The sequence below is a fragment of the Cyprinus carpio genome, chromosome A25, assembly GCF_018340385.1.
Source record: "Cyprinus carpio isolate SPL01 chromosome A25, ASM1834038v1, whole genome shotgun sequence".
Lineage (NCBI taxonomy): Eukaryota > Metazoa > Chordata > Actinopteri > Cypriniformes > Cyprinidae > Cyprinus > Cyprinus carpio.
Window position 1 is genome coordinate 18413264 of NC_056596.1, and position 113798 is coordinate 18527061.

Sequence of the window (113798 nt, forward strand, 5' to 3'; positions counted from 1 at the left end):
CAGATAAAGATGTAATCAAACAAACGATGAACACTATTAACAGCAATGATTACATGTTACAATCAAACTTGTAGCAAAATTTGGTAGTTTATGTTGTTTCAGGGTTGCCATCATCTGAGGTCCTATGAGGGGTTTGCATCATCTTTTCTCAGGTGTTCGGTCATCTCAGGTCTTTGTAAGGGCTGGATCCAGACTGAAGCTTGTGTAATTACTAGTTACCACAGGATGCCAAGCTTTTCTGCATCAGAAACAGGTAACATGCTTTGTAGCTTGGCAATGTTTCTAAGATGGAAGAATGCTGTTTTCGTAACATGAGAAATATGATTTTCAAAAGACAAGTTGCTGTCTAACATAACACCCAGATTTTTGACTGTACAAGTAACAGTACATCCGTCTGGTTGCAAATTGTAATCCAAGAGATTGTGTGTACTGCTTTTTGGTCCAATAAGTAATATCTCTGTCTTATCCAAATTGTAACACATGCGTAACCTTAGATGAAGGGTGCCAGACGAAAATCCAAAATAGGGAGGTTTTAATGATGACAATGGTGAAAAACAAACACATACATAACTTGACTTAACACAATGATACTTTACTTAACACTATGATACTTCAACGACTAACAAACTAGAACTAAACAGACCAGGCTTATAAACACAAAGGAAGTAAACAGGAGAACAGAAACAGGTGGGGAGTAATCAATTAACAAAACAAGAAAAGGAAAATGACCAAATAAGGAAAACTCAAAAGGAACAAGAGAATAGGAGTCCATGACTGTGACATTACCCCCCCCACCCGGAAGGCTCGTCCTGAGCCTTAACACCAGGGAGGGGGGGTGGGCGCCCTGGAGGTTGGTGCAGGACAGGAACAGGGTAGAGTTGAGGAGGACCTCCATGGCGGAACTGGGTAGAGTTGAGGAGGACCTCCATGGCGGAACTGGAGACTCGGGGGGCATGGCGGAACTGGAGACTCGGGAGGCCATGGCGGATCTGGCTCCGAGGCTGCGGCTCCAACCCCCGCCTATGTCTCTATGGCTGGATCCCTACCTCCCCCCCTGGATCTCTACTGAAAATACTTGGGAAAACTTAAGGGGCTGGACTCGGGGCCTGGAGCAGACACAGGAGCGAACTCTGGGGCTGGAGCAGACACTGGAGCGAACTGGGTTTCAGGAGCCCCTCCTGGGCTTGACTGGGGATCCGGAGCCCCTCCTGGGCTTGACTGGGGATCGGGAGCCTCTTCTGGGCTTAACAGGAGATCGGGAGCCTCTTCCGGGCTTGACAGGAGATCGGGAGCCTCTTCCGGGCTTGACAGGAGATCGGGGGCCTCTTCTGGGAATAACAGGAGATCGGGAGCCTCTTCTGGGAATAACAGGAGATCGGGAGCCTCTTCTGGGAATAACAGGAGATCAGGAGCCTCTTCTGGGAATAACAGGAGATCGGGGTGCTCAGGAGATGAGGAAGGTATGGACAGGACCAGGGGAGACACAGGGGATTCTATGCTGGGCGGAACCAGCGGAGACACAAGAGATTCTATGCTGGGCGGAACCAGCGGAGATACAGGGGATTCACTGCTGGGCGGAACCAGCGGAGACACAGGAGATACAGGGCTTAGGGCCAGGGAGGAGATCTGGAGGTCTCGGGGAAGAGCGGAAGTAAAGGAGGGAGTGGGCTCTTTGGAGTGGTATGTGGAGGGTGCTGGCTTGTGGTGAGCTGGAGCACCCACATGCTTCCGGATGGGAGGAGTATAAGGATCCTCCACATCAACGAAGAACTTAGAACCATTTAAATCGAGAACATAATTAATAAAATCTGCTACGGGTCTGCGACAATTGTCAGGAGTCAAAAAAAGAAACAGATTGTCATCTTTTAGTCCCATCCGGAAGAATTTATTAATCGTGGAATCGCTCCAACTAACCAGAGGTATCAGGCTCAAGAACTCATCCACATACTCTTTCAAAGACCTTCCCTCCTGCAGAATCTCACACATATAATCATCAGCCCAGTTCATTCTCTGTTTTGGGTCCCATCTTCTTCTGTAAGTGGTCAGTCATCCTGTAACAAATGCATAACCTTAGATGAAGGGTGCCAGACAAAAATCCAAAATAGGGAGGTTTTAATGATGACAATGGTGAAAAACAAACACATATGTAACTTAACTTGACTTAACACAATGATACTTTACTTAACACTATGATACTTCAATGACTGACAAAATAGAACTAAACAGATCAGGCTTATAAACACAAAGGAAGTAAACAGGAGAACAGAAACAGGTGGGGAGTAATCAATTAACAAAACAAGAAAAGGAAAATGACCAAATAAGGAAAACTCAAAAAGAACAAGAGAATAGGAGTCCATGACTGTGACACAAATTCGATAGGAGAAAATTATTGGTCATCCAATCTTTTACATTTTTAATACTCTCTTTCAGCTTAGATAATTGAGAATTTTCCTCTGGTCTTGTTGACATATATAGTTCAGTATCATCAGCATAACAGTGGAAACTAATCCCATATTTTCTAATAATATTACCAAGGGGTAACATGTATATTGAAAATAGCAGATGACCTAGGACAGATCCTTGTGGCACTCCATACTTTACTGGTGATAATTGAGATGACTCCCCTTTTAAATAAACAAAGTGGTAGTGATCGGACAGGTAGGATCTAAACCATCTTAAAGCCTGCCCTTGAATACCCATATAGTTTTGTAATCGATCTATGAGTATGTCATAATCTATAGTCTCGAACGCAGCACTAAGATCAAGTAAAACTAGCAATGAAATGCAGCCTTGGTCTGAATCAAGAAGCAAGTCATTTGTAATTTTAACAAGTGGGGCCTTCATTGAATTATTTATAGAGATCTTTTTTTGCAAGAAGAAACACAATTGAGCAGACACAACTTTTTCTAAAATTTTAGACATAAACAAAAGATTTGAAATGGGTCTGTAATTTGCCAGTTCATTAGGATCTAGTTGTGGTTTCTTAATAAGAGTCTTAATAACCGCCAGCTTAAATGGTTATGGGACATGACCTAAAGATAAAGATGTGTTAGTTGTGTTGATAATATTTTGTTGTGGTATATTTTGCTACTGTTGCACAACTCTTGCAGAAATGTAGTGGGTACATGATCTAATAGGCATGTTATTGGTTTAAATGCAGTGACAAGTTTATTTAGCTCATCCTGTCCTGTATTTGTAAAGCACTGCAGTTTATCTTTGGGTGCAATGAATGAAGCCTGAAGTACTAGACACTGTAGTATGTAAATTTGTTATTGTATTTCTGATGTTATCTATTTTATCAGTGAAGAAATTCATAAAGTAATTAGTATTAATCTATGAGGGAATATTGGACTGGGTGGCATTTGGTTATTTGTTAATCTAGCCACTGTGCTAAGTTAAAATCTTGGATTGTTTTTGGTTATTTTCCATGAGTTTGTGGATATGCTTGGCCTTGGCAGCTTTTAGAGTTTGTCTATAGCAGGACATTCTGTTTTTCCACGCAATTCAAAAAAATTCCAAGTCAGTTTTCTGTATTGTTTTTGTTTATTTTTTTTTTCTTGAGAGATTGTAGTTTTTTTCATTGTGTTTTTGTATAATATTTTTGTATTTTTTGGGGGCAACAGCTACTAATGTATTAGAGAAGATATTGCCCATGTTGCTAGTCATTTCGTCTAGTTCATATGTGTTTATGGGTACACAGAGCAGTTGAGAAAAAAATCAGATAGGTTATTTGTCTTTGGTGGCTTGAACAATAGTTCTGCCCAGACTATAACGTGGAGCCATATAGTTAATATCAGTAATATGCATCATGAACGATACAAGGAAATGGTCAGTAACATCATCACTTTGAGGTACAATATCTATATCAGTAAGACCGATTCCATGTTATATAATTAAATCTAGCATATGATTAAAATGATGAGTGGGCCCGGTGACGTTTTACTTGACTTCAAAGAGTTTATTAGGTCAGCAAACGCATCATTTGTTTTAGCTTTATCAGCATTTACCAATAGGTCTGAGAGGAAATCTGCAAATTCTTTTAGGAAATCTGTATACGGCCCTGGTGGTCTATACACAGTAGCCAGAGCAAGAGATAGGAGAGATCTCTTTTGCATATCTGACAGTGTAACATTAAGCAGAAGTATTTCGAATGTGTTAAACCTGTATCCTGTTTTCTGAGTAACATTGAGAATATCACTATATATTGTTGCAACACCTCCCCCACGATCAGTCTGGTCTGACGGGGCTCATGTTTATAACAGTAGTTTGGTGGAGTAGATTCATTTAGACCAATATAATAATTTAGCTTGAGCCAGGATTCAGTCAAGCAGAGTACATCAAAACTATTATCTGTGATCATTCCATTTACAATAACTGCTTTGGGTGCGATTGATCTAATGGTTAGGAGCTCAAACTTTAAAAATTGTTTTTGTTCATCTATTTTGCATTTTTCTGGTATAATCAAGATCAGATTTTTTTTCTAGAGCCTGCATTAAATTTATATTTTGACCTCACTATTCAGGTAAATGTTAATGCGTCAGCATACCGAGACATTTAGGAGAATGCTATGCTTCTAACTTTGTGGGAACAGTTTGTGGAAGATGCTTTTCTATTCCAGCGTGACTGTGCCCCAGTTTACAAAGGAAGGTCCATAAAAACAAGGTTGGATGAGTTTGGAGTGAAAGAACTTGACTGGCCCACACAGAGCCTTGACCTCAACCCCATCAAACACTGGTTGGATCCTTGTCATTCAACATCAGTGTCTGCCCTCACAAATGCTCTACTGGATGAATGAGCAAAAGTACCCTCAGAAATACTCCAAAACTGTGTGGAAAGAAGAGTGGAAGCCTTATAGTTGCAAAGGGGTATCAACTGCATAATAATGTTTGTCAGGGGTGGGCAACGTCGGTCCTGGAGAGCTACAGTCCTGCAGAGTTTTGCCTCAACCTTGATAAAAACTCACCTGCCTGTAGTTTTCTGGTAACCCTTAGACCTTGATTAGCTTGTTCAGTTGTATTTAATTAGGGTTGGATCAAAACTCTGTAGGACTGTGGCTCTCCAGGACAATTGTTGGCCACCCCTGGTCTTTATGTAAAGTTTTTATGTAAAAAACAAATAAAAATTAATAAAAAAAAATATAATAAAAAAACTCCTACATTTGACTACATTAGACTTAATCTTTGTGGATTTTTATCCATATATATGATAAGATTCGCTCGAATATCCTTTATGGAGACAGCGGTATAACAGCTGCTGTCTGACGAATCCGGAGCGCTTTCATCATCAGTCTCCAGCGTCGGCATTGGTCCTCCTTCATCCCGACTCCAGACGAGCAGCGGCAGAGGCACAAACATATCTGTCTAGAGCTCCAACAGCTTATTTATCGTGCTGTTATGTCGGGTTTGGGATGATATGGGTTCGGCGGAAGACGTGACAGCTGTCCGCGGGGATCATGAGGATTTTAACGGCGTCGGGGCTCTTCCTGGCCTTCTGTTCCATTGGGCTCTTGACCATGGCCATCAGCACGGACTACTGGTACGAAACAGATGCGCGGAATCACCGGGACCGATGCAAAAAATACGCCAGCAAGAGAAATGACCCAGGATACATATATATCTCCAACCAAAACCTTCCACTCCGGATGCGACCAAAAGCCGCTGGTGCGCGTCAGCCGGAACCCGGAGCTCCTCTGCGGGAATCCCCGCACCCTAAGCCCGTCATGGAATCACGCTGCAGCCGCCACTACAACTCAACCACGACCGGGCTGTGGAGGAAATGCCACCGAGAAGGATTCGATCTGGAGAACGAGGATCTGATTTTTAAAGGTGATGCTGCTGAATGGTCCCCATGTGGGCAGTTACCAGATTCCAAGTTGATGTTGATCAGCTGTAGTGTGTTTATGTGTTTGTTTAACATGTGTGAAGGAGCGTTGAAGAATGTTTGGCGCTATCCAAGGTGCTGATCTTTCACATCAACACAACCACACACTCACGTTCCCACATTCATCACATTTCAGCTAAAATACAGAAACAGACGGAGTCTGTCAGGGCAATGGTATCCATTTGAGGTCTAAGAGACCCCGAGGGCCTTTCATTAAGGGAAAACACACTTAACACTCTCTGGTACACTATGTTATATTTGTTTCTTTTTCATGTTACTTTTGATTAGTCTAATAACAAAAGCAGAAATAGATTTGAAGTTTTCTTTGATGCACTGATGCATTTACATGCATCTAAAACATTTCTGTCTTTAATGTGATAAATTATACAGTCTTTCAGGGCAATGAGATGCAGCTTTTGGGTCTTAGCCAAAGATAAATAGACTTGCTTAAAATTAAGTAGATTTTTACTCCTGTTCTGTTTGGGGTCTGAGAGAAAATTTATGACCATGTTTTATAAAAAATAATCAGCTTGATGTCTAAGCATTTTCCACACATACATTAAAGAAATAAAACATAAATCCAATCAAATTTCTAACTTATGTAGTACTCTCCTGTGTATATATTTCAAAATTATATATAAATTGTACAAATTATATTTTTCCACTATAAAAAAAAACTTTGTGCAATGGAAAGTTTCCATGAATTTTAAAGGTTCTTTATGTCAATAAAGAACCTTATTTTTGTGGACAACAATCACTCTTCTTAATAATATATGTTTATAAAATATACACTACTTTTTAATACAGCAAGGTGACAATGAATATTATGATTCAGTTATAATTATGTTTACATGTACGCTACTGGGTTCTCTGGGAAGGAAAGTGAAGTCAATCTCAGCAGAGAGATTGAGGATTGATTGACTGACTTCATAATATCGTCATAAACAATAATCATAATTCAGATGATTAATTGCACCTAATGTTAAGGGCCTGAACATGTTAGATGTTTCTGTGAAATGTGCCTAAAAAAATTGCTGCTTGTTATTTCTCCACACAGACTTTCAAACAAACGTGTACCATCTGATCTTCACTAAACTGCTCTGCACTATTATGACTGGAGTTATCAGATTGTTTCTGTGAATTTTCTCAGGTTTGCTTCAGCGTTGTACACCGGTGAGATATTACTATTTCTCAGCAAATATCCCACGGAATCTGCCAGTGAACATCACCAAAACTATAAGACAAGACGAATGGCATGCTCTCCGTAAGTCAGATCAATGCATGTTATATTTACTGCGAATGTCTGGTCACTAAACGTTTGTAGGTTTTCACTCTCAGCATTGATCTATGAACCATCATAATTGTGCATTTCATCCCACTTAATCTCTGAACATGTATTAAATGTATTATATGCTACTTTGTATTAAAGCATCTTTTAAATTATTTATTATTACATTTGCAGGCCAACATGAAATCGGCACAGAACTGGAACACTTATTATACAGCTCTTAACATTACCTTTGACGACTGTTAATTAAATAATATATTTCATTTGTTGCTTTCAGCTATCAATAACAGTGTATTCTCTGCTTCATTTAACACACTTTACATTGTTTAAATCCATCTCTCAAAATCAGCGCAGAAAATCAGTCTGTATTTTCCCTCTATAATTAGCACCTGGTTTTGACATTGATGGCCATTTATCAGGCCTTCCAGAACACATATGATACTACAATCCTGAAATGCATCCAAAAACACTGAACACTTCTTATTTAACATACGTATTAGCTATAATGAGACTGCAAACCCTAAAACTGAAAGCGTTTTATTGAATTAATGATTTAACAGCTTATTTTTTATTTAAATAGAATGACTGACTGACATAATATGTGACCGATTATATTATGACATAACAAAGTCTAAGATGCAGAGCAATTAGGAAAAGTTAAATAAAAATACATGTATTAATTTTATAGCGCAAGAGACAATACCTGAATTGTAATAAATCTAAAACAACAAATATGATTTATTCAAGCAACGAAGGATAAATTCCACAATGAATTCACTAAACTAGTTATTGCAGAGGGAGGTGGTTTTATGCACTAGACATTACATTACTTTCAGTTTATTGAATGTCTGAATCTTTTTGCGTTGTAACACAAACTAGATTCAAACTCTTATGTTGGTTTTAGAAAGCTTGGCCAGAAAGTTTAAATTAGCTTCAGAAGCTTGAAGATGTTAAATAGTTTAAAGTTTGAAGTGAAGTTTTAAAGCCATGAATTTAAGCCAAGTCACATTTATTTATAGTGCTTTATACAATACAGATTTTTTCAAAGCATCTTAACAGTAATAAACAGATGTTCAGCATTAAGACATAAAGTGTTTGGAACCTTTGAGTGGTTGCTATATGTTAGTGGAACATGTTTATAGTTAATAATCTGAACATATATAATACCCAAAAGACAAGATATACAGAAATTAATTACAGATGTATCTATATGCATGCGTGAGTGTGTGTGTGTGTGTGTGTGTGTGTGTGTGTGTATATAATATGGGTACATTGTAAAAACATATACAGGTATGCACATAATAAGTTGTAGAATAGTATGTATCTATTGATTAATTTCAATGTTAGTACATAGTAAAGTGGGTCTGAATAATTTTTTAAAACAGTACTTATTACAGAAATAATACACTTTAAAATAATATGCTTATAGGTGCAACTATACTGAATGTTTTGGACACTTAACTGCATGTTAATTAAATAAAAATGTATTAAATTAAATGTATACAAAATGCAGTTAGTTGAACTTAACACTGCTTTCTCGAGTCACTTAAGTAGGTTAAAGTGCAACTTTATATACAGTATAATTCCATAATAACTTCTGTTGTCTTCGAAATATGGGTAAAAGTCTACTACCAAATGCAAAAAATATACTATTAAAATGTACTTTAATGTAATTGAAAAAAGTGTGGTATGTATTTAAATATATTTGTAGTTGCACATTTGTGATGATGAAGTTTAAATTTAGTAAATATACTAATGTTAAATGTAATATTGACTAACACACTTTAGTTATTATTCACGTTTACGTTCATGTTACAGGCTTCACATATGCTTTAGTATGTTAGTATCAAAATAAATATACTTTTTAAAGTGCAAAAAAGATTATTAAAGCAATGATTTAAAATTTACTTAAAATTTGCCATTATTACAAAGTGCACTTTTTAAAAGTCGACTTAAGTGTGTTAAGGAACAGACTGTTATTTCATTAATATTATCTGCAAGTAATTATTATTATTTTTTTAAATAGTATACTTTTAAGATTTGAAGTACACTACAAGTGCACATCCATTGCAATAAAGCGCACTGCTTTTTTCCCAAGCGAACCTTCAGTGCTCTGTTTTCTCCTGCAGATTTGCAGCGGATGACGGCGGGTTTCATCGGTATGGCTGTGTCCATCATTCTGTTTGGCTGGATCGTTGGTGCGCTGGGCTGCTGGAAACACAATGAGCTGATGCAGTATGTAGCTGGACTGCTCTTCCTGATGGGAGGTGAGACTCATTCAGTACAAGCGACCACTAGATGGCAGCTCATTACTGAGACAAGAAAAAATATATATTTTTTATACCATATTACCTTGGAAAAGTTTGTAATGGCATACTACTCTTACTAGAAATGTAGTACTGTACACAGTATGCAGTGTTACTGTATGTACAGAATACATGTGGGGAATACTTTCCCATGATGCAATATGCTTATCTTGACCTTCCATTTTCTTCTATTTTGAGTTCTTGTTGTGTTGTTATAAATTCACTGTGTTGTTTGTGATTGTGTTTCACAGGCACCTGCTGCATCATTTCCTTGTGCACATGTGTGGCTGGCATTAACTTTGAGCTCTCGCGGTACCCACGCTACCTGTACAGCCTGCCGGAGGACATCAGTCACGGATACGGCTGGTCTATGTTCAGCGCGTGGGGCGGTCTGGGTCTGACGCTGCTGGCTGGGTTTCTGTGCACTCTGGCGCCCTCTCTGCACAGTCCCCAGATCAGCAGCAGCAGCAGCGCACACAAACTGCGACAGGAGAACGGCATGGTGTGATGCTCACACACTCCCATCATATGCATAGATCCACTAGCACAGACATGTCAAGCTGATGTAGACAAGTGTCTCTACATGTCAGAGAGAAATGGCAAATAAACAGTCACACACACTGCAGAGCCTGTGCAGATACACTGCTATAATAAGATCACGATCCAGAGTGCAGCTGAGCTAAACAGACCGGAGCGGAAGGAAAACATGCACTGCAAAACATTGTCTTATTTTCCAGAAAAAAAAAAAAAGTTCTATACATTATATCCCTTGTGAAAAAGAAGTGCACTAAATTGCAACTTCATCATTATAAATTTATAACTATAAATATATATTTAAATACATAAAGTAGAAGTTTCGATAGAAATGACGTTAAGGTATATTTTAGGTTATCATAAAAGCTTGTTAGTGCATTCAGCAGAAATACTTTAACCATATTTCAAATATTAAATAATATAATTATGAAATGACACATAAAGATATACTTAAGACCTACTGAAGTGGGTCAAACTAACTGCCTTCAATGTAAATTCAAACTATAATATGTTTTCTTTTAATCATAAATAACATGCAATTTAATTTCAACATCTTTTCAAACACTTTTTTTTAAAGTATGCTTAAGTGGACTTCTTTTTCACAAAGAATAGCTTTTCCTTATGTGACAACTAGCCCCCGTGTCCACTATTCTCTGAAAATGTACACTAAATATATAGTGAACTTATATTGTTTAAAGGATATTTAGATGTTTTTACTGGAAAATAAAACACTAAATGCTGATTCGACAAAACACAGACAGAAAGACAGGCATCTTCTCTGGTTCATAGCTGATATTTTACTGAAGATTTGCGTCTCTTATGGTGCTCTCTTTCTGTATTGATCTTTGCCTGTCATTATGTTCATATCCTTTTTTGTCTATCTCTCATCTGTCCTAATGATTGACCTTCTGTTGCTTTCCCATCTGTATCGCTCCTCCTTTCTCCTGTTTATGTCTCTCAGTGGATTTAAAAATGGAAATGTCTCCGAGGATGACAAGATTAATCTTTTCGTTCAATAAACTGTTCTGTGTTTTGGTTTTGCCTGATACGTAGAAAAGAGAAAAACAGATCTAGTCACAACTCAAATAGATATCATTGTCTTCAGTGTCTTCCTATTTGTTTGTTTTTTACACTCAAACTGAAAATGTCAAAGCACAAGCAAAGTGAATTTGAAGGCAATATGTGAAAATGAGCCTCTTTGTGCACAACCTCATCATCAAGGAGTCTTTTGAATTGCAGTGTTATGAGATATTAGACAGGACATGGTTTGTTTTGAAATTATATTATGAACAATTTTTTTTAATAAAATGATCCTGATTCATCATTTGTGATTCACTTTGTTGTTTTTGATTTATGAAACTGTGTTCGGTCATAATGGCAGTGAAGTTTGAGTGTTATTTGGATGGGTAGTTTTATTCCAGTAGATTTCTGGCCGGGCTCATAAAACAGAAAAAAAAAATTAAAATAGTGAGACCACAAATGGAATCTCAGTTATTTCTGTCTGGGGTTGTCATTTTCTGCAGCCTTTGGACTTTTAAGCAATATTTGTGTTGAAATTTAATACCTTCATGAATGTTCGTAAACCGAGTGCAAATATTCAGGACCACACATAAATATCCCATAAACAGCAGGACATGTTTAATTAACTTATACAATTTTCATAATATCCACTTTACAATAAAAAATTACAATAAAAAACTAAAAGGTATTGTTGAATGAACCTTATCATATTTTTTATTTTATTTATTTATTTATTTTTACCAGAAATTATATGGTTATTCGTAATTTATACTTCTGTTTTTAATAATTTACATTAAGACGGAATGTGCTGTCTTTTAATTATAATATTTTTCTATTTCTCTGTAGTTAGATTTTTTAACTGTTTCTGTTCAGCAACATTGTAAGAACATTTTAATGTGGCTCTTACAATAGTCATACATTGTATTTTCAAAAACATTAACCTTTCAGGGGTTCCTGTAAGTATATCCAATGTTTAGGAATTAATGTAAATCTATTTCAGTGCCAATCTATTTCAATGTCAAACTTTATTTTGGTTTCCTGAGATCTTCACTGCTCCATACCACATCCACCATGAAGAAGATTGGCTTCATCCAAGCTAGGCATTCTTTAGATTCAAACTAAACTAAAAACAGTTAATTCAAAGAATATGGTTTGACTAAGAATATTTTCAATGTTCAGTGGTTCAGCAAAGTAAACCTGTGCATTTTTTCATGTGGCACAACTTTTTTCTCACAAAGTACTTACTGAATGTTTTTCCAATTAGTCTGTCGAAGGCACATTATTGCTGTATTCTGTAAAGTGTCTAGTGGGGTGCACATGTCTGAGACGACTAGTACAAATATATACATTAAGAAGAAGAAGAAGAAAAAAAAAAAAATATATATATATATATCACGTAGTTGGAAAACAGATCAGTTGGGATTTAGTCTGTTGGTATTTGTCTCGTCTACTGTAACTTTGCACATCTAGATGGTGCAATATTTTCCCACTCTTCTTTGCAGAAAGTTCCATTCAGTCTGATGGTGAGTGTTTGTGGATTGCATTCCACAGATTTTCAGTGGGGTTTCAGTCTGGACTCTGACGCGACCATGCAAGACATTCACCTTTTTCTCCTTCAAGCACTGTGTGCTCAGTTCTGCTCTGTTCTCTGGGTCATTGTCATGAGGGTAAAGGAAGGTAAAACTTATTCCCATTGACAGCTTTCTGGCAGAGGGCAGCAGATTTTCCTCAAGAATTATTTTCTTGGAATGGTATTTTGCCCCGTCCATGTTTCCTTCTATCCTGACGAGTGCTCCAGTCCCTGCAGCAGAGAAACACCCAGAACAGGATATTACCAGCTCCATGCTTTACAGGAGGAGTGCGGTTATTTGGATGCTGAGCTGTATTGGATTTCTGCCAGATATATTGTTTGGTGTTGAGCCAAATAATTCAGTTTTAGTCTCATCTGCCTCAGAATCTTCAAGGTGTGTTTTGGCAAAGCTCAGTCTGACTGCATTGTGGACTTTATTGAGTAGCGGCTTTTTTCTTGCAGCCCTCCCATACAAACCACATTTGTGGAGAATTTGTGATATTGTTGTCACACGCACACAATGATCACTCTTTGTCATAAACTCCTCAAGCTGCTTCAGTGTTGCTATAGGTCTCTTGGTCGCCTCTCTGACCAGTTTCCTCTGGCTCTTTCATCAGTTTGGAGCGACATCCTGATCCAGAGAGGGTCTGTGTTCTTCCAAATACCTTCCACTTCTTAATAATAGACTTCACTGTGCTCCTAGGCATTGATAAAGCCTTTGAAATGTTTTTGTCTCCATCTAATGTCTTGTTTCTGTCCACAACTTTATCCCGAGGATCTTTTGACAGTTTCTTACCAACCATAGTTGATTGTTTGCTTCAGTTGCTCTACCAAGGACGGAAATGCTCCAGGAAAGCTCTTTTCATGCTGAGCTGATCAAAATGAGCACAGCTGAAAGTCAAATGGCTTTGTGTGCCATTGAGAAGGTGATTGAGTTGAGTTTAAAGGTCATTTTCAGGAGGGGGTGATCCTTTTTCCAACTCAGTGATTCTGTTTATTTATTTATTTTAATTATAATCTTTTAGTTATATCTTTCAGTTGGATGTTATAAGTTGGACTGAGTAAATACAGCTGGATAAAACAAATCTTCTACACCCACTGTGTGTGTATACAAATATATATATATATATATATATATATATATATATATATATATATATATATATATATATATATATATATATATATATATATCGGGACGCTCGTCACACTCCCCCCACCTAAGCATTGTCCTGGTCCTGGTGGAAACATACGGTGTTAACAAAGGGGTTATTGGGGGTGGGTGGGGAGTGACCCCTGATAGACCTGCAAAAGCTGACCAAATCCGAGAAAGGCCATCAGCATTGGCTGCTCCGGCATGGTGACAGACGATGAAGTGGAAGTTCCGGAGTGCGAGGAACCACCGGGTCACCCTGGTGTTAGTGTCCTTGGCCCGGACCATCCACTGTAGATGCACGTGATCAGTTATGAGGGTGAACTTATGGCCGAGTAGGTAATAGTGGAGCTCCAGGACTGCCCACTTCACTGCCAGAGCTTCCTTTTCCATGGTTGCATAATTTTTCTCGTCCGGGGTCAGCTTCCTGCTAATAAATAATACGGGATGTTCTTCACCGTCCAGGACTTGAGACAGAACGGCTCCCAATCCCGTTTCGGAGGCGTCCGTTTGCAGCAGGTACAGACCCTGCCAGGTGGCGAGGAATTTACAGGCCATGTTGGGGACCAGGACCATAACTCAACACAGTATAGCAGGCTGTTCTCAACAATAAAGTGTTGGAGAAGATGGGGTCCCATCCCAGTCTCCTTGCCCTCTATTGAACGCACCTGCATCCAGCAATGCTTAAGCCGGTTGTCTTCATGCTGAGCGTGGCCGAACGAGCCCCCTCCCGTCACCTGCTGGAAGACATCATAATAGAGGTTAGAGTTATGGGAGGGGGACTCACCATCTCTCCCACTGTCCGAGGCTAAGAGAACGGGGCGCCGACGAGGCCCTTTCACCGGACGTCGCACTCGGCGGCTCCCTCTTGGGCTGGCAGGTTGCATGCAGCGGCCAACAGACTGTCAAAGCCCGGCCAGTCTCTTCCAAAGGAGGACAGGCACGGGGAGGTCCTTCATCACGCCGACTTCAACAGGCCAGGACCCCAAGGCGGTGGAGATCATCACGCGGCGGGCCGGTACTTGTTGTGTGTCTCCGTGTACACACGTTATTGGCAGAACAGCCTTGGTTTCGCTGCGGGGCGGAAGGAGGTGAGCTTGGATAAGGCTGACTGAGCTGCCAGAGTCCAACAGAGCCCAACACGGCTGGCCGTTGACCTTGACGCGGACTTCCGGGGCTCCTACCGGCAGATCCCGATGTGCGATGCAACCTGCCAGCCAAGTCCGGGTGGGATTTGAGGTGACTTTCATCGGCATAGGCTCATTACTGGTCGAGAGATGCCCTCCAGCGTGCACTTGCTCCCCAGCATCCCGTTGGTGGGCCACCTCCACCAGCTCTATCGCCTCCACGAGGTCCATAGTGGTCGCGGGGTTCCGCATCCCCACGGTTTGCTGGTGGGTATGGGGTACAGCCCGGAGGAGTCGATCAACCACCACATGTTCCGTTACTTGGGCGGCCGTGGGATCCCCATCTAACAGCCAGTATTGCGCGAGACTAGATAACTCGGCGGCCTGGGCACGGGCTTGCAAGTGGGGTTGATAGACCCAGTCATGGAAGTATTGTGCCGCGCAGATTGGTGACAGCCCCACCCGGGCCAGAATTTCCCTCTTCACTTCCTCTTACTGCGTGGCCAGGGTGGCAGGTAAACTGAAGAAGGCACGTTGGGCTTCCCCAGTCTGGAGAGGGGCCAGCGTTCGTGCCCAGTCGTCATGATCCCAGCCCTCAGTAGTTCTCAAACATCTGCAGAAAGACTTCCACCTCATCATGTGCGGTCATCTTCGGCAACAACTGGGCGGCCTGCACCCGGGGATCTGGAATCAGGGCGCACTGGCGGTGCAGAGGGTGGCGAGCTCCTGCTCGGTTTCCCCCTGTCATGTGGCGAGATGCTCGACTATTTTCTGATGGCGGATGCTAACCTCCGTCAACTGTTGGAGGACTTTGTCCATGCTGTTGGCTGTTGTCCAGGAGTGGCCGTCTGGAAGGGGGAAAAAAGTGAGAAAGGGTGAATGGACGGAGATCACTTGTCGGTGTATCTTAGATTAACTTGTCCACATTCTCCACCAATGTCACAGGGTGGAAGGAACACATGGCAAGAAGGGCTCAAATAAATACCCCGGAGGGTGGATTTATTCACAGATCAAGTGTCCAAGTGAGGGGAGTGGGTGCTGAGGTGAGTCGGTGCTCTCCGTGAGAGAGTTCCAGTGGCGGCGTGTCTGTTTGTCGCTTGAGTTCGGGCTGACTGGTCACTCACTGGTTTCTGGAATGCAAGGGGAGAAAACACGTTAGATCTCAGCATCAGGGAGAAAGTGTCTCAATCACCGTCAGGCCTTACGCGGTTTATCTGGCCGCGGGCTTATGACTCTCAGCTGTGAGCGCATGCAGGTGTTCCTAGTCCATTTCCAGGGCAACGCTGATGTGAGCTCGGGACGCCTGCACAATATATATATAAATATATATATATATATATATATTCAAAAAAATTTAAACATTTAACAAGCCTAGATTTCATTTTGAATCTCAGATTTTCAATGTCATCCAGGACTTTTTGAAACCTCAGTATTTATTTTAATATATAACGGAACTTTATTTTACTTCTACATATAGTGAATATATTTAAGAACCATTTTAAATGCTTCATACTAACCAATACACAAAAGTCTCCTTTATTCTAGTGGTGCATGAATAAACTGTGGAAAATGTTGTCTGAGAAATTCATTTGTCATGGCTGTGTCTTGCTCACTTCTGTGAGTCACAGCTCATGCCTAGGTAGGGTAGATCTGTCCTTTTACTGTGGTAAACATTCAGATCTTCCAAATCAACTCTCCCTATCCATTTTTGGTCACTAAATTACCATATTATTTAGGAAAATCAGAACAATTTAGGAGATTTCCATTGATTCAGTGACAGAGTTGTTAAGTGTTTTTTTTTTCAGGTCAGGATGTGAATATCTGTTTCAGTAAAACACAAGCACGCTTTGCTAACACAGCGTCTCACTCTCCGTACGCTGAATCTGAAACAGAAACAAGAGAGGAGCCACATCCATGTGTTTGCACAGATGTCTGACAGTCTAACTTGGTACGAAAGTGAGAAACTCTTAGTTCAGCAGTTTTCTGGAGCTTTCCATAAACAAAATACTGTACTTTTTTGTTGTCTTTTCCAACAAAAATGAGTAAAAGGTTTTTGACTGTGACCCATGTCATCTTAAACTAAACAATATTTGAAGAATGTTTTATTACTCTTTTTTTTTTTTGTTATTTTCACAGCCATTTTACCAAAATGACTGTCTTAGCTTTCAGTCTACCTTAGCTTACAGTACCTTGTTTAATAGTTGTGTGCTTTGTTATTAAAACAGACTGTGTGCTCCCTGCGACCTGTTTTTGTCCAATCACTGTTATTAACTTGATATGCAAATATTAGAGATACAAGTTATTAGGGTATACAGTAAAATTTCAGAAGCTGATTAACATGGATTACTTACTAATACAGGATAATGTATGAAATTTGGTGAAATATGGAACGAAATAACCCAGGATTATGTGTACGCAGGGTTAAGATAGACCCTGACAATTTCAAGTGTGAAAAACCAACTGGATCCCAAAAAGAGTCCATGGATACTCAAAACTGAAAGCACTGAAAGAACTTGAAAACTCAAGACTGAAAGCACATGTGAAATCTCATTAAAGTGTTTATTTATTCATTGCTTCTGGTTTCTGATTTGTTCTCTGCTTTTCCACTAATATAGACTAAACATTTTGTGAAGAAAATGTGAGCCCTGCTTGCCAATGCAAAAAAACAAAAAAAAAAAAAAAAACAACAACAACAACAACAACAACAACAACAAAATTTTATACTTTTTATATAAAATTTTTAAATACTTATTACAGAAATAATCTACTTAAAAAAAAAAAAAAAAACTTAAGTGCAAACTGAATGCAGTGTTTTCAGACACTTAATTGTATGTTAACTGCAGTTAATTTCTGTAAAGTTCAGTTGTATTTTAGTGTGCTTTTATAAATACTGAAAAACTGTTGCTGTTGAATGCATTAACAGTAATTAATGGTCAAATAAAAATACCTAATAATATATATATAATATATTGTATATAATAAAGCACACCTCTCCTCAACAAGACACAATTTGAGGTATTGTTAATGTTAGCATTAATGTGCAATGAAAACACTGAAGAATTTCACACATTAAGAAACTTTCTCCAGTGAGCAGTGCCCCTCATAAGATTGCAATTATGCATTTAACTCCACATTTAAAAATAAATAAATAAATAAATAAAAAAGTTTCATTATCCATAACCTGGATAATGAAGCTACAGTGGTTGTGGTTTGGAGCTGGTGTGCAGCGCGGCTGGATCAGACAGGGCTGGATGGGGAAGGCTTGTGTTTGGACTGGGGTCCCACCGGGGGAAAAGGGAGTCTGAGGTGAGACACACACAGGAAGAAGGCCATCAGGATCAAATCTCTCTCTGCATGCCAGACTACAGATCGCTCTCTCTTTTTCAGCTCTTTAATTATATACTTCCCCATAGGAAAGAAATATCACAAATGAGATTTCTTTAAGATCTTAATTGCTTCTGAGATCTTTGCTGAGACTGAAAACCAGAAATCTCCACAAAGTCTCAAACTGTGCTCAAATTTGACCACAGTCAGCAAGATGTCAGTATGAACTCAAACACTTCTTCTCTTGTAGTTTCTATTCTGGTGCTTTATATTAAGCTGTCTGACATTTCTCTCCAGCAGAATATGTGGGTATATAAAATGTTCAATCCCTATCAAAACACTATCAAAAATATCAGAGTAACTTAAGTGCTCAGCACTAAACACTGCACAGATGCGCTGTTTATATGATAATGACTGATGAAGATTATGAAAGAAAAAGAAACACACTTAACAGTTTAGCTAGAAATAGCCAAAGCGGTTCTGTGTTGACACAGTGTGTATAAGCATTGTGAGTAAGTGTGTGTGTAGTAGGTGTGGGGGTGCTATGATGAGCACCAGCTGTTGTTTGTTTACTGAGGGCAGATTCCAGGAAGACACACTCAGACACGGGCTTTGGGAGCTATTGATAGTTACTAAATACTAAAGCTAACCCTCACAAAAACCCGCTGACATCATTAGATTTATAGTAGAACAAGATTTGGCTGACTTGTGAGCATTTCAAATAGTGAGAACCATATCAATTAGATATTTTCAACGTTTCACAATTTTGAGCACATTTTTAGCCCTCACAAGTATACAGTATAGCCAAATCAATACACACAATATTAATTATTACATGCACAAAATGAGTGAGATCATTTAAAACAAAAGGGTTTAGCTAGAGCTCCAGACAAATGATAAATTGTAATGTTAATTGTAAAAGTCAAATTGTAAAAGTAACAACTACAAACAAAATACACTATCAAGAACCCAAATGATGATAATGAGCTCAACTAGAAACCCCTGGGCTGAATTTAAAAAGCATGAGTTTAATTCATTGAACAACTTGTTGCATTTTGTTCTCCCCATGAATCCAAACTTCAGGAAGTTGCACAAAATAGATGGCATGCAACAAAGCAAAAAAAAAAAAAAAAAAAAAAAAAGGAAAATAGTCTGGTGATGCAGGACTGTGCGCGACTGCTCCTCCCAGTCCAGGAGGGAGCGTTAATGTCGAACAACGATAATGTCATACAAAGCGATGGACAATCATAATTTTTTGTCACCATTTCCATTGAAAAAGTACTACCTCGTGAGCAGGGACTTTCTGAGGTTCAAATTTTTACCTGGAACTTTATTTAGATCCTGGTTTGTCCTCTGTGTGGAAACCAGCCCAAAGTCCCTAGTTGCTGGGGAAATTTCCTGCAGTGGAAACGGGATTATTGTAAAGGTGTCCGTGTGATTGGTAAAATAGTAAAATAGTAAAAAATTAAAAATAAAAAAATAAAAAACCCTTCCATTTCACAGCAGTCACATATGAAAACTTTTGAAGAATTCTGTTCTGCTGCTGAGCGGGTGTGTCCTCCTCAGGGTCTGTGAGAATGTTTTCCCTTCTCCGGTCAGGTGTGACCCTTGGGTCACGTGATCCTGACAAACCAAAAGGTCTTTTATGTTTTTACAACTGATCTGAATATTTCTTTGTTCTGGCCTGGATATATAAGTAAAGTGGCAAGACATTAATTTGGGATTCTGTTACAAAAAAAAAAAAAAAAACACACTGTGTGTGTGAGTTTGGAGCTGTGCACTAAAACTCTCACATGCTGTTGTGTGTTTCTCTGCTGTCAGGTATGCATTTATTTTTATTTTCAAATGTGTAATTGTGTTAAACACATTGTGTTCATAATACACACTTTATAGTTGTTTGTGCTACTATATGTGCACATAGACTAGTTACATTTATTCTTTAATGGCATGATTGCTTTGCTGTGAGTGTTATTTGAAATACTTAGGTAAAAGGTTGTAGATGCAAGAGCACTGAATTGCCATGTGGCTACAGTGTGATTCAAAATTGCATTATCTCTTCTGAATTGGCTTCTAATTGTTTAAATTTGTTATTGGTATGATACAAGAAACCATAACTCTATCGGTGACAGAAATGGAGAAAAAACCTTGGGAGAAACCAGGCTCAGTCAGGGGGCCAGTTCTCCTCTTGTCAGACATAACCAGCATGAAGTGGTTATATGGTCGTACTTCCTGTTTCTAGTATGAACTCTAGCTGTTGCATTTTGGACTAACTGGAGTTTGTTTATTAAGCGTGCAGAGCAACCACCCAATAAATCACTAAACCATCCAGGTGTTAAAACATTCCAAAAATTGTATTTTTTTATTAAAATCACTGGACTATAAAAAGCTTGCCACAACGCTGCAAGGAGTGATCGGGGTGCTCTGTCCGGAGAGTAGGAGTGGTACCATCATGAGCAGTAACACTATCTACTCTGGCATGTGTTACACATTAAATCTAGTAGTCATATGACCTCTATAGGTCTGTTGATCATGTGACTTTTGTGGATATATTTGCCAGAGTTACTTCCTGTTTTTACAACTGATGAAGGTGTTTGGATAGACACCGAAACATCTTGTGTTAGACAGTATTCTAACAGTGTTCTTCCTCTCCTATAGCAGAGAATGAGTTGAATTGTTCTTCAGGGGATCTATAGCTCACTATCTGATGTGATACTGTGGCTGACGACTGCATGGTTAGAATTTTATCATAATAGTATCGATCTTGAAAGTAAAGAAGTTCATAAAGTTATTACTGCTGTGCTGATGGAGAATGTCTACATCTGTTGATGCTTTAATTTTCGTTAATTTAGCCAGTGTATTGAATAAATGTCTGGGGTTGTGTTTGTTTTCTTCAAAGACAGACTAAAAGTAAGCTGATCTAGCAGTTTTTAGAGCTTTTCTATAAGTAGAAGTACTTTCCCACCATGCAATACGAAATACCTCTAGTTTTGTTTTCTATCTAAAGTGCGAAAAGAGAGAGTCAATACTTTCTGTTACACCATCAAGTTTTCCTGAGCTATTTGATATACTCATATTTTGATAATGATCCAAGATGTCATCGCTCTGCTGCAGAATTTCAATGCCACTGAGATCAATTCCATGTGACAGTATTAAATCTAAAGTATGATTACGACAAGGATTAGGTCCGGACACTTTTTGTCTAACCCCAATAGAGTTCACAATGTTTATAAATGCTGATGCCAATTAATCTTTTTCATTATCAACATGAATATTAAAATCACCAACAATTAAAGGGGTCACATGATGCAATTTCAAGTTTTCCTTTCTCTTTGGAGTGTTACAAGCTGTTTGTTAATAGATAAGATCTGTACATTTGCAAAGACTAAAGTCTCAAACCCAAAGAGATATTCTTTAGAAAAGTTAAGACTTGTCCACGCCCTCCTAAAATGCCTTGTTTAAACATGGCCCCACATGTCTACATCACAATGTGGGAAGATTTGCATAACACCGTCCAAATGTTCACGCAAAGAAAAAAGGTGTAATTTTGATTACACGTTTACATGTGTAAAGGATTTGCCACTGATGATTCAAACGCGAGTTTAGAGTAGCGGTTCTCAATTCCAGTCCTCGCACCCCCCTGCTCTGCACATTTTGTATGTTTCTCTTATGGCTTCAGACATTTGTTCTATTCGAATGTAAGTGCCCTGCAAAGTAGACATCACAAGATATTCCGCCATGATTCCAGTTCAAAGCGAACATATATGTTCCATTTAAAGTGCATTGAAGTGTGCGAGATGTGAATTTAAATTGTATTTATTTAAAGAGGTATATGATGTCACACTTGTCCATTTGTGAAGACGTTGTGCAGCACAAATCCGTGAATGAATATTCCAAAGTGAAGATAAACTTCAACAGATTTCCCCTGCTCAGGGAGTAGGGAGCATTGAACACAGTTCATGCATGGAGCTCACTTCTAACGAGCTGATTATCTGAATCAGGTGTGTTAACAAAGAGAGACTTGCAAAATATGCAGAGTTGGGGTGCGCGAGGACTGGAATTGAGAACCGCTGGTGTAGAGTAGAGCTTGTTGTAAAAATAATGTAATCATCTTGTTTAAGCCAGGTTTCTGTCAAACAGAGCACATCTAAGTTATTATCTGTGATCATATCATTTACATAAAAGTGCTTTGGTAGAAAGGGATCTAATATTCATTAAGCCAAGCTTTATCATTTGTTTATCTGTATTATATCTGTTTTTTTTTTTTTTTTTTTTTTTTTTTTTTTTTTTTTTTTGAACATTCAAGTAAATTGTTTTGGCCGTTTTTTTTGTATTTTCTTTTGTATTTTTCGGGGAACAGACACAGCCTCTACATTATGATATCTAGGTGAAAGAATCTCTATGTGTTGGGAATTAACTGATTTCTGTGGCGTGAGGCAGCTAGCAGACGGTCGGTTTAGCCAGTGTCTCTGTTAGTCAAGTGCAAACTCTAAGACTATGCGCCATGTTTCTAGAGAGAAAAGCTGCACCACCCCAGGAGGGATGAAGACCATCTCTTTTCAACAAGTCAGGTCTGCCCCAAAAACTTATCCAATTGTCTATAAAACCTGGGGTTATTCTGGGGTCACATATTATGTCCCTTGTCAGAAATCCAGCCCTACAGATCAACTTTTTGAGCAATGTTGCCGTCAACAGACTACCAGGTGAGACACAAGGCCCACGACCAATCTAAAGTTTCCAGATAGAAATTTGTTGCCCATTCTCAAAGGGAAAGTGCCCAAGCAATATAGCATGGCAACATTGCCCCGTGTATGTGACACTGTGACATAACCTGGGGCTGGCCGAGAGTTGGTCAGAAACTGAGGCAGCCGTGACATGATCAGTGGGCCTAGAACTCTTCAGAATTTACCTATACTATATTATAGGCAAAAAGCACTATAAGCCAAATAGGCAGTATTCCTAAAATTAGGCATAAAATATTCAGATGGGAGAAGGGTTGTACAATTTGTAAATGACAGGAATTGACACGTCTACTTCATGAAACATACATGATAAACATATAAAGTAAGTCTTCAAATGACAATGAAAGCACACTGGCAGTATGCAATTTCAGATGCAGCTGCTACATCTGGGAAAGGATCTATGAACAGAGACAAGAGAAAAAGATTATTTTAAGAATTATCAATTTATAAGAAAAAGTAAAATTTCAAAGTAAACGTCGATTAACATAAATGAAAACAAGAAAATGCAAACAAAACTATTACACATGGAAATGATGGAATGAACCAATGTATCAAGAACAAATATATTTTTCATTTTGCTTATAGCTTTTGAATATGATCATTTTGTATAACTGTATAGCACTGATCACTGAATGTGCAGAAATTCAATACATATTCAATCATAAAAAAAAAATTCACATTCATCACAAAATAAATCAGTTTTTCTGTCCTCTAACCCTAAATCTACCACGCACACAAAACTTTCTGCATTTCTTTTATTTTCAAAACACTTCATTCTTTATGATTTATAAGCTTATTTCCTCACGGGGACCAAAAAAAAAGTACCCACAAGGACAAAATTTACTGGTATTACTATCCTTGTGTGGACATTATGTATAGGGAATGCTACACACACACACACACACACACACACACACACACACACACACACACACACACACACACACACACACACACCCACTTCCAATGCAATTTATAGCAGTTGGCACATGAAAGCTGAGATGAGAATCCGATATCATTTTACTTTAAACACTAAGGATGTTCACTGGAAATCTAACAAAACCAATAGATCTATATGGTCATGGTTTGACAGATAAAGACAGCTTCGTTTAGTACCTTACTTAAGATAAACATCAAGAAGAAATTAAGATTTTTCTTTTCTTTTTTCTTTTGTTGTTTATTCCTCTTTTTACGACAAAACCACTGAAACTGGATCCATATGAGATGTTATTGAACTGGCTCAGATCTGGTAACACAAAACCATTAGTAAAGACATTCTTTCCTTGAGCTTTAACCTCCAGCAAGAATAAAACTCTGAATGTGAGGAAGAAAAAGAAAACAGTTCCAGCCCGGGAGACCGTGGGTAGAAAACATCTATAAGTACTTCATTGTTCTGGTTAGAAATTAACATGCAGCAACAGCACGCTGCTTTTGGTACAATATGTTAGCTTATGAGTGAGTGGTTTAGGATAAGTTTTATGCGTCAGCGTAATTTTGGTCATGAGTTATGACTTATGTTAATGGATGGTCTACAGTTCAATCTTAAAACTGTTCACCAGCAAATATCTCAGCATTTTTGTGGAGTTGGCAGTAGGAATGGTAGATTGTGTTTCTTTGAATATTGCTGCAGAGTTTGATTATTCTTCCACATGGCAGAAAGAGAAAGAGACGTTCTGTTCTAAAGGCACAGGAAATGCCAAATCTCAACCAGCTTGTTTAACCACCACCCTTCCAGCTTCCTCAAACCTCAGTCGTCCAAAATAAATGTCAGCAGTACACAGGCAGCTGAAAAAGACCAGCCAACTGAAGACTGATTACAGGAATAACAGATTTTGACATAAAAAAAAAAAAAAAAATAAAAAAAAAAAATCTGTGTATGGTATTCAGTCAGAAAGAGTACCTAAGAAGTAAAAACACAAAAATGAAGTCAAAAATGAAACCATTTAAAACAAAGCTTGTTTATAGTCAGGTTAACTAAATCTTATTAAATCATATTTCTGACTTGAATAAAACTGTTCATTTAAATGTTGCACCTCATAAAGCATATTTTTGGTTTTCTATTTATTTATTTTATTACAGTAAATAAAATGTAATTTTCTTTCACTGGTGGCTATAACAATTTATTTATGCAACTATCTATGCCAGGGGTAGGCAACATCAGTCCTGGAGTACCCATGTCCTGCAGAGTTTAGCTCCAACCTTGAAAAAAAACATCACTTGTCTGTAGCCTTAGTAATTCTGAAGACTTTAATTAGCTTGTTCAGGTGTGTTTGATTAGGGTTAGAGCTAAACTCTGCAGGACAGCGGACCGACGTTGCCTATCCCTGATTTTTGCGATCAAAAAAGGCATAAACATTCTTAACATCATGTTTGCAAACATGCCCAGAGGAAAAAAAATAAAAAAAATATAAATATATATATATATATATATATATATAGATATATTATATATTATAATATACATAATATATATATATATATATATAAACCAACAGACTTATGAACACATAATGAAGACGCAATAACACTTGGAGATCCAACGTTTAACACATTTAACAATCCATCTCGGACTGTAGTCTGTCCAGAATGTCTGTGACTCTAAACATTCAGGTAGTCATTTTTAAGCCGGCTTAACCTGGATCCATGACTCCGAATGATCAGAGAGATGAGTTCATGTTTATCCTTGAGTCCGGACGAGATGTCCAGCGTTTCCTGAAGAGTGTCCCTCACATTATACATGGGGTCGATAAAGTTATTGGCGAACTCATTCTCCTCTCTTTGCTCGGTATCCTGGCTTTGCTTGAATTTCGTCTCCAGCTCCACAAGAGATTTCTCCACGTTTGTAAAAGCCTCATTGATCTGCACAATCTCCCTCTTCAGGTATTTCCCATAACTGTCCTCGCCGTCCAGGTCGTAGGAAATGCTCTTCCCGAGGCTCTCCAGAGCGCGCGCTGCGTCTTCTATCTGCTGTTTGATGATGATAAAGTCCTCTCGTATGATCGAGTCCTGGTCTTCCTCCAGCGGACACGGTCTGCGGTCGGTCCATTTAAAGAGCATCTGACATTTCTCCGGGTCTTCGGTCTCCTCGTAATCACCGTCCGGGACGAAAAAGTGGTGAAAAGTCCCGTTGGACATTTCAGGGAGCAAAGGTCCCTTGTAGACCGCACCGCAGAGCGGCAATACAAACAAACCAAGGGCGAAAGGTAACATGATAGATAGCTTCTGTCCACTCGGAGGGTCTGACTGACCTGACAGGCACGATATCCACATCTGGAATCCTTCCTATGAGTTTGCGCACTAGAAGAGACGCTCAGGCTGTAATCTGAGTCCGACGCGCTTTTACGCGCTCAAATTACACCGCGCTGCGCGTCTCCACTCATAAACACAGTTTGAAAGCGTTTTAAACTTAGCTTTTTGCATATCTGGATATCACTTTGTAAAAATCTAATTGATTATATTATACGTAATTGATAATTGATCTACTAACATTATAATATACACTATAATGATATGAAGCGAATACAAGTACATTAAAAAATAGTTTAACGAATCAACATGAACTTCAACCTATAAATCATATTTTTAAAAACAATGGCATTAACAAATGGTCAGAAGGTTTTACACTTTATTGGCACCCTAATAATATAATATAATATAATATAATATAATATAATATAATATAATATAATATAATATAATAATAACTTATACTTTTGTGATCAGTGCAAATGGATTTAAATCAATTTCCCAAGTTTTTAACATGATCACATCTGTCAAATAAAAAGCAAAAACAGCCTTCTATGAAAAAACACTTAGCACTTATCAGGGTAAACTACACATGAGGGAGTTTTATGGATGACAAAGTATTACAAACATCACTAAAGCACATCACCAGTTAATCATCATCATCAGTGAGAGTAATAATGAACCAAATTCTAGGTTTTGCACAAATAAAATATACCACCTTGACAGACACCATATCCTTTATATTAATATAATATAATATAATCAAGTGTTGGGGAAAGTTACTTTTAAAAGTAATGCATTACAATATTGTGTTAATGCCTAAAAATAACTAATTGCATTACTTAGTTATGTTACTTTTGTGTTACTTTTTCTCATCTGGGCTCGGCTTACTGGTTAGTTTTTAGTATAAAAAAAGTTATATTTTTGGCAACTGTAAAAGCTCTTCCACACCCAAAATGAAATGAGAAAAGGGTGCATGAAGAATTGCATGGATTGCATGAAGAATAGGATTGTTCATTTTTGCTTATTAGTATGGTTGAATTGGATCATGGAAGGTAATTCTTGAGGACAAATGTGAGTAATATAATGACTAATATGACCCCTCTCCCCACATCTTGACTGTTAAAAACACAATGATCGACATGATTCACATGTGAGGTGTCTGAACTAGAGACACTGGAGCCAAACTACCAGTTTTATCAGATTCTGTGTCAGACATGAAGGAGAAGAGTCACACAGTGGGGACCTTCCAGGTTGGGGAATATGTGGTGTTCTCCTTTCTGTTCGTGGTCTCCTCTGGTATTGGGATCTTCTTCGCCATCAAAGAGAGAAAGAAAGCCTCATCTAAAGAGTTTCTGGGTGGGGGCCGTCAGATGTCCTGCGGGCCCGTGGCCCTTTCTCTCACCACCAGCTTCATGTCTGCAGTCACAGTGATTGGGGGCCCATCAGATGTGTACATATAAGGGGCCTCGTATGTCATCTTTGGGGTCGCCTACACGTTCGTGGTATTTTTAACCACTGAGCTCGTCCTGCCTGTGTTCTACAGATCAGGCATCACCAGTACATACAAGGTATGAATGTACATTTCAAATTGTCTTTTGTCATCAAAGGTTTTATACTTTAGGTTTCAGTAGTTTCACTAGATTTCATACAAATATAATTTTATTATTAAATATTATATTTTATTATCGAAATCTTCTACAGTGGACAGAAATGAAATATTGAGGTAGGATGTTGGCCAGATGTTGCTGGGCTTTTTGGAGGTCATGACCTTTAGTAATAAATCCCATAGGCTGTGTGAGCTGTAGTTATGCATGTTGAGGCCCTCCAGCATGATACTAACTTGTTCTGATTTGTTGTTCTCACAGTATTTGGAAATGCGTTTTTGTAAGCTTGTTTGTGTTGCAGCCACTTTAATTTATATCATTCAAGCGGTGAGTAGGAATAAATGTTCACACATTCAAAACATGTATTTTATAGTTTGTTGTTTGGTTTTTGATCAATGCTGATTGTTCTGTTTTTAACTCTCCAGATTCTGTACACTGGTGTGGTAGTTTATGCGTCTGCTTTAGCTTTCAGTCCAGGTCATTCTACATTCCTCACACAGATTTTGTGGGGGAAAAAAAATGTTGTAAACATTTTTGTAAAACATATATATAAAACTGTAATGAGCTATAATGAAATAAAAGGCTACTTAAGTGTAATTAAAAAGATTATACTTACACTTAAAAAAAATGCACTTTTGAAGTAATGTCAAATGCTAAGTTTTAAGTGGGCCAAAAAGCACTCAAAGGTTAAGCTACTTCAGTTTAATATAAATTTAAACTACCAGTATAATACTAAAATATTTTAATTGAATTGCATTTGACATACTGTCACGATTAATCCAAAGAATAAAGACAATGAAAATAAAACAAGGTTTATTAAATAAATCCACAGATAGCTCAACTGCGAGACAGCTGTGTGAAACAGGCAATACCAGACAAATGAAAGGTGAAACAGCAGAAACTTAATACAAGACAAATAATGATGAACACCTGAGTAGATTAAATTAATTACCATGACAACTAGGGTGGCGGGAAAAGTGAACAAAAGGAAGACATGTGACTGAAGAAAACCAACGAGTCCATGAAAACAAAACTAATGGTCCATGATGATGAAACTAACTAAACAGAACCGTGACACATACAATGAAGTGTCCAAAAACATTACAGAAAGTTCACACTTAAGTATATTCTTTTAAAGTATGTTACATTTCCATAATAAGAACTATTTTTAAAGAATGCTACAGTGAACTTTTTAGAGTCAGAGGCAGTGGCTCATAACCCTGTGAGCTGCCTACCTAGACATTATTTAAGTGCATCATACAGTATGTTGAGACGAAGACTTTAGCTTGAAAATGATTCACTTTACACACAGGAAGAGCACTCGTGTGTCCTACATGAATAACACTTGTCATGTGAACCACACAAGAGACTAATGTTCATAGTTGATTCCAGCAAAAACAGGAGAAACCAATGAGTCAATGTAAATATAGGCTGAAATGCCACATATTTTATTATTAGATTACATTTATTCATGTAGCATGATTTTTTTTAACAAAAACTGCCTTATTGTCTCTTTTGCAATACAACAGTTTTCACTTATGTAACTTATGTATATGTATTGTTTGTTAAATAAGACTGTCTCTATAGTTATTGTGATGTAGACAAAAGTCATCTCTAAATTTTGGAGTCATTCATGCAGAACATCAGTTATATAAACACGGCTCTTTATTTTGTATCCCCATCAGTGACAGGATTTGATCTTTGGGGATCCATATTTGCCACTGGCATTGTCTGCACTTTTTACTGCACATTGGGGAGTGCTGCTGAATTCTGATGCAGGTTTCAGTATAATTGTGCAGTTATGATTATGATAGTGTGATTAAAAAAATATGGTTGTGAATATGATTGTAATCAATAGTGTGATAATGGTTATAATTGGTTGTAATTATGTTTTTAGTTAGGACACTTCTATTTGATCTTCTATTTTTTTTAAGCAAATAATACATTTAATCAATATTAACATATTAATCAATATTAACAATATACATAATAATATTGTAATTTTGATATTGTTCCATGATACCTAGTAGCCTAAGTTATGTATTTCATGAGAAAACACGAACTGTGTGAACAAACTTGTGAAATGTCTGAGTTTGACTGATGAAATAATACCGTATATGCAATTCTGAGCAAAATGTTTAAAGTTTTGTGAATGGGGCATTCTGATGGCCTCAATGACTGATGATCAGACAGAAACAGGAGAAACAGTGCCAGTGTGTGTGTGTTTAATGTGGGCTGAAGGCTGTGGTCTGGACAGATGCCTTCCAGATGGTGGTGATGGTGGCTGGGTTTGGTGGATGGTGGATAGGTGCTGATCCAGGGTGCGAGTCGAGCAGGAGGGTCTCTCTGGAGCACAGCTCACACCGGAGGCAGAATGCATGTCTTTGAGTATGTGTGTGCAGGCATAAACTCAGTCTACTCATGATATACTTAAAGGGGACATATAATGCGATTTCAAGTTTTCCTTTCTCTTTGGAGTGTTACAAGCTGTTTGTGAATAGATAAAATCCCTAAAGTTGCAAAGACTAAAGTCTCAAATCCAAAGAGATATTCTTTATTAAAGTTAAGACTTGTCCACGCCCTCCTAAAACACCTTGTTTAAACGCCCCCACATATCTACGTCACGATGTGGGAAGATTTGCATAACACCGCCCAAATGTTCACATAAAGAAAAAAGGTGTAACCTTTGATTCTCGCCTCCGGCGCCATGTTGTGGTGAAACTTTATTTCTGTTAAAATTACACTCTTTTATGCCCGCATTTCGTCAGTAAAGCCGGTTCCCTGATTACAGCTAAATCGCCATCAACTGCTTTCAAATGGAGCGGCATTTAATAGACAGAGCCGTAGATCACTGTCAAGCTACGCAATATCGCGTTCATTATCGCAGATGAATTGCCTTCGATAATGAACGCGATATTGCGTAGCTTGTCAGTGAACTACGTGAATACTATGCATCTCTTGCAAAACAGAAAGTCACACATATAGTCATATATTATTTAGTAATTACCAAATCATTTAAATAAAAACATTTATGTATTTATACACGTACATTTATCTGGCCATTTTTCATATCAGTGTGCTTCATCGTTAACAGTGAAGTACTTGAACAATTGAAATTAATTTAAAATGAAACATTCGTTGGTGAAATTTGTATTTTAATTTTTGAAATGTTGCACTTGTGTTCTTTGTAACTTAAATATGTCAAGAAATGTATGAAATGAAAAAGACATAAGTCACATAAGTCATAAGTCACAAGTGACTTTGTAGCTTCCAAATCAAATGCATAAGTGTACTTGAATACTGTTTTTTACATACTGTTCAATACATCACTGAAGATGAACTGTCTTTAACTGAAAATTGAGTGTTTACTATAGTCATTTTGCATTATTGACTCACTATTTTCCTATTTAATATTGTAAAGTTGCTTTGACACAATCTGTATTGTTAAAAGCCCTATATAAATAAAGGTGACTTGACTGTTTGAAGAGAATAGTTTATATAGTTCTTTTATATTTCTATTCAGATACATTTCCAAGAAAAGATCAAATTTTTTTCTCCTTAAAATATAATTTATGAATTCAGAGTACAAAAGTTCAAAGTTTTATTTTAAACTCCAATGAAACTGCAGTTAACAGGTTTCAGTAAATTGTTTTCAGCTTGTCTTCTTAAATAGCATCTTACCTAGTCAGGACATTGAGAACATTGTAAAATATACAGGTTGCTTTGCAAAGTTTGTCCATCAAAAATACTTTAAGTAGTTAACTTTTCAATACTTTAGTACAATTTTATAACGACAGACTTCTCTCTGGTGATTTAGTCTGCTTAAACCCAGTCAAAGCAATCTCATGTTTATCTGCCTCCATTTTTGAATCAACGGCTCTATATTTTTATAATCCCTTACACATGTACATACAGTACATCATGATACAGAATAAATATTTGAAAAGACAGAAGAACTTCGGCACAGTACCCATACTTTAACTTAAACAAAGTAAATGCTCTTAGGAAGTTTTTCATTTCATGGAATTTTTCCAGTTCAGTTAATAAAAATCATCTTTCTTGTGTCTCTGTATCTGAATCTGCTGGGTGTGTGGATCATTCTGTTCTGTCCTGTGGTATCTGGTCTGATCATGTACACTTTCGTACTCCCTCTGTGACCCCTGCTCGGCTGGATTGGTCTCTGCTCCAGACCAGATGATGAACTCTCTACATCTATTTGAAATAAATCTCTGTAATATTGTCAATCAAACATCAAAACATCCACAAATTTCTATCAGTGGTTTAAAAATAAGTTGTTTGCTATTACTGTTGCTCAAACCTAACATTAGTGTATCCATTTTTATCTCAGCTCATGCCATATTTTGTGATGGAAATTCTCAGTGCATTTCCAGGTCTGCCAGGCTTATTTGTTGCATGTGCATTCAGTGGAATGCTGAGGTAAGGTTCATTTTGTCCCTCTGTGATTTTCAATTTACACATCAAAGCTCACATTAATATATGCAATAATATAAACTAAATTCTGTAATACAGTTTAATGTTTACATTAATTTACTTAAATTTAATAAGTAAATTTATGAAGTAAATGACCCTGAATGCAATGTTTAATTGCAAAGATTTATTTTATTTTATTTTTTTATAGGCTTTAGATTTAAATATATACCATTGACACTTAGGACTTGTGAGTGTACATCATTTAACCCTTGTGCTGAAAATCCTTTACCTCCTTTACCACTTTATTGTTGGTGCTCCTGTTCATAAAAACTGCTTGTAAATCATTATGCTGTATTATCACCAAATCTCGGATTAGATCTTTATATTTTTCAGTCAACTTGTTTTCAGTTAGCGCAGATTTTGTATTTCTTTTTTGGAATCGATTGATTGTAGGCCTCACTGATTTGAGCTCATGCACCTCGGTTTTCGAGTGACTGATAATTCTGGCAGTGTTCACTCAAAAACAAGTGACCAGATCAATGAGGCCTGTGACCAGTCAGTTCCAAAAAGAAATGCAAAGCCTGTACTAACTGAAAACAAGTTGACAAAAAGATTGAATCCAAAATTTGGTAGTTATAGCCTAATGAGGAACTTGTTAGCAATATTTTTAGTTATTAGACCCTGAGCCAAGTCACAGTCAGAGTTAAATAATTTTTTTGGGAAAAGAATGACTAGAACACAACATGTGGAATCAACAGATTCCAGTCAATAGACAGTCATAATTTATTCATTTCTTATTTCAAAGAAATTTCCACGATGGTTAGTGAGTGAATAATGACAGAATTTTCATTTTTGAAATCTTTAATTGGTTTAATAATAACATTTTTGAACTTACTTTAACTGTCTGTTTTTCATGTATTTTTTAGCTGAGCAATACTGACCTATAAAAGGAGACATCATGTTCTGTTTCTCTTTTCCAGCACAGTAGCTGCCAGCATCAATGCTTTGGCCACGGTGATGTATGAGGACTTTGTGAGCCAGTGTTTTAGAGATCTGTCCAACCGAGCAGCCAACTGGATCAACAAAGCACTGTGTAAATACATCCAATGTGTTCAGCCCTTTCAGGACATTAAAAGAGGATACAGTCATCATCACAATATTGATTCTGTCATATGACATAAGAGCAGATTTAATGACTGAAAGAGATTTGTCTTGACCGATCAGTACATTATTAAGAGTCACAGCAAGATGGAAACTGTCTGTTAATTTTGCCACTTTATATGGGCAAAAATGAAAGTGCAACAGATCATTGGGTTTCCAGATTTTTACTAGGAAGGGTGTGACGATTTTAACTGCCAGAAGTAAGTCAAACAAAAGACAGAGTGAACCAAAGCAAAACCCAAGCAGCTCAGCCTTTATGTGAGCAAAGCTGTATTTTTTGTTTACATCTGTTTATTGAATTTTCTTCTGGGAACAATAGTACAAAACAAAAAGCAACTGTACAAATTTAGAACCCATCCCAACCCAACCCACCCCCTGGTAGACTTAAAGGTAGAGCGAAAAAAAGAATAAATAAATAAAATAAAATAAATAATAATAATCAAAATAAATGAAGTAATATTAATACATAAATAAAATACAATAAAATGATTTTTACAAACATTTTAGAAAAGACGACACAACATTAAAAGCTGAATGCCATAAATTAACAGTTTTCACATTAGATCCATGTATACGAAAAGTTGAGAGTTCCATCCAACAAATATAGAGTCCAGGTTCGTCTGTCCATTGTGTGAGGAGGATTCCAACGGTTGCCTAGCAACTTTTTTGCTGCTATGAGAGCAGCTAACAGTAAACATCTTTGTTAAACGGACAAGTTAAGGTCCCAAATGAAAAAATGGCATGGAGTCAAACATATCTCAGTACCCAACAAATAATAAAGGTCCTGTGAGAGCTGATTCCAAAAAGGAGAGAGAGAGGGGCACTCAACCAAAAAATGCAAAAACATGGCTAAAGATCCTCGCGAACAGATTCATATAAAAAACGTTTCATTGGAGTCAAGTATTCCCTATGCAACAATTTCCAATGAATCATTTGGTGGTTAGGGTTTTTAGAAGACAATTTAAACATTATATGATCCAAAAATATAACATGCACATCCTCATTAAAACCCTTAGCCCAAACCGTTGTAATAGATTTGAATGGAAGGTTTGTATGAATACTCAAGAAGAAAAAGATAGATAACTGAAGCAGAGGAGGAAGATTCCTCAGAGGGAAGGATTAGTTTGCGCAAAGGGTGAATAGGCAGTTGAGAGTTCTAAGGCACCTCATATACCCGTAGGGCTGATCTAATGCACAAATGCATAAAAAAGGAGGTGCCTGGCAGATTATACTGAGTTTTGAGATTCTGGAAGGATTGTAAACCACTATCATCATAGATATCTCCCAGAGTGTTTACTTTATTATGAGTCCATTGCGGACAATGAAATGGAGTATTGCCTGACAAAAGATTATTGTTGTGGAAAATTGGTGAATGCCTGTGCTATATTGTAACTAGTTGTGAACATATTTCAACATCCCTCCATGTGGAGAGGAGGTGGGTTACAATGGGACCAAACCGAGATTTACACTGCCTAAACAAAACCCCCGAAAAACAAGATGCTTCAATTTATACGGATAAACAATAAATTCTTCAATTGCTCTCCAAGACACAGAAGCGTCAGGATCAAACCAAACTGATAAAGGGCAGAGGGAAAAGACTTCAGTCTAAAATTGGGGAAAGAAAGTCCTCCATGTAATCTACTTCATTGTAAGGAAGTCAGTTTAATACAAGGACGTTTCCCACCCCATGGAAGAAAAGAAATTAATATGTGGGAGAACATTCATTTTAATCACAGATATACAGTATGAGCCTGAAGAGAAGTAGGAAGACGAGACCGATGGTGGATCAGCACCTAGAAAGGACCTCTACAGCCCTGAAAGACAGCGGAGACCAGGACAACTAGAGCCCCAGAGACAGATCCCCTGTAAAGACCTTGTCTCCTAGACGGCCACCAGGACAAGACCATAGGAAAAAGATGATTCTTCTGCACAATCTGACTTTGCTGCAGCCTGGAATTGAACTGCTGGTTTCGTCTGGTCAGAGGAGAACTGGCCCCCCAACTGAGCCTGGTTTCTCCCAAGGTTTTTTCTCCATTCTGTCACCGATGAAGTTTTGGTTGCTTGCCGCTGTCGCCTCTTTCTTGCTTAGTTGGGGACACTTAATTTTCAGCGATTTCGTTGACTTGATTGCACAGATACTATTTAAACTGAACTGAGCTGGATGATGACATTGAATTCAGTGATGAACTGCCTTTTTGCTTTATTGACACACTATTTTCCTATTTAATGCTGTTCAGTTGGTTTGTTACAGTTTGTATTGTTAAAAGCGCTATATAAATAAAGGTGACTTACTGTAACTTGACTGACTTTCTTTCTTTCTTGAAATTCTTAGTATTAATAGGAAATTCCATAATTCTAAAATGGTTAAAATGTACTGCTGAATGCAGAGACTTTTTTAATTACTTTGAAGATATAACTACAAGTACACATTCAATACTATTAAGTGACTTCTTAACAAGGGGAGGTTGATGAACCATATGGCTCCACATTAAGAGCTAACATAATGAAAATACAACAGATATTAGGAAAAACCTTCATGTAATGTTCCATTGCTAACTAGCCAAACCTGCCACCATTATGCCCCATATTCTGGTCTTCAATGCACAAATGGTGTGTGATGTGCCTAATTTTCACACTTAGGGCTACAGGTTTGTAAAAAAAATAATAATAATAAAACACTAACCCTGATGAATAAAGAATAGCAATAGTAACACTTAATGCTTGTGACAACTACTAAATATTACTAATACTACTGACTGTGTGCTGATGTTCAGGTTTGGTGTTCGGTGTCTCCTGACCTACTGGCCGTGGCTGCATCATATATGGGAGGAATTGTTCAGGTATGTGGCTCAAATGATTTTCATGTGGGCCAAGATTATCTGTTCCTGTTTAATTTCCTGTCATTGAGTGTCTTTCTCCTCTTGTGCCTCAGGCAGCCCTTAGTGGTTACTAAGTTGTGGAATGTGTGGAGGGCCAATGCTGGGCCTGTTTTCTCTGGGAATCCTGTTTCCTGTCACCAACCTGAAGGTTGATCTAAACTTTCATACCAGAGTTGTCATGAATAAGGCATGAATATAGAATTGTTGGACTGGACAATTTTGACAAATTTGAAGTACCAGAAATATCCAAAATAACTGCAAACTAAATGTTAAAATGTTAAAAAAAATTTTTGCATCCCATTCACCAATGACATTAGCACTGGTTGTCATCTTTGAACTGTAATTTCTTTGAAGTGTCTTTTTGCTAATATATCAAATGCAATATTAAATGTTTAAAAGTAGATACCAGTAATTTTAAATGTTTATAATTTTAAATTTTATAGATGGTTATTGTTGGAAAGGTGTTTGAAAAATTCCTTCATTAGTTTTTTATGAGGCATTTTAAATTAAAGCAAGGGCTAGAAACATTCATTTACACAAAACATTTTGTGAAAATAAATGATTGAAGGTCTGATATTTAACTACTGAAATGTTGATCACACACATGCACGCACGCACACACAAAACTGTTTTTCAATATAGTATATGTATATTAAGACAAAAGCTTGTTTCATTTGTAAGCATTTTTTTTCTTTTTATCTGCAGAACCTCCTTTAGAAAACATGAAAATATGAACATGATATATAAGATATATAATGGATGTCAATTTTAAGAATATATACCAATATAACACTTTGCATGTGCACTTATAGTGTGTATAATATTTAAGATCAGACAAACTATTGAAAAAAAAAAAAAAAAGGTTTAAAAGCCATCGTTTTAGCCATTTGAGAATTTGAGCTGAAATGACATTTTCACACCTTTGACATACTATTTTAAACATTTTTTTTTTATTATTTGGGACACACTAGATCTGCTTTTCAGATATTTTGAAATTCAAAGTTCTGTGTTGCACAGTTTTGGAGCACTGCATGAATGAGACGTCTTGAGTATGCCTACCTCCAAACTTAATATTATCTTGTATATTATTTAAGATGCATATTATGTGAATAAACATACAGCCACAACATTTGTGTTATTTCATCCATATCATATCATATCATATCATATCATATCATATCATATCATATCATATCATATCATATCATATCATATCATCTTATCATATACATATTATCCACTGTGAACAGATGAGCCAAGTTGCTCAACACTATGGGCAATCCAGTTAATGATTTCACCCTGACATTAGCAGTATTAAGCTTTTTTGAGGAACCAGGTTTTGATTCAATAAATGGTCTAGTTGAACTGAGGAAGGATTTATGTTGACAAGGTATTGTAAAACTGTCATTCTGGTGTCTGCAGGGCCAGTGGACACAAAAAAAGGTAAAGCCAGGACTGACTCGATCAATGAAGGACGTCATCTGCTTCTGCTCAGAGCGATTCAGACACACAGACTTTAGTTTAGACAAAGAGGTAAAGAGCATCATTTAGACTGTGGATTAGAGTGTCTTGGATGAGAATTGAACCTTTCTCTGCTTCTTGTTAAATGAAGTCAAATAATACATGAACTATTACATTTAAAAGGTACAATGTTTTATTACAGAAAAGAAAATGATCCAAAGTTGTTACAAATGTTTTATACAGTTCTTGTATGCATACTGTTGTTTTCAGGAAAAAAGGATGAAAAAGGAGTCTAATTAATGACCAATAAAACAATGTGGTGTAATTCAGAGGAACACTGAACATTCCCATTGACTTCCATAGTATTTCTTTTCATACAATGGAAGTCAATGGGAACCACCAACTGTTTGATTACCAGCAATCTTCAAAATATCTTCTTTTATGTTCAACATAAGAAAGCAACTCATACAGGTTTGGAACGACATGAGGGTGAGTAAATGATGACAGAATTTTCATTTTTGGGTGAACTATCCTTTTAACCTTCAGCCCTAACCACTATCCAACCTTTAAATTCTAATTCCTACCACTAGCAATTCTCAACCTTCAAGCCTACACACTTCTAGTGATCATCTGTTGAATTTCTAAAAATGTAACCATAAACTAACCCTAATATCAGAGAGAAACCATAAGCATGTTATTCAAAACGTGTCCAATCCTGCTCCCAGAGGGTCACTATCATGCAGAGTTTAGTTTAAATCCTAATTAAATACACCTGAATCAGGATTAAATGAAACTTCCAGGCAGGAGTGTTTTGGCAAGTGGAGCTAAACTCTGCAGGACACTGGCCCTTCATTAATACATGAACTATTAAATTTAAAAGATACAATCAATGAGCAGGATTGAACACTCCTGACCAAGATCCAACCCCAGACCTAACTTTAAAATCTAAATCACATGTGTCAAACTCTGGTCCTGGAGGGTCACTGTCCTGCAGAGTTTAGCTCACACAGAATAGACTGAAATATTTGTCCTTAGACCCATTAAGATCACCTCAATGGTTGTGTTTTATTGGGGTTGGATGTAATTTATGGTGTATAGTGTACCTCCAGGAGCAGGATTTTACACACCTGATCTAAATGGTAGATGGGAATGTTATTCCAGGACTATCGGAGATATTGGATCCAGGTACAGTACGCCCTATTTAGCAAAATCATGGCAAGCTTAGCACACATTGAGCATCATTCATGAAACTTTTGTAAGTTTATCAGTAAATTCTTAGTAATTTGCATGTAAAAAGGGGCCTTCCTGAAAAATCTCCTCTACTCTACTGTAGATTGACAAACACTTTGCAAACCTCAGGTTCGATAGTTAAACATGTATATGTTAAATCATTTGTAAATAGACAATGCATGAATGCTTATTCAAAACTAAAATAATCCTCACCCGTGAATAACACATACTGGAACGCTGTGGGATCTTCTGGACTCCATTCTCAGGTTTGGCTTCAGTGTATTGCTAAATTGTCAGTGTATACTAAATGGCCATGTGCCAAATGAATTTTGTTTGTAGCAGCTAACATTTTGTAATTTCACTTTCATGAATCTGAAAATTTATGTCAGAACAACTTCACAACTATTTATACAAAAATTCATTCAGATCACGTTTTATAAAGAGGCCCATTGGCTTTACACATACCTACTAAAGAGCCACTCTGTTATTTGAATATCATGCATATGCATTTTGCTGACTGCAAAAACACATAACTCTGAAATGGAATTTTGAATTTAAACATAAGCAGTGAATGTTTTTTTTTTTTTTTTTTTTTACATCAAAATAGCATCCAACAACTCCAACTTTAACCACTCAACTTTAATAATATTAACAATTGTTTTGACTAATGATTGATGTTGCATGAATTGAGTCATTATTCGAATCTATTGCAGTGAATCTGTGGGAGATAAGTTAAGCATTGACTATAATGGTATAATACATGCTGTTGCTCATTACTTCTAAATATCTTTATTGTTGCATGTGCTTTTGACAAGCATTTTCAATGAAGACATTTATATACAACCAAGTGTATTTTATAAAACCTGAATAACATTTGTTGTCCAATAGCCTGTAAATGATTGTTAATTAGATCACCAAAAGACCATTAATCAAGATGACGAACCACTACAACATGTACTGATCTCAGGTCAGCCTTCTCCGTTTTAAGCAGATATAGGCCATGCACACTTCACAGTAAAAAGTGCACAGATACACAATGATTGGTCAAGAGTCCTAGATGTGCTGGGCTCATCAATGAGGTCATGCATAGATTACAGTACACCAAGAGAATGGTGTGTCATAGTAAAGACTATTTCCTGTCAGATCAGCCTCACATTTCCATTGAAGAACTTCCGGTCCTGCTTGGCCTCGGAAACATACAAATTATCAAAGCAAACTTTATTTTCTAATACAGTGGCTCTCAGCTGGTTTTTATTCAGGACACAAGTGGTGACCCAACACAGTACCAAGTGTTGCAACTTATTTGTGTTTAGCATGTTTTTTTTTTTTTTTTTTTTGCTGTTAATGAATCTACCAGAAAAGACCAGAGACCAATTTTGACCAGTTGAGAAACACTGTTCTAATGAGCTACACAGTAATATTTTTGAACATACATTTGTATTTTGATTGTGATTCCTAAACAGAGGTAACAGGAAAATAATTGCACTCCTGAAGTGCTTTCATATAATTAAGCTTTAAAGGGTTAGTTCACCCAAAAATGAAAAGTAGGCCATAAATTACTCACCCTCAAGGCATTCTAGGTGTATATGACTTTATTCTTTCAGACGAATCCAGTCGGAGCTAGATAAAAAAATGTCTTTGATCTTTCAAGCTGTTTAATGCCACTAAACAGCTGTGGGGAAGTTGTGACGGTGGGGAAGTCATGGCCTGGTGGTTAGAGAGTTTGACTCCTAAGGTTGTGGGTTTGAGTCTCGGGCGGCAATACCACGACGGAGGTGCCCTTGAGCAAGGCACCGAACCAGCATAAATGGCTGCCCATTGCTCCGGGTATGTGTTCATGGTGTGTGTGTGTTCACTGCTGTGTGTGTGCACTTTGGATGGGTTAAATGCAGAGCACGAATTCTGAGTATGGGTCACCATACTTGGCTGTATGTCACGTCACTTTCACTTTTCACTTCCAGTGTGTGTTGCAGTGCTTCAGTCCAAAAGAAGTGAATTAAAAAGCACCCATCCATTAGAAAAAGTGGCTCCATATTCAAAACGTAATAATCGCTTAAATGTAGCTTGCACCTACAGTTGTACACAGAAGCAGTTCCGGGAGGATGTCGTATGAGGTCAGCACTGTGCATGCGCCAGTGAGTCTCGTGAAAACCAACGTTTGTTAACAGGAGCAAAGGAAGCAAAGTTTCCTTACTTTAGCAAAGGAGAACCAGTCTCCTCCGACATTCTTCTTTACAAATCCTCGTTTTTTTACTTCTAATTAGTGACCGTTGTTTTGTTTTGATCTCTCTCCTGCGCTTCCGCGTTCATCACTTCTAAGCGGTGTATGCGCAAAGCCGACCTTCATATGTCATCCGCCCGGAACTGCTTCTGTGTACAACAGTGAGCGCAAGCTACATTAAAGTGATTATTACCTTTTGAATATAGATATTTTTCTTACATAAATGCATCGATTTCCTATAGGGAGGCCTTTGTTCAGCTCCTGGAGCTGTGTGAGACACTTTTTATTGTGGATGGGCACTTTTTATTTCACTTCTTTTGGACTTATGCACTGCAACACCTACTGAGTGGCATTAAACAGCTTGAAAGATCAAAGACAATTTTTAATATAACTGACTGGATTTGTCTGAAAGAAGAAAGTCATATACACCTAGGATGACTTGAGGGTGAGCAATTTATGGCCTAATTTTCATTTTTGGGTGAACTAACCCTTTAATTCAATAGTAAATTAGTGTAGTATCTATGAAACGAGAACACAATCTAAGCTTCTTTTCTGAGTTTTTCTGAACCCATATGGGGTCTGTACCCATGCAAACGGAAAGTGCAAAAATATATCCTTAAAAAAGCAATACTTGATTCAAGCTAAGAACATATGATACAAATATCTCATCTGCAAACACTCAAAGGGCCTGAGGAGGACAGATGCAGTGACTGTGTTCGAAATGGAATACTAGTATACTTCTTGAATACTTCTTGCATACTGCACAGTACACACTGTAATGTGCCTACTATTTTAAAGTATGTGAAAGAAAACATATTATGCAATGACACATTACATTGCATGTTTAATTGAATTGAAATAAGTGGTATCCAGTTATCTCTCTGAAACAAACACGTTTGCATTGCGCATTTAATGTAGCTTTTTCTCAGTCTGATATGAGAATAAGTCAAGAAAATCACAGTTGATATTACTTTCAGTGCATTTGTCACACTGAAATGAAAGGTCAGGTTGAACACGTTGAATTGTGGGACACAGAATCTAGTCTTAATATTCCCTCCACACACAAAATTCATTTACTTTGCACAGTAAATAGTACATACTGGAAAAAAAAATTGTATAAGTAGTAGGGTAGTATGCTATTTCGAACATAGTCATTGCCTTTTGAAAAACTGTGTAAGAATGAGATGCATGCTGGGAGTACCCACTTCATCAGCTTTACAAAATTCTCTCTCTCTCTCTCTCTCTCTCTCTCTCTCTCTCTCTCTCTCTCTCTCTTTCTGTCAATCGGAAGCAAAAATAAAAATAGTTCGCTCCATCGTTAGACACACACACACATGCATAAACGCACAAATACAAAACATATATTTAAACATGCACATACACGGCCAAAGAAAATGAAATATAGAGAAAATACAGCGTTTTACATTTTTACAAAGAAATAAAATCAAAAAGCTTAATGTAAAAACAAGAGAATTTGTCTCCCATGTCCATTGCCCCAATGTTTATTTTATCATCACTTCTGTTTAAGCTCTAGCTGTATGTATAATGGTGGATAGATTAATGGGCTGTGTTGTTTGATATTTTACAGTAGTTGACTATGTTTGGAGTTGAATACTAACTTACTGCACAGTTTATGCATACTGCATACTATACTGCAAAACAGCATCCATTATGCAACAATAAATGCTTCAAACAGTAGTATGCTACATTGTTGCTACATTCAGATAGTGGCATCGAGTTATATCTTAATAAAAAAAAAAAAAAAAAAGGTAAATCCACATTTGTAATTTTTTTTGGTATTCCAATCAAATAATGAATCGAGAAGGACAGTAGTTCGTTTATAGACAATGTTTAGCTTTACACCTCTTGTGATTGTATTTAAGCTTCAAAATTTATCATGATGAACAAAACCTTTTGTAGGTCACAGGTAGGACACACATCTTATTCTCTGCGATAATCCAAAATCCAATTAGATTTTTTTGAGGGAACCAGGGTAATGCTAACTTCCAGTTTGGCCTACAAAAATATGTGATCACTGCGGCACTCTATGGTACTGTATGTTAAGTCCAAAGCATTGCATTGTGGGATACTGCATTCCACACAGCTCACTCTGGTGGTATGTTGAACATTTCTGCAAATGTAGTAGGCCATCCAGGTGTTCTATGCATACATAAAATTCACAGCATACATACTATATACTGCAGAGATGCTAGTATTTTGTTCAAAAGATTGATGGGACTGATGGGACCATAAGCACATAAAATGCATGACTGCTGAGCAAAAAATGCAGTGACACACACATCAATTAAGTTCACACACGCTACAAAAACCAGGCATATGGACAAAGGACATAGTCTTATTTTAAAATAATGAAAAACAAAGAAACAACATGCAATCAAAAAAAAACATGCATGTTATTTATATCACCACTTTGCCAATTTTGGCTAATTGTTTTATTTATTTTGCCTTGACAAAATGAGTTATCATACTGAAAGACAGATCTGCATATCTTTTCAAGGCGATGCAGTACATAAAAACTGTTCATTTGCATAAACAAACTGATTTTTATTTGGTAACCTTTACCAGAAACCTCTTTTGTAACAAGAATCACAATGTGAGATGCTGGCAAGCAAAGAGAGAGGGCGTATCGGTAAATATGTTCGTAAGTAAACGTCGTCACCTTGCCTGGTCACCAGGTAGAGAACTGCTTCACAGCGGGATGATAGCTGCCACGCACAGAGACGCAGACAAGTAGGCAAGCAGAAAACAGGAACTCCAAAAGCCCTTCGTCTGCATAGTAAACAATCCAAACACACAAGTGCTCCATTCAGAAGTGCGACAGAACACAGGTGAAAGTGCAGCACCACTGCAGGCCATGCTGGGAAGGATTTGTGTTCAGTGAATGTTGTGAATGATAATTCCCACCCACACACTGGAGTTTACTGTGTGTCAGAAAACACTGTAATCCATTGATCTCAATGTTGATGATGCTTCACATGGGCAAAGCGATGATTTGCGGAAGTGAAACCTCCTCATGTGCTGCAATGTACTCTGGCACAGATGTTTGTTGACTATTAAAACGGCAGGCGGGTCCAGTTGCACTTTCAGAATTCCAATTTTATTTGCACTTGATTTCAAACTAATCCTATTCATCCCATACGCTCAAGAAACATTTCTATAGACAAAACGCCACATCAGAGCTTTCCCTAGTGCAGTGGTTCTCAAACTTCTTAATCCCAATCCATAACTTTGCCAGACTACTTTCAAAGCTACTTTTAGCTAATGAAACTAAATGAGCCAACAGTTTAAGTACCCAATCACTACAGTTTGAGAACTACTGCTCTAGTGTTTAAACGCACTCAGTGGGATGAAAGTACAGGATAATCAGAGGTCTCAGGTAGTGACTGAGAAGAACCTCTTTGGTGCAGAGTACAGCTGCCAACTCCTGGCTCCAAAGGGCCAACCGGAGATCAGGTTTTGACCTCAAACACTGAATCTGCTCCCTGGTTTGTCACAGCAATGAAAAGTGGGCAGCCCATGGATGCATGGAGTCAGTAAAGCTAGCCGTCCAAGGTAGCAGAACAGTTGTACATAAATGTCTGTGTTCACATATGTTCTGCAGTTGTGCATGTTGCAAAGATGCTTGTTTGCCATTCTCAAGTCTTCATGTGCTTTTGTGGGTAGTGCGTGCAGTTCTCCAGTGGGCATTATTTTGTGTGTGTGATTATGGACAGGCATGGCTAAGGCCACTCATGGTGATAACGTTTGCCATTCTTTTTCCGCTCTTTCTGCAAGTGCTCCAGTTCCGCCTCATACATCATCTCCTGCATCAGGTATTTCTCCCTGCGCATGCGATCACACAGGTCTTTGGGCATGTCTGGAATCATGTGGGCTATGAAGGTCTTAATGCCAAACACCAGGTGCTATGGAGAATATAACAGACAATCAAACAATGGGAAAATCAGAAACATCAAATAATCTTAGATTGCATTGCAATATTGAGAAGTAGCAAAATTAGCCCTCAGTAGTACTAGGTCATTTGGATATTTTTTGCATACTGTTTTAAGAATACTACCTATTTGGACATACTACTCATTTAACTATTTTTCCAACATAAACATATTCTGGTGGTTCTTGGCCAGAATAAGTCTTTTTGCCAAGATTCAAAAGTCTGGCTCCTGTGATTAAGCTAGTGCACTAGTGTAGCCTGTTCCTCTCAGCCCACTGCAAGCAGGGCTTGTACAGATGATAGCCGGCATGGTAGTCAGGCGTGTTAACAAGTACCCTAAAAAACCCAGCCTCTTGTATCAGTGGCTAGTGCACTTCTTGAGGCCAGGACAGTTTATTACCTGCACAATTATCACATACCAGCTGGCCTCCGTTACACTTACCGCCCTTAATCTCACTCATATCCGGGTCATGGCACCACTGTAACCTGTTCTTCCCAGGTCGCTCCAAGCAGGATTTGAACCAGTGATGGAAGTCAGGCACATTAACAATGACTTTAACACTGTGTCTACACCGGATGTGACAGTTTAATTAGGGTTGGAGCTAAACTCTGCAGGACAGTGGCGCTCCAGGACCGAGTTTGGACACCCCTGCACTAGAACCTTGTAACCTTTATCAAAGGGCAGTTTAACTTTACTTTAACAACTATGAATAGCTTGTAGCTTTAAAGCTAAAGTTTCAACGTAGCTTCCCCAAGTCAACATTTCAAGTTGAGGCCAATGTATGCATGATATGAGCTTAAGGTATGGGCTCAGCATGGGTTTGTCCATAGGTTCCTTGTCAGTCCTGTCTGAATAAGCCCCACTTTATGCCTTAACTAAGTTTGTCCATGAATTCCATGTTGGCCCTGTCTGAATTAGCCCCAGAATAAGCTCTTAATGGGGATTTCCATAGGTTCCTTGTCAGTCTTTTCTGAATTAGCCCCAGTAAGGCCTAACTCGAAAAAGGTCTGACATGAAACCCATTTAGAGCTAAAGCCCATTATGTGTATACATTGGCTCCCATGAAATGTTGGCTGAGATTGTTAATGGTTTTTACTAAAATAAGATTATAAAAACGTAAAGCACTGACCTCAAAGACTATGATAAATGCTAATCTGGCAGCCAAAACATGCCAGAACTGCAGGGTGAACTCATAGGGTTCAGGACTCCATGGAGGCGCTCTGTAATCCCGATACCTGTAGAGGGATATAAGACAAATTTACCTTGAGAGAAAAACAAAAAACAACTGAATAACTTATAACAATATAAATGTTGCAGTACCTGCAGTATCGAGTATGATAACTCCCATTTTTTAATTCACCCATATCAAAAACAGACAAGCTGTTGTTCAAGTATCCTCTTAGACATCTGTGTAAAGACACACAAAACGCAAATACACAGCATTTGTAAAACTGAATTTGGGATTTTGAATGCAACCAATTATCTTTTGTAAGTTACATGAATTTGTATGTCTAAATACAGTACAATACAGCACAATTTGCAGATAATATTTTTAGTCATTGTAGTTTAACTTCTTTTTATTGTGGAAATAATCAACATGATAAAATAATTCAACATTAAAATACAAAGCCTCTCTTTTCCTTACAATGATAATGGAAAGTTTTTTTCTCTCTTTTGTTGTCATGTTTATCTGTTATTGATGATGATATTGTAAAGAAAGCTTGAATTTGCTTAAAGGCACTATATAAAATAAATTATTATTATTATTATTATTATTTAGTTGCAATTAACTGAAAATAATAATACAGGTTGGTATTTGAACTCACATTTACATTTCTGTTTGAAGACAACAACAACAACAACAACAACAAAAAGCTTACAAAAAAAGTATTGTTAAAAATTTTTTTTTTTTTTTTTTTTTTTTTTTTTTTTTTTTGGTCTTATCTCACTTAGGCCCCCACAAGCTCATAAAGCTGAATAACTGAATTTCTGATTTTCAAAATAATTTCCCAGAAATGCACTGACATGGATGATGGTGAAGCTGAATCTTGGCAACCACCCATCACCACCAGAGCGGCTAACCAAATAAATCTTCTCAGATTTACAGTGCACACACCACTGGTGTGTTCGACCTAGTAATTGCTGCTTGTAATTGCTGCTTTCTTACTTCTCGTGCCGGTAACCCTTGTCCACACAGGGCCCATATTTAAAAGCATAGACAAAGCGAGGGATGTAATCTGAAGTGATGGCAATGACGAAGGCATTTGTTATGACAGCTACGACTCCAATTCCCTCCAGGATACCATGCCAGATTCCTAATGATAAAAAAAAAAAATCTATCAAACCAAAATATACTGAAATTCACCAAAACAGATTGTACATAAATCTATAAAATAATCTGCTACATTAAAGAACATTAAGCACTGACATATATTGTATATTGTGAATATTCATGCTAACATTCTTTTTTCACAACAAGCTAAATGTAATTACAACAAATGACTTGTGTTTCTTGCATTTAGATAGGAATAAACTAACACCAGGCTAACTGAGGGGAAAAGGACCAACCAATGTCAGTAGCGCGGGCAGGCATCGGTCTTCTCCACTGTGTGACAAACTTGTAGGCATCTAATCGGATCTCGATGATGTTGTTGAGCAAAGCAAGCAGAGGAGCCAGAGGAAACGCCGCCACAAAGATTGTAGTGAAACCAAACTGCAGAACTGTAAAGAAAGGATATGAAACTTGCAGGCCATCTAGATTACAAGCAAATGATGTGACAAACTAGAATATTCTCAGTATAATCAAGCATTTTGGGGGGAAGTCAGTCTAACAATTGCTTATTTAGGGCAGAAGCATTGGCACAAATGCTTGCCCAATGCATTGCAAGCATGCTGCCCTGCTGAACATACTTACTGTAACGTGTTTTTGTGTTACTGTGGTGGTAACAAAGCAGTTATCAGCAACCTTCAGTTGCATTTAATCAGATGTGTTATTTCTAAGGTAGCTGTTGTCTAACTTAAACTATGTAATTTGCTGCTTCTTCACCATGACAGAAAATGACACACTTCACCAGATCTCACAATAAGTGTTGTCGAGCAGAACTCACCCATCTCCAGGTACTCGTCCACCAGACCGTGTGCGTTCATGGGCTGCAGGTTCCAGTCTCTATCCCACTGCGGCAGCTGGTCTTTACTGTTATTCTGCTCTCCTGCTCGTTTCATCTTACGCCGGGACCACCAGTTCTGCAGCAGCCTGATAGAAGAACAGAAGAAAAATAAAAGATTTGAGTGATGGTAAAAGAGTGATGGTTATGTCCGTATCTAAATAATCAAGCAACAGCGCAATACATGTGCTTTACTATGTTAGTCAACATTATTCCTTTAAAGCACAACAAAAGATTATTAAAAAGCAATGATTTAAAATGTACTTTAAAGTAACACTTTTGGACCCACTTTATATTAGGTGTCCTTAACTACTGTGTACCTACATTTAAATGAATCATTTGATACAATGCACTTATTGTGTACATACTGTACATTGTAATTATATCTGAAAATACCATCCTGTGATTACAACTGTAACAGTGGAAGAGAGAAAAGTAATGATAATCTAAACTAATGTCCCTCATTATGGTTTGCTGACGGTCTGTTAAGTACACTCTGTTATCATACATTTCTGTTATCATCATTTCATATCACACTAAATCAGCCAGCCGTGAATGCTGTGGACTGGAACTGAGGACAAACTCTCTCTCTGTATGTCCAGTGCAGCAAACATAGCAAATGGCTAATAATTGAGCAACACAGACCTCTGTGTTCATACACTCAATAACAAAGTCAGATCTTATGGAATAATGTATATATTTAACAACATAAAAATGTACTACAAAGAAAGATAAAGGCATGACAAAGAGAAGAAATCTGTATGACTGCTGTTTAGGTTAAGGTGTTAAGAAAGAACCAATACAATCAAACCAAATGCAATTTACCCCATCCTAGAGGAAAAAGGGTGGATCAAGAGTTGATTGGCCAAGTAAGACTCCAATTACGAGTAGTTTGAAACAATAAGTATCTTCCAAAATCTATGTGAAATATGCCAGCTGTATTGTGAATATACACACTATACGATACTCGTGTGATTAGAACATGATAAGCATGAGGCTGAATAGAATTCCATTGGTTAAATCAGCAATAAAACATTTAGATGGTTAGCAAGGTGTTTTATAGTCTCAGCCTCCAACAGACCATTCATGAATTATGTAATGCATACTTCACACCAGATTCCAATTTGCAGTTGCAATTTGTTTTAATTTGCTGGTGTTTATTTAATTTGTGGGAGAGAACAGTCATTATTGTACACATTATACCAGTTCCAATTTTTTGAAGGGCTCTTAAAATTAATTGTTTTTTCTTGTCTGCTTGTCATCTTTGACATTACAGCTCAGGACGGCTTGTGAAAGTCTTGGTTAGCTAGATGAGAATGCCCAGATATTTTTCACATTAACATTGTTGTAGCCCAGAGATGTCATGTGATACAGACATGGATACTCGGAGACCAGCAGTAGTGGAATGTGATGGTTGGTGGTATTTGTCCTGCCCCTCCTCCACTGTGATTGGGCAACGGGGTTAACAGTGACATTGATGAGTCCTGTGTTTTACCCAAAGTTGAAAATTTTTCAAATCTCAGCAACCAGAAAAAATGCCATGCACACAGTGTGAAATAGATGCTCACTGCTTTGTCACGTTGCTGTTGAATTTGCATTAGAAACACTACTGTAGCTAAAGAGCTTACACATACTGGAGGATTAACCATTGCAGAAACATAAACAATGATTTTGGTAATCACCAAGTTAGGTGTTTTTAGAATCTACAGAATGAGCCACTGTGGATGAGATGTTAGAGAGCTTCAAACTTATGACCCAAGAACAGTGAAAAGATTTTCCCAGTTATCACAATCATTTAGAAATCTTGTCTGGATGTTTAAAGATACTGTAGGAGGGCCTGGTCATCATGTTTCATGGCCTCCCCAGGTCTGCCTCTCTGTGTGTCTGCTGATACTCACGGGTAGCCCAGCTCCATGAAGTTATTCCAGATCTGTTTCAACACCATAATCACTCCCATCTGTAGGCACAAGTCAATCAGACAACCACTGGGATGACACTAAGAGAGAGAGAGAGAGGAAAAAGCATAAATATTTTGGTTGGCCTTGTGAAATAGAAGTAAACTTTAGCACACTTTAAAAAGAGTAAATACTTATTATTAAAAGAATGTGCAAACTGAATGTAATGGTTTACATTGCATGTTAACTGCAATTCAATAAAAAAATGTATTATGCAGTTTTGTATAGTCTAAATGTAAATTAAATGCATTTAATATAATTTTAGAGATTTTTTTTTTTTGGAGACTCTAAAATAGGTTTAAATGCACCTCTATATAATGGTGAAGTTGCAATTTAGTAAATTTCAAATATAGGGCCCTATCATACACCCGATGCAATGCGGCGCCAGGCACGACACAAGTGTTTTTTGCTAGTTTCAGCCCGATGCAGCTATCATTTTCACATCCTGCACCACATTGTTTAAATAGCAATTGGTCTGAAAACGAGGTGTGTTCAGGCGCATTGCTGGCACGTTGCTATTTTGAGGCAACTGAAAATAGACTGCACCTTTGACCAGCTAAAACCTGGTCTAAAGTCAATGGCGCAATATTATTATTTTTGTGTTAATTAAAGAGCGTGTTAGTAATATGCACCTATTGGCGTTGAACAACGCACGCACACTTTGCTTATTACACACACATGGATGCGCAGCAGTGCACAAACATGCCAAATATTAAAAATGAATGGATTATAATCATAGATTGTCTGTTCGCACACGAGCAGAACCTTTCTGTTCTAGAGAAGCGTTCAGTCTTTGCTCTTGCAAATTCTGGCATGTAAATAGCGAATCCGCCATGGTGCGAGCGCAGCTGGCCTTTAAAAAGAATGGAAGATGAGGCTCTGATTGGTTTATTGCATCTTACGCCCAAAACACACCCATGACTCATTAAAAGAATAGGTACATCTACATCCCTTTCCCGTCGTTAAATGGATTCGGACACGCCCTAAGTGCACTTGCGTCATGCGCTTTTAAACAAAATATGGCATTAACTTTTAAATGTAGCTAATATTGAATACAAATCAGTTCAAATTGTAATCAAATATTTTGCACATGCTTTAGTATGTTAGTCAACACATAAAAAAAAAATACTTTTATAAGCACAAAAAAAAAAATTAAACAGTTAATTAAACTGTACTTTAAAGTAAAACTTTTAATTTGACAAGTGGACTTTTTAAAACTGTTAAAGTAAGTCATGAAAGTGTACTCTCTCTGTAAGTGCCATTAAAAGGATACTGTCTCCAAGTACAGTTCTTAAGTTAAGATTTCCAAGTTTTAAAATTCAATACACTTCTTTTTTCACAAGGGTGGTTTTGATTATATTACATGATCTAAAACAGTACACTAATGTTATGAGCAACCACAGTTGCAATGATGAGGCAATTATGAGAGTGTCTGTACAGAATAATGACAATTTTTATTGAAATCTCATGGCAGTTGCGTAACTGAGGCAGATATTTGATCGTGCCGAAGGGCAATAATAAAAGTGTGAGAGGACTCATTACGGCCTCATCTCACCCACCTCCTCCATCCTCCACCGGTTAAACAGCTTATTATAGTCACCCGGCCTGCCAGCAAACCTGCGGAATACACACAACCACAATACACACACATCACAACAACACACGTCAAATTAGCTTTGAAATTTAATTAGCTAGGCTATTGTGAGGGAGGCGTTTGTGTAAGCGCCACAGAGTTCCTGTATGAGTTGATGGCAAACAGATCTCAAGTGGTATAATCTGGGCAAATGAAAGCAGCAACAGCAAACCAAGCACTGATTAATTCATCAGCTACAGTAGGTCAAGAGTTGCTTACCTTCCTAAAAAGAAAGCTATGTAGAAGGTCGAGCTGTTGAGATTGACGAACTGGAAGAGGAACATCTTGAGGGCAAAGCTGTTTTCCCATTCTGACTCTGTCCGTGGGTGCTCTAGATCACATGTGAACATGTTAAAATCATTAGGGAGCAAAGCACTGCATGGTAGAGGCATGAGGAACGTTTCTCACAGCGTGAAGACTGCAAGAATTTCATTCTCAATCAAAAGTGACCTTGACTGAATCAATACTTACCCAGGTTTGTAAGTAGGTAGGCCACTTTCTCATAGACCTGGTGGGTAAAAGAAAACTCAGAACTATTACAGACTAGGCTGAAAATATAAAATGAAAAACATTTTGCAAAAGATTTACAGACTATGCCATTAATAATTAATTGAATGCATGGTTTATACTAATAAACAGGATCTTAGTATAACACACACTACCGCCCAAAAAATTTGGGATCAGTACATTTATTTATTTATTTTTTAAGAAATTAATAATTTTATTCAATTAGTATGCATGCATAATGCAAATGTATAGTATATATTTTACAATGTGTAATGTAAATAAATATACAATGTAACAAATTATTTATATTTTAAAACAAGCTGCCCTTTTGAACTTTGTTTATCAAAGCATTCTAAAAAAAATGTATCACAGTTTCCATAAAAATATTCATCAGCACAACTGTTTTCAATATTGATAATAATCAGAAATGTTTCTTGAGCAGCAAATCAGCATATTAGAATGATTTCTGAAGAATCTTGTGACACTGAGTAATGATGCTGAAAATTTAGCTGTGATCACAGAAAATACAATATATTACAATAGAAAACTGTTCAATTGTATTCTGAGCAGACTTGGTGAGCATCTTCTTTCAAAAAATAAAAATAAAAAAGACCAACCCCAAACTTTTAAAAGTTAATTTAAGTCGCTATATTTCCAATTAAGTTGCAATCTTATTAGAGAAAGTAGCATTTCCAATAAAATCGTCACACTGGTGCCACATAGAAATGGAAATTAAGTTGTAATTGCTTGGGAAGTAACTCTTTTATCGAGCTGAATAAATGACTTGCTGTTTTAAGGATGCAAACAAAACACTGTAATAAAATTTATATTTGCTAGCAACCGCCTTACATTTTATGTCTGGGAGCATCTGTATGCAATAGTAGTAAATCGGTTTGATGATTTCATTTTGGGGCTCTGGCATTTCAGAATAACATCTGAGATGCTATGAAATGAGAAATGTAAAAATAATTAAATAAATGCAAATGTCACATGACTTTTTGCATAGCCATGGAACCATTTAGGTTAACAACATATAACTATGCTGAAAAAAAAATAGGAATGAATTTTATTTAAAATCTGTATTATTATTACCACATTCAGAGACATGATGATCATGAAGTTGATGCAGACTCCAGTGCCTGAGGTGGCGAATTGCCAGTTCTTCTTCACAAACTCCCACTGAAAGGAAGCAAACTTCTCCATGGCAATGAGCCGGAACATCACCACGGCAAACACGGCTGTCAGGACCAGAGAGATCTGGAAGAAAGATGACGAGAGGTGAACAGGGTGGAATATTTGAAATGGATGGATATATATACTGGAATCTTGCAGAAGTTTCCCTTTACAAAGTTAGATATATTTTTGATATGCATTGCCTTTTAATTCAGGGCCACCAGAGGGAGACAGTTATTTATGGTAGTGCAGCTCTGTGAGCTAATTTTAATCAACTAAAAATCTAATTTAAAAAAAAAAAGTTGATTTTAATTTAAATTATTCTGAAAATAATGGAATACTGGAACTGATGGATGACTTTCACGGATGAATTAAATGTGTGGATTGTGTGGATAAAACAATGTATTAATCATACCATTTTGAATCATACCATGTAAGAATATTTTTTTTTTTTTTTTCACAACAATCTACAATCTTACCTTTTTATGGTATGTACACAGATGTGGTGTGCATGAGTTGGCTTTTTTGTAATTACAGTGTAATTACACAAATGAGTATCACGTAATATTAGTTATTTCAAAACAGGCTACTGAGAGCATTACATTCAGTAAGTACTGTTTTCTAAATATTTTCCGTTCCTTCATCCGCAAAATTACTAAAATAATTGGGTAATGCTTAGTTTTACAGTACCCTTGTATTAACTACAGTAATAACACTAAATTATGAACAATAACAAGCAACTAAACAAAAACTAAGCTTTACTCTAACACTAATGTTAATTAGATATTTCTACAAGGACTTCTGAAAATAAACCAGTGTTTGTGAAAATGTCAAGAAACAAAAATAAATCTAACTGGAAATTAAACCAGAGTTGAATTCCATATAATTCTTGTCCCAATTTTCATGACGGGTGGTGATAATTCTGATCTGCTTGTTGTAGCTTTAGGGGTATTTTGAACACAGAATCCTACCATGAAAAAGATTCCTGAAACAGACACCATGAGTCGGCTGAGTTTGTCTGTGAAGGGCTGGAAGGGCTCTGGTTTCCCTGAGATGGGGTTTACTCTCTCTTTCCGGGAGTATTTGGCTTCAAACTGGGGTCGTAGTTCCTCCTTTAAAAAAAAAAAAAAAACATCATATCACTCATGAAACAATTGGTTGAAGATCTTTTTCCAGATCTCATGAATGATTCTCATCACACACAGATATTCAACATCATCATCTGTTTTGGCTGGACATGATGATGTCAGTCCAGAGGCTGTTAACATGTGCTGAATGAGTTAACATGAGAAACTTCAATGCCTCAGCATGAGATATATTTATTAATACATTCCACATATGACAATAAAATATAGAAGAGATTGTATACAGCAGCAGTTCTCAAACTTTTCAGGCCAGTTATCACGTCTGATCAAGTCACACCTTCCAAGTATCACCTAATCACCACCATACTGTCCCGCACTGTCAGTGTAAGAACGTAAGCTACATATTAGAAACACAAAAATATAATAAGACTAGTTCACTTAAAAAGTTAAATTCTGTCACGATTTACTCTGCCTATTGTCTTTCCAAACCCGAATAACATCTTTTCTTTCATAGAGCACAAAAGAAGATATTTTCAAGACTGTTCATGCTCCGCTTTTCCATACAATGAGAGCATATAGTGATCTGGCACTGCTAAGCTCTAAAATAAAAAATAAAAAACACTATAAATGTAACATAAACAGTTCATGCAAGTAGTGTGCTACATTCCAAGCCTTCTGAAGTCATTTGATAGGTTTATGTAAGGAACAGACCAAAAAAAAAAAAAAAGCCTTTTACTTGTTTGTTCTTGAAGCTCTTCCATTTAACCATCAAGTAGTTAACCATCACAATAAGTATTTAAATGAACTTTCATTTTTGGGTGACTTGATTAGAAATTAGAAATAAAATATTTGGGGAAAGAAATAAAAAATCTATTTAATTAAATATGCTGTCTCTTATTCAGCAGCAGTTGTTCTGGTGCTAGTTTCCATTCCATTCCATGTCCACCACACGAAAAAATAATAAATAAATAAATAAATAAATAAATAAATAATATCTGGTTCCACACTGGCCCTAAAATCTTGCTGGTCTGTAACCAGGAACAAATGACCAATTAAAACTTTAGATAAGGTTTTTCTAACAACTGTACTGTTAACGTCTACACTAAGCACTAAGAATGATGATGTGTTTTTGTAGGGCAACCTGGAAGTTAGCATCACCCTGGTTCCCTCAACAAAAAACACAAACCTTATTTCAGGCATTAACCAAAATCCCATTCAGTAAAACCACTGACTTCAGCTCAGTTTTATTTCAGATATTTAACCAAAAACCTGTTTAAATGTTTTTGTCTTGGAAAATTTATTTTGGATGTTTAACTTAGAGGAAAAGAGGTTTGTGTAACACTGCTGGGTCATGAACCACAGTTTGAGAACCACTGTTATACAGAAACTAGCAACAGCAGAAATCTACAGGGCAACAAATGCAAACTCCAGACGTATAGCAAGTATGAACCACATCTGATCGCTTTGATCTCTGGGTTAATTTGAGGTGTTCCCTCAAACGCATTTCACACAAAATATGCACAGAACATCAATTCACCATCACTCTGCACATGCTGATGATATGCGGTTCACAAGAGCTGTTCACACTGAGATTTCATCACGGGAAGTTATCAAGTGAATGTGAATGAGTGTACATTACTACAACTGGATGCCGAAATGTTATCGGTGTCCTGTGCAACTGGCCTTAGCTAGAAAATATGATTACAAATGAGATTCTGTTTTGACAACAAATAATACATCATACGAATAAAATGAACAATTATTAACTCAACGCACTTAGAATGCAGATTCACCACATGTAGGCAAAGAAAAATAAATAAATGCGCACAGAGAAAATATCGGCTCATTGGAAATACATGCCTATATGTAGAATTTTTTTGCAAAACAGCAAAAATGTACAGTTTTTCCAATGAGCCTGGGTTGCACCAAAATTAACGTCTCTTATGTCTTGCTGACATTTTACTAAAATCTCTACAGGAGACGGACACGCATAAAACGTAAACTTTTTCTCAACTCAAGAAAGGCATGCAACAACAGACGCTTTGTCAAAGCTAATCGCTGTCAGTGTGAACACCCTTGAGTCATATTCACATTAGGAGCAAGGCATGCACAACACAACATGATACGGTAAGAGGCACACTCACAGAACACACCATGACACAGGGTTTACACTATAGGAAATACAACAGACAGCACATAGATTGGCCACACACCAGTTACAGTTATTCATGAACTTAATGGTCATTTTAACAGGTTTCAAAAAATTATGATATTTTTTAATGGAACTTAAGCAACAAACAGGAAAGCAGGCTCACCTCCTCTTCCTCCCAGTCAATCAAATCCCAGTCATAGGTTAGCTCCGCCCTTCTCCTCTTCCAGAACTCAAGGAATACTGTGGCTGTGACAGCACAGGAGGAAATGTTAAGATGTGAACACAATATGAACAAGAGCTTTGAGATACAGTATGGTTCTATTTAAAGTTACTAGGCTCACCTAAGTAAGGTGAGTAAGGAAGGTCATCTTGGGCCCAAACATACATATGTACAGTACATACAGGAAAACAAGCACTTTAACTATGCAAACTCAATTTCAGGCATTGTTAAGAATGCAAATCTCTTTGCTGAAAAGAACAGTGTTGTGGGCATTTGCATAATCTTCTTCTATGGTGAGGGTTTTTGTTGTTGTTGTTGTTTTAGGTCAGTTACTGTCTATAACAACTGCTGAGGAAGTTTGTTGAACTTCAACACATTTATAGCCCATTTAATCCCATTTGTGACCAACAGTTTGAAGGGTATAAAAGATCTTGATGATGATTTTTTAGATTGTGTGAATAGTCACATGACCAGAGCCATTTTGTATTTGCCTCTCTAAAAGATAATGTCTGTGTCAAGTTCAAAAACTCAATATGAAAAACCTGTTATAATATATATACAACTCTCATATTTGGTTCTTATGACATTTAAAGCAATGGGTTCTCCACCAGGGGGGCAGGGCCCACAACGGGACTGTGGCAAACTTCAGTTACAATCTTAATTAAAATGCATAAAAATACAATACAGATGTATTAATTGCACAAAAGTGCATAATAAAATACAAAAGTACAAATTTAAACTGACATCATATTTTATTTATTTATTTACTTATTAAAAAATACATTTCATCTTAGATACAAAGGTTTTAAATGTAATATTGGACATGTGCAGGAAAAATTACAAAAAAAATAACATTCCAAGTATAAATAAATATTATACAATCAGCTTTTGTACTTATTTTTGCAATGTCGAGAGGAAAATAAAAGTTATTTAAAAATAATTCTTTTCTTTTTTTCATCTGGGTCAAATATGACCTGAACAGAATACAATGATCTTAATTCTTTTATTAGTTGATTGCAAGTTTGAATCTCGTCTTTGTCTGTATTAGTTTTTTCCATTTGCATCACTTAGCGCTGATAAAATAAGCATGTGTCGAAACATGCTGTAAATATAAAGCATTGGCCTTTTTTAGCTTTATCATTTGATTCTTTCATTTCTCCACTCCACAAGTGTTGCTTTTTTGCTGTTTGTCAAATACGTTTGCCTTGTCCACACACATTGCTGGTTTCATGAAGTTGCACTAATATAACCCCACAAGACTGGTTATAATAGCAATAATATAGAACACATGATCACAGATATGTGTTCATCAGCAGGGTTTTAGATTAGAACTATCCATTTTATAATGTTTCATCTCACTGGTAGACATTCAGATTCAATCTAGATTGCAGATTGTAATCAGCTATCTTATTCAGAAGCATGAATTTTTCACAGTATCACAGGAACTGATTTAGGCACTTAAAAGGAATACTAAATAAATCAAAGTAATAATAAGACAAGTTCTCTGAGGTTTTCATGTTAAATTGAACTATTAAAACAAACAACAGCAACAACAAAAAACATCTGGGCTCTCTGAGTCCATATGTCCCTTGTTTCTACCAAAGGACTGTATGACCCACTTTTGTTGAAAGCAAAAGAGCTGGAAGGGAAGAAACAGAGTGAGAGACCAAGAAGAGAGATAATGTTTGGTTTTTAAAGCCCAGTCTTCTTGCTGAAAGCTGTCTTCACAATTGAGCTCTCATGATTAAGACTTGCAGATCCACCTGGTTCTCTCTTATAATACACTAATATGACTTTTGTCAACACTCTTCAAAGTAGTGGACTCTTAAAAGGAAAGCACTAAATTCAGCTTTTCAGTTGCCACCCATCCCTCAAAAATACACAATTATCTTGTATTTAAAGATGAACTGAGGTATACTGTATTTTCCATCCACATCGTTTAATAAACAAAGGTCTTTGCAGCCAAAAAATGCTAACAGAAATGCTAACGGTTAGCTTAATGCAGGTATTACCACCCTCCTTGACAACCTGTCCTCCAACTAATACGCTCGTATAGGTCGTTTGTCCAAATCCCTGAAATACGACCCATCAGAGCGTATACTACAATTGCGCCCCTATCGGCAAAAGGTCGTTTTCATATTAATGTTTTGTACTCTTTTATTTGCACTGTGATTTGCGTTTCGTGTAGCTCGGTTGGTAGATTATTGCGTTATACCTTGATATGCAATCATGCTATCATGGGTTCGATCCCAGAGAACAGACGTGCACGTAAAATGTATATGCTCAATAAATCATAATTTCTGTGAGGGTTAGGTTTAGGGGGTGGAGTTAGGTGTGGTCCTTCGAACGAATAAGCCACCTAGTAAAATATGTACGAATTACTGTGAGATCGGTGTAAAAAGTCCACACATTGCATTTAAATAAACGTGTGTTTTGATTGTTAATGACGTTATACGTCATTTCATGACGACAGACGCAACGCGATACTGTCATTATTTTTACGCCCGCTAGAGGCCGCTTAACTTTAAAACGTAAATATAGGTCGTAATAAAGTGCTTGCACAAACGACCTATATGGTCGTTTTTTGTTGGAGGACAGGCTCCTCCTTGAACCATCTGGATTGCCTGCATTATTTTCATTATTTACACAACTTCTAAAATAATTATTTCTACCTGGCAACTGTGAACATTTTGTACCCTTCTGTAACAATATCTACAGTGCTTTATGAGGACGACAGACACACGCTTTTAAACATAGGTTCCTATGCCGCAAAACGCAATCCGAACTTTGAGTTCTTGAACGCCACTGTCACTGGACAACAAACTCTGTGAACTGCGGGCACGTATCTTATACCAACGAGAAACAAGGGACTGCTGTATTATTGCCTAACAGAAACCTGGATGTCTGCAGCGGTTCCAGACTCAGCCATCGAGCTTACGGGGTTCTCCATGCACTGCTCAGACAGAACGAAAGAGCTCCCAGGGAAAAGCAGAGGTGGGGGCATTTGTTTCTTTATCAACAACTCATGGTGTGATGAAAGGAAACTACACTCTATTAAATCATTCTGCTCCCCGATCTGGAATTTCACATGCTTCTGTGTCGATCATTCTGGCTACCGAGGTAATTTACAGTGGTCATAATCACAGCTGTTTACATCCCCCCTCAAGCCAACACATACCAGGCACTCAAGGAACTGCATGGGAGTATAAGTGAGCAGGAAACTGGGTACCCAGATGCGGCGTTTATTGGTACGGGGGACTTTAACAAAGCCAACTTCAGAACAGTAGCTCCAAAATATTCTCAACACATCACCATCAACACGCGTGAATGAACCCCAGCGTCCTCAGAACATTCTACACCTGCACTGTGGAGAGCATCCTGACGGGCTGCATCACTGCCTGGTTAGGAAACAGCACCGCTGGCAACCACAAAGCTCTGCAAAGGGTCATGCGAACTGCCCACCACATTGTTGGAGGTGAGCTTCCCTCCCTCCACGACATCTACACCAGGCGGTGTATAAGGAAAGCCTGGAGGATCATCAGTGACTCCAGCCACCCGTCCCACAGACTGCTCTCTCTGCTGCCCTCAGGAAGACGTCTCCACAGCATCCGATCCCGCACTGGCCAACTGAGGGATAGCTTTTTTCCCTCAGGCTATCAGACTAATGAACAGTCAGAACTAATACACCCTACAGCACCCTACAGCATACTCCCACAATATGCTATGCCACACACTGCACTTTAACTTCAACAGTTCAACACTGAACTATAGATACACAATACATTTAATACAATAATCTACCTGCTACCACTGGATACCATCCAATGCACATCCATGACATTTTGTGTATCGAGTTCATGTATAATCTGTTGCACTTTAGCATATTTGTATGCATATATATGTCTACATAATGTAGAATGTGTACATACTGTGTATAGTGTATAATGTGTGGTGCTAAGTATGTCTAATAGTACACTGTGTACAATGTGTGACTATATGTATGTGCATATTGCACATTGTCATCTGTTGAAGTCTGTATGGCTATATGTAAATAGTTTCTGCAATTACTGGAGCACGGTCCCAAGAATTTCACTCACCAAGGCATATGTGCTGTGGTGATGTGACAGTAAAAGTGACTTGAATTGACTTGACTATTACTCTGAGGTCTCTGTAACCACCAGATCCAGTCTGTATCCAGATCAGATGGTCACTGCAGTCACCTGGATCCAGTACGTGTCCAGCCCAGATGGTGGATCAGCACCTAGAGAGGACCTCTTACAGTCCTGAAAGACAGCGGAGACCAGGACAACTAGATGAGCACCAGATTCCCTGTAAAGACTTTGTCTCAGACGGCCACCGGGACAAGACCACAGGAACCAGTTGAGTCCTCTGCACAATGTGACTACAGCCTGGAATTGAACTGCTGCTTTGTCTGGCCAGAGAAAAACTGACCCCCAAAATGAGCCTGGTTTCTCCCAAGGTTTTTTCTCCATTCTGTCACCGATGGAGTTTTGGTTCCTTGCGGCTGTCCCCTCTGGGGTGCTTAGTTGGGACACTTCATTTCCAGCAATATCATTGACTTGATTGCACAGATACTATTTAAACTTAACTGAACTGGATGATGACATCACTGAATGCAATGATGAACGGCCTTTAGCTGAAAAATGAGTGTTTACTACTGTCATTTTGCATTATTGACACACCATTTTCCTAATTAATGCTGTACAGCTGCTTTGACACAATCTGTATTGTTAAAAGCCCTATATAAATAAAGGTGACTTGACTTGACTAGATCTGAGGGTCCTGAACCATATTCTTCGGACATACTGTACAGGTTCAAGATGCTGACCCTCCAGTTTAGATCTTCTGTCTCAAGTGCAGGGGATGATCTACCACCCCAAGCTGGAGATTTGGAAACCTTAGGTCTGGCCCCTAAGGGGTACCAGCTCCTAGATTCTGGTCTCCCAGCCAAGGATCTTGAGACAATTCTGAGCTCTGGAGTCCACCAGGTGGCCATATGCCCTGAAATGGAGACTATTTTTATTATGGTGCGAGCAGCGCCACCTGAAACCAGCCAGCTGCCCTATTGGTTCAGTGCTGGAGTTCCTTCAGAACTGCCTGTCAATGGGTTTGACCCCTGCTGTGCCAAAGGTCTTTGAGGTCAGAATTTCAGCTTTGTGTGTTGCATCTTCCAGGGCTCTTGCCAGGGATGCATCCTTACAAGATGTTCTGCGGCAGGATGGCCCTCTCCACACACATTCCTCAGATTTTATAGTCTGGACTCTGATTCAACACCAGGGTCTCTTGAGGCTTGATTTGGGTTTAGCCTGTGCTCAACAACTGTCTGTGCTATTCACAGCCTTGTAGGGCAGGCACTACTCTGTGATGTGGTGCCATTGGCATTGAAGTTCCCAAAACATCTAAACAATGACATGGTGTCGAGTTCGACTTGAAAGGGAACATCTCATGTTATGTATGTATCGCAGTTCCGTGAAAGGGGAATGAGACACTGTGTCACGTGGCCAAACCCCGACCATGCCTGTGCATCTTCTCAAGACAATTAGAGCCTGACGACATGTTGGCTTGGCACCTATTTATGGTTTCAGTGATGTACTATGCCATGCCACTACGTCATCACGCTCAGCTAGTCAGGAATTGGCGGGTGCAGACATGTGCTTCAGGCACTGGCTTGCGTGAAGCATTCCCATAGTGTCAAAACAATAATGCAGTGTCTTACATACATAAAATGAGAAGGTTTTTTTTTTTTTTTTTTTAGTTTAACTGGGAACTCATAGGCTTCTAGCCATATATTAAAGGTTTAATGCTTACTGTTAAATTATTATTTGAGTTAAAAGTGCCAGTGAGGTATTCTAGCATATGCATGAAAAGAAAGACTGTTGAGTGATACAAGAAAAATGAAAATAGCACTGTTTTGTTCCCATAGACAATTAATAATATAAAGTTTAGACTTCAGAATGTAAAAATAAACATTGTAGTGAGTGACCAATTAGAATCAATTATTCCAAAGAGCCATAGAAAGATAACGGGATTTGCTTCTGTAGATCAAGAAGGTTGACATTCCCAATAGTCTGCAGTGAGGACATATATTTAATTGGTATTTAAGGTTAGCTTGTATTTGTACACATTTAATTCCACTCTAAGCTTCTAGAAAGCTGTTGGCGGATTTCCGATGTGTTGGGTGGTTGTTGTTGTAAAGCTTTTGCTTTTGCCTGAACTATAATTTGTTTCTGAGATGCCTGAGGGAGACCAGATATTTATTCTGGTTTCTCTTGACAACAGAACTAAAGCCATCCTTTTGAACAGTTCATGAATTTCATGAATTAACTTTAAAAGCAATTTAACAATTTCTTTATAGCTTTTGTTCATTACTTACAATCAATTAAAGGGGTTTAATTATTAGCCTATAATTTCATGTTATACAAAGTTTATTGCAGCGACCCTAACTGATAGTGTTTATAACATATGTGTCATGCATTGTTTTTATAGCAATTTTTCCAGCAGTTAAAAATATGGCTGTGACTAATATGTTGCTTTGTTTAGATCCCACACACGTCACCTAGAGTTTTGCACCTGAATGTTTTATACAGTACAATAATAAGTATGCCACAAAGGGCATTAGTGCAAACTTTTACGGTTCGTTTTTCCTTTCAGGTCAACAGTTGTTATGGTGGAGCAACATTGTTGAAGATAATTTTTCTGAGCTAGTTAAACTGTTAACATATTTTTAACTAGCTATTGTACCTGAATAATAAAAATTTGGTTTAACAGCACATTTGAAGGTAAACATCTACAGCCCTGTAAATCCCTCAGAGAACTTATCTACCAGCCTGTAGAGTCTCCTTCTCACATTAATTTCCTCTAAATTCACTCCTCGGAAATTTTCTTTGGCTTCAGCCATTCAATCACACTTTATAATGTGCCCACAATTATCTAGTACTAACTCACCTGTGATGGCGCCTAGCCATCCTTCAGTACTTATCTGTTTATCCCTCCTCATGTTCAGAGGAATACACTGACGTTCAATCACTTTTGAAGTATTTACATGTTTAGGCTGTAAGCGAGGTCTACTGTAACCTGATTGGATCATTCGTTGTAATGTAGGACAAAGCAGTGATTGATTACAGCTACTTCCCTTGGGCTTTTGAGTGAATCCATATATATCAGACTACAGACTGCTATAGATTCTTATTCTGTCCTTGTCCGCTGAAGGAAGCCTCTTTTATAATTACTTAATTTGTACTTTAAACCAAGTGCTGATCTGCCTGTCTTTCTGCTGGTGAAAGAGCACTCATTAAATTGAAAATATTCAAACTCACCCCATATTGCCATGAAGATAGCAAAGAAGACTGTGCCTCCATTGTCAAAAAGATGGGTCACCTGGTGGGCAAAAAAAAGGTAATTTATTTAAGAATGTAAAATTAAGAAATTAGTCAAATCTGATTTTTAAATCAGTCTTATGACAATTCACAACTAACACTTGTGTAATCGGTTCCGCTCTGACTATTCAGGAAATAGCCGGTACAAGAGTTGGGTAAAGTTACAAAGACACTGAAGACCACAGTCTCCAGTATCAGTCACTAGTGCACCATTTGAGGCTAGAGGAGTGAGGTTTACCTGTACAGCTATCCCATACCACCTAGCCTCCATTACACTCACCCACCACAAACCTCCTTCTATCTGGTCACGGCACCCTCTGAGTTGGCTCAAATGTACCATTGGATCACAGACTACATTTCCCATGACACCCCATGCCAAGTACTGATTATGTGCACAGCTGTTTCCAATTAGAAGGACTATTTAAGTTGCACACTATTGCCTTGTCCAAATACCCACATTTGCGGTCTTTGCACTTGGCTACTCGACTACTTCTATTACGTATTTCCTGTATATGGTCCAAGTGTTTAAGTGAGCATGAAGACCACAAGTGTGTGTAGAACTTTTCATTACCTGATGGGACACACTTATAGTGTTGTAAAAATGGAAGTGTTTACAGAGTTTTATTTGTATTTTCAATACTTTGCATTTTAAAATTAACTTCTAAATGTCTGTTCAGTAGTCCCTATAACAGATGACACAATTTAATTTCTGGTGTTTCTAATTAAGTGATAAAAAGTAGTTCCAAATGTTGTACAAATTAGTTATAATAATTTTTGTAGCAATAAAACATGTAGCACTTTGTTTTACTACCAAATTATATGTAATATCTAATTATTATTAATATTTAACTTACATTGCAAAGGTTTCCATGACCTCTTGCGCGATCTTGGCAAAAAGTCTCATGATTTATTTCCAGAACATGATGCATGATGGGATACATTTAGCCTTGAATACCCCTCCAGAGCAGTATTCGAGATGGTGTGGATTTAGTGTGTGTGAAGGGCACTGCGCTTTGGCGTTTTTAATATCTGGGCAGTCTTACGCACTTACTTCCTGTCGCGAAGTCCTGTTGGCTCTCGAGTGGCCAAGACTGCAAGTGTGGGTATTTGGACAAGGCATATCTCACTCACATGGTGAAGTATTGTTTAGCTGTTGCAGACTCTACCAAACTTTTCATTGCCATTGCCATAGTCATAGTCATGTTTCATTGTTTTGTTTGTTTTGCACTTTGGACTGCTCACTTGGATTTCGACCATTACCTGTTCATTTGGATTACTCTTTTGCCTCTGCCTTGGATTTTGTTTGCTGGGTATTGACCATGCCTGTTTTGACCATGCTACTTTGTAATAAAGCTTGCATTTGGTTCTTTCAAGAGAGTCCTATTACAGCACCATTTAAGGTCAAGAAATGAGGATATGAATTTCAGCAAAAAAAAAAAAAAAAAAAAAAAAAAAAAAAACTATCATTTAACTAAGTTTCTGCAAACCTCAAAATGTATGTGTACAAATCACTGCAGTTTCCAGTTGAAGGGAACACTAGAGGCGATAAAACTTTTATTCCTATTCACAAAAATGATTTACAGGGCCAGAGTTTTGAACTTTCACACAATTCCTTACACAGTATTATGTTATGACTTCAAAACAATGTTTACATGCTGCAAAAAAACTGGTACTTTTAGAACAAAGAGTGACATCTTTTTAGTGGTTATTATGAGCACTCTTTGCAAGCCTTCTAGGCAATCCATTTAAAACGTAGAACTTTGTTTTTCAGTCACACACACATTGCAAAGTTTCAGGAATGACATCAGCATGTTTATGCGTGATTCTCTCTCGAAGTAGCAGTGTTTGACATGGTGATAACCATAGCAATAGACAGGACAAAATATGTGAAAATGTGCATTAAGGCTAGACACTTTAGTCTTTGCAACTTTAGGGATCTTATCTATTCACGAACAGCTTGTAACACTCCAAAGAGAAAGGAAAAATGTAAATCACATCTTAATGACCCCTTTAATAAAATAAATAACTAGAGAAGGCTGACTATAATCAGCTTGCTTCCATTTAGTGAGAAAAGCCTAGTCTTAACCTGAATTAGAAAAAAACCTCCTCTGGTCTTCAGTGATGTGAGGACAACGTTTGAGCATACACGTAATATCTGAGGAAGAGAAGATCCAATTAATAAAAGAACAATGTATATTTAAAAGCACAAGTCCAGTTTTGTGTGAGTGAAGGAATTCCGCTTGCGAGTGGAGATTCGTGCTCACGCATTACATGGATCGCGTAACATTATACGCTCTCGACGTTGTCATTAAGATCACACTATAGAAACCACCTAAAATTAAGTATAAAGAGGAGAAGAAAGTGACCCTAGGTAGCTGCCTACACATGCCAGGATCCACCATTGCCAGATGCGGTTAGAAATTTACTGAAAACAAGCCTATCGCAAGACACCTGGTAGGGCAGTGTAATTTCAGGTAGAGCCAGTGCCACCCCTGGCCACCATGTAGACCCACCCCTGGATATGGCAATGCACTTGTGAGGTGAAGCACTCCAGAACAAATCCTGTGAAACTATAGTTCGACAAAACAGCTCAAACCTGCATACAGTATAAGGACGTTAAAATAGCACAGTAGCATCACTGAATGCATTTTTCCTTGAATGCACTGAATGCATTATATCACTTTTGCATTCATTCATTGCATTCAAAGGTTTAGGGTTGGGTTTGGTGTAGGGGTATATGCTGCAATAATACGCTGCCTGAAGCAATGTAATAAAAATGCCACAATACGTGCCTGCACCAACAAAATAAAAACACGGCCATAGTCACGTATTGAACACATGTTTTAGCTCCACTCACTATACATTTCATGAAATGTGCAATATAATATCAGTGTTGAAGAAATGTCGCCACATGCACATATTTCCAATGGTCCTGAGTTGAAAAAAAATCAGGACTTAAGGCTCCAATTATCTTCAAGCAAAATTGAAGAACGACCTGGTATGGCTTCATTTTGAACAAAAACAGACTAAAACGCTGTTTATTTGGAGTTTTTATTTCACATGTTCAAAACAGCTTACCAAAGCGAATCTTACTGAAAATTGTCAAACTACCTTTGGTCCACGGAGATTATGTGATAGGAAGGTGTGCTCCGCCCTCTTTGACATGAATCTCTTCTCCATTTCATTTCTTTTTTTCAGTCAGTACATTGTATAAAGTGCTACAGTATATAAATACATTTAATGTGAATTTTTGTTGCATGCTTATTTTGTCATTGAGAGGAAAGCATGGAGCACATATTCACCTAAATGTGCACCCAGCAGCATCGGGATGTTCTCTTATAGTATAGACTGCTTTCTACAATTTTTACCCCTAAGCGAAGAATGAAAAAGATGTTTGCTGTGTGTATATCTTATTCATTCTGATATCAATTTGCAGCAATGAAGAGGCCAATGTATGCAATTTAATGAGAATTGCCATTTTGTGGTAACAAGAGCAACAGAAAGCACTGGCACTGAAAGACCACCTATTCACATAATCCTTGAGCCAAAAAAACAAACTTTGCCAGTTTCATAATTTGGAAGAGCCCAACCAGATGCACTCACAAGACATAATGTATAGTATGCCTGACAACAACATGCAATTACACAGTGACATATTAGTGAGTAAGTGATATATGTAGGTATAAATTCAGAGACCACAGGAGGAGATCCCCAAGGTTCAGTGCTAGGAGTTTGCAATGGAGTTTCACAAGTTCTCTTGATAAAATTATTTGGTGAAAAAAGGTGCTAGGTCGGGACAGCCGCCTCGGCATCGGACAAATGGAGTTTCACAAGTTCTCTTGATAAAATTATTTGGTGAAAAAAGGTAATCAGATGGTGTGCTTTCCATGAATTGTTGATTGGTGTACATGGTTAAAAATGTGGGCCTATAGGTGGAGATGGGGAGGAGGTGGGATGCTGAAGCTATAAGCTGCTGCTTATATACCCTTGAAACATGATTGACAGATAAGGTTAATAAGCTCCTTCCGAACTTGAATTATGAACTTCCTTAAGAAGCAGGAAGTGAGACAGAAGACTGTTGGTAGTTGGTGGTCACCAAAACTCCAGCAGTAGGATGCAGAGAAAGTGATTGGCGTGTGTCAAATGACTCTCCATTGTGATATACATTTAGAGTAGAAAAGCAAGACAGATCTGTTGCTCTGACTTCCCATTGGGAGCTTTGTTTATTGAGGAGGTGGAGATTTTGTCAGAGGAAATTTGAGCTGTAGGTCGTGAGGAGCATCTGAGGGCTTTGCAGGGTATTAAATCCCTTCTAAGCAGAGGAATCAACGGTGGGTTGTAAAAGTAATCCTCAGAGGTGATGATTTTGCAAAGATGTGACAAAATTGTTTCCCTGGTGTGGGTGGGAGCAGTGGGAAAGAATTGCTGAAAGGTGTTAGGACAGTAGCTGATAACATTTCCATTGTTACTGCTGGCCCGTGTCCAGCCTCAAGACAATAGTGGGTTGCCAAGAAAGAACTGTGACTACATTGTCTTCTGAGCTATGAACGAGCAATCTTCAAGAAATAAAACTCTTCTGCGCGGGAACCAATTATTATATGTATTTTATTCAAATATTAGCCTCTCTCAGGCATGTCACCACTATGTTCCCACGACACAAAAACCATCTTTTAGTCCTTAGTACTGGCTACACAGCTTGGGGAATCTGTGTTTGATTTGCATGTTGAAAATCCAGGACCAAACTCTAATTTAAAACATGTGAATATCTTTGTCTTCAGACAAAACATGCTTTCCTAATGAGTCTACAATAATAAAAAAAGACATTCTGATAAACAAAGCTGTTCTATAAACCATGTCTTAACACTGAAACATCGAATAGAAACATCTTTTCAGCAAAACAAGTTGTATTTGCCTTGAAATGTCTACAGGAATAGAATCTTTATTTATCGACACTACCAAGATGTATTGTTTTCTTGACTTTCATGTTGTTTATCTTTGTTTTCTTGAGTTTTCATGTTCCCACAGAACAGCATCATGAACTAATTACAAGGACAGATGCCAAGATGCAACCTGACGACACTATCGGGAACATCACATCACAAGGGCCATTTGAGTGACTGGCTTATATTATATTACAACAAAACATGAAAAATCTGTCAGTTTTACTGATCTTCTAAAATTTTCTAAGGGGTCTTATGTGGTTTATGTCAGTAGAAGGTGGATGTACGGTACCTTTGCATAGACACAACTGTCACTCAGCGTCCAAGAGCTGCAGTTGCCTTCACACATGGGGCACATGATGGTGGTGTTGGCCTCACAGATCTCTTTACTGTAACACAACAATCGTGAATCAGTGCTTTATTTTAAATAAACTGTAGGGGAGCAATGGATACTAGTGAATGAAAATGGCATAAAGTTTACAGGATTCTCTTTTTTGACTTATGGTCTACTGGGACCTGGTCCAGGCTCACTGGGGGTTATTCTGAAATAACTGAGCATACCTGCAGGGACTGACCTTACTTGGCTGGAGTCCATGGTGAAAAGCCCATAGAGGAAGACGAATAGGCCGACTAGCGCAGCAGGGATCAGCATACCTGTATACCAGCCCAACCAGGCAAAATACAGCCCAATCTTCTCCCCAAAGTATCGCCTATAAACCATCAGTAAGAAACAACATTCATTAGGACTCAGTTCATTTTACAGCATTTATCAATGCTGATCAATGTTGATTTATATATAAAAATACTACTGTTCAATGTTACTTCGTAACCTACTGACGCATATATGTATATGACTATATATGTGTCTAAGATTATTTATTTAGTAAGTAGAAACCAGCATGTTTTTGAGACTGCAAAAAAAAAGAATATTTTTTTCTTTATACCAAATAAGTATCTAAGAGTGTCCAGATTTTTTTAAAACAAAAAAACAAACATTTTTTTTTATAATGAAGTTCTGACGACTACAGCTGTTTTTTTTTTTTTTTTTTTTATCTGATCTTATAATGAAAGCTTAATTAATTGCATGTTACTGTATTCCAAAATGATGGAAAAAAATGTCTCTTAAAATCTTTAATTAAAATGTAAAACTTTATTTTTCTTTGAAACCAATTTATATTCTGCTGAAATCAACTTATTCATATGGGCTAAATAGATAGTCTTAGCCCAGTCTAATCAAACATTATTTAAATCATTGCATTGTCAAAGTGTTTTTAATAAATGATTAGATCAGGACACACACACAATGAGCATATATGCCCCAGATACATAAGTTAGACACATATTGTAGAGTAACAGGAGGAAAGACTCAAGGTGACTAAAAACAGGGCCATTCATTCACTTAAAACATACCAGGTCAGGACGGTTATATCATTCTGAAAATAGAGGATGACCTTACTCTCAAACTGATGAGCAGCTCCAGCAGAGAGAGGCTGTGTCTGCAGATCACCATCACAATTATTTTTCTGTCTCCACTTTAAAAGCGGAGTGATTTAATTCAGCTTCAATATACGTTTGTTATGAGCCTGAGACTGCATTTTCTCTTGCTCTATTTGACTACAGCTGAGATTTACACTAGAAAGCTGTGGTCACTCATGCCAATACAGTACTGCACATATAAATGAGTTAGTGAGATTAAAGCTGTTCTCACACTGCAAATATTTCCTTTTAGGAGATGACTACCATTCCTACTGTAGTCACCAAGAGCTTTTCAGATAGACTTTTGAGAAAGCCCCAAACAAACAGACTGGAAAGACTTTGGCAGCATTTTTAGGCTTTGTTCACAATGCACATAATTAATATTTGTTTTTTAAATCAATAAAAATCAGATCCATTTGTTTAGACAGCATCATAGTAAATATCTGGATCATCTACATTAGTGCTTTATATGGGTGCTCTATATGTACCCTGTACAGATACCCTGTTGATTTAACACATTTATTCGGTACAATTAATTGTGGAAAAAATAATGTTAACATAAACATGATGCAGGATGGGACGACTGACAGCATGCAGTATATATATAAATATATATATATATATATATATGCAGTTATATATATATATATATAAAGACCCTGCATGGGTTTTTGTCTTATATTTATGCCATATGATATAGTTAAATAATATCACGTCAGCAAGAATGGTGTTTTCCCCTGAATATGATTGCAAATGTGAAAATGATTATTTATTCATTTACTTATTTTTTGCAATACACCATTATATATATATATAGATATATATATATATATTATATAATAAATAAAAAAAACAGAAATGTTTTAGACACAATATTGTCAATACTGTCTGTTTTGCTCAGTTTCACAAACAAAAATATTTCCAAACAAAACCACAGCAATGTGGGCCTTTGAGATCAACACAGCTGTGTTTTGTTACTTTGTTTCTGAATGATTAAACCATTTGAACAAATCAGTTGAATGAAAAACTGAATGTGTGGCTCATTAAAACAGTGACTTGCCACCACCTATTGGTGGTTTTAGTTTCATATTTAGAGTAACATTTATTTATCTATTTATTTATTTATTTTCGTTTCAATTTTTATAAAAAAAAAAAAAAAAAAAAAAAAAAAAAAACATTAATACCCATTTATTATCAATATTTATGCAATATTGAATCTAAATATTTCTTTCTAAATCTACTTTTTGTAATGTCTATTCAATTCTTTTCTCATGTAACACAATCATGTTTTTATATTTTCTTTTTAGGGCTAGTTTCTCAGCCAAAACTGCTAAACTGTTATTAATTTGTTATAAATTAGATTCATTAATTAGATTAAAGATAGCCCCATATATATACATGTGTATATATATATATATATATATATATATATATATATATATCTATATATATATATATATATATATATATATATATAGACTGTATATGTACATGTACAGTATGTATTAGACATCATGGTAAATATTCATATATTGGTATATATTGTATATAAATATATACAAAGATATATGGATAGATTTGTCCAGATTTTTTTACACTGCTGTGCGTGTGCGTGTGTGTGTGTGTGTGTGTGTGTGTGTGTGTGTGTGTGTGTGTGTGTGTGTGTGTTTCTTACGTTTTTGTGTCTAGAGGCTGGTATTTGTACCAGATCCCCCAGCGCGCCCATCTTTCGTACAGAAGGTGTCTGTGGTTTTGAGCTCCGTGGGTTTTAATCGGATGTCTGCTTTTATAACTTCCCTAGAAATACAATAGCAAAGATTTCCATATATCTACGAGCACTTCAGCAGTAACCAAATAGAGGATAAAAAAAACTGTCTTGTGACTGGCAATAAATTTCACTTATTTTACCTCATGTGGAGGAAACGCTGCCTCATATGTGCTGTTGCCAAGTAACCGATTAATACCTACAAAATAGATGGAAACAGAAAAAAGGAAAAAAAAAAAAAAACATGCATGAATTTAGTCTTTTTTTCTTATCTTTTTCTTATTGTTGTTATTGCTGTTTCTTTTTTCTCTTCTTTTTTTTTCCAATCCTAGCGTCTCTTTGCCATCTTTTGTGCCCAGAATTACAATGACAGTTCTAATGTCTGACTGTCTGATGATTCTACACACACACACACACACACACACACACACACACACACACACACACACACACACACACACACACACACACACACACACACACACACACACACACACACACAATCTTGAAAACTTCATAACCACAACATATAATTTCACATAAAATACTGACCAACATCACAGTCACTACAAACAGGAGGGAATAATAGACAACAGCAAGAAAAAAACTAACAATCAAAAAAACAAAAAAACAAAAGCAATGTAAATACACAACAAAATCCATAAAGTACGGTGGCCAAGAGAGCTCAACGCACTGCAAATAGAAAAAACAACTTCATCAATTTGACAGCAAACAGATAACAAATGCTCACAACACAACCAAATAACAAAACGCACTGCAAATAGAAGAAGAAAAACCACCTGCAAATTAAGAAAACAACTTCATCAATTTGACAACACACGCGCTGCAAATACTCACAACACACCCAAACAAAGAAACGCGCTGCAAATAAAATTCTTTATTTGGTTGTGTTGTGAGCATTTGCAGCACCTGCTGTCAAACTGATGAAGATGTTTTCTTGATTTGCTGGTGCTTTTTCTTTTTTTTTCTGAAGTTGAAGCATTTTGGGATGTCTTGGCTATCTTAATGAAGATATAATAAAGGTGATGCTTTAGTTTTTTAAAATAGTACACAACACACATTTTGATTCCAGAAACAGATGAGTTAGTAAGGGTGAGGTTGGGAAATTAACTTTTTTTGCCCACCAACCAGAGCAAGTAATGAATGCTCAATTTTACCAGTCTTATATACATACATACATACATTGGAGATACTCGTGAACTTTTGCTGCTGAAAGAGAGTTTACACTGTCCATATACTCTGATATATGTATGAACTATTGTTATTACAGCATAATTTAATTATATAATAACATTAAGAAATAAATATTTTTATGTTGCAAAATGTTATGACACTATTCATGTTATGGTCCAGTTAAATATATGTTAAGACTGTTTTTCAATCAATTATGTAGCGGGGTGCATCTGACTACATTTATTTAGTGATTTTACTGCTTGATTAACTCGTGGATAACATAATATGCCCTGTATGTTTGGCTTCTATCAGGACAATAATTTACGAACAGATAACAGCAGATGTGAAAGTGGCCTGATGACAGCGGAGACGAAAGTACAAGAATACAAATCATTTTCAATAAAAGGAGTAGGTGGAATCGAGGGCAGGCAGAATCACGTAAATAGTGGCGGAGCTTGTCTTTTCACTATGTAGGTGCATGTGAGCGCCTGGTTTAGGTGTGAGCTTCAGTGATTGGGTTAGGCCTATATCAAACAGCTGCAGGAGGAAACTGATGAGAAATGGCCCAAAATTGTCATGATATATTTATTAAGCTAAAGGTATTTTTTTATGAGGAATATACAAAATACCAAGCTGCTCCAAGTCAACACTTAAACAGTTATAATAACAATAACAGTGGTAGTAAAAAAAAAAAAAGTAACAATACCACTCCAGTATTTCTGTAGCTTCTGTAATAACAACAGTGGTGAACACTTCAACTATTTTCTAGAATTGTTGACTTTAATTACCAATATGGAATTGTAAAATAAAATATTTTTTCACATAGTCTTTTTCCTAGTCCACTATTTGAGGAATAGTTCAAAATGAAACTTTGCTGAAAATGTATTCACACTCAGGCCATCCAAGTGTTTATATTTAGATGATTTTGTTTCTTTATCAGATTTGGAGAAATGTAGCATTACATCACTGTATCATCAATGGATCCTCTGAATTGAATGGGTGCCGTCAGACTGAGAGTCCAAACAGCTGAGAAACACATCACAATAATTCACAGGTAATCCACACCACTCCAATAAATAAATCCATCATCAAGACATTTTAATTTTTAACCGTTGCTTCTGGCCAAAATACAAGTCCATAATCCATAATAACGCTTTCTTCAGCGAAAAAGTCCATCTCCTGTTCTCTCTCACATATTTGTTTAGAAATGGTTTGCCTAGTAAACACTGTTTGATCAGTGCATATTTCTCTCCTGATTCACATAGTTATTCAGACGAGGTAAGCATTATTATGGACAGAGGACTCTTTTTAGCTGGAAGAAAAAAATAAAAATGTCTTGATGGATTTATTTCTCACAAACACAGAGATGTTAATTGCTGGACTGGAGTGGTGTGCATTACTTGTGGATTATTGTGATATTTTTATCAGCTGTTTGGACTCTCATTCTGACGGCACCCATTCACCGCAGAGCATCCATTGCTGAGCAAGTGATGCAATGCTACATTTTTATAAGGACAGGTACTAAGCAAAATCAAGCACCACTGAAAATTTTAACAAACAGCCAATCAGAAATGTTTCTTCTTCAAGATATAATCAAATATTTTATTGCAAGTAGGTGCTAAGGTACTAAGCAATTCTGGTCAAAGGCCAGTCGTAGGCACTAGTGGCTGGCATATATGGAAAAATAACCTCTTTGGCAGGTTGCAGGTATTAATTTCCCACCTTAGTTAAAGTACAAAAATAAATAAATAAATACATAAACACATAAACAGGCACGCACACACACATATGCAAACAGAAGAAAAGGAAATCTTGCTGTAATATCAATGTAATATTGAGCATTTGTCTCATTATTATACTGCCAATTTCTGTTTTTATACTGTATGCCATTCTAAAAACACTAAAACACACTAAATGAATGAATCTCACAAAACAATCCAGAGCATTTCTTGGTCATATTCAGATATTCACAAAAAAAAGAAAAGATAAAGATTTTAAAATGAAAAAGAAAAGAAAAGAAAAGAAAAGAAAAGAAAAGAAAATAATTAATTGAGCTTTTTTTCTATTTTTGTTTGTCTGTATAAAGGTCTCTAAACTGCATAAAATTGCATAAAAAAACTTTCTTACACTTTGTGTGTGTGTGTAGGTGTGTGTGGGTGGGTGTAATAAGTTGTAATGTACAATGTTTTAAACAAACAAACAAAAACAAACAAACAATGTACAATGTTTTAAACAAACAAACAAATAAACATCTAGATGTAAAAAATTAAGTTTGCCATTACATCACTTACATTTTAAATTATACTGAAATTAAATTATATTGATCAGACAGAAAACAGTTATTATATTTCACAATATAATTGTTATTTATTTTATTTTATTTTATTTTATTGTCGTCTTTTGCATAGTGGTGCAAAAGAAATCTGCCCTGGACATTTCAAATTTGTGAGATTCAACCTAAATCGCTGTTAAAAAAAACGCATACTCTGTCTTGCTGATGCTACTTTTAGAGGTGTGATGATATTTGAGCGCCCCTGTGTGCCCGCACAACAGAGACTGTACAGCACTGTACGCACCTTCCCACGAGCTCCCTGACTGGCCCATGAGGAGCCGATCGTGATGCCCATAATAATTAAGCAGATACAGACAACACAACGGAGGAGCTGCAGAGAGACGGAGACTGTGTGACCAGCAGAGACATGCACATACACTCACACATGAGGGACACAGATGGACGGGGTCCGTTTCGGTTCTGTGATGTCTATAATTCAATTACTGCTGGTCCTAATGATGGAGTTTGAAGGCTTAATGAGCATGTGGTGAATAACTGGAAGACTCAAAAGAATATAAAATTTCTACAAATAAATGGATGAACAAATGTCTATTTACAAATGACAAAATGGTACTGAACCTGAGCTGGCTCAGGAGCCAAGCTGACAAATTCCCTCTCTGAAGCCTCAGTTGTCATCTCACATGTTTTGATGTAGAAGTAGTTAGTTAGTTAGTTTATTTTTTTAATTTTATTTTTCTGTCTAGGAATAAATAGGAATACAGTAGTTCTCCCAAAAATAAAAATTATATTCTATTATTTACTCACCCATGTTGTTCCAAATCGGTATTTTACGTATTTAATGGAAACAGGCAGTGATGTTGGTAGTTATATTTATGCCAACTGTGTGAAAATGTGTCTGTATCTCTTTGGTGTGGATTTGTGCAAAGTAGATTTTTTTTTTTCTGGATTTAACCATTTCGAAATTTGAAATATGTCTTGTTCTCTCCAGACAGGACTATTGTAATGCTCTCTTAGCAGGCCTTCTGGCATGTACTATCAAGCCTCTGCAACTGATCCAGAATACTGCGGCAAGAGTGGTCTTCAATGAGCCCAAGATAGTGCACGTCACACCTCTCTTCATCAGTTTGCACTGGCTGCTGATAGCCGCTCGCATCAAATTCAAGACTATGATGTTTGCCTATGAGACAACCACTGGCACTGCACCAAAGTACCTAAACTCAAAAGTTCAGACTTATGTGGCCTCCAGAAGCTTGCATTCTGCAAGTGAACGACGCCTCAAGGTACCATCCCAAAGAGGCACAAAATCACTCTGACAGACCTTTACCTGGACTGTTCCAAGCTGGTAGAATGACCTGCCTATCTCAATTCGAGCAGCTGAGTCTTTGGCCATCTTCAAAATTCGTCTAAAGACACATCTTTTTCGTCAGCACTTAACTAATGCTAACATTTTCTTATTCTATTTGTCTCTTTTTCTGGAAAAAATAAATGGTATATGTAATGTGCTAGACTAATTGAGACCCTCCTGTTGGTCTGAAATGCTTCTATTTGCTCTTCTCCTTTTTAAGTCGCTTTGGATAAAAGCGTCTGCTAAATGACTAAATGTAAATTTAATGTAAAATGAAAATAGCATAGGGCCTAAATGAGGTAAATGAACCGTTTTTGATACTTTCATGGGGGTTTGTGCCTTTTTTTTTAGCTTTTTAAAGGTTTTGTTCTTTGCTAACGCTTCAATTGCCATTCTTTGTATGTGCTGGAAAAGAGCAACTTCATTTGGAAAGATGTGAGTGAGAAAATGATGACAGACTGTTCATCTTTGGTTGAATTATTGATAAGCTTTTGAAATAAACAGTGTTGCTTGGTTTAAAGGGATTGTTAACCCAAAAATTAACATTCGACCACACATATTTTTAAAGGGATATTCCATCCCAAAAAGAAAATTTTGTTGTTCCAAACCCATAAAAGCTCCGTTGGTCCTCGGAACACAATTTAAGATATTTTGGATGAAAACCTGGAGGTTTGAGACTGTCTCATAGACTGCCAAATAAATAACAGTGTATATATTTATAACTTTATATATATATATTTATAACTTTAATTTTATTTTCATTTCTGTTTTATTTTCTGTATTTTTTGTGCTTCATCTTATTTATTTCATTAAGCTGCCAAGGCAACATTTCTAATTTTTAAGTTTTTTTTTTTTTCCTTACGTTTTAACCTGTGTCATCTAATATTTATATATATATATTTTTTTAATATTTTATTCACCTTTTTTTATAGTTTGAATTTTACAGTTAAAAAATAAGGACTTCTTTCTTTTATTCTTTTATTCTATATTATTCTTATTCTTATTATTTGATTTGGGGGTGATGGGTGACCTGGATATGTTTTTTTTTTTTTTTTTAACCAATTCTGTTTACTATTACTGAAGAAAAAGATAATATATGACAGAATGGTATGAGCAAAGGTATATCAATAATGAGCGAGAGAAATGGCATATCATTGTGTATATTCTACAGACAGATCGTAGTGTCTGTGGAGTGAGAAATGAGTGTATGTGACATGTTCGATGAAGATGTTTCAGGAGATTTAGCTGTCGTCTTACCCATCTTAGACTTCCCGTCCTCGTACTTCGTACGCTGTAGTACATGATGTACTATTCTGCTTCTGGTTGAGTTTGAGAAAAACGTCTCTCTGTTGTTGATGGTAAAACTACAAGAAAACAAAGTACATTGTTTTAAGACACAAAGTTGATGTAAGTTGCATGAATTAATCTACTAAACTGTATACAGTCAATATAAATACACCAACAGCAGCCTAGAGATCAGTACTCAAAGCTTTAGTATGTCAGTGTAAATAATAAATTAGAGAGGATAACAGTTGACCCAACACATAAAGCTCAGAGCAGATTGTGTGTCTTACTACACCCAGCTATCTTAGCAAAGACAAATTCATATATTTAAGATGGACTTCCTTCCTGAATGAAATTAATGTTATTAAGTGTACCCAACTAAGCAAGCCAAAAAGCAAAGATTGCGTTCTTGCTAACTATCACTTTCCCTAGAGACAGTAGGAGGCCTTTAGGCGCTGTCAGTTGCCCCTTCCTGCCTTATATTTGCTCCATTTATTCCATGGTTTTGCAGGCTTTTCATCCCCCATTAATTTACTATGTCCTGTAGGGGCCCTCAACACTTAGGTTAGAAGAACATCTCACTGGTGAAAAACTGACCAGCTATTGATATGCTTCGGGACCCCCAAGAAGAGGTCCCCAGCCTCTAAACAGAGCATTAGCAGATGGCTTGTGGAAGCGATATGTAATGCATATGAGGTGCGGGACATGCCTTCACCTCTAGTGGTAAAGGCTCATTCCACCAGAAGTATGTCAGCTTCAAAAACTTTTATATTTGAAAAGATTTTAAAGTCTTGACCTGCCTACAACAGACTGTTGAGTGCTTTTGTCTTTATTCATGCCAAGACAGTTTCACAACAGGACAGGCATTTCTCAGTATGCCTGAGTAGGCATTTTGTTCCCCATAGTGTAAACATTTGGATGCAGTGTGAGTTCCCTCAAAAGGGAATGTCTTGTTTCATGACTGTAACAACGGTTCCCTGAGAAGGTAACAAGATACTGTGTCCTCTTGCCATACCTACTGCATGCCTAAGAGTTATTTGCTTCAGCCTATCAGAAGCTAGGCAGTGTGGGGGGAAGTTACTTTTAGAAGTAATGCATTACAATATTGCGTTACTCCACATAAAGTAACTAATTCCACTTTTTATGGAAAGTAATTCATTACATTACTGTTGCGTTACTTTTGTCACCTGAGCTGGGCTTGCTTATTTATTAAAAAAAAAAAAAAAAAAAAAAGTTCTAATTTTGACAACTTTAAAGGCCCTTTCACTCCAAAAGTTAAATTAATAAGCATTAGGCTAAAGAAAGTGCCTCTGCACTTCACACAAAATTTCTCCCAACAAGGGGACAGGCGAAATGCCAGTGAATAAATGGGAAAACAAAGTTAATGGCATTACTTATGTTTTTTTTATTTTTTTTATTTTTTTTTTTGTCAATTTAAAAGTAATGCATTACTGTACTAGTTACTTTGGAAAAGTAATCTGATTACATAACTTGAGCTACGTAATGCCTTAACCACAATACTGGTTGTGGGAAAACTCTATAGCTTCCGCACCATCACACATCATGTGTGACGCATCACCAGGCGATGTTTTATTAACAAGGTTCGGGAGGAGCACGATCAGATAATCAACCAATTCAGCTCAGGTGGAATTTGTTCAGTTAATCAGCTTATCTAGAACAATACGTATATATATATATATATATATATATATATATATAGAGCCAAATTGCCTCTGTCCCACGACAGTTTTCTGGTATCCCTCCTCCACCCCAACTCCTCACTATTAAACTATTCTCATCCTATACTAAGGATTGGGGGAGTTCTCTGGGTTCGGGCTATATTCGGAGATCGGAGCCCAGAGCCCTCCCTCAGGACAATATCATACACCAAATATGCTTACTATTTGCTCAATCCAATTATATGTAAGTGTGAACTCGTGAATCAGGATTGGAGTCGTTGCACACGTGTTTCAGACACAGTCAAGCAAAGGCATTCCCTATAGTGTCATCATTTGGACACAGTGCCTTGTTCCCTTCTCAGGGAATTTTAAAATTTAAAAGTAGCACAAATTAGATTAAAAACAAATCAACATTTAGGAAATGTGTTTTTAATACACATTTAACATTGCAAAAGTTGAAGTACTAAAATTACAACAACAACAAAAAAAGAAAAAACAAAAAAAAAAAACTGATATAGAATAAATTAAATAGAAATATAAAAAAAATCAGATTTTAATAAAATGACAAGCACAACAAAATTACTAAAAACTAAAATTAAATAAGAAAAAAAGGAAAAAATACAAAAGCTAAATAAAAATATCTATAATTACTATAACAGTATAAATAATACTAAATAATATATGCAAAAAATAATTAAAATGTGTTTTTTTTTGAGTAATATGACATTTTTGACAGGCTTCATGAGACTCTCATGAGAGTCTTCTGCTACTGTGGAATGAAATACAAAAACATAATCTGTATCACTCAATATATATATATATATATATATATATATATATATATATTATATATATATATATATATATATATATATATATATATATATATATATTTTGAGTTTTTTTTTTTTTTTTTTGACACTGCAGTGCATTAGAAAGATATCTGCAGAGAGTGTTTCAAGTTGTTTTTCAGGTTAAACCCTACTTGCCCGCTGGCCGGCCTCAAATAAACCCTTCCTAACAGCCCCTACTGAACAATAACTAACTCACCAACTCTACTGCCCTAGAACACAGTTCTTTATGAGGTCATGGATTCACACTGATCTCTGATCTGTAAAGTAAACATCAGCAACCAATGACTCATACATTCACAAACAGTCATCAGGTTCAAGTACATCAAGTACATGGTCTGAAAGTGCCTCCATCATAATATCTGCTCTAAAAGGGTCAGCTGAGGCTAAAATCTGTGGTGGATTCAATAAGTCCCTTGAGCTCATTGGTGGATGAAGGTTGCGAGATTGTGGTTTCAGCCTCAGTTAGCAAACAATGGCTGAAATGTATATGAGGCCATGGCTATATAATTGCAGTATCATATTCCCAGAAAACAAAAGGTGCTGAGCAATCACATTTTTGTTCTGTATATGCAAAATATATGATATTATCTGAGAAGACGTGAAATTTGCTGTAATTACAACAAGGTCATGGATGAGGGACATACTGGTGCATTCTGGCCCTGCTGAAGGGGGCGGTGTAGCAGTCGGTTTCCTCCAGGTCTGGTAACGCCTCTTTATCCAGTTTCATGGGGTTTCTGGGCAGCCAGCTCTTCAGCTGACGAACTCTCAACTGAAATTGACTGTACACATAACGTTCGCATTAGCATTTCTCAAAAAATAAAGTCCAACAAGCAGAGAAAAAATAACTCCAACGAGAGAGTTGTTAATCACAGTTTCTTCATTTCACTCACAGTCAATTCTAGAATTAAATTTTGTTCTGATGCAAATTAAATCAAGCCTGATTAAATCAGAGGTGATTTCGTCCCCTGAGATGCACAACAAATAATTAACTCTATAAATTGTTTACTCCCCACAGCTAAAGTCTGACTCAAGAAAATTAACAAAATTTAGATACTGAAGAGGCTTTTGACTTCATCATTAACTTTCAGCCAAACATGTGGAAACACAGAACAGTAACAGTCCTACCTGCCCATAGTTTTTTTCTTCCAGTCTGTGAAGTAACACTTTTTCCTATAAAAATATATATTATCACATGGTCACAATGCATTCATATACAGTACAGTGTGAAGTATAGTAGAGTATGGTGACAGTAATCTCTACCTGAAGGGCATTCTAATGTTCATCTGCTCAGCATATTTACACAGCGTGTCCCACGGTGCATGAATCTTCACAAACATGATATCACTGTTGGTTAATGAGGGCTGTCAAAGTGAAAAACAAATCATTATTGGCATATATATTCAATTAATATAACATTGGTTTTGTAATATTGGAACTGAGGTTTATGAGCAGAAACGACACAAAACTTAACACATAACTGAAATAGTGCACACAATTCTTTTTAAGTTTTTGACTCTTGACTGACATTAGGTTTGTTCTCAAACAAAAAGTGTACTGTATACTACATTAGAATTGGTTATTGTAAATATACAAAATTTCTTTAAATATTTCTAATACATTTAATTTAATTGCAAATAATAGTTTCAATACAGTATTTGTCCAAGCTATGTATGTTTATGTTTATCAGAATATTAAGTAGTAAGCGTGGCAGCATGCTAACATCTTTATGAGAATCAATCAGGAGTCAAGTCTCCTTTCTTTCCGTCACATTAGAAGTGCTATTTGTGGGCTGTGCAGAGTTGTCTATGAAGAGTGTTGCTTCTGAGGTTTCGTTTCAGACAGAATGCATTAGAAGGCAGCGGCCCAGACAGCAGACAGCAAGCCAGCTCACTTTGGAACAGAGCTAGTGTCTATTTTCTGCTGCCATTCAAAAGCTGCCAAAATAACCCTGATTGTTCTGTTCTGTGATCTTTCCTTGAGGGCAAAAAGAATCAATCTGAACAAATGACCTTTAAAATACCACTGTCATCCAGAGAAAGACATTGTTCTGTACCTCCTTCTCCAGCATTAGCCCTTCCGCCCGCAGGTTCCTCTCAAACGTGCACCTCTTCTCCACCTGAGGGCTGGATTTCTTATAGACCAATATATAGTCAATGCGCTTCTTCCCATCTCTAAACATCAATCCTGAGGGGTTTTCTGAATTGTTCCCCTGAAAAAAAGATAAAGATTTTTTGTTTTTCATTAAATTTTATTAGAAAATATTAAACAATAGTTTTGTTCAGTTTTAGTCCTAAAACATTTAAGGCATGGGTTCCCTCAGGGATTTCAAAATTCCCTTTTGAAGCATGAGTGTAATTTATGTCCAACAAAATGGGAAATACACTTCAAATATCATTTTACTACAGACCTTTTTGTATTTATAAATCAAAAACTACGTTTCTAAAAACCCATTCGAATTTCCCGAGGGAAGTTTTCAGTGTTGGCTTACAAATTGACATCATTGAATATCATCTCGATATTCTGCTGAATCAACATTCCATTGTGGGAAAGAATAAACAAGTTAATGTGATAAGCGCTTTTAAATGAGTCCTACTCAAGGTAAAAAAAAAAAAAAACCACTCAAGATCTGATTTAATTCATCATCGAACACAGATCTTGAAGCTGAGTGGGCAGTACATCAGCAGGTAAGAGGAAAGATGTTGTACCTGTATGGAGTCTGTGCGCGCCTCTAGCTTTGCTCTGGACACTGGCTTCTGCTGGACGAGTAATGTTTCATCTGTTTTAGGCTCAAACTCCGCCACCTCCCTCTCTTCTGTATAGACATCCTGACTAGTGTCTATCCAAGAGAGAAACATTGGGTTTTATGAGGTTAACACATTAGAATGAAATGGTGATGAATATGGATGTGCAAATTGGCTCATAAAAAAACAACTTTCAGAAATTATTCAGTATCATGTTAAGTTAGCCATTGTTAATCACATGGCATTCATAACCCAGGTTATTGACTCAAAAACAAACATACAAACAAAATCTTTACCCATGAGTAAAGATGGCATCATGAGGGTCACATACTTCTAGAGGCGTGCGATTAGAAATAGCTTTCTTGGAGTATTACAGACCTAACTGCATTTGACAGGCTGGGTTTCGCTTGGGCTTTGAATTTAAGCAATGAGCCATTAAATTTCTGCTTACACAAAGTTAGTGCTTTCATCACCAACATTTGTCTAATTTATCTTCTCAGTTCTGAGATCGCTGCTGACCACTGCAGCCAGTAACCCTCATTAGCTCTACAGGTGTTTAGACAAGACCGCTCGTTCCAAGTGCTGCTCTAAGGTTCTCAGTGAAGATGCTGGAATCATTTCCAAGTGCTGACATTGCCGGACTCCTCTAAGAACAGCATTACAGTTTCCCTTGAGTTTAGTACCACCCACTAATGGTCATCATTTTGATACAACACTCCTGCCAGGAGACCTTTTAGCAAAAGCACCTAACCTGATAAGGTCAACACACACACACACACACACACACACACACACACACACACAAAAGCAGAATGAATAATGGATAATGAGATGGTCCTTTCTAAGCCAGCTGATTTTCATCGTTATTCTGTGCTGTTAGTCCACATGCATACAGAGAATTTTAAGGTCTGCCTTTTGTAGTGACAGTTCTTAGAAAAACAGTAGAACTAAAGCATTACCTGAGTAACAATAGCAGATGGTTTGGATCTGATTCATCTCACTGGCCATGATATTCTGCTAATGTATGCAGCCCTAGAAGTAAGTGATCTGCATACTGTCATCTTTGCTTGTGGGCACATTTATCTTGTGACACTCTTAAACTGTTACTTAAATGTGATTACAGCCTTGGAACATTTAGCTTGTGTCTTAGGAGACACTAGTTCCCTGCGGGTCTCTAGCCAGTTGTCCACACAGTACAGCTTTTGGACCTTTGAAATAGGCTGACTGGAATAAATTAGCCCAGCGGTTCTCAATTCCAGTCCTCGCACCCCCCAGCTCTGCACATTTTGTATGTCTCTCTTTGTTAACACACCTGATTCAGATAATCAGCTCGTTAGAAGTGAGCTCCGTGCATGAACTGTGTTCCCATTGACATGCTCCCTACACAGTGTTCATTGCTCCCTACTCCCCGAGCAGGGGAAATCTGTTGAAGTTTATCTCACTTTGGAACATTCATTCACGGATTTGCACTGCACAACATCTTCACACACAGACAAGTGTGACATCATATACCTTGGTAAATAAATACAGTTTAAATTCACGTCTCGAATCATGGCGGATTATCCTGTGATGTCCACTTCACAGGGCACTTACAGTATGTTAGAATAGAACAAACATCTGAAGCGATAAGAGAGACATACAAAATGTGCAGAGCAGGGGGGTGCAAGGGCTGGAATTGAGAACCACTGTCCTAGCCAAACTTAAAGCTGTCCACACAGGCAAGGATAGACCAGATACGAGTAGGGATACAGTTGCCTGCATTGTGGTCGAATCCCATTGCATTCCTAGAAAAGTCTGTCTTTTCTTGGACAAAGCACAATTTTCTTGGGATTCAGTCTTAGACCTAGACATCATAACTGAGTGAAAACAACATTAATATGTTGGACTGCCAAGGCCTCACACTAAGTAAAAATTAGCCAGTCGTTGAGGTAATTCTGTACACGAATGCCCTTGAGTCGAGGTGGAGCCAGAACTGTGTCCATGCACTTCATAAAAGTGACAGGTAACAATCTCATAGAGAAGGTATGCTTCATAAGTGGAAGCAAACCTGAGAATTGTTTTGTCATTGGTACAATCTGAATATGAAAACAGGCATCCTTTAAACCTATCATGACAAACCAGTCTGACTGAAAAGTTGGTGCCCATTATTCTTTTGGAGGAAGACAGTCCTAACAACAAGAAAGACAAGAAAGGAAGCCACCTACGAGGAGGATGAGTGCTTTGACCTGATAGAAAACATTTGTCTAAATTACTTTGGGACACTTTCAGTTCTTCCTCAGGCCAATTCAAACTGAGTTTGTCTTTGGCACGAGTTAACACATCAGTTAACTTCTCGTACACAGTGAGGTACTGTAATTGTCTCTTTATCAATATGTGTGGAAACATCACCCTGTTCAACATTTAACTGCACAGAGCAAGATTCAGCCAGTATCATGACCTCATGAAGACGGAAAGAACTCGCAGAGTGAGCTTTCGGGTCTGCCAACATACTTGAGATTGTGTTGATATTACCATATTCAACCACAAGCTAACTGAAATACAAAGAAAAAAGTTTGCTAGTGCGTACCTGTGGGACGAGGTGTGATGTGTGTGCAGGAGGCACTGACGTTGTGAGTGTATGTTTTGGGTTCAGGACTCAGAGGCACAGACAGGAAGTGATTGAGGTTCTGAGGATGCGTCTGACTCTGAGCCAGACACGGCAAACTGCGGCGAGACGACTTTAGCGTTTTCTCCTTCAAAATCTCACTGATACTGGTGTGCATACCTGCTGAGAGAGAAACATAGAAATACATAAGACATTGGGTTAAAAATACCAACATTTCCACTTTGAATATAAAAATATATTCTCTTTAAAAAGGCATTTTTCGTTCTGTTGTACATGTCTCAAGAATCAGTGTCATCAGTATTTGATCCAAATACTCTGTAATGCAATATAGTACCAGTAAAACTCACTTACACTATCAAATACAAAGGTACAATGAGCACATCAAGGATAACCAGTGTATTACATTTACTTAATTAAATAATCCTGGAAGCACAGTCAGTCTTTATTGACTCTCAAGGTCAACTAAGGATAAAGGATCTACTAACTGCATTTCAGAACCACGTGGGCCAGATGCTGTTCGATGGTTTGCAACAGTTAGATGAAACAGAAGATGATGTTTTGGTACACATAATAATTTACATTAAAGGGGCCATAGACTATCTCACATGGAAAATTTGACAACTCTTTATTAGTCCCGTCCTTAGGGGGGTGCAACTGCTGCGGTTGCACCGGGCCCCACACTTGAAGGGGCCCCCGTTGAACGGACTTATGGGGACCCCCCCATATAGATCCAGAACAGCAGCACAGCTGAATTGTTTGAGCAGCGCCCTCTACTGTACAGATGTGAATTTACATTTCCTGCAGCCTGAGGCTTATTCATTTCACTTTGGGTATAAAAGAGCTTTTACATTTGCAAAAAATAGAAATGTTTTATATTAAAAACAAACCAGTAAGCCCAGTCCAGATGTGAAAAAGTAAAGCAAAAGTAACATAACATGTTACTTTCCAAAAAAAAAAAAAAATCACTAAGTAACGCAATTAGTTATTTTTTAAGGGATGAATGCAATATTGTAATGCATTACTTTTAGAAGTAACTTTCCCCAACACTGCATTTTGCAATTGCGTGGTACCTAAACACCCTACTGTTAACTGTTAATGAACAAATTTAGCCTTATTTTAAAGTGTTCCAGAAAATACATATTTTAATAAACTTTAAAGTCAAAAGATATCATTTTTAAATGCATAGCAACATCACTGACCAGAAACATACAACATAATTTTAAAATCTGTCTCATTTTAATATAAACAGTTATGGTGAATGTATTCTGAATGTGCATTCTGTAGCTGCATTTTATCAACTAATATGCATGAAATTATAATGTGGCATAGCAGAGTGAAATTAATCCTGCTTGCAAAAGAGAGAGAGAGAGAGAGAGAGAGAGAGAGAGAGAGAGAATACACAGACACACAATACAAGAGAAAAACAACATACACTGTATATTTTAGTACATGTTAGATATATTGAAATTATTAATGTTGTGACATTGTGCTTGTTCAGTTGTTGACATATTGTACGTAAAAACTAACCTAACTCCGTCAACATATTGAATCTCTATTCAATACTTCAATACAATAATTGTGCAATAATTCAAGTCACATAGACTAAACATTTGAAAAGCAATTGCTTTCCCATACTACTTTGAAAATGTGGGCTGGACAAGCAGTCTAAAATGATAAAATATTTAAGGTGTTAACCTTAAAATGAATGTTTCATCAGGGAAGTAATGTCAAAGATTGATTGCTAAGTTAATATTTTACAGCTGCCATTATACTAACAGTGGACATCAATACTGATGAAAGCAACTTAATCCTCTTGGGAGCAATTTTCAGTCTATGAATGTAATATGAGATTATTATCCTCATGTACAGTACACAAGGAATGGCCCATATGGCCCTTTTGCTATGCCTTTAACAAACATGTTTTCATGCATAACAGATCAAAATGTATAAATTAATTCATATAAAATATAGACATCTTTTTACTGTTTATGATAAAAGTTAGTATACACTCTGCTGCTTCTAATTCTCAGATATTTACCGTATAACATAAATGAATTGAAATAACAATGTGCCAAAACTCACTGTAAAAACAAAACCCTTGAATATCAGAATGCCAGCAGAAGCTGCGGTCAAATCTGGAAAAATGACTCCACATAACCATTTAATGTAATACCATTCCACAATGTGATGACAAGAGCTAATTCTTAGTTATAATGATGCAAGCAGACATCCAGTGAAAAGCTCATTTGTAAGCCAGTGCTGGGAAAATGCCTGGTCTTCACCACATGACTGCACATAGATAGAGTTGATGTGGAATTCCTCTCATATACTGACCTTGTCCATGACGGCTGCATCAATCTAACCCACTCATAACCCACGGCTGGCCTTTTAAATAGAGCTAACGTGAAACAAGAAGCAATGATTTTAGAGCAAAAAACCCAAAGCGCACACAAAGTTCAAACACATGCAGGACTGAATTAATCTAGATTCTCTCACATTTTGGATGCAGCATAAGCACTCAAAATTCAGTACAAGGCTCTTGAATCTCAAATGCTCAGCCCTAAAATATCTTCTTCCTGTAGCATCTTGGGATGAAGACTCAAGACAGAAATACGTTGGGATATTTTTGTATTGCCTGGAACCCATTTTGCTGCATAAAGAAGTAAATATTTACTTTAGTTTGAAAATGATGTGAGTGGTGCTTTCATGTGAACGACTCAAGATTGTGTGTTATCAGTGGTTTTTTGCCGTTTTACTATGCGGTTCCTAAAGTGTACTGTTTGTTTTCAGTACAAAATGTACCTCTCTGCTTAACCACCGTTATATGATGCTTTTTAAGAGAAATTAGCTAGCTAGTCATGGCTGTTTCCCAAAACTGTTACATGATTGCACCACCATTGTTTCAACCACATTAATGCAGAACTGGCATTAATGACATCATGCACAGGTTGTGCAGTAATACTAAGGTTTGTGGTTCATTTTTTAATCACGCTAACATATACTGTAGCATGTAACTGGCTTGCACATTTGGAAATTCCCGTACGGTTAATTCAGTCAGTAGCTAGCTCTGAAATGTTCATAACTCCGAAATGCTACTGTAACTACATTGGCATCTGAGGACTGTCCATTGTCATTTTGTTGAACTATGTTGTTAACGACAGAACTTGCAACCATAGGTCCCTCTTCTTTCTTATTTTACTTTCCATAAATCCTGAGATTAGAAATGCAAAAGCACACCGCTTGATTTGATGCATCATTCATGTTTGCATTGCAAATGGTGCAGGAAAAGTTACACGCATGTACAGTATATGACATATAATTTACAAAACCACTGGACAAATAGCACATATACATGTTAATGAACAACACCGTACAATGCCTCTTTTCAATAAATATCTGATTCAGAGAGAAGGAGCTTGTTGGAATTTTTTAAACACTATTACCACAAAAAATACCACAAAATGTAATTAATCCTGGGTTGCCAGATTATGAGATTTCACACTGAACATAGACTGAACACAGCATGAAAGTTTCTGAGATTGTGCAAAACACATGAATATTTAATGAGGTAAGCACTGAGGCAGTTTATGATTGATTGTTTGTTACAAAACAACTCAACATAACGTTCAAACCCAGCATTGTTTCCCACTGCATTTATTTTGCACAGCAGTATGTTAAGCCTGCTCTCTACCAGGGTTTCATAACCAAGGGTTAAAACAGTGCTAAGCCCCTTTTAAAATTAGTCTACGGTGTGAAATTCTGTATAACTCCTGGTTAAGACTGAGATTTATACAGAACTTACAGGAGAAGCATTTATGCTTTTCTTCAGTGTACCTCATTTTAGACGAGTTTTGAGGCGGAACGGAAGATATCCTTTGGCAATTCCAGATTTTAGTGAACACAAATAAATCCAAGAAGATGGATGAGGCAAAGCAAATGTTAATACGTGATGAACTCTTATTTAATATGAAATTGTATCTAAGTAAGCAACAACATGCTAACATCTCACTAGAAATGAATTAGTCAAGTGGACCACTATTTATGTGCCTCTGTAAAGCATTTCAAATTGGTAATTTATGAAATTATGCTTCACACTTATGATTGAATACAGTAAGTCATTTTTGGATACAAGTGTCTGACAAATTAAGAAACATATCATAAATGTAAAATTTGAGGGAGATGCCCTCTAAGGCTCATAAACAAGGTTTTTTTTTTTTTTTTTTCTTCTTTTTTTTTCACAACACTCTGACATACTGTACTTCTTAACTGAAGGTTTTATTCAGACAGGCTTGTGTGAATGCATATTCCCTCCACAAATGCCTAGTGGGTACGACTGTTGCATAGTAAAATTTCGATTTCTCATTTACACACATTTTCTGCTGAAATGTGTGTCTCTCTCATCAAAATGTGTGTAATATCTCCATACTGTCTGTAGAGATGCATCACCATTGCCCAGATTCATCACGCTCCACAATAACCAGAGCCCCCCACAGGCAGAGAAAATAAGACCTCCAATCATCTAAATGCAGACTAATTATCTCCACTGCTTTATCTTGGTTTGGAGATTTCTGTGCAAGAGAAGAGCAGATGGTGCTATGGGCAGCATGTGCCATGATGATATCACATAAAAACATATAAAAACACTCATTAAACATTAGTATTCTTTCTACGATGCTGTAATTCCTAATGTTATATAGTTTAGTTCATTTCCTAATATTGAACTAATATTGAAGAATAAAAGTTGCATAATAAATCTTTGACAGCCCCTGTAAATAATAATAATAATAATAATAATAATAATAATAATAATAATAATAATAATAATAATAATAACAAATGCTGTTGTATGCTGTTGTGGGAGCAGGTGGTTCTCATTAACTCATTGTATAGGTTTATATAAAAATATAACTATATAAAAGCCTGTTTGGTCCAGATTTTAATCTAGCTCTGAGCTCATACTGGTGTGTTACAATCATGGTAACACACAAAACTGAAATAATGCAATAAACATTCATTTACAAAAATATTACAGAAAGGCATTAATTCAGAGGGAAGGAGGAAAAGAGATTCAGTGCAGTCTGTTAGTGCTGCTGTTCTGTGTAATCTTATCAGGCACATCTCCACCACCAATTGAAAACGTGAGAAATAGAATTGACATAACAAATTTTCCCATAGAAAACAAACACTACTGTTCGTGCAGCACCATGCTTGCTGTGTCAGGGGCGAAAAATCTGCAATCCTGGATTTATCCACGGAGGCAAAGCCAATAGGACCTTGTGATTGAGTGAGATTATCAGTGTGTGTGTGTGTGTGTGTGAGAGTGTGTTCCTGCTGCACGCTCACACACGTGTCCCACCTGGACAGTCGATTCTCAACTTTAAACCTGCCTTTCACCACAATAATAAAGATAAAGAGGTACTCTAAACAAATCAAGAGTCTCGTTGCCTGTAATCCAAGTACAGCTGTGTGCTGTTTTACGTATCATTCCAGCTTTCAATTTCCATTTTTAAACAACACACTGTGAAAGGCTACATGGTGTATTTCATGCAGCTATGTATGTGTTTAAAAAATATATAATAATAATGACAATAAATTAATTACGTGATTTTGGCTTACTTACTTTTCATACACCATTATACATTTCAAAATAGTTTCTACGCAGGCAAGTTATGACCCTAGATAATTATACTGTATATGATTATCTCAAGATGACTCACAGTTGAACTTTTTGCTGCATTTTAAACAGATCCACTGACTGCAAAAGTTCTCAGCTGCACCATTGCATATTATAAGAAATGACTGTATTTGCCAAAATGTGTAGTATACCTCAGAGAATACAGCTTGAATACTGTCACATAATGCAAATAATGTATCCCACAATGCAATGTGCTTCCATTTTGAATTGTGACAAATGAACAGGAACTAATATCAACCTTGACTGAGATTAACATTTCCTATATGTGTTATCTGTAATAAATAGTGTATACTATGCAGTGTTCACTAGTGTTCTATTCTGAATATGTAAACCTGCATTTTTTACATGCAATCTCAGAAACAAAAGGCACAAAAGCTGTCACTGTGGCAGTACCGTTTTAAATGGTACACCTACAGTATGTACCTACAGCGTCCATATTGGTACCTTAAATGAACATGTTAGTACTAAAAGGTACAAAAGTGTATCGTAGCATGCATACATGTGTAGTATATGGTGTACTGCTTTTAATATATGATGATTTATATATATATATATTCAACACATACACACAAGCACATATATCACACAATCTTTGGCACAGTCTGTATTGTATAAAGCGCTATATAAATAAAGATGACTTGATATATAACACAGATATCATTTCAGCCCATTCAGTGACCCAACGATGATATTGACAGGCTTTATGAAATTCAGCCAAATGTCATGTGAGGACAGCTGTTGAGTAAATTCAACAAATGTAGCTGGATTAGTGTTTATATAATGCATGTAGTGCCGAGTTAAGACCTAGAATATGGCTAGACCACGAATGAGGGCATTATTTTTATTCTACTATAACCAAAAAAGGAAAAAGAGAGATGCACTGCTATCTGAAAAGCAGATGATAGTTACAGAACAAAATAAGTATTTAGGAATATATATATATATATAAAATGCAAGTTGAAGTAAAGATCTTTCCTTGCTTGAGAGAAATGACAGAGTGAACAGAGTGAAGGAAATGAGGTCAATGGGTTTGCCCGTCTTTCCTTTCTGAAAACCTTGCATAATTTATCTCTGGTTCCCTACCGCTCTCGACACACAGGAGTTTACATCGCCCTGCCCCACTAACAGATGCTTTTTATAGATCAGAGAGGCAGAGTGGGCTGGGTAACTCTACACCCCTCTCAGAGCCAGTCTTTACGGGACGTTAAGGGGCTGCTGGCTGACGATCAGATGGGGCTGGATTTATAGGAGCTTGAATGAGGCTTTTTCAAATGCACGTGATTTACAGCAGCTAGACTGACTCTGTGATACTGTTAGCAAAGTGCAAGGCAGCCTAAATTAATTATTTGTGAGTTTGATAAATTCAATTTCCATCGGTCTGGACTGTAACTTTGGTCTTAATACTTTGTTATGGAATAAAATGGAGTATAACGGAATAGTTAATCTAAAAATTAATATTTGTTGAGAATTTACACATCCTCAGGTCAAACAAGATGAAGATGAGTTTGTGTCTTCATCAGATTTGGAGAAATGTAGCATTGCATCACTTGCTCACCAATGGATCCTCTGCAGTGAATGGGTGCCGTCAGAATGACAGTCCAAACAGCTCATAAAAACATCACAGTAATACACAAACAATCCACATTACTCCAGTCCAGCATTTGCTTTCTCCAGTGAAAAAGTAATCTCATCTGAATCAGGAGAAATATGCACAAATCAAGCACCATTTATAAGCAGAAAACAGAAAATGTGGGTGGATTTTGATGTGAGAGGATAACAGGGGATGGGATTTTTCACTGGAAGAAGTGTTCTTATGGATTATGAACTTGTATTTTAGCCGGATGCACAGTTTGAAGTCAAAAACATCTTAACAATAGATTTGTTTCTTACAAACAACAGGCTTTTCACTTCACGGGATGTTAGGAGTGGTGTGGATTACTTGTGATGTTTTTATCAGCCGTTTGGATTCTGATGGCACCCAATGACTGCAGAGGATCCACTTGTGAGACAGTGATGGAATGCTACATTTCTACAAATATCTGATGAAGAAACAAACTCCTCTACAACTTGAATGGCCCGAGGGAGAGTAAATTTTTTGTTTTTAATTTCTTGGTCAACTATTCCATTAAAAATGTGTCAAACTACCAAAACGTGTTTTTCATATGACTATTGTTTTTATGATCCTCAGAACGGAAATCCCTCTATTTCAATCACACTGGGCCTTAAGTTAGTAGCAGATGGCACTTTTCCAGAGCTTAACTGTGTTCAGCACAGAATTACACACAATCCAGTCAGTGACGCACTGAAACATAAAGACAGGAGATTACAGTATCCATCACTCTACTCTCTTCAAATGTCAAACAATGTCATAGTGTCCCCTGGACATAAACATACAAACTGAATATCTACTCTTGTGTATTCCCTTGCCATCAAATGGAAATTCTTGCTAAATAGACATAGTTAATAATGAAAAAATGAATAGCACTTAAAACAATTTCAAACAGCTTAGTAACATTATTTCATTACAAATGCTGTCAAAAGTGTGTGACAATTTGTTGGTTAATATGAGTGCTACCATTTCTAGGTTATTTTTATTTATTTTTAACATTGGTAACACTGAATGGGCAGAGCTGCTTTGATACATGGTAATAAACTTAATTTTTATAGCACCTTTACAGGTAGCTCTTCAAGATGTTTTGCAGAGAAAATGTATTAAAAAGGTACATAAAAATATGATACAGTATTATAGTCAAAGGCGAACAAGTTAACATAAAATAGTTCCGAAAGGCTGAAACTTAAATACTTTTAAATTCCCTGGATACAAAGATTTATTTATTTATTTATTTTTGCAGAAACGATTTACACTTTGTTTTTATCACAAAATAACCTGTTAACAAGGTCAGATAATCAATGTCTGTATTAATCCTGGCATTCCCACGACTTTTACTGTAGTTTGAGGTCACACAGTTCGGAATAGAAATTTCCTTGACATTTCCAAAATTTTTTGCATACATTTTTCAGCCATGAAAACGAATTCATTCATTCATTCACTCATTTATTAAAAGGCAACACATTTCTGATTGACATTCACAGGTTGTTGTTTTAAATAAAAGTCTATTGGTCTGTCTGAGGGTCCGTGATCTACAGCAATACTCTTCCCCATCTGTGCGTTATGTAACATGACAGGTGGCAAGTCTGTGGCTCATGGGATGTTGTGCAACACACACACACACACACACACACACACACACACACACACACACACACACACACACACACACACACACCCTTTCTTTGACAAAGAGAAAGATAAATTCACAGCTCCCCCGTGGAGGAAGCCACGTCTCCCTGAAAGTGGGCCCTCTCTTTTTATCAACCTATACCTAGTTTAACAACTCACCTGTCCTGTCTATTGCATCTTGCATATAGCTTGAGCATATACAGCCAAGCACAGAGACGTTGATATTGTCAGCCTCCTACTAACTCGAGTTACTGGAGAGTCGCCCATGTCGCAGGAAGTCCTCGTGTCTGGCAAATCTGTTTGTGACGGCAATAGATCACAGCCACACAGCCAGAATCCCATGTTAACAAACTGCTTGCTTTTCAATTACAAATTTCTGGAGAGAAATCATCTAGCAGTTTGTTTATCCATATGGCATGGTTTCTTTAACAGTGAAATCTTTATTATGGCTTCCAGTGTTTGTTTCCAAGGAGGTTTCTGATGTTGTTGCTTGATGCTGGAGTGAGGAATATAAATTATCACCGCTGTGGAGGCATATATCAGTTTATTGCTTTGGGTTATTGTGCTGGTTGGAATTGATTTTGGTGCTCCACTGAGTCTTCAATGGTTTAAAGATGTCAGTACAGTAGCTATTAAGTGTCTCATGGCAGCAGCTGAGAAATGTTGGTTATTTGGCACAGGTTAGTCTTACAGTAGATCTAATTTCTTCTTCTTATCACATTGCTCATGTCTCTGCTATATGTGGCTCCTCTTGAATGAAAGTGTGTAGGTCTCTAGTTCTGGCTGTTTGTCGGTTTCATCTGTTTAGGTTTCAATAGTCCAGCTTTCATCAGAATGTGCTTAATATAACCCAGAAACGGCACATTCACTTTGTGATGTGCTGTCAGATATATATAGCTCTTAAAAGAGTCTTACGGACTCTTTCTGGAGTCAGGATATACATTTGTATCAGTCCACTGGGAAACTAAGGCCATTTTTCACCAGTAGATTGTTCACTTTGTTCCAGAACAGGGAACTGAAATGTTACAATCAGTGTTAGAGGTAACACATTACAAGTAATGCAAGTAATGTAATCTGATTACTTTTTTCAAGTAACTAGTAAAGTAGTGCATTACTTTTTAATTGAAAAGTTACTTTTTTAAATAAGTAATGCCAGTTACTTTGTTTTCCCATTTATTGACTGGCAGCTCTCCTGTCCTCATTTTGAGAGAAATCAGGAGTGAGTTCAGAGGCGTTGTGTGCGCTGTGTGAACATGATGTTAGTTTTGGACAAAATATGAACATGCATTTATCATCTCACTTAAACAAAAACAGATTCAGCATTCCTCAAAATGAATAAAAACAGTGAAATACAAACCTATAATAATTAAATATTAATAAATGTGTTACATAACAAAAATCCTTTGTGTATTTAATCTCATTATATTACCCAGTGTCTTTGCTGATTACCTTTGATGATCCAATTTAACTATACTAATGAGAAAAATTACTTAAGATAAACATAACATTTAACTTTTTTTTATTGCTGAAGAGTGTTGAACTTTCTTTGCCTGCGTCCTTTTCTTCATGCAATCCAGAACAGCAGCACATCTGAAGTTTTGTTTAAGCTGCACCCTCAACTGTACAGAGACGTGAATTTACATTTGATTCAGCATGAGACTTATTCATTTCACTTTTGGTGTGAAAGGACTTTTACATTTGCCCAAATAGAACATTTTTATTCTAAAAGCAAGCAAGCAAGCAAGCAAGCACAGCCCAGATGAGAAAAAGTAACGCAAAAGTAACACAACGCACTACTTTCCATAAGTAACACATTTAGTTACCTTTTTTAGGGAATAATGTAATATTATAATGCTTTTAAATATAACTTTCTCCAACACTGCAAATATGTATATATCTCTTTGCTTTTAAATTACGATTACTAATGTGCTCACCCACAGAAACAGACACTTCTGTTTTTTACATAATGCATTTCCATTATGAATTAGGGTACAGCTTGGTTTGTTGATCTGTTGGGTTGGATTGTATTTTCACTGCAACCGAACCGAATCAGAGTTTGTTTTCAATTGGGTTCAAGACCCCCTCATTTAGGCATTCCCAGACTGATTGTTTTGGTGCAGACCCACACTCGATTGCTGTGCTCACAAATGTCTAAATGAACCAAACTAACGGGAAGATGTGCCAGGTTCTGAAACAAATGCTCCAAATGAGAAAGTAGTGAAAGCGCTCTAAGTCAAGTCTTACCGGTCTGTTTGTACAGTATGAGTGCTTCTGAGAAGGAACTAGACTCTGAATTTGACAAAGTTTGCAAGGTCTGTGGCTGAAGAGTTTTGATATCAAACATCTACTGTATAAGGCTGTATGACATGTGTCTGCCTGACTCTTATTGTCATGTTTAAGCACTGGTGAGGTATTGATAAAATTGTGCTGGAAGTGTCGATTCAGTTCTGTTGGATTCTAACTGAGAAGCGGGCATGTAATTAAAATTAGTCATGCAGTTCTTTTATAAGCCTAAAACCAGTGTTGATGTTTAATTTTAGGTTAATTTTAAGTTATAGAGTAGTGTGTGGTTTCCCCCTTTTCTGGCTGTTTGGTTAATATTCCCTCATTTCAGTTTCCAATTTGTTTGCAAACGCTCTCCATCCACAATAATCTTATTGCACACGCATGAAACTTGATAAAAGCTCACCTTTTTTTTTCTGGCACAATTGCATTATCAAAATATCTCATTACTCATTGATGTGTCCAGGTTGCACACAAAATTGCCATTCCATGTATGATTTAACACACTACTGATCTCAAGTTTTGCCACAGAATAGGAACTGTGAAAACATTTTCTGTCAGAATGTAATATGAAGATTGTACAATGTAACATTTGCCTTTAACAACACTAAAAAAGTGGATAACATTGGCCCGCAATCTTGATTGAATGGATCACATGACTAAACATTTTCAAAAAGCTCAATTTTCGCTGAGCAAAAATGCCCCAAAACATAGCAAAAAATATGTTTTTAAATGTATCCAATTTCAGTGGATTTTGCTGTAATTTAATCTGGCCCTGAACCTAAAATGAATTTGAGAGCATATTTTCAAGTCCACTTCAGTTTTACGTGGTAAATAATAAACCCCATCCTCAGCCGTCTGTCACACTTCCTGCAGTTATCATTAGCCGAGAATTCATCTCACGCTTTCAAGATTAGCCTAAATGCTAAAATACAGATTTTCATTATTTATGGTATTATGAGAGCATTAATTAGTGAAATATCCATTATTAACACTCAAATGGTAAAATTTGCAAAGAACACAATGCTCAATATGCATTACCCTGGCACTGCATATTTGTGTGATAATGTGATAAGATACACTGTATGCCAGTGAAGGAGTCTGCTGCATTTTCACAGCTTGATGTGGACATAACTGAATATAAAACCCAGTCTTCTGCAGAGGCCTAAACATCAAAGAGTCTCTTTCTCTCTATTCCCATCACATCTCACCTTCCCTAACTGGGATGTTTCTTCCTCTGCAGTCTCCACACTTCACTCTTATATCAAGGGCATGCACTGTTCAGGCAAAATCCTCTTTTCATTGAACTGATGTGATGTTTTTTTGGAGAAAACCCCCAAAACATGAACAAGAACACAACAAGAAAGAGAGAGAGAGATAGGAGGAGCTAGTATGCCAGTTTCCTGCTGTAGTTATTTTGTCATTAAACACTTGAGACAGGTGAGGTTCTGGGGTCGGTGGATATTTGGGTTTTAGTCAGGCATCTGTGGAAGCTTCAGGGCCATTCTTTGCTGCAGAATTGGAATATCACTGCTGTCAGCAAAATCTGTTGAAAGGTTTAAATGAGCCAACACTAGTTTGCTGGGATCCTAGGTTCGGTCAGTCTGGTCTGTTGGCAGTTTTCTCAGCTTGGCCAGCCTGAGACCACCTAAAGACCAAGTTGTGTTGTTTTTACAACATCTGGAATTCTTTTGAATGAAATTTGACCATTAAGACTTTTTTTTTGAGCCTGTCCTCCAACAAAAAACGACCATATAGGTCGTTTGTGCAAGCACCTTATTACGACCTATATTTACGTTTTAAAGTTAAGCAACCTCTAGCGGGCGTAAAAATAATGACAGTATCGCGTTGCGTCTGTCGTCATGAAATGACGTATAACGTCATTACCAATCAAAACACATGTTTACTTAAATGCAATGTGTGGACTTTTTACACCAATCTCACAGTAATTCGTACATATTTTACTAAGTGGCTTATTTGTTCGAATGACCACACCTAACCCCACCCCCTAAACCTAACCCTCACAGAAATCATGCTAAATTATGATTTATTGAGCATATACATTTTACGTGCACGTCCGTTCTCTGGGATCGAACCGATGATAGCATGATTGCATATCAAGGTATAACGCAATAATCTACCAAATGAGCTACACGAAACGCAAATCACAGTGCAAATAAAAAGAGTACAAAACATTAATATGAAAACGACCTTTTGCCGGTAGGGGCGCAATTGTAGTATACGCTCTGATGGGTCGTATTTCAGGGATTTGGACAAACGACCTATACGAGCGTATTAGTTGGAGGACAGGTTGTTGTTTTTTTACACATACTACTGTATGCGAAAGGGGCATGAATGCAGGCTAATCATTTTTACCAGTTAATAAAAGTACACAGGAAAACAAATTGGTCAAGAAAATATTTTTACTGTTAGTAAATTTCACAAAATTACAAAGAAATTGCAAGTAATACTAAGCACAAAATTAAGCATTAATAGTTGATAATTAAGCACTTGTTACACGTTACATGTACTTACTATTACAATAACAATTAATTATGCATAATTACATGCAAGTAACCCTAAGACAAACCCTAATCCTAACCCTACCATATAGTAAGTACATGTAAATAATTAATATTACTCAGTACTTAATTACATAATTACACCATAACAAGGACAAAATAAAGTGTAACTGAAATTTCAAAAATTTTTACGATACCTTGAAAAATATCGATATTTGCTACCATTTCCGACACCATGGGGGAAAACTTACACAACATTAAGGGCATAAAGATAAATGCAACAAGGCTAGAACATGACAATGAGGTATATTTATAACGAAAACTTCTTGAGGTGGTAAAACACTGGAGAAAACCAATGGATTTGCAAGTACTGTATGATGTTTTGACGTGTGAAATGTGTTAATAGATTGTTTATTTAATTGTTAATCTGCAAGTCAAATTTGCTCTTCCTTAAGTCACACAGTACATTTTTTATGTAGTTTTAAGTTACTGGGAAACCAAACACCCCAAATCTCAATTGACCTGCACAATCCCCACCAATCTCTGTGTGACATACTGGACAAAACCGAACAGTGCTGTTTAATTGCACGACTCACTGATAACGCGTCACAGACCAGCTGCAGCCACACAACCGTGGGTGCATTTTACAAAAAGTATTTAAACAAACTAAGATCGCAAACTCTATCATTACCAACACAGTTCAACAAATCAGTGTTTCTGAAAACCACAGTTCCAGTGAACACTCGCAAACAGTCTCACAAACTTTTGTGATTGGAACGTCAGCTCTCGATCTAGTTTCTCGTTAGTATGACATGTGGACTTTAATAGATTATGCTTCTAAGTGCACATGTTTGTATGTGCTCTAAAATCTCAGAGTATGACTTAAGAGGGAAACTGCGACTGTATCATAACAAAAGAGAACAAACTAGCTAAGTAATCCTCAGATGACATGTTCATTATTTGCAGCAATAATCTAATGTTTATTCAACCTAAAACTAGTTAATTTGCTGAAATTATTATTCAACCACGCATGACGACGTCAATGACGACTCAGATTTCATATTATTGAATTTACGTAGTTCAAATGATGGTTGTGCGACAAAATGACTATTGTTTCAGAGCAGAGTCATGAATTTCTATTTTATTTTTCCAGCAATGGTAGGTAAGCAGTGAGGTATGCTTTTAATCACTCTCTGACACCTGTTCTGACATTTGTCACAACTTCACGGATTGCGAGGCATTCTTCCAGAGTGACTGCAAGTGTAATAATAAAAAAAGCATCTGCTTACTTTAATAAACAGAAATTGCACATGAATGTGCGCTAGATGCCCCTACCTTACCTCTGTCCTGGCATGATGCATGAGTCCTAAATAATTAACTGAGAGTCATTAAAGAGCCTCTAATGGTTACAATAATCTGCATATCCGCTCTTAGATCGATAGCTGATGACCGTGACTGAGTCACGTCTACAGTAGGTAGTGCAAAGTGGCACTATAAATACATGCTTAAAGGGGAAATGTGTAATTTACTGTGGCACAAGAAATGGCATCACACTGGAGTTATTCAGTCCAATCACGTAACATTCAGAGATAAAATGAGGACAAGTTTGATAATAAAGTGTGACCTCATAGGTGTGGAACGGACTCTCTTTTTGGTTCTGGCCCCCTTAGCTACTATTACTGTCCTTGCAAATCTTTCCCAATAGCACTTTTCTGCTGTCAGCAAACCTGCAGAAAAGTAATCAGGTTGAGTGAATTACCTCAGGAACTACTGCGTAATATCTGGATTATCCATGCTTTTATGTAATTATATATTATATTTATTTAAGCATAAAATAACATAAAATAAAACATTATTATTATTACATTTTATAAATAAAATACAAATAAATAAATAATAATAATAATAATAATTCTAATAATTCCTATTATTATTATTATTATTATTATTATTATTATTATTATTATTATTATTATTATACTAAAATCTTTTTTTAAATGCGTGATAAGGCTACATTTTCAAATAAAAACTTTCATTATTATTATTAATGTTGCTGTTGTTGTTGTCATTGTTTTATTATTATTTTTATTATTTTTTATGAATTGATTTTCCATAAAACAAATATGTATCACCATATGTATTGTTATAATTGAAATATTCAAGAATGTTTTGATGTTTATTATTGTATGGCCCACTGTTAAATGGCTGCAGGAGACAGGAACAAGGAAGTGTTCTGGATGGGTTTTGGATTTCTAAACTAAACTGCTGCAGAAGATTGATGCAAAAGTAGGCTAGATCTGCTTAATGAGATGAGAGTTCTGTGAATAATCCACGCACAAATACATAGACTGCTAGTTACTAAGTGACAATGCATCTTTTACCTGTTTCAATCTCCATTTCAGTCTCCATAAAAGCATGCTGTATAGTACTAGTAATGAGATTTTATAGAGCTATTTCCTCAAGTGCTTTTCTTTACACTGACCACGTCCTGAGAAGAGTAATCATATCTGTTTGTGTTACTGTATCTAATATCTTCAATACAAGGAACAAAGCACTTTATCAAAACAAAGTGTAACATATCCCTCTAATTTCGCAACAGTGCATGAAAGTTGCTGTCCTTTTCTTCCCATGGCAAGCTCCTAAAACCTGTAAATCTGGCTCTTTCTTTTCCATTTCACTGTAATCAAATCATCAATTCAGTCAGAATCACCCTGAGAGCAGCGATTTTCAGCACATTGTGGTTTAATAGGCAGAAGACCACTTAGTGTGTGTGGCGACCCCATTAAACGAGATGAAGGGAGATCAATGGAAAGTGTTTTCCCATAACCCTGAGTCAAGATGTACCAGTAACTGCCCTCTTTATTTATTTTATTTATTTATTTTTATTCTATGGTTCATGTTACTAATCACCAAAACTGCAGCTATGAGAACAACAAGAGCGAAGCAACATCCAGTCCAATTAAAACTCAAATGACAAAAATAAATCTGTATAAACCCCTAAGTTACATCAGAGTTGTTGTTGCTGCACATCACAGATGAGTAGTTTTAATATCAAAAATAAATCGAAAAAGAATTTCTAATCTTACAGATTTAAATATGGGATCAAACAAAGACAACAAAAAAATACAAAAATAATATATTCATACATTAAACAGCATTTAAAATATTTACACAATAAAAAATAATATTTTAATATTTAAATATGTTTTTAAAGCCTTGAAAACTCATCTATGCAATTAACATTCAAATCCATGAGATCTAAACGCGAATAAGCAAAACTGTTGTTTCGCTCGTGATCTATTCATGAGAACGATATCGTATTCCAGTGGCATCAGTAGCAAACGAGTCTGCGCCAAATACTTCATCACGAAGTTAAGCATATCATGAAAGCTTCTCTAAACCTGGACATGAGGTACAGCTGCCCAGAGCCACACTTTCACCCAAAATACGTTATCACACACAAACACCCGCAAAAACAGCGCTCGCACTGACCCTTCTGCTGCTTGAAGGACTGTATGGATCCAGAGTGATGCACCATGGTGGTTCCCGACAGAGATCCTCGCGTGCAGAAGATGAAGGCAGGATACATGGAAAGTATGGAGCGATCGCGTAGGTGTCTCTCCTCTGCGCAACCCAACACCTGGCTACCCTCGAGTTCCACCATCCGGGGCTGTTGTCATGGTTACGTACTGTAAGAGGATGGACGGACACCCTTCAGTGATTCGATGGAATGACCCGCGTTCTGGGGGGCGTTCACACAGGACGTGATCTTGCGTTCCGTCTGCGTTATTTTGAATTGTTGGACACATATACTTGTAGGCTACGTCTTCGACTGTTACGTCGCGTCCTGCTCTTTATTCCTAACGCTTCGCGACATAGCGTCGCGTTCTAAGACGCGCTGTCAGGTTAAACACAGTAACTTTTTGAAAAACACATCACCAAACGCTTTCTGTTCCATTCCGTTCTGTTTTTGGACACAAGATAAGGAAATGATGAGACTCGGATGACTCGAAACGTGTCAATGCCATTATCTCCAGGAAATAATGCACCAATTATATTCATAATTTCCAGCTATTTGCTCCATTTTGTCAGAGAATTTAGTCCATCAATTTAAACGATATTTATTTAGCATATTTTTGACCAGGGGTGTAAGGTTAGATTGTGTTGTCCAACAAAAGATAATGTTTTAAATCCACAACTGCTTCCTTTTGTGATCTGATGTGGCTTCTTGTCACAGAATGAAGCAGGAAACATGTATACTGTAAAAAGCATATAGTAAAAAGGCTATGTCGATAAGCAATGGATTATAAATATATAAATAAATACCTCTGTGCTTGCCAACAAGGGTTTCTGCACCAAGTACTTAGTCATGTTTTACTTGGGGATCAAATACTTATTTCGCTCTTTAAATGCAAATCAATTTCTAACCTTCATATAAGGTATTTTTTTTTTTTTTTTTTTTTTACCTTTTTTTTCTGAGAGTGTACAAGAAATGTACCCCAGAGCAGTAATGTATCAATATAAACACAGTCCGATGTAAATATAAACAGGCCAAAAATCATGTCAAAACCTCTGTGGTAAGCCTTGAAGTTGCAGCTTACCAGTCCATTTTAGGACACAGTCCGATGTAAATATAAACAGTCATAGGATTATGTCAGTGGATATTTGGTAGTTCAGTCCCACAAAGAGTTTTTGAGAGGACTGAAGTGAAAATATTCTTTGATAATTTAGAGGTACTTTGCTCTCTTTTTGTACAATGAAAGTGTTAATGGCTAATTAGTAACTTACAATGTTTTTATTAATTTCACATTAAATACAAAGTCAGTCGTATTAAAAGTATTTTATGGTATGACACCCATATCTGGTACTTATCTGGTAAGTAAAAAGACAGATTTTTATGCAAAGTGAATATACACTACTAGGCTACTTTGCCCATCGCGAATTATAGATCAACTAACATAATCTATAAAGGTGCAAAATGCATTTACTTACACATATTTGAGAATCGAGATAAATAAATAAAAAAAACCTACTGAAAAAAAAAAAAAACTATAGACACCATTATGAAATTTGTAATGTTTTACTGGTTATAATGGGACTTGTACTGGTTTTACTGGAAACTGTAATGGACCCTGTTGGTCTCTACTGGTAATTGGTTGCCTTCTATTGGTGGCTTGTTAAAACCCAAATGCTAACGGAATATGTCCCAAAACACACACACAAAAAAAAACTTTTTTAAGGGTTAAAAGTTGATAGTTCGTAATGTAATTTGTAGTGGAAACTATTAAAACTTTCTGTGTTTGATTTATTGGGTGGGGGCTGGGTAGGATGGACATAAGCCTATATCAGTTATACAGTGGTATCATGTCTGCTGTATGTCACATGACAAGCATGAAGATGAATTTTAAAATTGTGCCCCCTCAAAGCACAAGTGGCACCTGTTTATTTATTTATTTATTTATTTAATGATATCTGTGGTTAATATAGAGTAAGGTCCTGTCATGCCAGTAAAAATTAACCACTGACCCAAAGTGATTAGTAATGTTGAATTGGCAGCTAATTTTTATGAACCACTGTAATCCCATTTAGCCACTTGTTGGCAACTGCCTTTTTCTAGGATAAGTAAAAGCTTCATTAACAAGACGATATTAGTGATGTATTTTATGTCTTAGAATAAAACATGAAAATATCTTGAGCTTGTGTTTACAACAGACCTCTTTCATGCATTTAACCAGAATGATGAAACCGGAAGTGCAAAAATGCTAACTCATTTCCAGGTTTTAGCCTACAAAAATACATAATCTCTGCAGCATTCGATTAGTTATGTTAGCTACTTTATTCCTGTTGCGTCCTATGTGTTTTAAAGGTTATTACAATAGCAGGTAAGACACTAATGATTTTAACTTTCTGCACTAATTTAAGCATTAGAATGTCTCAGTATAATGGTCAATCCCCTGTCCAACCAGAGGACCGAATACACTGGATCATTGCTACTCTCAGTTTAAGAATGCCTACAAAGCGCGCTCACTACTGGCTTTTGGCATTGGACCATTGGACCATGCCGCCATTTTCCTCACACCGGAATATAAACAAAGGCTCGTTCAAGATCCCCCGGTGCAGAGGGTGGTGACGCGCTGGTCCGCCCACTCAGTAGCCATGCTACATGATGATGTAGACTGGGACATGTTCCAAGCAAGTTCATCTGACTTCAGCGAGTTCAGGGATGTAGCATTAAGCTTTGTAAACACGCTAGCCAGGCAAGCAACTGAAACAAAAACTATAAGGACCTTCTCAGAAACCATGGGTGGACAGAACAATCCGTGCAGCAGTAAACAAATGCACTGCTGCATACATCACCGGTCTTTTGTCGGGGAACATGAACGAGTTCAAAGCAACGCGTTATGCTCTCCGACACACAAAGAGCCGCCAAACAATAGAGTCGCATTTCCAGCTAAATGACTCCTGACGCATATGGCAGGGACTACGGACCATATGTGCCTTTGGAAATAAATCCTCTGCAGAGGTAAGAGCAGATCCATCGCTGACTGAAGAGCTAAACTCTTTCTACGGCCACTTTGAAAACAATCTAAGCAGTGCGAATCTGCTGATCAGGGAGTCAGGAAGCAGCAGTCAGAGCAGCGATAATCAAGTAATCACCGTGTCGGAGGACAAGGTTCGGAGGGCTCTAAAGTGAGTGAATGTCAGGAAAGCAGCAGGTCCTGATGGGATTTCTGGCCGTATTCTGAGGTCCTGCGCTGATCAACTCGCTGGTTTGTTTACATCCATCTTTAACGAGTCTCTTGCTACCTCGGTGGTTCCCACCTCCTTTAAAAAAATCTGTCATCATCCCTGTGCTTAAGAACAATAAACCCTCATCTGAATGACTATCGTCCAGTTGCCCTCATATCAATAGTCATGAAGGTCTTTGAGGGACTGGTTATAAACTACATTTGCCTCTCCATCCTGGATACTTAAGACCCTTTTCAGTTTGCCTATCGCCCCAATAGATCCACTGAAGATGCCATCTCTCACATCCTGCACTCTTCTCTCACGCACATTGAAGGCAATAACGGGAACTATGTAAGGCTGCTATTTATCGACTATAGCTCAGCTTTCAATACTATAGTCCCCATCAAGCTTGCTTCTAAACTCATAGACTTCGGTCTAAACTCTTCACTCTGCGACTGGATTCAAGACTTCCTCACCAGCAGACCTCAAGTGGTGAAAGTAGGCCAGTACACCTCCAGCTCCATCACCCTGAATGTAGGAGCCCCACAGGGCTGTGTCCTGAGTCCCCTGCTCTACTCTCTCTACACACATGACTGCGTGTCTTCCCACAGCTCCACATCTATTATCAAATTGGCTGATGATACTGTGATTCTGGGCCTCATTTCCAACAATAATGAGACCGCATACCTGGATGAGCTAGAGAAACTTACATCATTGTGCCAGGACAATTGTCTCTTTATGAATGTGAGTAAAAGTAAAGAGCTGATTGTGGACTTCAGGAAGAGACAGCAGCAGCCCTATACTCCTCTTATGATCAGCGGGACCCCTGTGGAGAGGGTGAGCAGCTTCAAGTACCTTGGTGTAAAGTTCTCCGAGGACCTGACTTGGACTACCCACATTCAAACACAGGTTAATAAAGCCAGGCAAAGACTGTACCATCTGCGTCAGCTGAGAAAAGTCAGGGTCTCACCAGCAATCCTGAAAACTTTCTATTCAGGGGCCATATAAAGCGTATTGACTCAGTGTATATCAGTGTGGTATGGGAACAGCTCCAGTCATGACTGCAAAGCCCTGCAGAGAGTTGTGCACTTAGCTGAGCACATCTCAGGGTCTGCTCTCCCCTCTTCAGGACATCTACCTCAAACGCTGCAAAAGCAGAGCTGTTAAAATAATCAAGGACTCCATCCACCCCAGTAACCATCTTTTCACTTTGCTGTCATCTGGTAAGCGCTTCCGTAGCCTGATGGCAAAAACTGAGAGAGTTAGGAGGAGTTTCTTCCCCCAGGCCATCAGGCTCCTAAACTCAAAACCAGCCTCTTAACATTCACTTGTCTTGACTTAATATTCAATTAATCAGTAATATATTCATCATTCTCTACCTCATATTGATATACTGACAGTGTCATTACCTGTTTGCACATTTGCCTCTTATACAATCCTGTGTATCTTAATATTTAAGACTACAGTATACTTTCACACACATTATGTTCTATTCTATATTTAATTCCACAGTATACATCTTTTTTTATATTTTATTCTTATATTTTTATTGTTTACTTTTATTTCATTCTTTCATACCTATATTTATGTATATTTTCATCTGTGTTGATTTCTTTAATAATTGCACTGTCCATGGAGTTGACCTGACTCACATTTCACTGGCGGTTATACATGCTCTATATAATCGTGTATGTGACAAATAAAAATCTTGAATCTTGAATCAATCCAGACAGTCAAATAACAGCTGGTCTCATTAAAAGTCATTCATTCACACTGCTGCTGTCACAAACCCCATGGCTACTGTGAACACAGAAAAGCTGTTTGACTATGGGCTCGTGTGATTATGAGTGCAGTCAGCCTATGTTATTATAAGCCAAGCTGAAATGTTATTTCAGATCTAAGTTTGGGTGTGGAAGTGACTGCATGTGATCCACAGACAGTGACTGACACACCTTTGAGACACTGACTTTATCATGGCTGGAAAGGTGAAATTCAATGCAGTCTATCCCATCCTGACCGAAATGTCACATATCCTATACAGGTTCCCACACTGAAAAAGAGTCTGACAGTGCTGGGAAAAAGTGTAAGAAATCAATATCCATTCAGGTTAGTGCTGACACCTCTACCATGACTGACAAATGACAGAGACATCTGCTGAGACCAGCAAAAATCAACCAATCATACAATATTTTGCACACACACACACACACACACACACAAGAGACATCTGCTGAGACCAGCAACTGTGGTAGAATGAATAGAAATCATCATCTGTACTGCACTGATGCATACTGACACATGTTAATTAGCTAAGTCAAGCATCATATGTAGGGTTTGTGATTTTAAAAACCTCTAACGTTAAGTATATAAAAACTTCAGCACATGAAACATTTGCGCTACGGGTATGAGTGATACCTCAAATTATGCAGCTTGTTGAGGAGATGTTCTATTATTTTTCTATGAAGTTGGATGTATGACCTTTGCATACTAGTGCCCTAGTGACCACTCACAAAACTCTAGCAACCACATAGCAATGTGCTAACTAGTCCGAACATGCTAGGAATGGTAGGGATATGAAAGAAATGCACATGATAACAATTTTGGCTTTTTTTTATTTGTGTTGCATTTATAGCGACTTTCTAGCAAACATTTTCAGGTATAGCGACACCCTAGCAAACAACGAGAACACATTAGCACAGGGGTGTCCAGATTTTGGGTCTGAAGATCTTTATTTGACTTTTCTTTTGTTTTTTTTTGGGTTTGAAGTTCTTTAGCTAGAAAGTAAATATGTGAGTCTGAAGATCTTTATTAGCCAGTTCAACTGTATAGTAGTAAATTGAAGTGTTTTGTTATTATTGGGATTCAGTGATCTTTTGTGAATGTATTGTTGTTCTTTAATGAGATTAAGAAATCTTTTGTGATTTTTTAGTAGTGCTTTGTTGATAACCCACAACACCTTAGCAGCTATGCCATATTAGCATTCCAAGCGCCTAGCAATATCTAAACAACCAAGGTCACAAATACTGTAAGTGTAATTTTGACACAATGTTTCCCCCCAATTCAGGCAATTTCATTGGTCGTTAGACAGTGCTGACTAATAGAACCACTGTAACAAATTCTGTGGACAGCAAGGTGACCTACACCCTGACCCCAGAATAGCATTCAGTTAGCACATCTCATGGGGAAATGTTCTTCCTCACATAAACTCTGAGCAAATTGAAGGAATCCAATTAAAAGGTGAAAGCATTACAGTAAGTTCTTCAATGAAAAATGCTACAGGCCTAGTTTGGAATGGTTTGGAAGAGACTCACTACAGGGCGAGGTTTGGAACTGGTTTGGAAGATAACATCCATATAGCTAGCATACTGAATTAGTGATAGGAATTCCAGTTTCTTTTAGGGATCTCAGCTCAGCAATGAGAACCGGCTCTTTAAACTCACAAATCGCTCTTTATTTAGCACCACTTCCAGCTTTCATTTAAATTATTCAAAGTAATTATACTAAACCTTTCCAAAATACCACAGCTGTGCATTATTTGTGGTATAAAAACCATAAATTATGTAAAAACATCAAACATTATAACAGAATGTTACAGTGAATTATCAAAACACAAACCATTCCAAACGAATCATACTCAAAATGGAACACAGTGTGCCATATTACAAATAAAACTCATAGAGCCAACTCATTCACCACAAAATCAATGCCACAATGCAACAGCATGAAGTGCAGCAACTTTAAAGTGCTTGTTTTGTATGGAGTTCCATTTGTGCCAGAAGAATGTTGACTTCTTTGTACAATACATTTGTTTACTGTACATAATGAGTTTCCAAAATTTTTAGATGCATTTATTGTTGTGTTCTATAGACCTTATGTAGCTCTGTCCTTTTTCAACACTGCATTCATTGTCTTCTGTTTTCCAGTTTGAATTTCTACAGCATAAAGGTAAGATCCTATGGATTTATGAATGAACTGCTCGTTTTAAAATCTACTGACATTTATGACATCCGCTTTGAACATTACAATGCAAAAAATACTTTAAAATAAGTAAATATACTTCATGTCATAGAAGTATACAAAGAAGTATGGCTGCTCACTTGTTTCTCTGACTCATAAGGTCTAAAAACTTGATGGATCTGTTGTCCTTAGGTTTCATTTTAGGTTTCAACTGAGAGGGTGAGAAAAATCAAAATATTCTGTTGTTTACCATGATATCTAAAATGCATTGCAGAATGTTCACTGAGAGCAGCAATTGTTTAAATTGATTGGGTGATGTTAATTGAGATATTCTGTTATGTGTGCTAAAGTCACTGAGAGCAGCAATTCAGCCAATAACCCAACTGAGCTGAACGCACACAACAGAGAGTGAACACCACACAAGCACACAAGCACAGCCATTTGCTGCGGCACGGGGCGCCGTTGGTTCTCCATAGATTATGGAGAGAGCTGTAAAGTCACATCGAACTCAAAATATGCCTCTTTAAATGATTATTCATGACATTCTAAATCTGAAAGTGCTATTGTGAAATACATTGGACTCAAAATAAGCCCTTTTGCACTTGGCAGATTCAAAAGAGGACTTTTTACCTTTTTATTCCTTCCTAGACAACTGCAATCAATTACAATAAATTAAATAATGTGCATCTCTTCTCATCCTGGATTATTCATTTCTCTTCCGCCCTCTTTGATGTTTATTTTCTTCAGTGCCTGATGTTGGGGTGGTCTGATGAGAAGGGACTTATAATCGAGATCGGCATGTGCAGTGGGTTGCGTCACGGTCGTCCAAACACTTTAATGTCAGAGGCGTGATAAACAACAAGTAAACACAGATGCATCCCAGAACATGACTGTTGGAAAGCCTGAATATGTGAGACAGTTTCCATATATTACTGAACTTCTCGATCCTCATTTTCATCCCCCATCCTGTTTGTGTTTTTCACTTCGGCAGTCGCATGTACCATCTGCCTTCCCTGCAAACAGCAGGCAACCTCCACTACCTACTGTCCCCACACAGTCTCAGTAGTGTCTGGCTGGACCGTATGTTTGTCCTCTCAACAGCACACTGCACATGCATAGTGTGATTTGTCACAATAATGGAGGTGTTTTTGCTAATTAGCATTGGTCTTGGTTTGGTATCCTGGTCAAATGACTTTGCTGCAGTGTGCCGCATGTGATTTCCTGAGATCTGATGCTGCCCCCTACTGGAGAAATGAAAGTGTATTAATGTGAATGGGGGAACTGTACTGCACTACTGTCATTCTGTAAGAGGAGTCATTTGGCTTGCCAGTCAAAGTGGCTGATTATTTCAGTCTGTTGTATCCACTGATTTATAATAAAGACCATTATATAGATCAGTGGTTGTATGCATGGCATGTGATGTCATAAACAGGGTAACAGCAGTAAAAACAAAAGTAAAAAGAAAAAAAAACTTTTTCATGATTCATAATGTATAATATTGTCTTTATGATATTAAGGGTTATTATCATTTTCTAAAATTAAAACTAAAACCATTAAAAACTATTATCGTTACTTGAAATAAAATACATTTTAACTTAAAATAAAATATTTTTTAATATTAAAACTAAAACCATTAAAAACTATTATCGTTACTTGAAACAATCTCTCTCTCTCTCTCTCTGTGTCTGGTGTATATATATGTGTGTGTGTGTGTGTATAGAGAGCAAATTTATGTATTGTACGTATTAAATTTATGTATATGTGTGTATTATATTTATTGCGTTTTTTTGTTTGTTATATTATTTTATTTTTACAAATGTATATAACAATTTGAAAATGGTCAAATATGCTAATAATAACAATTGTTTCTTTCTTCATTTACCGTAATAAAATAAAATAAAATAAAGTAAAATAAAATAATATTAAATAAAATTAAATAAAATTAAATAAAATAAAATAAAATAAAATAAAATAAAATAAAATAAAGCTAGCAAATTGGAGTTTTGGTGTTGGTCTCGGTCTTATGGGGTTCTTCTGGATTTTATTTTTGATCTTGGAGGGTCTGGTCTCAAACTATACCACTTCAAGACTGTCCTGGAATCACTGTTCTCACAGGTCTGCACAGGAAACAGGACACAGCACGTCAGAGCAAATTCCCCACTTATTCCATTTCATTATTTCGTTTCATTCTGAAGCTTTGGGTTCACTATCTGATACATAATATCACTAGTAAAGCTTGACTAGAATAGAACAGAAGGGCAGAAGTGAATTAATATCACTGAGGAGCTCTGAAGTCGCCGTAAATGAAAGTGGCAAATGGTTTTCCAAAGAATCAAGATTCCAACAAACTTCATTTATCTAAAAGCTTCTGGACGATTTCTGCTTCTGTGAAGAATTAAAATAAAGCATGGCAGTCTCTTTCACTGATTAAAAAGGCTCGAATCAATGAACCAAGAAGAGTTCCTGAGAGTTACTAGAGTTCCTGCAAGTTAATTTTGAGCTGATCACTTCATCAATTTGAACTGAATGAATATGTGAAGGAAATTTCAGACAGTTAGTGCTATGGATTTCACTGTTGTTTATAGACACATTCTCTCATTTGGCAGTTAATCATTTCATGGCTTTCACCACAACAAAACAAACCTCAGACAACAACAACAACGACAACAACAACGACAACAACAACAACAACAACAACAACAACAACAACAACAATAATAATAATAATAATAGTAATAACACTAAAAGTTTAACTGGACAAGGGTATTTTATCCTTTTGTTT

At 37.1% G+C, this 113798-nt stretch overlaps 3 protein-coding genes and 1 pseudogene across 3 annotated transcripts; 2 read left to right on the forward strand and 2 right to left on the reverse strand.

Annotated features, from left to right (window-relative positions):
- Positions 1-5440: 5440 nt before the first annotated feature.
- LOC109107302 (transmembrane protein 178B-like) lies at positions 5441-11324 on the forward strand. Its single transcript, XM_042715793.1, has 4 exons — positions 5441-5825; positions 7031-7144; positions 9298-9435; positions 9726-11324. The coding sequence occupies exons 1-4, from the start codon at positions 5453-5455 to the stop codon at positions 9980-9982; spliced, it is 882 nt and encodes a 293-aa protein (XP_042571727.1). The 5' UTR covers positions 5441-5452; the 3' UTR covers positions 9983-11324.
- Positions 11325-25409: 14085 nt separating this feature from the next.
- Positions 25410-26237, reverse strand: LOC109097125 (fin bud initiation factor-like). Its single transcript, XM_042715783.1, has one exon. The coding sequence runs from the start codon at positions 26209-26211 to the stop codon at positions 25540-25542; it is 672 nt and encodes a 223-aa protein (XP_042571717.1). The 5' UTR covers positions 26212-26237; the 3' UTR covers positions 25410-25539.
- Positions 26238-27341: 1104 nt separating this feature from the next.
- Positions 27342-36458, forward strand: LOC109070262 (annotated as a pseudogene).
- A 6055-nt stretch (positions 36459-42513) lies between these two features.
- On the reverse strand, positions 42514-104497 carry LOC109050973 (anoctamin-3-like). Its single transcript, XM_042715796.1, has 26 exons — positions 103823-104497; positions 86551-86751; positions 83949-84079; positions 83297-83452; positions 82504-82604; positions 82369-82413; positions 81888-82022; positions 78684-78790; positions 72738-72793; positions 72505-72626; positions 69929-70063; positions 69646-69742; positions 64354-64414; positions 56960-57042; positions 54531-54671; positions 53479-53643; positions 52351-52387; positions 52099-52210; positions 51806-51863; positions 50190-50287; positions 48235-48380; positions 47696-47848; positions 47295-47442; positions 46448-46534; positions 46257-46362; positions 42514-45100 (listed from the first exon to the last, which is right to left on the reverse strand). The coding sequence occupies exons 1-26, from the start codon at positions 103992-103994 to the stop codon at positions 44918-44920; spliced, it is 3036 nt and encodes a 1011-aa protein (XP_042571730.1). The 5' UTR covers positions 103995-104497; the 3' UTR covers positions 42514-44917.
- Positions 104498-113798: the final 9301 nt, after the last annotated feature.

Coding starts and splice junctions, on each gene's coding strand:
- LOC109107302 (XM_042715793.1), top strand. CDS start 5,453: ATGAGGATTTTAACGGCGTCGGGGCTCTTCCTGGCCTTCTGTTCCATT. Junction 5,826..7,030: donor CGAGGATCTGATTTTTAAAG/GTGATGCTGCTG, acceptor GAATTTTCTCAG/GTTTGCTTCAGCGTTGTACA. Junction 9,436..9,725: donor ACTGCTCTTCCTGATGGGAG/GTGAGACTCATT, acceptor TGTGTTTCACAG/GCACCTGCTGCATCATTTCC.
- LOC109097125 (XM_042715783.1), bottom strand. CDS start 26,211: ATGTGGATATCGTGCCTGTCAGGTCAGTCAGACCCTCCGAGTGGACAG.
- LOC109050973 (XM_042715796.1), bottom strand. CDS start 103,994: ATGGTGGAACTCGAGGGTAGCCAGGTGTTGGGTTGCGCAGAGGAGAGA. Junction 78,791..81,887: donor AGCAGGGCCAGAATGCACCA/GTATGTCCCTCA, acceptor GTTTTCTTGTAG/TTTTACCATCAACAACAGAG. Junction 51,864..52,098: donor ATAGCTTTCTTTTTAGGAAG/GTAAGCAACTCT, acceptor TGTATTCCGCAG/GTTTGCTGGCAGGCCGGGTG.